Source organism: Lycium ferocissimum, chromosome 7, assembly GCF_029784015.1.
Source record: "Lycium ferocissimum isolate CSIRO_LF1 chromosome 7, AGI_CSIRO_Lferr_CH_V1, whole genome shotgun sequence".
NCBI lineage: Eukaryota > Viridiplantae > Streptophyta > Magnoliopsida > Solanales > Solanaceae > Lycium > Lycium ferocissimum.
Genome location: NC_081348.1, coordinates 53,056,744 through 53,180,762, shown reverse-complemented (window position 1 = coordinate 53,180,762; position 124,019 = coordinate 53,056,744). Strand labels below are relative to the sequence as shown.

Sequence of the window (124,019 nt, the reverse complement as noted above, 5' to 3'; positions counted from 1 at the left end):
CAGGATTTTTTTTTTTTTTTAACCTTTTAAAAGCTATATGCAATTTTTAAAGAGGATACATAGTATTTTTTTGGGGGGGGGGAATTTAACACAAAATATAAACCCAAATATCTATTTAGTTTTAAACCCCCAACGGACGTAAAATGATAGATAATGAATTATATGGCCCACACATCTAGCCAAGTAAGTATGGTTTATATAGCCCAAGCAGGTCATCGCATTTTGATAATGGGACCGTTTCGTATACTATATATAAAATTACATATACGAGTATATAATGGATATGGTTTGTATATCATGTATAAACACACGAAATCAACTCAAATTGAAGTGTATAGATAATGTATATGTAATGTATATATAAGTTGCTCAAGTTCTTTTGTAACTATACAAATACATCCTTATACACTATACATGTTTATACACTATATATAATGTATAAATAGTATATACGCTTGTATAACTATGCATAACTATGAAATAATGTATTTCTTTGTACATTCCTGTTTTTTTTTTCTTCTTCTAAAACATTTGACACAAAATACATTTCAAAATAAGTTAAGACTTTGAAAGCTTAGTGTATCAAACTCAATCTAAAACCTTATTGGAACTCTAGAGAACCTAAAGCCTTTGACACACTCTCTCTATCACACCATGTAAGCCTCTCTTTACCCGTTTCTCACGCCTTCACTGAGCAACACCATCCCTGCTTTGTTGAGTTTCATAACTTCGAGTGAAGCATTCTTATACCATTTAGCTAAATAATGGATGAGGATTTTGATATTCCATCGGCAGAGGGAATAGATGATGACATGGATCTGCCGGATGAAAGTCCGATCATGAAAGTCGGTGAAGAGAATGAGATCAGGAAAGAAGGTTTGTAAGAGAAGCTTCTTAAGGAAGGCCAAGGAAGGGACACTCCTGAACGTGGAGATGAAGTCCAAGATAAATTACTCTTTATCTTAGTCCTTATCCATTGTTTGCCTTGTTAAAAGAATCTTAATTTTTGCTCATAATGGTGATTTCATTTAATTCTCAGTTTTATACTGGAACTCTGCTCGATGGGACCAAGTTCAATTCCAGTTGCGATAGAGGAGGTCCTGAAATGAAGTTGTCGCTTTGGATTCTCGGTACCGCCTACTCTCCGGAAAGAAAGAATGGTTTTTTAGATTGCCGAAGATGAAAGTCGGCTAAAATTGTAATTTGAATTGCCGAAAGGTCATATAGGTAAGAAGTAGGTAGTTTGGCTAAAAACGGCAAACTAGATGCCTAAATGGACACTCAGCATAATTTTTCCTTTTATTTTTTATATGCTATGCTAGCTGAGATGAAGGCAGATGGCAGACTATTGACAATGAAATTTACTCTCTTAATTACCTTCATACACAAGCCGTGACCAAGAGATCCTGTTCGCGGTTAAACAACAGAAGTAGCACGTAATAATGAAATTTTGGTTTTGACCAAGCAAATATTTGTACTAGAGAGACACAAAATTATTATCCATTTAATTAAGTAGAATCAATATTCATCATTTTTAGAAATTTTATACTTTTTCCTTTAGTATTTATAAAAGAACTCGAATATATTTCTTCATAATATGTACTTCACTTTTAAATGTTTGTACTTATTAATATAGCGGGAGCTTAGTGCACAAAGTTGCCTTTTTTTAACTTATTAATATAGGACAAAGTGCGTACCTAGACTAGTATAGTATAATATGGGACAAAGTATGTACCTTAAACAAGAGGACACCCCATGCCATGAGTGTCAATGTTTTGTAATCCATTGCTTTATCAATTAGTTCCCCTGTTGAAAATCGAAAAGGGGATCCAACACTGGCTGCAAGATGCAGTATGGTCTTTCTGTCTTGATCGGTATCAGTGAGCAACCTATCTCTGTAAGATAATTTTTTCAGAATGTAATCAAATAGGAACCTGTTTTTATGCTCTACTGCTATATGCAATATGTTCCTTCCGCCTTCGTCTACCGTTTCTATTGTTTGAGGGTAATTTTTTATTATTTCCCCGACTAACTCGTTTATACCAAATTTTGTTGCCTGTATTAGTGGATTTTCCACATAATTGGCATAGAAATTAGAAGCTCCAATCTTCTTCCCTGATCAATCTTCTTGCTAATGTTAATGCAAGAATATGCTTTTGCTTTACCTCATCAAGTGCTCCCTACCATGCATTACCTAGGAAAGAAAGAGGTAAATGAATGAGATCCAAAAGAGGATATGGGTCTAAATGTACTTGACCGCAATATATAGGTATTATTATGCAGGAGGTGAAAGCCTGGGTGATTGTTTTATGGAAAAAAGGAAGAAGGTATTATTATGCAGGAATTAATAATACAAAATATGTAGTTCAAGATTTATTTCTTATTAGATGTTTGGTAAAAATCACGTGTGTTTACTTTTTAACAAAAGATACAAAAATTTGTTTAATACTGAACCCTTGATCTTTTTAGATATGGGGACATTTTTAGTCATATTAGTTGTGAATTCATGTAGTACTAATACGTATATTCTTATTTTATATTCAGATCGGGCATGAAACAGTACATAGATTCTGACAAAATTTATACATGCGAAATACATTTGTTATGAGGAAAAGTAAAATGATGACTAAACAAGTAAGTACGTAATAGTTTGGTTGAAATTTATAGAGAGATTGATCTCCTTATTCCACCGACCAACCAAGCCATAATGAACCGTATACATTATACATTATTAACATGTGTGTATATTTGTTTGCATCGAGATACTACCTAGCTGGATATTAACGAATAGAGTCCTTTTTCTTTTAACATATCTGTAGTAGCCTGTGGATCCTCCAAGTTGTAATTAGGTTTTGACTCTTCATACACTGCTGGGATGCCTGTTCCATTCTCAAGACGAGAAAGAATTAGTATATTTATGGGTTAAGGTATGTTTGACCAAATTTCTAAAATATGCTTATTTTGAAAAACATCTTTTGTTGTTTAGAAATTCTTTCCCAGAAAGTACTTTTGGAGAGTAGCATGCTAGGCCAAGCTTTCCAAAAGTATTTCCGAAAGAAGCTACTCTTTTTTTTGTTTAGAAAAAAATTTATGTTACTATTCAAATTCACTTTCCTTTTTTCCCCAGAAAGTTTAACCTAACACCTCTATTCTCTAAGATAAACATCTAAAAAAAAAAATGAAAAAAAACGTTTTGCTTCCCAAAATCTTGACCAAACAGGCTATTAAAGGTAAAACTACTCTTGAAGACTTTGGTGATTGAAGTAATTTATTTTTAATACAGAGGTATTCCTTTTCAGATTAAGCATTTGATATATATAGAATTAATTTGGGAAAGTACTTACAGAATACAAAAGGGTTTGAATTGCCTGCATAGGAAGAAAAGGCGCAGTGCCAAATTGTCCAACTGAATATGTGGATCCACTTCTAAAAGACGAGTGCTGTGTGGCCAATATATTTAATGCAGTCCTACCATATGCATCATGTTTTTTGTCTAATTGTGGCTATATTTTCAACAATTGTAATGCAACATCCGGTTCTCGTTTCATGCTAAATAAAACCCATAGTTAGAATTTAGGCAAAACTATATGTACAGCAACAACATACTCAGTGTAATCCCACAAGTGGAATAGGCCAAATTTTATATAAATATCTCTCTCTATATATATGTGTGTACATACACACGACACATCCATCATAATTTTATTTAGTCATCCTATTTCACTTGTAACTAATGATGAAAATTCTACCTATATTCAAAGTGTTTAACTTTTATACATTGATCGTATAAATAAATATTATACTAATATCATGTCATTATTTCAAACCTATCATATGTAATATGTAACGAGCGTGGTCTGATAATCTCAAATGGCATAATACATACACAGGTCCTCAAACTTGGCCTCAGCTGACAAGTACATCCTCCAATTTTTTGTGTGCACAAGTAGGCACCTTAACTTGTATAAAATTGAACACGTAAACACAAATGCTGACGTGGCACTCATGTAGCACATAAATTTTGAGGTAACCAAATGATCATTTGTAAGTTGGAGCGTTCAACTGATAGAGTGGAGACAACTTGAAGTGCGTACTTGTGCACATCCAAAGTTGGAGGGCATACCTGCCAGCTAAGGCTAAGTTTAAGGGTCTGTTTATGTATTATTGCAACCTCAAATCATCAGTAACTTTGTTTTAGCAGGTAAAACTGCATCACGGTATATCATTTTTTTTTTTTTTTTTTTTTGGAGTATGTAATTTAATTTCATAGGACGACGCAGATAATTCCATTTGTTAAAACTAAACATATATACACATGAAATTAGCATATCATACTTTTCGTATTAGAACATCCAACAAATGAGTTTACCATTTATCCATGAATAACAATGTAAATTCTTTTCACACTGTATGAGGTCACAATAAAGGTAAGGGTCGTATTAACTACTCATAATTATTGGAATCTTTTTCTTTTTTTTTTAAGAAGTTTTTTCCATTGCATCTGGGGGGACTGGGGGGAATTGGACCTACAGTGAAATTAATGAATAACCTGAAAAATAAGTTAATATTGTACGGCATACATGTTAAATCTTTGCAAATCTATCCACTTCTGAATAACTTCAGAGTGACGTCTGAAGTTTTATATGCTGAAGTTCAGGTATATATGTAGAAGAAAGTTAGAGTAGGGACCTGTGTTTAATTTAGTTAAGTTTTTAGTTAGTTTGTTAAGGTGTTACATACAAGTTAGTGTAAGCGCTTAAGTGGGCCGGGCTGGGCCATTTAAACATGGGCTACACTCGGGCCGGTTCGCGGCGTGGCCGAGTAGTAGTGAAGGGGTTGGGCTTAGGCAAGGAAAAGGGTGTCCGGCCCAGCCCCTATCTGGATAGGGGGTACACTACGGGCTAACCGGGCCGGGCTGAGTTTTAGTTAGTGGGCCTGGTCGGGTTTTAGTTTTTAACCTGAAAAATTGAGTAACAAAATGTAGTTCTCGATGTACAGATCATACACAATTCAATGAGAAGATATTTTTTCCAAAACTCCCTCTAAGTGATAACTGCTTCTCTTCCTTTTACTTAGCTTTGATTATATGTTTCCATGGCTGAATGCTTCAACATGGTATCAGAGCATCATTTTTACTACGAATTGGTTGTTCACAATGACGAACAATGAAGAAAATGTTTATGGTGAAACTATCATGTTGGAAATGGACTAGCAACTGCTACATCATCAACAGAGCAAGTTCATCATAATCATCCTTTGTATATTCATCCTTCTGATACATAAGGTTTGGTTCTTATCTCACTCAAACTTCAAGGATCTGAAAACTACTTATTGTGGAGTAAATCTATGAAATTAGTCTTAAGAGGAAAGAACAAACTAGGTTTTGCGTTAGGAGCCTATAAGAAATCCAATTATGATGAAGATTTGCATGAACTCTGGGATAGATGTGATGCTATAGTTCTAGCATGGATGATGAACACTGTTTCGAAGGATCTAATTAATACTGTGATATATACCTCTGATGCATATAAGGTCTGGGATGACTTGAGAGAGGCTTGACAAAGTCAATGCATCTAGATGTTTTTACCTTCATAAGGAGATTGCTACTTTAACTCAAGGTGTGAGTTCAATGTCAAGAGATACTTCTCTAGGTTAAAAGAATTATGAGATGAATTTGAAGCATTAACGCCTCTTCTTGGTTGTGGATGTCCTGAGTCTAAGAAATATGCTATACACTTCCAATCTTAGAAGCTATGGTAGTTTCTCATGGGCCTTAATGAGTCTTACTCTCATGCTAAGAGTCAAATACTGATGACTATACCTACTACCAATATCAATCAAGCATATGCAATGATTTTGAATGTTGAAAGTCAAAGGATCAATCCGCATGGGAGTCTGTTTAATGTTCAAGGTGAAAGCAGTGAACAAGCAGCTATGCTTAGTAACAGGTTCCCTAACAAAGGTTTCAAGCCTAAGAACCTCTATGAGAAGAATCGCTATGAGAAGCCTGCAACTTACTCCAAGCAAAACAATGCCTATGTTGACAAGTCTCCACTCCAATGTGACTTTTGTCATCTAAAGGGGCATGTAGTAGATTTTTGTCATAAGCTTCACAAATATCCTGCAAATTACAAGTTCAAAAAGAAAGGTGGAAATCATGCCAACAATGCTTCCACTAGTGGAAATGGTCATTCAACATCTAACATATCAATTAAACATATCATTTTGTTACTCAATTGTCACACCCCAACTTTTGATAGGGCATGATGGGCACCCGACCCTTACTTAGGGCCGAGTGAACCCGCTGATTCTCGTGATACTCATAATCTTACTGGACTCTTAAATCATGAAATGAGAGCATAATGTAAGTTTTTTAAAAAAAAACATGCTTTTCGTCTTTCTCAAATCAAGTAAAATCAATCATATGAAATTTGTAACATAATGCATAATGATACATCGGCTTGCTGCAGCCGCTTACAAGACCGACATGTTATATACGTGACTCCGTCTCGCAAAGTCTCTAACATAAATCAAGATACCGTAACATAGATACTTCCGACTCGGCAACACTCGAAGGACATGGAGCTCGCCAATCCAAATTGAACATCTTCTACTAATATCCTCTACTCATCTATACACACACGTGGTACGAAACGCAATATCCACAGAAAGGACGTCACATTTAATAGTGTACCGAGTATGTAAGGCATGGATAACAACATAATATAGATATGGAAGGTAACATGGAATAAGAGAGATAACCTGTACATCTGGATGCCTCATAAGGCGGATGCCATGCATGCTTAGCCTTTTAAAAAAAATTTCTATACATATACATAGTACCATGCCCGGTCATTAAGGCTCGGTGTCATATATTTAGTATCATGCCCGGCCATTAAGGCTCGGTGTTATCATCATTAGCCCGCGTCCGGGGCAATATCATAACATGCCCACTGCAGTGGTGTGCACATCTACGTGCCATGCCCGGCCGACTATAGCGCGGCGCGGTGTGAGAAAATACATACATATATATAAAGCATGCATGAGAGCCTAATCAAAAGCCACAATTAGATCGGAGTGACGTAAGGTCGGTAGCCTCCGATTATATTATGGAATAATCATCATCGCTCTATCTCACCTTGAAGGAACAATTATTATAAGGCGAGATCAACAACAATGAATAAAATCGAGAAAATCATGAAATAATCTCAATAATCTCATAATAGTATTAACATCATAAGCTTTGGAATTTCTAGAATTTAAAATCATCATCATCCTAGAAACATTCTCATCTTTAACATCGTCATTCATATTGTAAAAACATGTCTGTTGTTGTTGTCATAAAGCTTATAGAATCATAAATCTTTGACTCGGAAAATAGGGACATTTTGAAAAATATTTATGGATTATCAAGAAGGAAGTCATGCCTTTGAATCATAAACTCTATGAATCATGAATTTCTAGCTTTTGGGAATAAAAATATTTTTGGAAAACATTTATGGATTCACATAAAGGGATCATGAGACGTTTGTAAAACACCTATTGGATTCATAAGAAAGTAATCATGCCTTTAGAAGAGAGGGACTAGCCTTAACATACCTGTTCAACCTCCAGTTATCCACACTTATTCATCCGAATTCGTGAGTCTACATTTAAGAGGATTCACACTATCATTAGACTCATCATAGTATACTTATACTAAACTTCCAAGTCAAACTACTCTATACTCTGCCAAAAATCGGGCAAAGATCTCCCCTATTTATATGCCTAGCCCGAATTCTCAATACCAACAATCAACAACCAATAACAACAACAGAAACAACAACAACATCATTACTACCAAAATATTCCATCAAATACACCATATGATATTTTCTCCAACTCCTCCACAAACGAATTCGCTACATAATTATTCCATAAATTTATCTCCGTAGATAAGCCTTAAATGATACCAAAAGAAAAGATTCATACCTTACTTCCGCTAATACCGCGATATCTCCAATAGTTGCCTTACTCCCAAGCCACAAATTCACTGCAACACAATATTATAATCGTAACTATACGCCGCGAACCCGAATCCGAAGATTTTACTTAACTCGCGTTGAAATTTAATGGAGGGAAGGTTGGAGAATTCTCTAGAATTTTTGGGAAATATTTTTGGGCTGATTCTTGGCTGAAAATGAGGGGTTAAACCCCTTATATAGTTGCTCCGAAGTCATCAGTAGCAAAGATCTTGTTCACCGACTTAGTGTAGCGATTCTTCGTTCATCCGTTAAAATTATTTCGAGACCTAAAACTTTTATATATCGATCTCTTTATTTGTATACTTGGATATGTCCAAAACTCCATACAGTCTGTATAACTTATTCAACATCCCAAACTTAGCAAAACTTATTTTATTTTTTTCCGATTCGTTTAACCTCCAACCTTCGCGGCACTTACTTATCACTTGTTGAACATAACATAAACACTTATAACTTCAAACATAATACTATCCTTTGAGCTTATGTGACTAACCTATGATGCAACTCAACGCACGAGAATGCGGGATGTAACATCAATTTTCCTGTCTTGATTATTGTTACTCAAATTTGTTGGTTACAATTATATCTAACATATCAATTAAACAAAAAAGGATATAGTGTAAAAAAGGGACACGAGTGGGTACCATAACAAAAGGACGAATAAATGAGTTGTCGTTTCAGATAATAACCCACACAAAATTTGCTTGAGTATGCATGAGTTCACTCTATATGAGTTAATCAATACGTCATAACTCAACTAGCACAGTTCAAAATTATATTTGATTTGTTTTTTTTTTTTTTTCTTATCTTGGTTATATCGAACAAATCAATTAAACAAAAAAATTGTTTCATATGTTTTTATAAATTTTCTCATGAAATAATTTGAACTATATATGTATTCTAAATTAATCAACACTTTTAGATGAGTTAATATAGGCCGCGCTCAAATTTATGCGCCAATGATCGAATATATGCCTAGCCTAAACTCTTTACATAGAGAAGTTCGGCATAGAAATAACATGGTAAAGCCACCTTTAATGTCGCTATTTAAAACATAGCCATAATTTTTTTTAAAGTATTTCAAACCTAGTCACAAAATAAACCACTGAGGAAGCGAAATACGACTGCTTCGTCTTCTTCATCTTCTACTTTATATGATCCTACATAGTAGCCAGAGGCAGATTCAGGATTTAAAGATTGAGGGTGCCATTTTTTGTGCACCCGTATTTCTACCACTAGTCATAGAGACAGAATAAGAAGGGTGGGTCGACCCGATAAAATTTTTGCTACTTCAATTAGGTTGATTAAGCCTTTTATTCACGTACATAGAGAAATAAGTTTGATTTTTCTAGTCACTCTCTTTTTCATGCTTGATTTAAATTCTATTATGAAAGGAAATCGCATAAAAAGTAAAATGAAAGAGTGCTTCCTATTTTTTATTTTATTTTTAAATTTGCTTAAAAAGTACTAGCTTCATTACCACCTTCAGTATTCTTGAGATCATTTCATCTTAATTATCAAGTTTAATGGCAATTCTTTGCAATGCAAAAGATTTATATTGAGAACAAAAGTTTCAGCAGCTTCGCCGAACCAGTGGCACCCGCATCTAATTTCTACCTTGCGGGTGGCACTATAAGTATATATTCAATTTGCCCCAGAGATATACTTATGTATACAAATTTTAACCGAAGCATGCGTGTGGCATGCCATCCCTACCTCCTAAGGTAGATCCGCCCCTGATAGTAGCTACATCAGGAGACATATTTTGGATAGGCTTAATACATCGACAACTTCTTAAACTTGCCAATAAATTTTATTTAGACACTCGAACTGAACATACGATAAACTTTTCATGTGATCTCAAATGCTCGTTAGGTAGATAAATTAACCACTTAATATGTCTTCTCCTTTTGATCATACACATCATCCTCAATTAGAACATGCCTGAAATTTTACGGCTTATTCAAACTAATTCATAAAATCAATGAAACTGACATATTTTAAGTGGACATTTGAGAACACGCACAAAAATAATTTTTAATTTGAATCAAAAGTGTCTAATATGAACAATTTATCATGTGTTCAAGCGTTTAATTAGAAGAAGCCTTAATTTATGTATCTAAACGAAACTTGTTGTCAAGTTTGAAGATTATTGATGTATTAAGCCTGTTGGATCTTAAAGCTAAAATTATTATTTCATTCATATTTGGCATCAGCAGGAAGGACTGCAACGTGTGTATTTGAAAAAGTGTGTATTTGAAAAAGGTTAGTTTATGCACTTACATGAAGTGCATTCAAACACCTTGTTAAAGTGATCCTTCTAACAGACCACTGCATCACTTCTATTGGAGAAGACACTCCTCTAAATTCTGCAAAAATATTGGATAGAAGAACTTAGAACTTTATGTGTTAATCTTATACCAAAATTTTGCAACTCTAGTGTCTAGACCAATATATATGATATAGCTAAATGTATTTGCTTGCATATTAAATACTCCCTCTATCCTAATTTATGTGATACACTTTCTTTTTTAGTTCGTCTAAAAAAAACTGGTATCTAAAGATGGGAGCAGGGTACAACTTTCTGAGAAGCGGGTCCCACTTAAATCTTCTTTCCACCTTATAAGAGTAATTGCGGTCATTTCCTGGCCCACCACTGTATTTACTTTTTTACTTTTACGGTAATAGTATTGCTATTTTATTTACTACTACTATTACTCTCTTTGTTCCAATTTATGTGTTATATTTTTCTTTTTAGTCTGTAAAAAAAAAAAAGATATAATTTCTTATTTGATAATAATTTAACTTCAAACTTTACTTTTTACGCTTAACGAGATGATCTATAATCACACAAATATCTTTGGCTTATTTTAGATCACAAGATTCAAAAAGCTTCCTTTATTTCTTAAACTACTTGCCCAATCAAACTATATCACATAAATTGGAACGGAGGGAGTATTTATTTGGCAACAATTTAACTTTAAACTTTCCTTTTACGTTTAACGAGATGATTTATAAACACACAAATATCTTTGACTTATTTTAGACCATAAGATTTAAAAGTGTTACTTTATTTTTTAAACTCCGTGCTCAGTCAAACTATATCACATAAATTGAGACGGAGGGAGTAGTAAATATGAGTACATAGCAGAATTCAGATTCTTTTATGTTAAACAGCAAGTTTGTTGAGACATGGGCTGTTGGAGTTACTTGTGCATCTCAACTGTTCCGTATATTGCCGCAACTACCTTAATGCTTGGCATCAAATGTAATCTTGAGCTGCTTGTCAAACTCTTTTCCATTTGATTCCAAGAGATGAGTTGTAGGTGGGAGTAAAAAGAGCTGCAGGTTTTTCATGGAGACAAGATGATGTCAAAATATGAGTTGTGGGGTGGGAATAACGTGAGTTGCATGTTTTTCATGCGAGCCAAGGGCGGAGCCAAGTAGGGGCAAGGGGGTTCATCCGAAGCCCTTCAATAGAAAAATATACTGTATATACAAGGTTAAAATTATTTTTTATGTATATATAGAATGTATTATACTCGGTATGTTGTTGTTGCATATATAGTATATGTTGTATCTCCTTGCTTTCGTCGTGTGTTATACTTTCTCATATTTTGAACCCCATTAGTAAAAATTCTGGCTCCTCCACTGATGAGCTGTTAGTTTGCCAACAGATTCTTGGGGGGGTTGGGGGCGGGGGGGGTGTGCTTCTTTATTGGTATAGATAGTTTAAGGATGTGTACGTAGTTTATGCTTGAACTGTAGTTTAGGGATATTTTTGGTAAAAAAACTAGGCACCGTGGAGTGTTCAGACATACGGAATTTGGTTAACAAACAACAGAATGAGTGAAATACCTGAAACGAGAGAGGGGATCAAAGGGAAGAGGTGTGTTTCACATTTTGCTAGTGTTCCTGTAGCTCACTTCCTGTTTCTAGTCCATTTCTTTTTCACAGATTGAATTTAGTATATTGCCAAAAATCTAGACTAACAAATGTTATTGGATGGGGCCAGACATAGAGCATCATGAGTGTTACTTTAAAAAATCTACTTAATTAACAACTTTCCTAAAGATTAAGGGGTTGTCTTGTTGGCAGAGTTGATTTATTCCAATTGGAAGACTTCAAGGCAAATGAAAGTAAGTACTAACCATCAAAGAAGTTGAAAAAGTAATGGAAAGAAAATGTACAATTGCAAGTCGCCAATCTGCAGCTTATACAGCAGCAAAGGGCAACGATCAGAAATCTGTAGAAATCCTACGCGATTTCTGGAGAGAAGAGATGGTGGCGCCCATCAATAACCGTGGCGACACCATCCTTCATTGTTGGTACAGATAGTTTAAGGATGTGTACGTAGTTTATGCTTGAACTGTAGTTTAGGGATATTTTTGGTAAAAAACTCGGCATTGTGGAGTGTCCAGACAGAAGGAATTTGGTTAACAAACAACAGAACGAGTGAAATTACCTGAAACGAGATAGGGGATCAAAGGGTAGAGGTGTGTTTCACATTTTGCTAGTGTTCCTGTAGCTCACTTCCTGTTTCTAGTCCATTTCCTTTTCACAGATAGAATTTAGTATATTGCCAAAAATCTAGACTAACAAAGTTATTGGATGGGGCCAGACAGAGAGCATCATGAGTATTACTTTTGAAAAATCTACTTAACAACTTTCCTAAAGATAAAGGGGTTGTCTTGTTGGTAGAGTTGATTTATTCCAATTGGAAGACTTCTTGAAGGCAAATGAAAGTAAGTACTAACCATCAAAGAAGTTGAACAAGTAATGGACAGAAAATGTACAATTGCAAGCCGCCAATCTGCAGCTTATACAGCAGCAAAGGGCAATGATCAGAAATCTTTAGAAATCCTACGCGATTTCTGGAGAGAAGAGATGGTGGCGCCCATCAATAACCGTGGCGACACCATCCTTCATTTGCTTGCCATTCAGGGAAATGTGGATGCACTTAGATTACTTGTTGAGAAAAGACTAGTTAGCAGTGAAGATAGTTAGCAGTGAAGATCTCAAAATCAAGAATAAGAATGGGGATACCCCTCTGCATGAAGCTGCTAGGTTTAGGGAAAAAGGTGTGCTGGAATTGATATTAAGCTTGGAAAGGGACCTTGTTTTGATGCGCAATAACTTGGGAGAGACACCGGTTTATGTTGCTGCAGCGAGTGGAGAAAAAGAAGTGTTCACTTTGCTGGCAGAGCAAAATTTTAGTGAATTCACTGTGACGAGGGACGATGGAAGCACTGTTCTTCATGCTGCCGTAACTCAAGAGTCTTACTGTAAGTGATCTTCAGCTATAATGTCTTTTCACGCATTCTCTGAAATGTTTGGATAGGAGAACTTGATATATGACAGAATCATGCATGGTTGGGAACTTATTTGTAAAACTTTTTCACGCAATCAGGTTAAAATAGCTTACAAGAACCGGTAGCTCTCTATAGTTGGCCTAATTCGGTAATACATAGAAATTAAAGTATAAATCTTGCTATAAGAAGTTAAAATGCACTGATAATGTAAAAATCAGCTACATGTCTATACGTTAAATTCTATCTCGTCCATCTAATTTTAATATAGGACGAATTTGCATCATCCACGAGAAGTATTGAAATAGGATAATAATAATAATAAGTATTATTGGTTCATATTTTCGCATTGATTATATAGTTTTGCCTAATTTTGATTCTAAACCTTAGATCATAAATTTTATTAGCATTTAATTTCTGATTTCTCAGAAAGGGCTGTTTAAAAGTATGCGAGAATTTAACTTATGACCTTTCTTCCGATAAATTCTGTCCTTAAGATCCTCAAGCCTTCTCCACCCACTGTAACCCTGCCAAAACTATAACTCTAACTGGTTAGCTATGATGGTTTTGAAGGTTCATGTCAAGTTTGTTTAGTGCCACCTCGAGTTTTAACTTCCCTTTTTTCAAGAAAAAATAATAATAAAACCACCATTATGTGGCTGAATTCTACTGCAATGGAATTCAGTATCAGAACTTGGCTACAACATACTCTAAGATCAAAGCTGTAGCTGAACCTCATGGCCAGGCTGAATATTGATTAAGGGCCCCCTTTCTTCTTTTTTTTTTTTTTTGGCATGAAACGGGAACCAGACTTCGCATTACATTTGCTGAATCTATATCCTCAACTGGCCAGCAAGCATGATGGTACGGGTACGACTGCATTGAATATATTGGCTACGAAGCCCTTCTCTTTCAGAAGTGGATCCTCTTACATGTTTGGTCAAGCAGGCACTACGCCTTTTGTTCCAATGCAGATGCTTGAAACATTTATCTACTTATGTAAGTGTTCCGCAAGATCAAAATTCTTTTTCAAATATTTGAATAACAACAAATGAGCATTTATTAAATACTTTGTAGAATCTTACAATTGCTGATTCTGATCGACTAGTAGTTTTAACTTTGACTTAAACCAAAAATATGACCGGTTTCTCATATTGGGGATCTCGTGCCATGGAACAGGCATACCAGCAATGTATGTGGAATCAAGAACTAATGCAGCTGTCTTGCGAATTGCCCTTCTTTTGGGGTGGTCTTTAAATTTTGCCCCTCGTATTTAAAATCTTTAAATTTTGCCCTTCGGCTAAAACCCATAGGTTCCAGGTTCGAACCCACACGCAGTCAAAAATTTTAAAAAAATTCGCAAGGCAGTTTAAATTTCGCTATGCCCCCAACGGCATACAATTGTGAAGGAATTACCAAAGTTATGCCGTACCCGGCATACTTATGCCTTATGGGCAGACTTGGCATAAGTACTTTGATAATTCCTTCACAAAGTTATGTCGGGTCCGGCATAAAAGTTTGCCCATTAAAAGTATGCCCCCACCGGCATAACTTTGTGAAGGAATTATCAAAGTTATGCCGTACCCGGCATACTTATGCCTTATGGGCAGACTTGGCATAAGTATGCCGGGTACGGCATAACTTTGATAATTCCTTCACAAAGTTATGCCGATGGGGGCTATCTCCAACAAGAAACCCCAGCAACTCCGTGTGATGGAAGAGTTGAAATTCCATATCTCATAGAACATCATCGCCTCGATCAGCATTGGCTGACCAGCGACTCCGCACTGGCTGATCAACTCCCCCATAATCCCATTCCCAGAAAGTTAACATAGCCTGCTAGCTCTTCAAGTTTCGTTACCACATGTTGTGGCTCTTAGTATTCTTGATATGATTTTCATTAATCAAGATTGCAACATCCATAAGTCAAGTTGTCATCTCCATTAATATTTTATCCTTTGTGTGTCTCCAGGTAAATAATGTCTAAGCAATGGTCTAATTCTTTTGTTCCCCGTGGACTATATTGTAGTAATGGGCATTTTTTAGTTCTGTCATATCCTTATGGGCAGACTTGGCATAAGTATGCCGGGTCCGGCATAACTTTGATAATTCCTTCACAAAGTTATGCCGGGTCCGGCATAAAAGTTTGCCCATTAAAAGTATGCCCCACCGGCATAACTTTGTGAAGGAATTATCAAAGTTATGCCGGACCCGGCATACTCATGCCAAGTCTGCCCATAAGGCATGAGTATGCCGGGTCCGGCATAAAATTTGTAATTCCTTAACAAAAAAGTATGCTTAGGTCCGGCATACACGCGACCCAAATCTTGTCTTGCAATTTTTTTTTTAATTTTATACTTGAGCGGGGGTTCGAACTCAGAACCTCATAATTTCTGCGTGAAAGCTCAAAGTTGCAATGCGAAGGGCAAAAATTAATGACCAAAGATATGAGGGCATAATTTAAAGACCACAAATATGAGGGGCAAAATTTAAAGACCACCCCAAAAGAAGGGCACTCCGCGCAAAAAAAGTCTTCTCTAAGAGAGAAAGGTTTTCATTGATCAGCCTTTTACTAGGTAGGGTATTTCTCCAATAGACACACACACACACACCCCAGACTCCTCTTGTGGGACCACACAAGGTATGTTGTTGTTGGTATACATAAAGGTTAATTACGAAGATAACCTCGTTGATGCAAAGTCTCAAGGTTATCTCCTTATATTTAGGCGAGTATGTATTACCTAGTAATTGAGTTGATCAACATCTGAAAATTGAACGGATCGTGTTAATTACTTTGTCCTGTTGTTCATTTCATTCTCTCTTCTTGCTTTTTGGCTGCATTTTCCTTTTATAGGTAATGCATGGTTAGGAGAGATTGATGACGCAAAGCAAAAGCATATCCTTGCGTTAAAATTAGCACAAAGATTGATAGAGGAAGAAGATTGGAGCTACGATGCAGGTAGTATAACAAATCCGTTAATACAGGCAACAAAACTTGGTATTGATGAGTTAGTTGTGGAAATTATATAAAAATACCCTCAAGCTGCAGAAACCTTGGATGAAGACGGAAAGAATATATTGCATATAGCAGCAGAGAGGGAAAACAGGTTCCTATTTGATCAATTTCTGAAAAAAGTAGCTCATAAGGATAGGATGCTTGCAGATATCGATCAACAAGGAAAAAACGTTATGCATTTTGCAGCAAGTGTTGGGTCCCCATATAGATTTTCTATAGGGGAACCAAGTGAAATGACGAGGGGTATAAAAGCGATCGCTCATGATGTGGGGTGTGCTTTGGTTTAAGGTACTTTTCCTACTACATTTTCCCTTTATAACAATTACATACCCTCTAATTGATTTCATAGAAAAAAACTTTCTTAATATTTTCCAATTATAGATTTGCCGCTTATCTCTTATTCGGATGAATTTGTTTTTGAAGCGCGTAAAATATCGTGTCCATCCACGTTTGTGGAGTTTGAAGAATTACAAGGCATTTGCAAAAGAGTTATTCTAGAGAAACCATTCGAGCATACGTAAAAAAGCGAGAGAAAACAATCGAGAGACTTAGGGAATTCGGTTCTCATACTAGCTACTCTTCTATGTACAATAAATTTGCTGCGGTTTTACGGTCCCTGGAGGATTTGACGAGAAAATTGTCCTACCTATTCTCCTCAACACCGATGGTACTAAGTCGAGTTGTGGATGTTGATGTTTTTCTTAGCTGCGGCTCTTTTCGATTCGGTATTCACCATGGGCGCTTTGCTTTCGTTTCTTCTCTCCAAGTTTGACTCGGATGACTTTTATATTGCCATTCCATTGAAGATCCGTGGTGTCTATACTTTTGTGTATTACTGCGGCATTCGCGAGTTTGGCCGGCATTCAAGCCCTTAATCTTGAGAATATGTTCATGAACAAAGATGTCTGGTGGCTAAGTGTTTTTATACTTTGTCTTGCATTTCTTGTGGCCTTAATATTTGTAGACATGTCTTATCTCGTTTTTGATTATATGTACCATTTCCTTCATTATTCACTTTCTTACAAGAGGCATTATATGTAATCTGAAATACCATTTGTGATATCATGCAGCAGATAGCCTTTTTGTTTTTCTGCATAGCCCATATGGATTGTTGTTCTTGTTCTTGGCATTAATTCGTCATTTTCTTGTACAACTTTGGCACAGGCATAGGCCGCCTAGAACTCTGAGATGTTGTAGGTGAAATAGTTGGTTTTTTGTCATGTGATAGAAAAATCCATGTGACAATTTTAGTTGGATGATTTCTATTACTTGGAGCCAAAGGATGATTTACTTAGAGCCAAAGAATGCATTGCTTGGTGCCAAAGATGCATTGCTTGGAGCCAAAGATGTGAAGGAGAATTGAAATGCCATGTAGCACACTTGGAGCCCAAGTCATTTTATGCCTATAAAATGAGAGGCAATTCTTCTTTGTTCATCATCCCAAAAATAATACAATCCTTTGTAGTGAGTAGAGAGTTGAGAGAGCAATTCTCTTAAGTGTAATTGGGAAATCTCCCCTTCCTTTGTTAATAATATAAAGACAACTGTTCTCTGGTGGACATAGGATCATTTTGATCCGAACCACGTTAAATCTTGTGTTCTTTCTTTTACATTTCTGCTAACAATTGGTATCAGAGCGTTAGGAATCTTTGAAGATCCTAGGAGGAAGAACAAGCAAAAATGAGTTCCATAAAGTTTGAAATCGATAGATTCAGTGGACGCAACAACTTCAATATCTGGAAGATCCAGAAGATGGTGTTACTGCGGAGGGAAGGTTCAATCCATGCTATTGACGGAAAGTATCCCAATGGTACATCGGCTTCCGAGGAGAAGATTGAAGGAGATGCATTGAGTGTAATCCAACTGTCCCTTGCACCTAACGTGCTTTGTGAAGTGAGTACAAGTACCGAAGAGACGGCCAAGCAGTTATGGGACAAGCTACAAGGGCTTTACCAGGACCGATCGGTGACAACAAGGATGTTGTTACAACGGCGTCTTCACACATTTAAGATGGGGTCAGGTACTTCGTTACAAGATCATTTAGACGCGTTCAATAAACTTGTCATGGACTTACACAGGAATTAAAAAGGACGAGGAGACGCTTGCATGTGCTTTGCTATTTTCATTGACTTCAGGATATCGTGATATCGAGAATTCAATGATGTATAGCAAGGAGCCTATCAACCTTGAGCAAGTGCGGCAAGCACTTAACTCTAGTGATGTGAGGAGGCATTTTGAAGGAGACAGAGATGATCAGGCAAGTGGGCTCTTTGTGAGAGGCCGGACTAGCCAACAGGGAAGGAGCAAATCAAAGCACAGATCAAAGTCTCGCGTGAGCAAGAAGAATGCAGATTGTTGGGACTGCGGGAAGAAGGGGCACTTTGAACGAGATTGCCGAACGTCAAAGTCCAAGGAAAAGGCGAGTGCATCCACAGTTGAACAAGTACATGATTCTGATAATGATTATGTGCTTACAACATCAAACAATAATGGAAGTTATGGAACAAATGAGTGTTAGACTCAGCTTGTACTCTGCATATGACGTTCCGAAAAGACTGGTTTAGCAGCTATGAGAAAAGTGGAGGAACCGTAGTAATGGGAAATAATGCAACTTATGCAATAGTTGGAATTGGCTCACTTCGGGTTCGCTGCCATGATGGAGCCGTGAGGACTATTACACAAGTCCGTCATGTTCCTGATCTGAAGAAGAATTTGATCTCCCTGGGTACTTTGGATGAACAAGGCTACAAGTACATGAGCGAAGGAGGAACTATGAAGGTGACTAAAGGTTTTTTTAGTCATTACGAAAGGCAAGGCGGAGGATGGCCTTTACACATTGGCGAGGAAGCACCATTGTTGGCTGCAAATGCATCTCTGATCTGCGATTATCTAATGATGACAAGGCAAGATTATGGCACATGAGATTGGGTCATATGAGCGCACGTGGACCGGAGATGTTGAGCAACCGTAACCTTTAAAAGGTGAGAAGATCAGCACACTTGAATTTTGTGAGCACTGTATTCTAGGGAAGCAGAAGAAGGTCGGCTTCAAAGACGGCAAGCACAAGGCCGGAGGGGTGCTAGACTACATCCATTCAGATTTATGGGGTCCCTCTAAACTTCCATCGAAGGGCGGAAAAAGGTATCTTCTTACTTTTATTGATGATTTCTCACAAAAGGTTTGGGTGCGTTTTTTGAAGGCAAAAGGTGATACTTTTGAATCATTTAAAGAGTGGAAGATTTTGGTTGAAAATCAAATGGAGCGAAAAATCAAGTATCTTCGCACAGATAATGGCTTGGAGTTTTGCAGCGAAGAGTTTAATGATTTCTGCAAGGTTCATGGGATCTCAAGACATAAGACTGTTAGGCACACCCCACAGCAGAATGGAGTTGCCGAGAGAATGAACAGAACTCTTCTTGAAAAGGCTCGTTGTATGCTCTTACAAGCTAAAATGTCCAAAGTATTTTGGGCTGAAGCAGTTCACACTGCTGCTCATATTGTCAATCGATCTCCAGCATCGGCGATTGACTTTAAGACTCCGAATGAGGTATGGTCAGGTGAACCCTCTAACTATTCATACTTACGAGTATTTGGGTGTCCAGCTTATTATCATGTTAATGAAGGAAAGCTTGAACCAAGGGCTAAGAAGGCCATATTCGTAGGGTATGTGGATGGAGTAAAAGGGTACAAACTTTGGTGTTTGTCTTTACTCAAATTTATAGTTAGTAGAGATGTCACCTTTGATGAATCCTCTATGCTTGATCCCCGTAAAGTTTCTGTGGAGTTTTCAGGAAAAGAGAACAACGAGCAGGTAGAGCTTCGGTGGAGCTTACCAAGGAAAAGGATCAAGAGACTCAGGTTAAAGATGAGTCAAAAGATGTAGATCTTGAAGAACTTGCTGTCAATGAACCATACACAATTGCGAAGGGAAGGGAGAAGAGGCAGATACGAAGACCGGAACGCCTTATAGATCAAGCAAACCTGATTGCATATGCATTCGTAGCTGCAGAAGAAGAGATTAAGGATCTGGAGCCCTCCTCGTATGTTGAAGCAACTTCTTGCAAGGATGCTGCACAATGGCGGTTAGCCATGACGGAAGAGATGGAGTCTCTTCACGAGAATCAGACATTGGTCTTAGTGAAAAGGCAAAAGGGAAAGAGGACAGTTGGATGCAAATGGGTCTACAGAAAGAAAGAGGGAATTCCAGAAGTGGAAGATGCTAGGTTCAAGGCGAGATTGGTTGCAAAGGGTTTCAGTCAGAAGGAGGGAATTGACTACAATGAGATTTTCTCTCCGGTCGTGAAGCATAGCTCAATTCGCGTGCTACTAGCATTGGTTGCACAATTTGACTTGGAGCTTCAACAGCTTGATGTCAAAACTGCTTTCTTACATGGTGAACTAGAAAAGACAATCTATATGGATCAGCCTGAAGGTTTCCTAGCTGAGGGAAAAGAAGATCATGTATGCCAACTGAAGAAGTCTTTGTATGGTTTGAAGCAATCCTCTAGACAGTGGTACAAAAGGTTTGATGTGTTCATGACTACACATGAATTCTCAAGGAGTGCATTTGATAGTTTTGAGTATCACAAGAAGATGTCTGGTAACTCAATGATTTATTTATTGTTGTATGTTGATGATATGCTTCTTGCTGCTAACAACATTACAGAGATAAATGCTTTAAAGAAACGGTTAAGTAAGGAATTTGACATGAAGGATTTGGGAGCTGCAAAGAAAATTCTTGGTATGGAGATTTCAAAAGAAGACGGTGTTGTACATCTTTCTCAGAAGAGGTACATTAAAAGGGTTCTCGAGAGATTCAATATGCATACGTGCAAGCCTGTAAGTACACCGTTAGCTCCTCATTTTAAACTTTCAGAGTTACAAATGCCTCGGTCCGAAGATGAGGTGGAGCATATGTCAAAGGTTCCTTATGCCAGCGCAGTTGGTAGCATTATGTATGCTAGGGGATGCACACGTCTAGATATTGCTCAATCTATAAGTGTGGTAAGCAGATACATGTCCAACCCAGGAAAGAGGCATTGGGAAGCTGTCAAGTGGATATTGAGATATCTCAAGGGAGCTTCTGATGTTGATCTAACCTTTCTGTTACATCTCGTGGATTTTCGCATCGTTGTAAGCAAACTAACGTGAGTTCGGAGAGGCCATGATACCCCTATAAGGTAAAGGAAGACTTTTAATAAGTGTTAGATAAGTATTTTAAGGTTTCGGGATCAAGCGAATCGAAGAAATTAGGTTCGTTGAAAATTTGGAAAAACTTAGCAAAATTTTTTACCAAAATTTTGGTCCAACTTGTCAGGGGCATATCTCCTAGAATATGAGGATTACGGAATCCATATCTATGTAAATTGAAGTTCAGTGAGTCTTCTTTCCAATGCAACTGACAGATCGTATTTCTGTGAAGTACGGAGGAAAATACGGCCCGTACAATAAAGTACGTCCCGTAATTTTTGGGCGTATTTTGCCAAAAATTTCCAGAACTTAAATTTTTGCCCCTCCAAAGTACGTGACACTGAACAGTAACACGTACTATTCCCTTGATTTCCAGAAATTGAGGCGGTGGAATTTTTTTTCCCAACTTTTAAATACCCATTTCCACGATTTGGGCCTTATTTTTCACCCAAAATCAAACCCTGATTTCTCTCTAAGCTCCCCTTAACACCCATAAACACACCAAATCATTCCAAATCAAATCAAGAGAAGATCAACCTTGAAAACCTAGTTTAATTTATGGAAGTTGGGTGTTCTTGCTTTCACTTGGAGTTGTGGGGATTAAGTATTGGAGCAAGTTGTGGGAGTTGAAATTCTTCAAATACAAGGTATGTTCTTCATGTCATCTCTTGTGTTAAGTGGATGTGAAGGTTTAGCAAGTCTAAAAAGTGGAAAGAGTTATGGGAAAAAGTTCAAATATGAATATTGATGATATTTTGAGTGTAAATTAACTTGACCTATAATTGTTATCATATTATGAGTATAATCTTGTTATGAGGGGTAGTAACGATGTTGAGAAAGTGTTGTATACAAGAGTACAAGGGGTTGTATTGAATTTGTTGTTATGGATTGTTTATGGAAAGAAGTTTTGGGATGGAATTGAGTATAATCTAAATATAATCTGAATATAATCTTTTGATTATGGAATTGTTGATATTGTGATCTTGGGAGTTGTTTATCATATGGAGGAAGTCGTTGGAACAAAGGTAATGCTGCCCAATTTTCGTTAGCTCATTTATTAATTTAGTTTGACCATATGAGCGTTTCAATGACTTACTTTTAGCGTGAATCATCTTGAATGTAGAATCGTGAGCTTGAAGGGGAAGCGGTTAGTCGATAAATTTAAAGAGACGCAAAGGTATGTAAGGCTAGTCCCCCTTTCTTTCAAAAGGCATGACTCGCTTATTACTATCTCTATTTACGATTTCCATGACTTTCCTTCATTCCAAAAGTTACAAGTCTATGATTATTAAGAGTCTTCTTATGAGCCAGAGATGGATATGTTCTATGATAATGATGATGATTACATAGTTGTTAAACTACATACGACACTCGTAATGCTCCTAAGTCCAGAAACACTAGAGGTTCACAATTTCCATTATTCTTGTGATATAATCGATAATGATCCTTATGATGGTAATTCTTACGTTATGACTCCACACACGATTTTCATATTGCCCTTACTCCTAAAATGTTAGATTTCCATGACTCTTAAGGCCCTCATGATGAAGTTGATGAGTGTTCTTCATGACAATGATTACGATGATAATTCCTCTCCTAGAGATACCCAGAGCCTAAAGTTTTAAATGTCCTCGTTAGATGACTAAGCTTACTATATAAGTTTTGACTATATTCATGATATTTGGCCCCGTCTTATACTATTGTTTCTTTAAAAGTGAGACTTGATAGTGATGATGATCATAATAGTGATAATGAAGTGAGATAGATTAACGATGATGAACATGATGATGATTTCAATTATAGAAAGGCCCAAGGTTTAAAGTTCTTAACATTCTCATGATATCATTGAGCTTGCCGCAAGATAGTATTAATTGTTGTTGATTTCATCTTATGTGATTGTTCCTTCAAGGTGATATAGAGGCGTAATCCCCGTATTGTGAATTCATCTAAGATGTCTAAAATATCCTACTCCTAAGAAAAGCTAGAATTTATGACTTCCAAGACTCTTAAGATAATGGTGATAAAATACTTTTGTAGTGATGGCAATGATGATGATGAGATATACCGAGCCTTGTTATGGCTGGGTACGGATGACTTGTATACGGATACTGTCGAGCCAATATGGCCGAATACGGATACTGTCGAGCCAATGTGGCCGAATACAGATACTATCGAGCCAATATGGGAGAATACGGATACTGTCGAGCCAATATGGCCGAAAACGGATACTGTCGAGACACTATGTGGCTGAATACGGATAATGTCTAATGTGTAAGAGTGGATACGGTATCGTTACATGTAGATGCATGTGCATTCCACGATTCCTGAGGAAGGTAAAGTAAGTATGACGAACACCTCAAAAGGTATACTTGGGCTTTTATTTCATGTTACCCTTCACGTTTTATTTATGTTACTACTCATGCCTTACATACTCAGTACATATTTCGTACTGACGTCCTTTTTCTTTAGACGCTGTGTTCATGCTCACAGGTAAACAGGGAGGTGATCCAGATTCGTAGGAGCTATCAGCAAACTTTGAGGGCACTCCATTGTTCCGGAGGTGCCATTCATTATTATTTTGTGTATATATATCTTGGGCACGACGCGGTCCTGTCCCGTCCATATGTCTAGTACTCTAGTAGAGACTCGTAGATACATACGTGTGGGTAGTATGGTCTCACGATTTCCCATTTGTATATATATGTATGTATTATTTTGATAGCCAAAGGGCTTATGTATATAAAGGTAATTATGTTTCAAGTGAAAAATGGTTTCCCTATGAATAGAAGCATGAGATTAATGAATGAACGCAGGATGAGTATGATGAATAGTAGAATGAGCGATGCTCGGTGGTTAGCCCCGGGTATCCGTCGTGGCCCCTAGTCGGGTCGTGACACTTTTAAAAAGGTGGTGGAGGTATTTCAATTCTCTGTTATATGGATTCTGACTATGCAGGGGATCTTGACAGAAGGAGGTCCACAACTGGATACATCTTTACTCTTGTTGGCAGTGCCGTTAGTTGGAAATCAACTTTGCAGTCGATTGTCGCTTTGTCTACGACAGAAGCAGAATACATGGCAGCATCGGAGGCGGTGAAAGAAGCTATCTGGTTGAAAGGTTTGGTGGCAGAATTGAGTTTGGTTCAGTAGGAATTAACCTTTAGATGTGATAGTCAGAGTGCTATTCATCTGATTAAAAATCAGAGATTTCATGAGCGCACTAAACACATTGATGTCAGATTTCATTTTATTCGAGATGTTGTTGAAGAGGGAACTATCAAGGTCGTGAAGGTTATCACAGACGATAACGCTGCAGACATGTTGACCAAGATAGTCCCGCTCGCTAAGTTTGCACATTGCAAGGACTTAGCGGGAGTACGCACCAACTGATGCAACTCCGAGAGAACAGTTGTTAGGTGGAGGCGGTATGTTCAATAATAGTTTGATTCTTCTTGTTTCTTACAACGGGGTTGCCCAGTAAGCTTAGAAGTTTTCGCCGGAGTTGTTCACACGCATGCTCGTGACGCAAACCAAGGTGGAGATTGAAATAGTTGGTTTTTTGTCATATGATAGAAAAATCCATGTGACAATTTTAGTTGGATGATTTCTATTACTTGGAGCCAAAGGATGATTTACTTGGAGCCAAAGAATGCATTGCTTGGAGCCAAAGATGCATTGCTTGGAGCCAAAGATGTGGAGGAGAATTGAAATGCCATGTAGCACACTTGGAGCCCAAGTCATTTTATGCCTATAAAATGAGAGGCAATTCTTCTTTGTTCATCATCCCAAAAATAATACAATCCTTTGTAGTGAGTAGAGAGTTGAGAGAGCAATTCTCTTAAGTGTAATTGGGAAATCTTCCCTTCCTTTGTTAATAATATAAAGGCAACTGTTCTCTGGTGGACATAGGATCATTTTGATCTGAACCACGTTAAATCTTGTGTTCTTTCTTTTACGTTTCCGCTAACAGTAGGGTTGGTTTCCTTCCTTGTAGTCTCCTATAGGGAGACTTATTCTCTCTTACTGAACTAGGCATTCTGTCTATGATATATACTGCTGCTAATACTCACAAATATGACCAAAAAGTAACTTGGAAGGAATTTCAATTATATTACATTATTCAAATAAAGAAATGATTTATATAAGGTAATTAAAAATCTTAGTTGATTGAAAGGTCCTGAATATTAAGGGCCTGTTTGGAAAGCCACTTGGTAATTGGAATTCGTGTAATTACTAGTTTAGAAATTACACAGCCTAGTAATTACACAGCAATGTAATTACAACGACCTGTTTGTTTGTCATAACGTAATTACAGTGTAATTATAAGCATGTTGTTTGGTTGCACAAGTGTAATTACACAGTTAGTTTAATTTAAAAATAAAATTTAATTATAAAAAAATTAAAATTAATATTTAAAAAATATTTGCCTTTATAAATGATATTAAATTAGTTGTTTAATAACACATTGGTTTTTGAAAATATATTAATCAATAATCATATATTTGTAACTAATATTGCAAAAAGTAATTGATATATATTTTTCAAATTAATAATATTTAATTTTAATTAATTATAAACCTTAAAAGAAGACTTTTTTTGTGAGAACATCGTGGATTTGACAAAAAAAAAAAAAAATTTATAAATATAATGCCATAACATTATTCAAATTTGACACAAAAAATCCATCAAATGTAAGTGAAAAATAAACAACATACAATATGAAAGCAAATAACTTAAAATTGAAAATATAACCTAAATTCCAAATCCAAAAGAAAAAGTTTAACATCATACTCTTATGTCAAATTCCAACATTACATAAGTAAGTTCTAACGTAACTTAAGTAAATAATTCAAAAGAAATGGAAAATATAAGTCTACAACCTCCTCAATGAAATTCTACTTTAATAACTCACTCACTATATGCCAAGTTTGTTAATGTCTCATTCTTTCCAATATTAAGAGGTGTAGTTTCAAAAATTAGAATAATAACACGGTTATGCTAAATAAATTTAAAAAAAAGAGCAATTAAATAGAACCACAAGAAGTAAAGGTTGGGAATGAGAAGAACGAAAATGAAAAATAAATAATATAAAAAAATACATTTAAAAAAATAAAGAATAAATTGAAATAATAGAAATAAAAAATAAAAATAAAACAAAATAAATAAATAAAAGAAACAAACTAAAAAGTAACCCTGTAATTACACCCAATTCTCAATGCCCCTTTGAGAATTGGAGAGTGTAATTACACCCTCTCAATTACACCCAATTCCCACCTAACTACGTAATTACTTGGTCCAACAAACAGGCCAAACGGTGTAATTACATCCAATTACACTCAATTCCAATTACCTGGGTGGCTTTCCAAACATGCCCTAAACCTTTCTCCTAGTAATTCAAATAAGAAAAGATTTAAAATATAGGTTTGTAGTTGATTTCAAAGTTTAGTTATTTTAGAAACCGGAAAAGGGCCAAATATACCTTATAGGTTGTATTAGAAAAGGGTATATATACCCTTGTTAAAGTTTGGACCAAATATGACCCTAATGATGTATGGGTATGCGGAGAAGAAGAAGAAGAAGAAGAAGTTTAGGCCATTTGAGAAAGCAAAGCTTTGTTTTTAATATAATTCATAAGTCAAATTTGAAAGCTTTTTTGCTCAACAGCCAATCAAATTATGTAAAAAAGAATGGGAATGAGGAATACAATTTTTTAGAATCAATTGGACCGAGATAAATTAATTAAGGGGTATTTAAAATAAACCAATAGGATAGTGACACGTGTACCTCCATTGAAATGAGGGGTATATCTGAACCAAAGTATAACGGTAGGGGTATATTTGGACTCAAAGTATAGCGACAGGGGTATATTTGAACTCAAAGTATAACGAAGGGTACATTTGGCCCTTTTCCGATAGTACAGGGGTATATTTGGCCCTTTTCCATATAGAAAAATTAAAATAGAAGGTATTGTAATTGTGTTACATAGTTCAATAAGAAAATAATTTATATAAGGTAAAATTTTAAGCGATTTAAAGTACTAAATACTAGGAATTCCTAAGTAACTCAAATATGGAGAGATTTAACAACCACAATTATAGTTGATATCAAAGTTATAAATATTAGAAAAATAATTAAATTACGTATTTTGTCTAATATGAAAATTATTTTTAAAGGGCAAAAAAGCTGATCAAGGTATGGTGTTGAGGATTCATATGTTTATAGTAGTATAGTAATTTGATTGTTAATAAAAGGGTAGTTCAATTTGACTAAAACATCCCCAAAAAAAGAAGTCCAAGAAAAAGGAAGTTGTGATGTAGACAACATATGTCATAGATTGATTGCTAATCTTTTGTATAAATGATAAGTAGTCTATTATAATTAACAAGTTGTAAATTAATCCAATAATATGAAAAAGTTTAGTTCTCTAAAATAACCCTACCAACAAATTTAAAATATTCATATATTTGTCTTTAACTCCAATCCTCCATCTACAGTCAAACCTCTCTATAACAACATTGTTGGGTCCGAAATTTTTTAGCTGTTATAGAGAATGGTTGTTATACACCTATAACAACATTGTCACTTAAATAATATTTAGCTGTTATAGGCAAAAAAGATGCTTAGAATCTAATTTTTTAATTGTCAAATTCTAAGCTTAATCACACTTTGTATAACCAAGGAAAATCATTTAATGATGAAAAAAAAAAATATATATATATATATATATATATATATATTCATATAATATTTTTTTTTGTTGTAATAGTATATTAAATGATCAAATATTTTGTCAAAATCTCTACACTTATTATTGGTAATCATAGATATTCTATTTTTTTTTTAAGATGGTTAATTATTATATTACCAAAAAAAGAAGATAGCTGTTATATGGGGGTAATTTTACAAAGAGCGTACTGTTATAAAGTTGGTTGTTGCTGTTATAGGTGAAATGCTGTTATAAAGAAGTAAAATATAACATAAAAAATCGGTTTCGGAAAAAGTTGGCTGCTATAGAGAGATGCTATTATATGCGGGTGCCGTTATAGAGAAGTCTGACTGTATTTCTTCTTGCCGTCTCTCCGACCCTTATCTCTATTAATTGAATACAGTTAGATTTGCATATTTTATCCCACTTAGATGATTACATATCCTATTGCATGTGAGTTACGTTATTTTCAAAATTGCTAATATTGTTTAGAATTCCCTCGTGTTTACATAGTCTGATATGCTCTCCAGCAATAATAATTGATAATGCAAGTTTTATATAACTATTTGAAGTTATGTTTTCTACCATTACACATTCACTGTCTTGTAGACACAATATAGATATTCCTTTTTTTTTTTTTAATTAAACAATTGTATATATTAATCACCAAGCAAATAAGTTCAGAGGAAAGTATCCCAGCTTTGCTTGTCATACAATCAATCCAAATAATGCAACCTAGGCTATTACACCAAAAATAGAGATTTTGTAAAACACTTCTAAGTCTTGGGAATGCGCTTACATTACATTGCAGACACATGCTATTTCTCTAGCTATACTAGCTGGTTCCCTCTTTTTCTATTAAAAAACTCTTAGTGTTTCTTTCTGTCCAGATTGCTTGAATAGTTTCAGTGAAGATTAGCTTGAGTAGTTGGGCATGACTTGATCTTCCTTTAATCCTCACAACTAGAAACAGATGATCTTTTTTCACTGACATTCAGTGGGAAATTTGTGATAAATCATAATTTTCTCACCTCATTCCCGCCGAACTAGCTCACTGGGAAATCGCGAGGTGGAAAACAGATTCCCATTGAAACAGTTCAAATCTTTTTTTTTTTTTTTTTGGCCAAATGAAAATTTTATTCAACCAAGTATAAAGTTATGTACATGCTATTCCGTTGGACTATAGGAACAGCTCTCTCAGTGTATCCCACAATATCTGCTATGTAGGCTAAGGCTAAAGCTAAGCTATCAGTAGTGCTATCTGCATCACCTAGCCTATTAACATGGAAATCTATTTCTACTCTCTAAGATGGTACTCCAAGCAGCCATCCTCTGTCCTTTGATAAACACTTGCATGACTATCTCCTTTAGTCGTTCCTTACTGGTCTTAATTCCCTGTTGGAACCTGCGTTGGTTCCTTTCCATCCAGACATGATATGTAGTCGCTGCCAGTAGGAAGCCAAGGATATCCCCTCTAGCTCTTTGATGTCTCACGTTGGAGCAGACCCATTGAACCTCGTGCTCCCAGCCTTGTATTTGTCGATTCCAACCCATCCATTTAACCAATTGATGCCAAATATATGAAGAATACGATCAGCTGAAGTATTAGTGTGCATGAGTCTCTGTCATGGTTGAGTTACAGAGCACACACTCACCTGGGACTTGGATCCCCCATTTGCTTAGGCGATCCACAGTGGACAGCCTTTGCTGTAATGCTAGCCATAGGATAAAGTGGTGTTTGGGAACTAGCCCCTTCACCATAATCACTTTCTTCCAAGGAGCTTTCAGGTATTGTGGCAGCATATCTTGATAAGCTTTTTTAATACTAAACTTACCTGAATCCTCATATTTTTTCGGCCCCAGCTCGATGTTCAGGTCGTTGTCTAGCCATTTTCTAGCGTCAAAGATTTTCCTAACGAGCCAGCTAGCTTGTTTTGGCGTCTGCTTATCACCCAGCTCTGCCTTTGATGTAGAACGCGTGTATCCATTTTACCCACAACTTCTCCTTCAATTTAGTCATAGCCCACAACAATTTAAGTATAGCTGCCTTGTTCCAAAGAAAGAAGTTCAAAATGTTTAAACCACCTGTAAACTTGGGTTGGCATAGTTTATCCCAAGCAACAGGTGGTCTTTTTGTATAGTCACTGGACCCTGACCAAAGAAAATTCCTGCATACATTCGTGACCAGCTGAAGTACTTTCTTCGGCAGCAAAAAGACTTGTGCCCAGTAGGTTTGCATCTCAAATAGCACACTCTTAATCAACTGTACCCTTCTTCCATAGGACAACATCTTAGAGGACCAACACTTAACTCTGTTTGTGATTCGATCCACCAAAGGCATACACTGGCTGATACTGAGCTTCTTTGAAGAGAGGGGTACACCCAAATACTTGAAAGGTAAAATTCCTAGCGCAAAGCTCATATCTGCCAATATTTCATCCCTTAGTTGCACGGATATACCAGCTACATACAAGGAACTCTTCTCAAGATTTGCCTTGAGGCCTGACACACTGGAGAAATGCTCAAATCTCTCCAACATGTATTTAATGGATCCCAAGTCAGCCCTGCAGCACATTATCAAGTCGTCAGCAAAGCATATATGAACCAAATTCATCCTCTCACACCTAGGATGGTAGTTAAAATTAGGCTCGAGTCGTAGTTGCTTGAGGGATCTGTTCAAATATTCCATTGCCAACACAAAAAGATAAGGGGACATCGGATCCCCTTGTCTAAGTCCTCTCTTGCTTGAAACACGGGGTTAATCCTCCATTTATCAGAATCGAGTAACTGACTGAAGTCACACATACCATGATCCACTCCACAAACTTCTGAGGCAACCCGAATTCTAATAAAACCATTTTTAGGAAAGCCATTCAATTGAGTCGTAGGCTTTTCAGATGTCCACTTTGATTAGACATCTTGGTGAAACTCCTTGCCTGGTGTATCCCTTCAGCGGCTCATGAGCACTACCACATTGTCTAATATACTCCTTCCCTCAATAAAAGCCGATTGTGAAGGACCTACTATGTAGTCTACCACTATTTTCAATCGAACTGTCAGAATCTTTGCTATTAGCTTATAAAGACTAGTGCAACATGCGATGGGCCTGAAGTCTTTTACATAGGTAGGATTTGGCACTTTAGGCACTAGTGTAACAGTTGTGCAATTCACAGCTTTTAACAGTTTGCCATTTTGAAAGAACTGTAGTATGGCACTCGTAACCTCCTCTCCCACCACATTCCAGAATTCCTTAAAGAACTCCACTGGATAACCATCTATTCCGGGTGCTTTGTCGGTGGGTAGCCTCCTTGATGCATTACGGACATCTCGTACGCGACTTGTAAGAAGTACTAACTGTCTTTGTCTTGGGAAAGACACGGCCCATCCCTATCAATTTCTATGTTTAGACGGGGAAGTTCGTGGCAGGTACCTTGGCGCTTGTGAAAGAATTGCAAGCATTCTCCCGCCGCTTGTATAGGATCGAGCAGGTTTCACTCCCACCTCGGTATATACTAGATATTGTTCTTGGGTCGTCGAGCTTTGAGATGGGCATGAAAGAACTTAGAGTTTGTATCACCAACAACTATCCGTATTTGCTCACTGGTTTTACGTAGCAAGACTTGCTCTTGAATATTATCCCACTTCTGTATTTGCGCCAGCACCTCTCTTTCCTCCTCTATCAGTTGAGCATTGAAGAAGTCTAGGTCGTGGTCGAATTGATGCGCCAATGATCGAATATATACCTAGCCTAAACATCTTTTGATAGACAAGTTTGGCATAGAAATTACATGGTAAAGCAACCTTTAATGTCACTATTTAAAACATAGCCATAGTTTTTAAAAATATATTTCAAACCTAGTCACAAAATATAAACCACCGAGGCAGCGAAACGGAACCTACATGAGGAGACATATATTGGATATTAAAGATGTGTTTGGTATGATGAAAAATGTTTTCCCAAAAAATATTTTTTGGAAAATAAGTAATTTTTTTAGTCATCTTTTTGTGTTTGGTACGCAAGCTGAAAAATGTCATTTTAAGAGCATTTGCATATATTTAGAGTAAAACACTATGAGGTTTTGAATTCGGAATGTAATTTCTATTGAGGTTAGGCGGGATGGGAGGAGTAGGCGAGGTGGTGGGGTAGGCAGGGGTAAGGATGGGGGTTGGATAGGTGGGGTGGGTGGGGATGGGTTGGTGTGGTTTTATTGATGAGGAAACATTTTCCTCAAATTTTTAAGGAAAACATTTTCTCCGCAACCAAATAAAAGAAAATCGGAAAACATTTTCCTCCGTACCAAACACACTCTAAAGCTAAAATTATCAATACATAAAAACTTGACATAAGTAGGAAGAAATGCAATGTGCATATTTGAAAAAATGTTAGTTTATACACTTACAGGCATGAAGTGCATTCAAACACCTTGTTAAAGTGATCCTTCACGAATTTGTAAGTGTCCAACAGACCACTGCATCACTTCTATTGGAGAATATAATCCTCTAAATTTTGTCCAACATTGGATAGAAGAACTCAGAACCTTATGTGTTATTCTAATACTACCAAAAATCTGCAACTCTAGAGTCTAGATCAATATATCTGATATAGCTACATGTATTTGCTTGCATATTAAATATGTTTACATCGCAGAATTCAGATTCTTTTATGTTAAACAGCAAGTTTTGTTGAGCCAGGGGCTGTTGGAGTTACTTGTGCATCTCAACTGTTCGATATATTGCCACAACTACTCTATATGGTTAGCATCAAATGTAATATTGGGCTGCTTGTCAAATTATTTTTATAGGTGGTTCAAAATTATCAGTTGATCCGAAGGGAGTCAAATTTCTCTTCCCATATTTTATCCTTGAGCATAGGGATGATTTCAAAGGTGAGTTCGCAGGTGGGAGTAACATGAGTTGCATGTTTTTCATGGGAGCCAGGGGCGGAGCCAAGTAGGGGCAAAGGGGTAATCTGGAGCCCTTTAATAGAAAATTATACCGCATATACAAGGTTAAAATTATTACTTTCATGTATATATAGTGTATATGGTGAATTTCCTTGCTTTCGTCGTGTGTTTACTTTTTTATATTTTAAACCTCCTTACTAAAAATCCTGATGGGAGCTGTTAGTTTGCTAACAAATTCTTGTTGTTGTGGGGGGGTGGGTTGCTTCTTTATTGGTACATATAGTTTAAGGATGTGTACGTAGTTTATGCTTGAACTATAGTTTAGGGATTTTTGGTAAACAGGCCCATAGACGGGCAAAGGCACTAAGTCGGGCCCCACGTCACACTCCGCCATCTTCATACTCGTCACGCCAAATCATTGGCTTTGATACCAGTTGTTGGGCTAAAACGGTCTAAAGATACTCTTAACATGATGTGATATTGTCCGTTTTGTGCCAAAATATTTGTTACCTTTTGCTTTTCGAGATTCAAATTGCATAATCTTTGACCAACATTTTAAGATATACTTTTTCCACAAACAACAGGAAGTTCAAACGAAGAGTGAATGAGAAGCAATAGTAGCTCTGGCAGAGTAATAGGAAACTCTAAGACGTTTTATCCATTCATTGGTATGTCTTGTCTGTATTTATGTTCTTTTCTGTCAATCTATTCCACCAAACATTCAAGCTAAAATAGTAGATTTCTATCATATCATAGTTGACTTAGGAAGAGTAGTTGACATATTTTCAGTGAAATTCCCACATTTTCCAGACTTTTCTTTTGATTTCATTCTTAAAAGAGTCACTGGGAGCATGCACTTAATCTTATCTCACTTGAATTTAACACAATCATGTTAGTTCAATGTGCTATTCAAATAGCAATTGCAATGTAAATAATAAAATTTCTTGTGTTGATTGCAGAGAATGAAAAAGGTACATTCTAGCAGAAGAAGCATTGAGGATTGTTGAGTATGATTTTGATGATGATAAATAAAATATGCTTGTCCTGAAGTTGTGTTTTATTCATAGTTTGTCAAGAAATAATAAGGATATAGAAAAATGAATTTAGCAATAATTTATTTTCTAGCAGGATATTTTTGTTGCTAAATTACTATGAGTAATTATCCTATATTATTATTGAGTTTTCATCCGGAGGGATTTATCAAAAAGGAGTTAGAATTGAACAAGGAGTCAACAGAGTCCCAATCGGATAAGGAAAGGAGTTTGGGTTAACTTCTACTTGTTATCCCTCTTCAAGTTGGACTCTCACAGGATGGAACAAGCGTATGATCTATAAATAAGGTCCATCAACATTCTGAATAGTCCACCCAAATACAAATATTTTAGCACCCAAAGTTTCTCTGAATTCCAAGTAAAGAAGCCTGAAATACGAAACAGAGTTGGGTCAGTATCTATGTATGTTCCAGAGTCTGTTCCATAGGTCGAAACAGATTCTCTTTTATGTCAACTCTAGTGAATGTAATAGGTTTGATTTGTAATCTCTTATCAGCTTTCTTAGAAGCATTTGTTGAGGTTAACACACTTTCTAAGTTTGTTGTTTTTGTTTTCAAGCTAAGGGTAGCAACAATTTAGGATTGTTGTAAAGGGCTTAGGGGTTGGTCCTTTGGATTGTGGGGGGTAATCTGCTTTGGCTTGGTGTTTTAGTAAAGTTTAGTTGAAATCCTACAGGTACAAATCTCTTGCGCAATATTCCTTTTCTTTGTTGTTTTAAATCTGAAAAAACTAAGGAAGAACGCACTTAAGAAACTATGTCTACGTCTGTTAAGCCTGTCAAGTGGGTCGGGCCGGGCCATATAAATGATGGTCACATGGGCTCGGGCTGGGGGCCGGGCCGAGCCATAGTTAGTGGGCCGGGTTGGGGGCCGGGTTGGGGGAGGGAAAGGGGTGTCCGGCCCAGCCCCCTACCGGGGTAGGGTTACATAGTGGGTTAGGTGGGCCAGGCTGGGTTTTAGTTAGTGGGCCGGGTTGGATTTTAAATATTTTAAAAAAAAATTCTAATACTAAAATTTATTAAGTTTGATACTTTAAAATCTAGTTGGTGTCAACTTTATTTTAACCATCAAGTTCCTTAAATTATACTTTGGCCCTATTTTCAATCTATAAATACCATTCATTCTTCTCCATATTATCTCACAATTCCCTACTCTCTTCTTTCTCTAAATTTCCTACTCATCTAAATCTCTCTCTCTCTCTCTCTCTCTCTCTCTCTCTCTCTCTCTCTCTCTCTCTCTCTCTTCCAGATTCCAAGTTCAAATTTCAAAATTTAAATTTAAATTTAATGGATAATGATAATCCTCCACTTCCTCCTCTAGTCCGAAGATCAATTTCAAGTCTGGTGTGGTTGTATTTTGAGCGAGTAGACGAGAAACATGTTAAATGTCAACATTGTGGTCAAATATATCTCCATAAGTCCAAACCGATTTTTGGGGGTACCGGTCCGTTACATAGGCACTTGGACAAAAGGCATAAAATTGAACTTTGAAGTTTATCTCTTCTTTAAATTTCTCCATCGATGCTAGCGTTTTGAACTTTTCATTTGTAATAAGTTAACCGTTCAAGTTTGTATGTTTTGAATTTGCAATGTTATCAATTGAAGTTTGAGTTTTATTTTAAATTATGTAGTCTTGTATCACATTCTCATCTTTTTATAATTTTTAGCACTTAAATAGCCGTTGGGAGTCTTCATTCCAACAACATATTCAAGATATACACAAATATACCATTAACATATACAAAATATACACAAATATACCACTTAAATATTATTATTTAAAAAAAAAATTAATTCGAAGTGGGCCAGGCCCCCGGTGGGCCAGAACCCGGGCTATTGGTGGGCCGAGCTACTGGGCTAAATGGCATGTCCGGCCCAGCCCCCTAATTTTTTCCACTAGCCCAGCCCACCACCCTCTTACTGAGTTAGGGGGCCGGGCCGGTTATGGGTCGGGTTAGGTGGGCCGATCCCGGGCCGACCCAACCCAATTGACAGACTTAACATCTGTTCCTTAAAATCAGAAAATTCAAGTAAAAATTAAAGTTAGACGAAAATTGTTGTAGACCCAATTTACACACCCCCCCCCCCCCCCTCTTTGTGTCTATTTAGGAGTCAAGTTTATCACTAGGTCAGAGCGGGTTGCTCGTGTTTAGGTTAACCCCTCGAAAGATTCGTAAAAATGAATTCTGAAATAGCACTACCAGAGGGACAATCCAGCACTAGATCTCCTCTACTCATTGACCAGCACTACATTCTGTGAAAAAATCGTGTGGAGATTTATTTGAAAGCTGAGGACTATCAGCTTTGGCAAATCACAATGAGAGGACATTAATTCCCACCAAGACCAAAACTGAGGCACAAAAGCTCCCAAGACTGAAGAGGAATTTGATGCTACGGATCTTCGAATGATGGAAAAAAATGTGAAAGCTATCAAGACTTTATATTTTGGCTTGGTAATTGACAAGTAAAAGAAAATTTCAGGACGTAGTAGCGCCAACGAAATTTGAGACTTTTTGACACAAGCTCATGAAGGTACATCTAAGGTAAAACTTTTCAGAGTTAGATATGTTGATAAGAAAGTATGAACTATTTGCCAGGGGAAATAGAATCAATTAAGGATATGTTTACCAGAGGTACTCATATTACTAATGAACTTAAGTCCCTTGGAAAGAGTTTACTACGAAGACCATGTCAGGAAAATCTTGAGGATTTTACCTTCTTCATGGGAGCCCAAAGTCACAACAATTAAGGAAGCTAGGCAGATGAGCACAATGCAAAGGGATGATTTGATTAGTAACCTGCAAACATACGAACTCACGAAAATTGATTAGATTAAGGAGGAACCCAAGATGGAGCGTTGCTTAGTCTTAAAAGCTACAAAAAATAATTCTGACTCCGATGATGTAGAAATGGCTTGTTCAAGATTCAAAAAACACTTCAAGAAAGAAAACTCTGAAGAAAAAAAAAAGACTCGCAACATAGGAAAATCAACTGAAAAGGCCCAGTTCAATGGGCGTTTTAAGTGTGGAAAACTTGACCACATATTAAAGATTGTCCCTTGTTGAAGGAAGAACAAAAGAAGAAACGTTCTTTTTTTATTAGATGTCTGGTAAAAATCATGTGTGTTTACCTTTGTCTAATGTTGAACCCTTGTTTTTCTTTAATACAAGGACATTTTTTGTCATATTAGTTGTGTAATTCATGTATTACTAATATGTGTATTTGTTTTTCACATTCGATTGTGCATGAAATAATATATAGATTCTCGCAAAATTTATGTATGCGAAATATAGTCGTTATGAGGAAAAGTGAAATGACGACTAAACAAGTAAGTAATAGTTGTGCTGAATTTTATGCATAAATTGTTCTCCTTATTCAACCAACCAAAACAAGCCCTAATGAGCAATATGGATATATTATAGTAATTAACATGTTTGTATATTGTTTACACTAAGAGTCCTTACCTAGTAGGAAGTTAACAAATGAAGACCTTTTTGTTTCAATGAGGACATCTGTAGTAGTTGTTGTTAGGTTTCGACTCTTCATACACTGCTGGTAGGCCTGTTCCATTCTCAAGAAGAGAAACAAGTTATATGTTTTTCCGGGCTAATGGCCCAGTTTTCCAAAATATGTTTATTTTGAAAACGTTTTTAAGTGTTTATAGAAAAAAAGTACTTTTAGAGAGTAACAGATATGTGTTTGACTAATTAATTTAAAAAAATACTTTTGTCAGTGTTATGCTTGGCCAAGCTTATAAAAAGTGTCTCTGGAGAAAAACTATTTAAAAAAAAAAAAAAACTTATGCTACTGCTTAAAAACACTTCTTTTTTTTTTTTTCTAAAATTTTAGCCAAACACTTCGACTCTCTAAAATAATCATTTCTTTAAGAAAAAAAACCTCCTCATTTTTCAAAATCTTGGCCAAACAAACTAGTAAAGGTAAAACTACTATTTAAGACTTTTGTGAAGTATTTTATTTTCAACAAAGATATATATATATATATTATAATTTTTTTTTAACAATTTTGAAAGTACTTACAGAAAAACATAAAGATTTCAAGGGCCTGCATAGGAAGAAAAGGGGTATTGCCAATTTGTCCGACTGTATAGATGGATCCACTCCTAAAAGACAAATGTTGTGTGGCCAATATATTCAATGCTGTCATACCCTTTCCGTCACGTTTCCTGGCTAATTCTGGATATATTTTCTGCAAATGTAATGCAAAGTCTGTTTCATGCAAAAAAAATTAAAAAAAATCCAATTGTCATATTCTACAACTTTGATTGTCACAATTTAGTCAAGACTATATCAATTCAAAATTACGATCCAGTTCTTTTTGTTAATACTGTTTCACTTGTGTCACCTACAAGGCTACAATGCAAAGAATTTACACTATCAAGTCGCTTAAAAATCTACTAGTATAAGTCATATCATGTAACATGTGCGTGCGGTCTGGTAACCTGCAAATTTTGGTGACATTGTTGTAAGCTTAAGCATGTAACAATACATTGACTATGTACCAATCATTTGATTACCCTATCAATGTATATTATTAAACTCATTCAAGATGAGATAGGATGTAATTTATCCTTTCTTGAAACCGGAGGTACGCTGAATATAGCATATTAAATTTTCCAATCAGTGCACTCAAGAAAATGTGGAACATAACAAAAATTTGCACCAAGCTAAAGCCATATCACAGGAAACCTATTAATTATACGTATATTGTACGGAAAAGGGCCAAAATTACCCCTGAACTTTGAAAAATAGTTCATTCATACCCTTCGTTATACTTTAGGGCCAATTATACCCTTACAGTTATACTATGGGATCAATTATACCCTTACGTGTAACTATTGCCCGTGGCATCATCCCGTACCCTTCAAAATTATTTTACCCTCAAATAATTTTTTTACCCACTAAAATAACTCAATCCGACCCAAAAAAAAAAAAATTCAGCAAAAATAATATGGATAATTTTTCCAGCAAAAAAAAAAAAATAATTTCGTATTAGTTTGGGCTGAAAAAAAAAATAATTTCGTATTAGTGGGTAAAAAATTATTTGAGGGTAAAATAATTTTGAAGGGCTAGGTGATGCCACGTGGCAATAGTTACAATGTAGGTATAATTGACCCCATAGTATAACTGTAAGGGTATAATTGGCCCTAAAGTATAACGAAGGGTATGGATGAACTATTTTTCAAAGTTCAGGGGTAATTTTGGCCCTTTTCCGTATATTGTATACGAGAAATTCTACAATATTGGAAAAGGATTATAAATTATCATATCTCTTAAAAGATATCTATTGGTAATCCTCCATAAAAAAAAAAGGATTTGTGATCTTGAAAATAAAGAAGATTACATGTTACAATAGGTAAAAATGACGATACTATAAAAAATCTCTGTATATCCTCTAGACATACATAAGTTAGAGTCAAATAATTATAAGTAATTGTTCACAATAAATGAATGTCAGTGACACCACAACATTGAACACATACATGTATCTATAAATACATTGTAGCTAAATATGAAAATTTCTATACTATACAATGATTCATTTTCGTACCTGAGAATTCGTAGCTATACATGCATATATAATGTTGTAGTGAGTATTATAAATATATTTGTATAAAGAAGATATATGTAGGTAATCTTTAAGAAAAAGTGAGATTTATGATCTTGAAAATTGAAAAGATTACATGTTACAATAAGTAAAGGTGACCGATCAATCGTATACCAGTTCTCTTGACACTATGTACATATGTTAGAGCTCAAATAGTTATAAGTAGGGTAATTTATATAAACAACTATAGTTTCTAGGCTTCTAACCAACCGTAGCTACTGTTTTTGTAGTTACAATTCATAGCTATGTTTTACCTGTTTCGCATGTATTTGAGTGTATTCAAATACACAATTCAAAAAATACAGTCAACCAAATACATATGTGTATAGATCAAGCGAACAATACATACAGTCAAATACTCTACTTTGTCAAAATACAGTCAGCTACATATGTATATGGATCAGTCAAACAACACTTACAGTCAAATACATCTAGTTTGCCCAAAAATATCAGTCAGCCAAATACATAAACTGTGTATTTTAATACACTCGGATACACGCGAAACAGGACATAGCTACACATTGTAATTACAAATACCTTATAGCTACGGTTTGTAATAAAATTAAAGTGAAGTTATTAAACTTAAATATCTCTTATATGTTAGCTACACCATGTAAAAATTTCTTATAAGTAACTATTCATAATAAATGAAGGTGGGAGAGTATATCATGACTTATAGTAACACTCGTGAGTTACGGCCGCATGAAGTACGGTGCTTCCATCTTCCTTCATCTAAGGGTGTCAGTGGGGACGGGACGGTCCCGGTCCCGCCCCGTGTCCGGCCCGGTCCCGCACCGGATCATCCCGGTCCCGGTCAACAATGGGGGAGGGGGACAGGTAGGGGGGCAGAAGGGTCGAAAAGTCCCTGTCAGGCCGGGTCCGGTACCGGACCGGCTAACCGGTCCCGCCTTGCCGGAAAAGTGGCAATTAATTTTTTTTTTAAGGCTGGTCAGCCTTTTGCCCTTTATGACCGTTGCCAAATTGATATTTTGGGACTCCAAACGGTCTGATTTTCAGCTGTTGGAGTCCCTTCTCCCAAAAAAAAAATGCCACAATCCGAATTCTAAACTATAAATACCTCTTCATTCTATTCATTTTCACACAAATCATCCACCAATTCTCTCTCTCTATAATATTTATTATCAATTATATCTCTCTCTAATATTTGGTGAAATATTATTATTATTATTATTATTATTATTATTATTATTATTATTATTATTATTATTATTATTATTATTATTATTATTTTGGTGAAGTGGGCAATATTTGAATTTTGGAGCAACTTTCAAGCTTCGAGTAACATAATTTCAATTTCAACGTTTACGGTTACGTCTGCTTTTATGCAGACATTCGGTACACTCGTTCCATCCTTTAATTTATTTAATTCTTGCATTTTATTTGCGTGTTTTTTTCAATTAATTTTCATATTTTATTTTATTATACTTTGATAATATGTCTAAAAAAGTTAAGATCCCGGTCCTAGGTAAAACTGTCGAAATCCCTAACCTTTTTAGCCGTAGTAGTAAGGGTAAATCTGGTTCTTCTAGTAAATCTAAAATTCAATTTAGAAACAATACGGAGGATTTCACTCATGTTGATGAAACTGAATTTTTTATTCCTTTGGTTTTCCTCCTATTCCAGAAGATTTAGAATTACAAACTGAAGCCTTAGATAGAGCTTATGCTAATTTAGAATTTGATGATTTGGAAAATTTAGAAGTAGAAGAAGGTGAGGAATTAGATTTAAATGAGACACCTACTAGTCCCGTTACCGAAGCTCCAACTCAGACTACATCTCAGTCTGGAGCTAGTTGCCCCCCTATACCTCCTACTCGGGGTACGACTAAGGCGCAACGTCCTAGAACTAGTGTCGTATGGAAATTCATGACTTTAGATGAAACTAAAACTAAGGCTATTTGTCACAAACGTAAAGAAATTAAAAAACACGGAAGCGGTGGAGGGGCGGGTGGGATGGGTGATTTAGCTAGACACTTGGTAACATGTGTTGGAAAACCATACTTAGATGCTCGATTAGCAGCCGGCCTAAAAAACACACCGACCGGCGCTACTAGTGCCGCTCCCGGTGGATCCGTTGGGGGATCTAATATGGTCCAACAAACTTTAAATCCTTCTAACCCCGCTGTCACTCAAATGGCTTATAGTAAAGATAGAGATCGTGAAGAACTAGCTAAAATGGTTGCGGTTTGTGTCTTGCCTTTTAGTTTTCCTTCTAACCCCGGTTTTGTGCATTATGTTAGAGCTATGTATAACCCTACTTTTCAAGGCATTCCTAGATCCACTGTTAGAGCCGGCGTTTTTAAATTTCAAAGTGATTATTGTCAATATATGCGTTGTGTGTTCCATCACCTAGATACTAGACTGTCTGTCACTTCTGATATAGGTCGCAGTGTTAATGGCAATGATTATTTATGTGTTACGGCACATGGATTGATCATAATTGGAATATGCAAAAGTGTATACTTGGTTATAAATATATTGATGAGAAAAAAACTGGTTCTTATATTTCTACAAATGTTCTAGACATTTTGCAATTATATGGTCTTGTTGACAAAGTATTAACTGTTACATTTGATAATGCTTCTTCCATGACTAGGAGTGCTGAACTTATGGCTATAAGAATTTGCCCAATTAACCTTGATATTTTTCATGTCCGATGTGCATGTCATGTTTTTAATTTAGTTGTAAAAGATGGTCTTGATTTATTTGAGGCTCTACAAAAAATACGATATGCTTGTCAATATGTTTTTAGCGCTCATAAGCAAAGTAGAATTAATTTGTTTAAAAAATATTGTGTTGAGCAAAATTTGCCTGTTAGAAAAATTCCAAAAGAAGTTTGTACTAGGTGAAATTCTTTATATGAAATGCTACTTGTTGCTCACCAATATCAAAAACCCCTTCAATATGTTTTTAATGCACATCATTATCATCCCCATGAACAAATACAAGATAGTGATTGGAATGAAATACAAGGACTATGTATTTTTTTAGAAAAAATTTATATTGCAACAAAAGCATTTTCCGGTCAATACTATCCTACAATTGCACAAATGTTATTTTATATTTGTGGGCTTACAAAACTATTTGCGGAATATAGAGAATCAAACGAACATGAGGAAGCCATTGATGAAATGATTTTCAAATTTAAAAAGTATTTTTTTTTCCTATTCCCGATATTTATTTGATTGCTTGTATACTTGACCCGTCTTTAAAATTAAGAGGTGCTCATGCACTTGTCGACAAAATTTATTTGCAGTTAGATATTCCTCCTAATGAACATCCAAATGTTGAAGAGTGTAAACGTAGCATAGAATTAAAAGCTAAATTAATGTATAATAATTATAAAAATGAAGAAAGTAGAAGTGGAAATCAACGTCCTTCACAAAAAAATAAAGCTAAATTTGGCAATAGAAAATTTGATAGATCGATGGATGCTGCATGGCTTGGTATTGCTAATACTCAAAATGAAAGTGATCTTGAATCTTATCTTGATCAAAGTTTGGAAAGCATCACTGTGGGCGACGACGATAATGAAGATATTTTAGGATGGTGGAGGGAGCGTGGCAAGGCATTTCCATTACTCTCAAAAATGGCTCAAGATATCCTAACTATTCAATCATCATCAGTAGCTTCGGAGGTAGCTTTTAGCGCGGCAAGATTTCAACTCGGAGATCACAGACATTCATTAGCACAAGATAGCTTGGAGATTTATGTCTTATTCAGGGATTCGATCAACGCAGAAAGAAGAAATCGTGGGCTACCAAAATTAACCCGTCAAGAAGAAGAAGAATATGAAGAGATAATCAACACTAATAGCGATGATGGCATGGAACTTATGGACCGTCAAGGAGATATACCAATTCCAGAATTGAATGCAACGGAAGCGATACGACAATTAGAAAAAATGTACATAGATCCATACAAGTTTTAGTGTGATAATTTATAATTAACTGCTTAAATGCCTAGTTAAAACAGAACCCTTCCTAGAAGGTGGCTGTGTAGATTAGGTAATCTTATTGTAACTTAGAGACCTAATTGAAACAGAACCCTTCCTATAAGGTGGCTGTGTAGATTATGTGCTCTTCTTGTATTTGAGACTTTGAGTCAAGTTTTATGAAATTTAAAAGATCTATTTTAATTTTTGAATAAATAAACATAAAGTTCTTACTTGAAATTATTTTTCTTTACATAACATACAAAAAAGAATGCAATTATTTATAAAGATTATAAAGACTTGAAAGTATATTTATTAGTATGTAACAAATTAAAAATAATAGCCCTTAGAAGTTCAAAAAATAGCCGTTGTTAAATACATTTAAAGACTTTAAAGTTATAAGTTATAAAAAATAAATAGTTCTTACTTGAAATTATTTTCTCCTATTATAAAATATAAATACCTAAAAATAAATTGAAGTCTTTAAATTTTTTATAAAGACTAGAAAATTTAATATTAGCTAATAAGTTACCAATTTAAATGTTAAGTTTGAAGTTTTATAAAAAAAAAAAAGTCCCGGCCCTCCGTCCCCCCCCCCCCTCCCCCCGAGGCCCATCCCGTCCCCCCTTGGAGTGGGACGGGATGGGCCCCCTAAAAAGTCCCCTCTAATCCCGTCCCCCCACAGTCCCGGTCCCCCCAAATTCCCACTTTAAGAAGTCCCCGTCCCGTCCCCCCCTGCCACCCTTACCCTCATCATAGTAAATTCATCACTAAAATCATTCTTTGCCAACAAAGTGAATACTTCTTTTTCTCCATTCATAGACGCAACATAAATTGGTGTCTCTCCCTTACTATTCCTCTCCAAAACAAGCCCACTCTCCAAACTTAACATTATTTCCACAATTTGTGTTCGGCCGAACCTAGCAGCTTCATGCAAAGCTGTATTTTCATTATTATTTTTAGTTCTCAAGTCTTCACTACTCAATGACCGTTCCTCGATAAGTAATTTTAGCACGGTCACATTCCGATGAACAGCGAGAAAATGGAGAATTGTGTCGCCGCTATTATTGATCGGCGATACAGCTTCTCCTCTCCAAAAATCGCGTAAAATTTCAATCTATTTTTTATCGTTACATTTTGCTGCTGTGTAAGCTGCGGATTCGCGATGACTTGTTGAATTGATGCATTTTTTTGCTATTATAACTAACTTAAATATTTTAATATGGTTACTGACTCTGCTACTTTCAGATGAATCATGAATAAATTACTATATTTGGTTTAAACATATAAATAAGTGTTGTCATTTGGAATAAAATATTAATTCTACTGCAAGCAAGATTAATTAGGAATATTATCTACTGCAAGCAAGATTAATTAGGAATATTATTTGCTTTAAATGTTAATGTCTTCTCGTTGAAACTCAGAATAAGATTTAAGTATAGTGCAAGCAAATTCGGGACTCCTCACTCCGTGTGACACGATTAGGATTTTGGAGTATGGTGGTTGAACTATTTACTCCATCCGCAATTTATATCATATAATTTGACTAGGCACGAAGTTTAAGAAAAAATGAAGATTTTTGAAACTTTTGATCTAAAACAAATTATAGATATTTGTGTGGTTGTAAATCATTTCATTAAGGGTAAAAGGGAAAGGTTTAAGTTAAATTATTTCTAAATGTAGAAATGTATCGATCATTCTCTTTGGGACATACAAAAAAAAAAGTGTATCACATAAATTGGGACAGAGCGAGTAATTTTTAGCGTGAATTTGAATATAAAATTTTAATTTTTTTAAAATAAAATTTACATATTCATTAACTACATGAAATTACTATAAGTTTCTTCTCGTTGAAACTTGGAATGAGAATAAGTATAGTGCAAGCAAATTCGAGACTTCTCACTCCGTGTGACCCGATTTGGAGTATATATAAGGCTAACTATTTAATATTTAGTGTGAATCCGAATATATAATCTTTCAGTTTTTTTTAAATGAATTTAAATATTCATAGACTACATGAAAGTATTATAAGTCACAATAATTAATAATTTAAAATATTTAAAAGGTATGTGAAAAAAATTACAATAAAAGAAAAACTTTTTGACTCTCCAAATTATAATGGGGTCACATAAAGTGAGATAGTATTATTTGCTTTGAGAGTAAGTATTAGTCTTCTCATTGGTATAACATTAATTCTCTAGCTGCAAGCACATTTCTTTACCTTTAAAGCAAAAAATTAGCTGCAAAAAATTTCTTTACCTTTAAACACTTGCCATAAACAGGAAGGAATGAACGAGTGTTTTTTAAAAAGGTTAGTTTATACACTTACATGAAGTGCATTCAAATATCTTGTTAAAGTGATCATTCACGAATTTATAATTGACTGTTTGATTTGTTGTATTAAAAATAATGTGTATTGTATAATTTCTAAGAAGAAGTTGTTTGTTTACAAAAATATCCTTCACCTTATTTAGTAGAAAAAAGATTTGAGGGTTTGGGGGTATTTTTATCATTTTCATTGTTTTATCTGGGAATAACTAATCCTAGAACTATTATTCCACCATTTGGCATCGATAACCGGGAATAACTTATTCCAAAATTAGTAACCAAGCAAGGGATAAGGCAGTACCAAATGCATTACTAAATTTTTAGTCCGACAATATTTATGCTTGTCCATCATACCAACCAGAATAACTAATCCAATATAACTAATTCCATCATAACTAGTCTTCGAACCAAACGACCGCTAAGTGTTCGACAGACCACTGCATCACTTCTATCAGAGAAGATACCCTCTAAATTATGTACAAATATTGGATAGAAGAAGTTAGAATTTTATGTGTTAATCTTGTATCAAAATTCTGCAACTCTAGAGTCTAGACCAATATATATGAGATAGATAAATGTATTTGCTTGCATATTAAATACTACCAGTAAATATGAGTACATAGCAGAATTCAGATTCTTTTATGTTAAACAACAAGTTCGTTGAGACATGGGCTGTTGGATTTACTTGTGCATCTCAATTGTTCGATATATTGACGCAACTACTTTAATGCTTGACATCCACTCTTAACCAAATGTCTCTGCTTCTGATACCTGGGAATGAAAAAAATCCTGTTGGGAGCGCTGCCCCCAAAATGGACCCTGCAAAACACGATCCGTATTTAGTCGGGCTCCAATGCAGGTACCAATACCGGGTGGGAAACAAACAAAAAAAAAGTTGCATGTTTTTCATGGGAGCTGTTAGTTTGCCAACAGATTCCTGGGGTTTGGGGGGGGGGGGGGGGGGGTAGAGGGGTGCTTTTTTATTGATACAGATAGTTTAAAGATGTAGTTTATGCTTGGAGTGTAGTTTAGGGATATTTCAGCATGGCGCCAGACATAGAGCATCATGAGTATTACTTAAATAATTTACGTAACAACTTTCTTAAAGATAAAGGGATTAGCTTGTGGTATGTTGATTCCAATTGGAAGACCACTTTAAGACAAATTAAATTAAGTACTAATATCTGAAAGTAGCAGAATCAGTCTCTAACCATACAAAGAATTTGAACAAGTTATGGAAAGACAATGGTCAATTGCAAGTCGCCAATCTGCAGCTTATACAGCAGCAAAGGGTAACGATCAGAAATCTTTAGAAATCCTACGCGATTTCTGGAGAGAAGAAATGGTCGCGCCCATCAATAATCGTGGCGACAGTATTCTTCATTTTCTTGCCATCGGGGGAAATGTGGATGCACTTAGATTACTTATTGAGGAAAGGCTGATGAGCAGTGAAGATCTCAAAATCAAGAATAAGAATGGGGATACTCCTCTGCATGAAGCTGCTAGATTTGGGAGAAAAGGTGTGCTGGAATTGATATTAAGCTCGGGAGGGGACCTTGTCTTGATGCGCAATAACTTGGGAGAGACACCGGTTTATGTTGCTGCAGCGAGTGGAGAGAAAGAAGTGTTCATTTTGTTGGCACAGCAAAATTTTAGTGAATTCACTGTGACGAGGGACGATGGAAGCACTGTTCTTCATGCTGCCGTAACTCAAGAGTCTTACTGTAAGTGATCTTCAGCTGTAATGTCTTTTCACGCATTCTCTGAAATGTTTGGATAGGAGAACTTGATATATGACAGAAACATGCATGGTTGGGAACTTATTTGTATAACTTTTGTACACAATCGGGTTAAAATAGCTTACAGGAACTGGTAGCTCTCTATAGTTGGCCCAATTCGGTAATACATAGAAATTAAAGCATAAATCTTGCTATAAGAAGTTAAAATGCACTGATAACATAAAAATCAGTTACATGTCTATAACTTAAATTCTATCTCGTCCATCTAATTTTAATATAGGACGAATTTATATCATCCACGAGAAGTATTGAAATAGGATAATAATTATTGGTGGTTCATATTTTCACATTGATTATATAGTTTTGCCTAATTTTGATTCTAAACCTTAGATCATACATTTTAATAGCATTTAATTTTTGACTTCTCACAAAGGGCTGTTTAAAAGTATGTGAGAATTTAACTTATGACCTTTCTTTCGATGAATTCTGTCCTTAAGATCCTCAAACCTCCTCCACCCACTATAATCCTGCCAAAACTATAACTCCAACTGGTTAGCTATGATGGTTTTGAAGGTTTATGTCAAGTTTGTTTGGTGCCACATAGAGTTTAACTTCCCTTTTTTGAAGAAAAAATAATAATAAAACCACCATTATGTGGCTGAATTCTACTGGAATGGAATTCAGTAGAAATCAGAACTTGGCTACAACATACTCTAAGATCAAAGCTGTAGCTGAACCTCATGGCCAGGCTGAATATTGATGAAGGGCCTTTTTTTTTTTCCGCATGAAACGGGAACCAGACTTCGCATTATATTTGCTGAATCTATATCCTGAACTAGCCAGCAAGCATGATGGAATGGGTGCGACTGCATTGAACATATTGGCTACGAAGCCCTTCTCTTTCAGAAGTGGATCATCATACATGTTTGGTCAAGCAGGCACTACGCCTTTTGTTCCTATGCAGATGGTTGAAACATTTATCTACTTATGTAAGTGTTCCCCGAGATCAATATTCTTTTTCAAATATTTGAATAACAACAAAAGAGCATTTATTAAATACTTTATAGAAGGCTTACAATTGCTGATTCTGATCGACTAGCAGTTTTAACTTTGACTTAAACCAAAAATATGACCGGTTTCTCATATTGGGGATCTCGTGCCATGGAACAGGCATACCAGCAATGTATGTGGAATCAAGAACTAATGCAGCTGTCTTCTCTAAGAGAGAAAGGTTTTCATTGATCAGCCTTTTACTAGGTAGGGTATTTCTCCAATAGACACACACACACACACACACACCCCAGACTCCTCTTGTGGGACCACACAAGGTATGTTGTTGTTGGTATACATAAAGGTTAATTACAGTATAACCTCATTGATGCAAGTCTCAAGGTTATCTCCTTCTATTTAGCTGAGTATGTATTACCTAGTAATTGAGTTGATCAACATCTGAAAATTGAACGGATCGTGTTAATTTCTTTGTCCTGTTGTTAATTTCATTCTCTCTTCTTGCTTTTTGGCTGCATTTTCCTTTTATAGGTAATGCATGGTTAGGAGAGATTGATGATGCAAAGCAAAAGCATATCCTTGCGTTAAAATTAGCACAAAGATTGATAGAGGAAGAAGATTGGAGCTACTATGCAGATAGTGTGACAAATCCGTTAATACAGGCAACAAAACTTGGTATTGATGAGTTAGTCGTGGAAATTATACAAAAATACCCTCAAGCTGCAGAAACCTTGGATGAAGACGGAAAGAATATATTGCATATAGCGGCAGAGAGAAAAAACAGGTTCCTATTTGATCAATTTCTGAAAAAAGTAGCTCATAAGGACAGGATGCTTGCAGATATCGATCAACAAGGAAAGACCGTTATGCATTTTGCAGCAAGTGTTGAGTCCCCATATAGATTTTCTATAGGGGAACCAAGTGAAATGACAGGGGGTATAAAAGCAGTACTGCTCATGATGTGGGGTGTGCTTTGGTTTAAGGTACTTTTCCTACTTCTGTTTCCCTTTATAACAATTACATACCCTCTAATTGATTTCATAGAAAAAAACTTTCTTAATATTTTCCAATTATAGATTTGCCGCTTATCTCTTATTCAGATGAATTTGTTTTTGAAGCGCGTAAAATACTGTGTCCATCCACGTTTGTGGAGTCTGAAGAATTCTGAAGGCCTGACTGCAAAAGAGTTATTCGAGAGAAACCATTCAGGCATACGTAAAGAAGCAGAGAAAACAATCAGAGACTTAGGGAATTCAGTTCTCATACTGGCTACTCTTCTCAGTACAATAAACTTTGCTGCAGTTTTTACAGTCCCCGGAGGATTTGATGACAAAACTGGCCTACCTATTCTCCTCAACACTGATGGTACTAAGTCAGAGTTGTGGATGTTGATGTTTTTCTTAGCTGCAGCTCTTTTCGATTCAGTATTCACTATGGGCGCTTTGCTTTCGTTTCTTCTCTCCAAGTTTGACTCAGATGACTTTTATATTGCCATTCCATTGAAGATCTGTGGTGTCTATACTTTTGTGTATTACTCTGCGGCATTCACAGTTTTGGCCGGCATTCAAGCCCTTAATCTTGAGAATATATTCATGAACAGAGATGTCTGGTGGCTAAGTTTTTTTATACTTTGTCTTGCATTTCTTGTGGCCTTAATATTTGTAGACATGTCTTATCTCGTTTTTGATTATATGTACCATTTCCTTCGTTATTCACTTTCTTACAAGAGGCAATATATGTAATGCGAAATACCATTTGTGATATCATGCTGCAGATAGCCTTTTTGTTTTTCTGCATAGCCCATATGGATTGTTGTTCTCGTTCTTGACATTAATTCGTCATTTTCTTGTACAAATTTGGCACGGGCATAGGCCGCCTAGAACTCTGAGATGTTGTAGGGTTGGTTTCCTTCCCATTGAAACAGTTCAAATCTTTCCGTGTGAAAACACTACTATTTAGGTTTTTCCCACCGACATTCACTGAAAATAACCACTGAACATTTTCCGGTGCGAAATTTCAGTAGGAAAATGATGATTTTTTAGTAGTGCCTCTTGATTATCCACTGATACTGCAGTCTAGTGTAAGATTAGTTGGACAGTGTATCCAATCCATTAGTCTCTTTCACAATTCTCTTTCACAACTGCCTAGCAAAGATGCATTCAGTGAACTAAGTGTTCTTTAGTCTCGAATCCTGTTTCACACATCACACAATGAGGGTCAACATTGACACTTCACCCCCCACCCCCCACACCACCACCCCCAATCTCAATAGTCTCTCTAGAGTGCTCTTTGGTCTTGCCTAAATTTTATACATCAAGTGTTTCCACTCAACTCTTAGATGGTCCTCTTAAGAACTGCAAATGCACAAGATTGCCTAAATTTTATACATCAAGTGTTTCCACTCAACCCTGAATTTGTTTGCTTCTAATATTTTTCTTACCATCCAACATGCTCATTGGGGTATAGGTATTTGATCACAACATAGATATTCATAAATGAAGTGCCTTAAATACTTATCCCTTGATCAATTTTGTTTCATGGTTTTTAGCCCAAGGGAAGCAATCATTCAACCACTACTGATCAATCCTCATGAAGAAGCAATTATAAAAGAATTTAAAACATTAGAAAACTAGAAGCTCATTTGAATTTGCTGATCATAAATAGTTGATAGGCATTGTATGTTGATAAGTACTTTTAAGTGCTGAAATTAATTTTATAAATAAGTAGTTATGTGTTTCGATAAAAAAGTTGAAATTGATAAGAAACAATTGAGATGTTTGGTAAACCGGTGATACTGTAATAATTTTTTTTTGGTAAAATGATTAAAATACCGTTAATTATTTTTCTGCAAGAAATTAAATTATAAATTCTATAGTATCTTTGGAAGGAGAAGAATGAATGACAGTATAAAATGGAAAGGAACTTAATAAGAAGCTTTGTTTTAGAAAAAAGTTTTTGAGAATTAAAAATAATATTAAGAATAAAATAATAAAAATTTTGGTCAAACTAAAGTTTTTATAAACTTAAAAAAAGTTATAAGTTAAGGGTGATTAACTTATGGCTTTTACCACCAAGGATGTTGTGAAGCGGATGGGTTGTTCCTTCCTTAACCAGAGGTCTCGGGTTCGAGCCCTACATCTGAAAAAATTCTTAGTAGGGAGTGCTTCCCCCAGAAATGGGCTTTACCCGATAAGAATCCGGATATAGTCGGACTCTAATGCGAGTACCGGACACCGTGTGGAATAAGCACTTGACTTACTGCCCCCGTTTCCATAGTAATTAATTGTCCTTTAGCTTTAAGAAATTGTCCCACAATGATTGTTGCTTTAGGAATAAAATTAAAATTGACAATTATTTCCAATTATATCCTTAATATTAAGGAAAAAAACACAATATTAAGAGGAAAAGTCAAATTACTTTTATTAAATAGAGATAACTTAGTAAACTACTTGTATTTATTGCTTAATAAGCGTGAAAAGAGCTAAAACAATACTTTATGTGCTTATCAAACGCCTAAATAAGCCAAAAAATACTTTGTAAACCAGTTTGACCAACTTATAAACTTAGCCAACACACTCTAAGAGTCGAAAGAAAGCGAGTCAACTGGAAGATAAATAAGGTAACTATTGTTGGGATAATGAATGTGGAAGATAAATTAAAAAGAAAATTTCTCCAATGGCCTATCAAGATCTCCAACAAAGGTAACTCTTAGCAGTGGCGGATCCAGAATTTTGAATCAGGGTGTTCGGAAAAACAATTGAACCAAATTTTGCATTTGTTCAGGGTGTTTAAAAGTCAATGTATGTACATAAACACGGAAAATTTATCCTAAATATACACTGTAATTTTTTACTCAGGGTGTTCAGGTCCCTGAGTCCTTACTACATCCGCCCCTGACTCTTAGTAGCTCTGTTGGTTAGCTACCTGAATTTCACCTTATTGGTGAAGGCTCGATTCTCCACCTTATAATTTCCTTCTTAATTTCTCCTTCCCTACCCCTAATTTGTTTAATTTTTGTAAAAAAAGATCTCCAACAAAGGCCCCTCTATGTCACATACCTTTGTCGCGGATGACCTCACTCTCATGACAAGAGCTGATGAAAAAATTTGTAAAACAGTAGAGACAGTGTCATGAGACTTGGGTCATACTATTAACCATGCCAAGTCAAAAAAAAAAAAAAAAAAAAAAAAAATCAAAAACCCGTAAAGGATATATCCAGGATTAATCTTCAAATAAAAAGCGGTTATGATTTTTGAAAATACTTTGATTTCTCAATATTCCATAAAAAATAAAAAAAAAAATAAAAAAATAAAAAAAAAAAAGGGACTACCAATTCGTGATAGATAACCTTCATGAAAAATTATTCGATTGGAAAACAAAATTCTTAAATATGGCAGGGAGAACAACTTTAGCAAAGTCATGTTTAAAAATAATATACCAACACAGGTTATGCAATTTATCAACTTGCATTTGGGGAACAACTGATTCCAAAAAAAGCTCCATCTAATCAAATGGGACACCCTGATCATGGACAAAACAAATGGAGGGATTGGAGCTAAAAAAAACAAAAACAAAAATCTGGCCTTTGTAATGATGCATATTAAGTACTATTAGTATATTATCTTGTTGACCGAAAAAAAAAAAGAATCTCTTACATCTTTGTATTTATATTATTTTTATTTATAAACAGCGGACCAGGAAGTCTAAGAGAAAGTGAATGAAAAGGAATAAATACCTACAACACAAATCCTTAATATTTTGGGCAAAAGAAAATGTTGAATATCATGTTAGTTAAGATATTCTCTCTCTTATCTACTTCTACTTTATGCGTTATAAACTCTTTTTATACTGGAGATGGAACTGAGAATATCATTTTTTTTTCTCCTAACCTTACAAGCCTTCTTAAAAGTTCTATAAATAGAAACATAGCATTTATTAGAAGTCAGCAGTATCTATACTAAGACTAGAGGCTAACATTATGGATGGAGAGGCACAAATATTGACGAGCTCAGCTGGACATGGAAAACGAGGAGGCTGGATCACTTTCCCTTTTACTATAGGTCTCTTTCTCTAATTTCTCTATGTTGTGTGCGTATATCTTGAGTGTGTGTATATATATTCGAAAAGTAATATACATAGTATAATGGTACTAATGGTTTGTTGATTTTTTTTTTCTTCAATTTCATCCAACTCCATTGGAGAGGATGCATCTTTTATTAATCAGTCAAAACGAAACAGAGGATTGTCTTTCTCTAACTTCTATGATCAATGGTTTGTTGATTTAACATATTAATATTAAACTGTGTTCATCTCATCTAAAAATTTAAGCTTCTATTTGGCTATAAACTTGAAGTTGAAACTAGAAACTTGAAAATTTAAACTTTTGAACTTTTGAAGTAGTGATTCTTGAAACTTGAAGTTGTGCATTTTACTTGGAAAAAATCTAAAGTTTTGTGGAAGTGAAATTTCTCCCAATTTATGAAACTTGAAAATATTTTGAAGATAATTTTTTTAAATCTGATCAAATTTCATGACCAAACAAATATTGAAGATAAATTTTCAAAATTTAATCCAAAATCTATGGCCAAATACTAGCTAAATTGTTAAGTGAAAAGAGCATAGGCGGAGCAAGAGGGAGCAAGGGGTTCGTTTGAACTCCTTCACCGGAAAATTACACTATATATATATAATTAAATTACTTTTTAATGTATATATAGAAGATGTTGAATCTCCTTGGTTTCTTGACACGTTTATTTCCTTATTTTTGTTGAATTCCTTTAATAAAATCCTGATTCCGTTATTAAAAAGAGTACACTTTTATTTACTCAATTACAACTTTCAATAATTGCAGCAACGACGGCGGGGTTGAACATAGCAGCAGGAGGTTGGATGACCAACCTGACAGTGTATCCAATAAAGGAATTTGGAATGAATAGCATTGATGCTGCACAAGTTTCCAATGTTATGAATGGCTCTGTCAGTTTTGTTCCTGTGTTTGCTGCTGTTCTTGCTGATTCCTTCTTTGGTTGTTTCTCTGTTGTTTGGATTTCTTCTTTCATTTCTCTACTGGTAATTTTTTCTCCAACACTGTTCCCTTTTCTTTTTATCTTTTTGGTTTCATGTTAAACAAAAGCAAAATCAGAATTTGAAGTTTGTGGGTTCTGAACTAGTCACCTAACGTATAACTCATTTTAGTAATTGGGTTCGAAATGAAATACTCCTTCCGTCCCAATTTATGTGATATAGTTTGGCTAGGTACGAAGTTTAAGAAAGAAAATAATACTTTTGACTCTTGTGGTTTAAAACAAGCCATAAATATTTGTGTGGCTATAAATCACTCATTAAGGTTAAAATGGAATTTTTCAGTTAAATTATTTCTAAATATAAAATTGTATCATTCTTTTTTAAAAGATTAAAAAGAAAAGTGTATCGCATAAATTAAGACAGAGGGAGCAAAAGTTATTGAGTTCATCCGAACCCGTTGGTGCTACACTTGCTCTGCCTGACGTTAATCAGCTGGTTTGCCAGATTCTTGATACAGCTTATGTAAATTTTGAAATTAAAAAAAAAAAAAAAGCGTTATGTCTAATTTCGGCTTAGTAAATTTCACAAATGATCATATGACTTTCAGTTTATTGTACCAGTCATTAAATTACTTTCCGTAACACAGGGATTTCAAGTATCAGGTGAGCTCTAAAATGGGGGTTTTCTTTTTTATTATTTTCTAGTGGTGGCCCTGCAGATAAGTTGATTAATGAAGTGTCGGTCTCTCTATTTGCGTTTCGAGGGTCAAGTTTGTCATTTTCTATGTATTCTATTTTTCTTCCTATGATATATAGACGGGCAATTTACAGGATTGTCCTTTGCTAGGGGTGGTCTTTAATTTTTACACTTTTAAAAAAAAAAAAAAATTGTTTTTATTACATAGGGGGAAGAGGAAATGAGGAAGGGAATTACAATATGAGGATTCGAACCCTCACCAATAAAGTGAGAGTTAAGGTAACCAACTAATTGAGGTACTAGATCTCTACTACCCCTCAAAATGGTGGTCTTTAAATTTTACCTTTTATGCTGAAATTTTGCCTTCAGGCAGAAATTACATTGTACAGGTAGAATTTTGCAAAGTCAGCCTTGCGATTTTTTTTTTAACTGAGCTGAAATTCGAACCCATAATCTCGAGGTGTTAGGCGAGGGGTAAAACTTAAAGACTATCAATTTGAAGGACAAAAATTAAAGACCACCCCAAATTAAGGACAATCCGCGCAAAAAAGATATATATACAGACATATGGCTATTAAGGGGAGTGATCGCAAGCCTAGGAAGTGGTCCCAATCTTTGTCCCGATCTAATCGAAGAAATTGCACGATTTGTCCTTCAAATGGGCTGGTGCGCGCTTTTCTTTTTTTTTTTTTTTTTTTTTTTTTTATTATTATTTTTTTTTTGTTGGTTGGGGTTGGGTGTGGGGGGGGGGGGGGGGGTTTCGGGTCTTAGGGGGGCCATATTTGGGGAACGTTGCCCATGGCTAAAACCAACCAGACTTATTTATGAATAATAACTACTTTATTTTTTTATTTAATTTTTGTAGCTTTATTTTTTCAAAAATTACATTTCATAACTGACTCAGTAACTTTTGAAATAACTACGTCATAACTACCTCTAAGACTTATTTATGAATAATAACTACTTTATTTTTTTATTTAATTTTTGTAGCTTTATTTTTTCAAAATTACATTTCATAACTGATTCAGTAACTTTTGAAATACATGTACCTCTTTATTCTCCCTCACTACATATTTAAGTTTTATCATCTTTTCCAAACCCTAAAAAAGTTCTCTCTCCTCTTTCCCCTTCCCCTCACTGCCGCCTCTCTCCCTCCCTTTCTCTATCTCCAACCTCTATTCTCATTCCCCTCAATTTCATTATCCCGCGAAACCTTCTCGTCAATCTCTTTCGAAATTTTCTTCGTCACTTGTTTTTTGACGAACCAACCCATCTCTTTTTCATCTGCTATTTCTTTTTCTTTTTTTCTTCCCCTTTTTCTTTGGGTATAATTTTACCATTAGATATGTAGTTCTAGAATTTGCAAAACTGGGGTCATTTGTGGAACTCCATTATAACCACCACTACCGACTTCAATTTCGGACTAGTAATGAAAATAATAATCAGTTGGTTGAGATTGCAATGGCACAAGACACAGTTGAAACAGAGGGCTAAATCTATAGCGAGTGAAGTGGAGAAAAATTTGTCTACGAGTGACGATAGGGGGAGAAAAACGGAGCGATCCTCGTTTTGAATGTTAATGCAAAAGTTTTTTCTCCAAAGAAATAAAAATGAATCTCCGGGAAGGAGAAGAATATAAAAGAATGGGTGACTTTAGCCTTTCTCAAGGAAACGGGGGTCAATTAGTTACTACTAATCGGTATGCACTTCATTGATAATGGTGCTATTCTACCGCCCCTTTGGCATGAATCCAACGCATACCCCACTTCCGATGAGAGTTGTGGAGCTTCATGCTCACCAAGTGTTTGATAAAACGTTTCAGTATATTTCAGTATATTTCATTGTATTTCAATGTATTTCTAATTTATGAAACAGTTCTGATATATTTCATTGTATTCCATTGTATATACACATACTACAATTTTATATTTCTTAAACAATCAACTATATTTATTGTAATTCAGTGTATATTTTTCTGTATTTGGAAGTATTTCTAAAAGTTTGGAATGGAGTAATTTGGAGAGAGAAACGTGGGTTATTATGGAACTTCAACAGTTATGCGTCATACATGGTTTGTTTAATTTGACTTACCATTTAAAATGAAAGAAGAGAATCGTCCATAAATACAAATTTTTTTTACTCGCTGATTTTGTATTTCGGTTGTATTTCAAAAATGCGAACTCACGGATTTTGTATTTCAAAGGTATTTCCCTATATTTCAAAACACGAAATACAACCAAATACAACAAAAACTAGCTACGGTTTGTAAATATAGAAAAAGTAGTTATAAATTGTTAGAAGCTATTAAAAGGTAGCTGTTTATGTAAGTTTCACTTTAAATTAACTTTTGTCGGTACTAGGCCGGTTCCATGATGAGCCTGGAAGGAAGTGGTCCCTTGTTGGGCCGGTCTGGTGAGCCCATCCCCTGGAACCCATCCCTTCCGAGCCAGCGAGCCCCTGCCTCCTTCCCTAACCGGGGTATATCTAGTCCTGGTCATGGGTTGGTTTCGGGCCGGTTACACAAACCGCCTTACTTGACAACCTTATATAGATATAATTAAATTATTTTATAATTTTGGTGCAATAAATTGAAAGTTGAATGATTATACCAATTTTACTTAAATGACTTTTCTATTGTCTGATAAAACTTTTTTGTCTATCCTGAGGACCATAATAATTCATCATTTGCTTAAAATGAAACTCTATGTGATTATCTGACTTTAACTACTCTCACAGGGCATAATTCTCTTAGATTTAACAGCAACCATTGATACACTAAGGCCTCAACAGATATGTAAAAATGATTCAGACATTTGCATGGCACCAACAAAAGTTCAATTTGCCTTATTATATGGAGGTATCACCTTGGCATCTATTGGGTTTAGGTGACATGAGAACTAACATAGCAACTATTGGAGCAAACCAATTTCGTGACCCAAAGTACCAAAACATGTTTTTCAATTGGTTCTTCTTCACCATGTACATTGGGACAGTAATTGGAGCCACAATTATTGTGTACATAGAAGACAATGTGAGTTGGAAATGTGGGTATTTTGTATGTGTGGCTGCTAATTTTATTGGTTTTGTTGTTTTCTTGGCTGGAAGTCGCTTTTATCATTGTGCTAAGCTTGAAGGTAGCCCTTTTACTAGTTTGGCTCGTGTGATTGTAGCAACCATTCGAAAAAGGAAACTTACAATTTCCCAAGAAAATTGGTATTATGGACCACATGTGCAGTGCTGATCAAACAATGTCAATTTCCCCTTCAAGAAGCTTTGGGTGAGTTCCTTTTTATCAATTTTGAAATTCATACACTAGTACGTTATCTTTTTTCTTGTTTATTGTTTCCGAGGTGGCAAATGGACGACTTAAGTCAAACCTGAACGAGTCAAAAAGAAACAAACTAGTAAATGGGTCATTATCGAATTTGTCCAAAGTTTGGTTGGGTCAATTTTTGGTCAAGATGAGTCAAATAAAGAGTCCTAACTCAATATGTCCAACATGAAATAACCTTCTTCTCCTTTTTTGTGTTACTTTTTTGAAAAAAACAAATGCGAAAACCTAATGGATTAATAAGTCCTTCCAAATTAAATTTCCATAATTCACTACCTCTAAATTTGATTGTGTAAGTTTGGGATTATTTGGACCCGTTTGACCTAATATCTTGATGTGTCATTTCAGTTCAACCAACAAGGTCACAACTCAACCTGTTTAAACTTGGGCATGTTAGACAGTTTACTAAATAATAGGTTAATTTTTCGACCTCTATAAATCGGAATTCAAAATATGTATTGATCTCTTCACTTGTGATGCAGATTCTTGAACCGTGCAGCGCTAAAATGTGAAGGAGACGTTAAACAGGACGGCTCAATCGCTAAACCATGGAAACTCTGAGCAGTAAGTGAAGTAGAAGACTTCAAAAGCCTAATGACAACTCTGCCATTGTGTTCATCCAGCATATTTCTTTCTACTCCAATTGCAGTCCTAATTAGCTTGTCTGTTCTTCAAGCCTTAGCCATGGACAGACACTTAGGACCACATTTTCAAATCCCCGCGGGTTCAATCCCCGTCATTGTATTGGTCACCACCTCAATTTTTCTACCAATACTCGACAGATTTCTCTATCCCAAGTGGGAAAAATTGATTGGCCAATCCGTCACACCCTTCAAACGAATTGGACTAGGGCACGTGCTCACTTTTATTGCCTTAGGAGTGGCAGCATTGGTCGAGTCAAAAAGACTACATGTAGCACATAATTCACACAACCTTAATCAAGGTTCCAGTAATATTGTGCCTATTTCTGTCTTATGGCTCGTGCCACAACTAGTTATTATTGGGATCGGAGAGGCATTTCATTTTCCGGGACAAGTATCATTGTACTACCAAGAATTTCCAACATCCTTAAAGAGTGTCTCAACAGCCATAACATGGTTAGTCGTTGCCATTTCATATTACTTGGCCACTGCGTTGATTGATCTCTTTCGCAGGGCGACTAGTTGGTTGCCTAATGACATAAACCAGGGGAGAATAGATAATTTTTATTGGGTGTTTGCCGTGATTGGAGTGTTGAATTTTGGTTATTATTTACTATGTGTTTGGTTCTACAAGAGAAAAAATGGGAACAAGGTGGTCGATCATGGGGCATCCAAAGCTTCCGACAACTGATTTTAGTATGGCTCGAGTATGCAGTGACAGATCCAAAATTTAAATGCTTGGATTCTGAAATATATGTCTAGTTCTATCTATATGTAGGTTTTTTTTTTTTTTGTGTGTGTGTGTGTTTGTACTTCCGAATCGACAAAACCATTGTTGGATCCGGTACGATAAATTTGTATATCGTTCTACTTTTTTTTTTTTTTTTTTTTGGAAGAGAGAAAAGGGGATTAGAAGGTGGGAAATCCAACTCTCACCAACAAAGTGAAAGTTCAGAGGGCCAACCAACCAGACTTAAAAGATTCCCCAATTCATTCTAACTTATTTTGCACTAAATCTTTCTTTTCCTGGAACTTCGTGAGATTGGACAACATAACAAAAAAAAAAAAAAGCACAAATCAGGTAGAGTAATATCTCTGAAAGTGCCTTTATGATCTTTTTGCAATTTTGGTCAACCCATGGTCAAACTTCATTCATGGAATCTAAATTTTATGAATTGATGTTTGAATTGAGATAGAACACGAAAAGACTTGACTCGCGCATTCTGAACTCCTTCATTCTTTCTGAAATGGGAGAGTATTAAACAACGGGGAAGAACTTGGGCAATCTCTCACAAGAATCACAACCTTTATTTTCTCTCAAAAGAGTTGCTTAGCAATGTAGCACCGAAGAGTGCAGTGAGATGGATGAGATTTCTTCACACTTTATTAGATGTTTCGAATTTTAACGCGAAATGAAAAAGAACAAATTATACATTTGGCCGGTTGGTTAAAAAAAACAATTACATGCGCTAGCATACTTAAATTATACACTAATTATGTATAATTTATATATATTATTCGTATATTATACGTCTACCGGCTATTATTTTTGGTGGACGGGCTATAAGTATACAAATCCCAATGAAAAACTCCTTATAGAGAGTTCTCCCCTTTAATGGGCCTTAAACGTGTGATGCCAATTTGAATTAATCGGATTAGTAAATTCAAAATACTAGATAACAACAACAAAAACAACAACATACCCAGTGTAATCTCACAAGTGGGATCAGGAGAGGGTAAAGTGTATGCAGACCTTACCCCTACCTTGGGCGGTAGAGAAGAAATTCAAAACACTAGATGGTTATATAAAAAGAAATTAACATAAATAGCCGTCCACCAAAATAATAGCCAGCAAATGTATATTTTTTGTATACTAATGTATAATAGACATAAAATATATTAATATACATATTTTGATACATAATAGTGTATATTTTTTAAATATTTATCTCACGAATGTAATTGTTTTGGGCGGTCCAGCCAAATGTGTAACTTGCCCCGTATAAAAAAGAAGTCATAGTGGGCTAGCAAGTATATGTTTGATCTCTCTGAAATGTTGGTGCGAGCATGTACCCGTGCAGAGATTCTATCATTAGTGATAGTTAGCAAAAGCATTTGAAAACGCACTAAAAAAAACATTAATCATTTGACAGCAGGTTCTGGGAATATTTCAAAGCTAATTGCTTGGGGCAATGATGCTTCTTCCACTATCAAAGATAAATGGGTATTGATGCTGTGCTGCAAAAAAATTGTAGTGTTAATTTGATGTGGCTGTCACTATCAGCATTTAAGTACTTTCAAAACACTCTTTATGTTTAAACACAGCCAGAGATAGGCATAATACATAAACAGACCCTCAAACTTGAACTCAGCTGGCAAGTATGTTCTCCAACTTTGAAGTACGTTATAGACTCCGCAATGATCATAGAATTTTTTAAATTTTATTTTAGCTAGCGCTTTTCTTCCTACATGCTATTAAAAGGTAGGGTGTTACGGCCCAAAACTGGGGTGGGAGGTGGGAGGTGGTTGGCACTTGACACAAACTGTTTGTCGAGCGAACCTGTATCTAGCTAACTGATAGATAATCTAACTAAGATGTCTGAATTAACAGGAAGGGCCAGCGTAATAATTAACATAACCGAAACATCTGAGTTCGCAAAATGCAAAAGATATACTAGTACTGTCAAACTGACTGACTGAGCTATGTCATGAGCCTAGTGGGTTTTATCGGCTTCGAGTTCATGGCTCATCACATAAATTTAAATGCGATTTATCTATTAAATTAAGTTCAACTAATCTATTTCTGTAGATTATGCTAGTAGAAATGGATATTTGAGACTGATTTGTGATTCAGTTTTAATAAGTCATATCGAGTCTGATAGATCATTAGATCCTTATCATAATATTATGTATCCAACCCTACGATGAGAACTTAATTAAAGACCACGAACGGCACGAACTATAAAGACTTAGTAGTTGTTTCGAAATTTCTTTGAGAAATTACATAGCTAGTCTTTTCGTTTATAACATCAAATTATTAACGGTTTTAGCAAAATGTATGTTCAAACAATTGCCTGGACCTGGGAGGTTATCTTCTCACGTGGAAGATCTACCATTTAGTAGTAGTAGATATTTTGATATTGTCGATAATTGGATTTTTGACGTAGGTACGTCCCAACCTACCCGTGTAGATTGAAGAATGAGTAAATTTGATATTATCAACGGAGGGGCGGTCCTATGTGGTTTCAAGTGGGTTCATATGAACCCATTTCGTTGAAAAATAACACTGTATATACATGTATATTTAATCTGTTCTTAAAAAATATATATGTATATACAGTGTTATTTATATAGTTCATATATATTGAACCCACTTGCTAAAAACCTAGGTCCGCCACTGTAATATCAACATAACCAATTCCTTTAGTAGAAGAGACCTAATTTCTTCCTTGTTCCAGGGGCGGGCCTAGCGCCCCTAGCGTGTCAAACTGCGGGTTCGGCCGAATTCAGTAGATTTGGTTCAAATTGTTTATTTGTTTTGAAAATCCACTGAATATGTATAGATTATTTAGAACCCATAACTTAAAATAATTAGAACCAAAAATTCATAAACTTCAAATCTTGAGTCCACCTTTATCCAGCTCGATATTGCTATATTGCTTTTAATCGGTCCAATTATCTCCTTCCTCATCTTCAAATTCCCCATATTTAATTTGTGTAGTCTTCTAGTCCAGAGTTAACTATTTATCTAGCTACTAATGTCTTCAATAAAGCCACTTCAGTAGCTGCGCTGTACCTTTTATGTTCAATTTTCACTTTGACTATAGGGGCATATACCTTTGTCAAAAACTTTGCCTAATATTTTACAACTTTATTAAACACTCAAAACTTCATGCATGACAATAAAAATTTTTACAACAAGATCCTAGGAGTGTATCGCAACGCATGTATACCATTTTGTTAACTTGAAATAACTCTTAATAGTATAATGGCTACCTTCAGCTCCCTTTGCTTGTAAGCCTTATTCATACCCCTCACGTTCCATGTAACTATCATTTGGAATTTGGTGGGTTTGGGGGGTGTGTGTTTTGAAATTATTACCACCTCCTCTCCCAGTGCTACTCTGCCCCACACCATTTTGTGTACTCATAACCACATCCTCAGGAGGTGCTATAACCTTCCCAAATTTCGGGCTCTTTGATCGAGTTTTGGCTAAAACCATCCCTGAATTATAGTTCAAACTAAAGATACATCCATGTTATCATAGTAAACAATAAACATCCCATAACTAATTTAAAAGTTGCAACAATCCTCCTTCCGTTAATTTTCATCAAGAAAATAACAACATCCATAACACATGCCAAGCCCGTGACTCTCCTCCCTTCCAAATCTCTGTGTTTTGTCCCTTCGTATCTCTAGCCTTCAGTTGAGCAAGGTCAAAAAATTGAACTTTTCTTTTATTATGAACTTCATAGAATATTCTAGATCAAAGTTAGACAAAGAAGCTCCTGAACAAGAACTGAAGCTAAGATTATTATTTTAAAAGTTCAGAAAATTAAGAGAAGAACTCGTCTAATCTAATTATATTTAACAAGGTGATAATGTTTATTCCAGGATTCCTTATTGGTTTACGATAATTACAAAACAAACGTAACAAAAGTGTTGTATTCTTATATGAAAGTGCAAATAAGACTATGCCAAGAAAATCAGAAGAGAATAGTGACTCATTAAAAGTAGCAAAATAATCACAAGATATTAAAAAAAAAAAAAAAAGATTTATTTTTTAGATGTCTTAGCAAGGAAAATAAAAAGAACGAGATGAGATATTTCTATTATTAATTTATTACTAAAGGGGCATTATTCAAGGAGATTTTTGAAATTCCGTAAAGATTTTTTCCCAAATCTGTCTGTTTAAAGTGTTCTGGAAGTTCTTGCAAAATATTCATTTTGTAGATATAATTGAAGATGATGTATTAAATTACTACTCAGAAGATGAATATGATAGTTTCAATTTCTGGAAATTCACTATCTGTATTTTCCTTTTTTGACGGCTAATGTTTCATCGTTTTTGTCTCGTATTTTCTTTCTTTCATTCTTTTTTAACAAACAGCATGCACTCAAAGGACTTGTTCTCATACTAATTTCAAGAGCTGCCCAAAAGTCACGTGCTTGGCATGTGTTTTGGTTGATGCTGTTAGTTTCTTGATAAAAACTAACGGAAGGATGATTGTTGTAATCTTTAGATTAGTTAAGGGATATTTTTTTGCTTACTATGATAACATAAGGATGTACCTTTAGTTTGACCCATAGTTCAGGGATGTTTTTTGTCCAAAAATCCTCTTTGATCTGCTCCTCACACCTTGCCACTCTTCAATACTCTTCCTAGCATCTCCTGTATTGACAACCACCCTATTAGACACAGTTTGCTTGTTCATAGGTTCCACTCTCTTTGGGCCGCGTTGAGGCACTACTACATTCTCTTTATTCTGCCATACTTACTTTGTGATCAGATTCTTTGGTTTCCCCTGAGGAATTTGTTGTTGCTGCTTTCCTTCAGTATATTCATGCCCAATTTGCAGGCATTTGGCACAGTATTTAGGCTCCCAGCCATTTGTTATAGCTTGGGTGAAAATGTTCCACTCTGGATCTTGAACTTTTACACTTTTAGGCTAGATAATTCATTTTTATGATTAAGACTTAATTCAAAAGCGACACAAAAGATATTAATAAGTTACATAGGTGTTCCTTTTTTTTTCATATCAAAATAGTGAAGAATTGAAAACTTTATCCACAATTCACTTAATTTGTTTTCTGATGGCTATCTAGGGGTAAAGACATTATGAAAAGAGAGTGTGTGTGTGTGTGTGTGTGTGAGAGAGAGAGAGAGAGAGAGAGAGAGAGACTTGAAGATGAAATGTGTAAGCTTTATGATAGAAATTCCTCCCCAAACATTTGTCTCCTTGCAAGGCCTTGTGGCATCCACTTCTACAAGCAATCTTGCAAATGATATTCTGGCCAAGCTTGTTGTCCAATCATCAACAAAAAGTGGGGCACCAAGTGTGCTACCTATGCTACTTATGGACTTCACCCCCCAACAATTGAGAAGAGGTTGGGTAGTTGCACCTACAATTATTCAATTCTAAGCACCTCCTCATACACATTAAAACTTTGGGTCCAAGACTTCATTACTACTCGTTTACTCCCAAGTGATTGTGGCCCTGAGTGTAGTATCTCCTGTTTTCTTCCATAGTATTGAAACTTATAACAAAATAGTCGTCACTATGGTAGAAAATCTGAGGTTTCACTTTTAAATTCCAGTTTGATCTCAAGAATCTCTCTACAACCCCTATAGTAGGAGAATCGCAAATGACATAAAATATCACAACAGTTGCACCATTTAGTGTTTTCTTTATCCAATTCCTCCTTTGCTATAGCCATGCACTTTTCACCTAAACAATAGTAGGAGGTTCGAAGGTTAGCATCATACCTATTGCATTTAGTCTCTTGCTAGCAGCTATACTGGTCCATGTAGGTGTAGAAGCTCCAACTCCCTTTCCAGTCATATCCTCTACCGGGTACTGGTATATTGGAGCTTGATAACTGTTGAACAAGGATTTTTTCCTCCGATATTTCCTTCCCAACTCTTCTGCCGGGCACTGTTGTATTGGGTGTTGTTTTTGTAGATTTTCCAGTAATCAGACTCCCTCCCCCTCCCCCTCCCCCTCCCCGCCCCAACTCTAGTGCCAAGTACCATTTTATGATAAGGCGGTTCAAAATATGAAAAAGTAAACACATGAAGAAGTCTAAAGGGGTTCAACATGTACTATCTATACATAAAAAATATATTTTAATCATGTATAAATAGTGTAATTTTCCGCCGAAGGGGGTTCGGATAATCCCCTTAGCCTTAATGTGGCTCCGCCCGTGCCAAGTACTGTTGTATTGGGTCTTGTAGCTTTAGGTATTGTCATATTCATTCCTTTCCCAATTCCAGTGCCAGGCACCCTTCTCCTTCAGATGCAGAACAATTTCCCAACCTCAGTGCCTTGCATTGTTTTATTGGACACATTAGAATTCCATTGTTGGAGCTTAAAGCGTTGGCCGACGATTTTCCCGTTATTCGTGCCAGCGTGTTATTTTCTTGTGATTTTCCAATAGATAACCCCCCTCTCCTGTGGTCCCCTACTGCCTTTGAATTAGTCGAAATCAAATTAATTTACAAAATGGAACATCTTTGTCATGATATTTCTATGGGTGAAAAGAAGAAAGAAAAAGATACCACGTTAATATCATTTAAAGTTATATTCGAAGTTTCAGAATGTATCTCACCCCAATACACATTGTTGTCCTTCAAAATCTGGAACTGCCTAGAGATAGAAGCTCATCGTAATTCAAAATCTCATTGTAAACTCTAAACAATTATACTTCTTCATGTTTCGAGTTAAAAGATGCCTCGTCACGTAGATATAGAGATGGAAGCTCGTGATTTTCAAACCCATCGGTAATCAAGAAGCAATTCAAATTCGATTCTATATCTGTAAATATAACTCCTCATTCATATCTATCAGATAGAAGGTTAATATAATTGTCAGGACTAAATGATTTAAAATTTGTATAGGAAGAATAAAATTCATAGCTTATAAGCCGGAAAAAAAAGAATGATATATTTGTATATTTCATGAGTCCAATTTATTTTCACCTGCCACTTGCCAAGATTCAATTTATTAATTTTTCGAGCTCCTTGTAGTAACTTAATTTTAAAATTATTAACATATAAGATATTAAAAAATTGCACAAGTACCGTAATATTATGTCAATCCTGCCTTTTCCTCTTTGCGATTGCGGTGTTTGGTCTCTCCCCATATACAAGCAAAAAATTTGTAATTTTAACATAGTTTCAAGTGTGACAAATCCGTTCCGAGCCGTGGGATTTTCACCCCGACCATCTCGACCAGTCCCAAATAGGTATACAAATTTACCCAAAGCTTCAAAACATAAATCTAATTATAATCACATTTTAGTAAAATTAAGGATCGGATTGTTACAAAGCGTTAATGGATTATAGCCTCTAGCATGTGTAGATGGATCTAATTCTGCAAGAACCCATGGATAGGGGTGGGCACAGTTTGGGCCAACCCGAAATCCGAACTTTTTAAATATTTGGTTTGGATATTTGGATTATAGATTGGTCTTCGGATTTTATTTTTAAAATTTATGGATTTCGGATTGGATATAGATTTAGTACTATGAATTTTTGGATATCCGAAAATCTGAAATTTTTATACCTTTATCTAGACCTACCTATATCATATCTCATCATCTAATAAGTCTAGTTTAAAGGTCCAATAGATTAGTAACTAAGGCCCTACTCATTAAAATATTAAATCCAATATATAATTCTCTACTAAATCAAATATAATATAGGGTTTTTTTTACTTCTCAAGTCTCAAAAGTCTCACGTTAGTGTCACCCACGACAGAGTTCTTTGTTATTTTTCCAGATGACTACTTAGATTTTATTTTGTTCATTTCCACTTTTTCAGAATGCTTTTATTTGGTATGGATTTACTATGTTGGACATGACTTGGATTTTTTAATCCTAATTTGAACTGGAAGGCTTTTTTTACTGAGCAATTAAGATTTAGATTTACCTCTGTGGAACTAACACATGAATTTCGTTCCTAATAAGTTTGCCTTAAGTCTCAAGAGTCAAATCCGAAAATCCAAAATACCCAAACCGAATAATCTGAAACCGAACTTAAAATATCCAATCCAATCCGAACTTATTTGGATGGAATTTGGATTGTAATTTCTTCAATCCGAAGATCGAATATCCAAACCGAAAATTTCATATCCAATCCGATGGCCCGAACGCCCACCCCTACCATGGACAACTCAATAGGCAGTCTTATATGTGGCCTTAACATTGACCGAACTAAGTAGTTTTAGTTCAAATCTTATATTTATGTTAAGAAAAATTCACTAAATATATACAAAAATTAAATTTAGTATACAGTTATTAAACACTTGATAATGATATTCTAGAAATTAAAACCCATAAAATTTAATATAATTCCAGGCTCTGCCTCTGAGCATCGGGGAATTTAAAAATATTACCATGAACCAAGTGACAAATTTTTTTTTTTTAAAAAATAGTTAGTCCGATCCCTACAAGATTCTCCAAGCTTCCTAGTACTTCTTCAGTTTACAATATGTATCAAAAATGTTAAATGCCCCTCCATATGTAGGTTCTTGAATTGATAAGTGAGGGAGATACCAAATCAGATGGCTTAATTAGAAACACATGGAGATTATGTACGGTACTACAACAAGTAGAGCATTTGAAAAAGTTTGATTAAGCTTTTCCCACTATGGATTAGTGTCTTGCCTTTAACCACACAGATAGTAGTTCAATCAAGCTTACTAGTCCTCCAAGCCCTGAAAATGGACCGTCGAACAGGGGCGGAGCTGCCCTTGCCCGAGGGGTGTCAAGCGACACCCTTTCGCCGGAAAATTACATTGTATAAATAGATGAAATTTTGGTTTTATACGAATGTATACTAGTGTTGACACCCCTTGACACAAGTTGAATGCTCAAGCACAACGGTTAAGGGGTTCCAAAATGTCCCTAACGCCGCGGGTTCGAACCTGAGTCCCGACATATTTATGATCTTTTATCACCCTTTAATATGAATCCTGGCTCCGCCACTGACTTTTAGTACATGGTCTAAGGCCTCGCTTGGACATGATTTGAAATCATGATATGAAATCAAGTTGATTTGAAGTTAAAGTTTTATTTGGGCATGCAATTTGGATTTATTAAGAAACCTAAAACTCTACAAGTTGTGAAAACTATCAAAACTTCCCCAACTCTTATGCAATCTTACCAAATGAGCAAACATTGTTCATGACAAAGTTAATACGCTATCAAAAGACCTTTCTAAAAAATACAATGTCTATTTATCGAATTTTAGTTCAATCAAAAGGAAAATTGAACATGTCTTGTAATATAACTACTCATTAATATATTCTTCCGACATGGTAAGGACAATCTCTTCACGTCGAGCATGTATTACTACTCATTAATATATTCTTCCGACATGGTAAGGACAATCTCTTCACGTCGAGCATGCATTTTCGATCAGATGACCGAGAAGACAAACCAATGTTGTTACTTCGAGTCAAGTTTTACATTTAAAAAATATTTCGTCTGCCAACTTATGGATCTTTTTTTACAAAATATAAACTTATGGGTCAAGTTTTACATTTTTTTGTTTTTTGTTTTTTGAAATCATGATTTGGAATCTCAAATCCTACTTTTTGGATAATTTGGGATTTGAAATTATGATATGAAGTTGAAGTTGAAATTTTGTGCTAATTTGATAAATAAATGCTGATTTGAAATCAAAATATGAAATCATGACTCCAAATCGCATGGCCAAACGCCTACTAAGTGAAAAAATTGGACAAATTTAACGAGCCGCGTATGTATTGAGCATAGGGGCGGATCTACGTGGGTGGCAGGGTGTTCACCCCAAGGGAGAATCTACCCATTAAAAACAGATTACGTGAACACATGGTCACCCGACTAAACTCGGTGTATTATGTATATAATCCTTAAAATATATCTAATATTAACTGAAGGAACACATGGTTAAACTAGACTAAGTGGAGCACTGATTAAGTGTTGGTTTAATCCCTTAAGGTTGTGGGATTGAACCCTACTAAATGCACTTTTACGTCTTTTTTTTCAAAAAAAAATTTAAGGTGAACTCATCCTCTTGAAATCCTGCCGCCTCTGGTTCACCCGAACACCCTCGGCAAAAAATTATAGTGTATATAGGATAGATTTTTTGTATTTATGTACATATATTAACTTTTGAACACCCTAAACAAATGCAAAAAGTTAGCTCTAGTGGTCCAGGGTGTTCAAAATTATCTCTAGTATCCTAGGTACAATCCCCGCCAACAACATTATTTTTAATATTTAGCTTTTGTTATTTTTTTTAAACCCCTAAATAAAAATCTTGGATCTGTCCCTGTCGTCGAATGGGACCTCATGTCAAAATCCCAGCAAGACTACGATCATATCTTCATACTGATGTTCACTAAAGTGAACCAACTAGTATGTTGATAAAAGGTACGCATAATAAAAAATTATCGTTTATCCATGAAACTAATGAAATGTCTATTATTGAAAATAAATGTAAACATTGCCTTTCACTATTGTTGGAAAGGATTTACCCAAAGGTGAATCAATTATTCTATGAATAGTGAACATAACAAGGTAAATTAATATTCTTTTGTCAAATATATATTGTGAATACAAAGATGTCGTATATGTTTATTAAAAATATTTAATTGCTTATTAAAGATTAATAATGACATTTAAATTATGATAGTGTGTCGTAGTATCTGCCCAAAGGACAATTACAATATATTTTTATTATTTTATTTTGTTAAATCCACATTGTTTACGATATATTCGCTTGCTTCATCTGTTACTGTGCTCAACGGATTGAACTTTTCCAAGTGGCATGAACTAGTCCAATTCCACTTAGCTGTGATGGATCTTGACTTGATTCTGTTGAAAAATAAACTTGCTGCCATGATTGATACGAGCAACGAGGGTGAAAAGTCTTTCCTTAAAGTATGAGAACGCTCTAACAGGTTGAGCCTTATGTTTATGCAAATGACTATTGCCAACAAAACTAAGAATACTATTCCACAACTAGAAAGTGCACAGGTAGATAAGTTTTTCGCTAGTATATTAATGGATGAACTCATGATCATGGAGTTTGTTGGATCGTGTAATATGCAAAATCATAACATCGAGACGACTAACATTGCAGCAAGACTTGAGACCATGGGAATGAAAGTGGATGACACTTTCTTGCTTCAGTTTATTCTTAACTTGTTGCCTCCTGAGTATGGATCTTTCCGAATTATCTATAAAATTATTAAGGATACGTAGAACGTTCATGAATTTTCTAGTGAGCTTACTCAAAAGGAGTCAAAAATTATGAAACAAGTCATTCCATTAACCTCATGAGTTAAGGAGCTGATAAAGGACTTAAGGTAAAGGCCAACAAGTTCAAGAAGAAGAAAGCACCTACTAAAGTTTTACAGGATGCTAAGAACGAACACAAGGCAATGTGTGTTGTTCCTGTAAAAAGGCAAACTTGTGTCATTCCTGATAGTGCCCTTCTTTTCTACAAAACGACACACATTTACCTTACGTTCCTTCTTAGCATCCTATGAAACTTTAGCATATGCTTTCTTCTTCTTGAACTTGTTGGTCTTCACTTTAACTCCTTCACCAACACCTTGACCTATGAGGTTAATGGAATGATTTCGTTGTTTCTTATGTCTTAACTCCTCCTAAGTAAGTATACTGGACAATTCACTAACATTCCACTTATCCTTTATAGTTTTATGATTAATTTGGAAAGGTCAATATTTCAGAGGCAACGAGTTCAGAATAAAATGAACCAAAAAGGTGTCATCCACTATCATCCTCACAGTCTAAAGTCTTGCTACAATGTTAGTCATCTCAATGTATAATTTCTACGTGACCTATCAGACTTCATGATTGTGAGTTCATCCATTAATGTACCAACGAGAGACTTACCTGCAGAACGAAAACGTTCTTCCACAAACTTCAGGTACTCCCTGGTACTTTCAATTTGTCGAGTATAAAGTTGTTGGCAATAGTTATTTGCATAAACACAAAGAGCGTTCCAATGCTTTATGGAAAGACTTCCCACCCTCGTTACTCGTATTAGTAATGGCAGTAGGTGTAACTTTCGGCAGAACCAAGTCCAAATCAATTACACCTAAGTGGAACTGGACTTATTCATGCCACTCAGAAAGTTCAATCCAATGAACATAGTAACAAATGAAGCAAGCGAATGAAGAGGAATAACTGCAAGATAGATAAATATGCTCACAAATTAGAAAACAATATGGAGTCACCAAAACAATAAAAGTATATTATAATTCTCCTTTAGGTAGATACTACATCACACTATCATAATTTAAATGTCATTTAATCTTTAATAGGCAAATATTTCTAATTAAATATATACGACATCTTTAGATATACAATATAGCCCAAAACAAAATTACTTTATGGCCGAAGAAATAGATATTAACAGCTTTTACAGCTAAAATAGAACAATGATGAGCCAAAATCTTATATCAAATAAATGACGTCTTTACATAAATTAATTATGACATACCTGATGGGCCTCAAATTGCACTATATAATTACTACATAGCTTCGAGATAAAAATAAAAAAAGGGTTAACTACACTTTTGAACCGCTCAAAAGTATAATAGCCAGCAAATATATAGTTGTTTGTATATTAAGTATAAATATACATATTGTATACAAAAATATACATATAATTTACATAATCGATGTATAAATTTCATAAATTTTGGCCATTAATTTATACATCCTACCCTCCTCGACTCTACTCATGGGATCCATACCAAAATGAAAAAAAAAAAAAAAACAATAAAAAATGCTAAACTTAACGGGCAAAAGTGTGTGGGCTTAAGCCAAGTTAGATGCTGCAATAGGGCATCTTTAAACAACTTTCACGATTTATCATATAGTTGAACACTTCGGCTATTATTACTTCCAACACTTTCCGAAGCCGATATTGGAGAATGAAACCAGAGATCATGGTAAAATAAAAATAAAAAATGATTTTCCTTTGAATTCATGCTTATGGATAAGGGGAGAAAACAAAGGCAACTATAGTTCAAAACGTAAGATAACTGTAATTCGTTTGATTTTCACCATTAATTTATTATCCATACCACATTCAATTTCCACAAACAAAAAAAATCGTATCTTTAAGCCGTGATTTCGTCAACGGATTCATAACTATGTCTTTTCTTAAGGAAGATTATCAGTTTAAGTAATTCGGGCTATGATGCCACATGTAAACTTAATTTAACGCACACTAGGAGCTTGAACATGACAATCTGATTACAAGAAAATGTTATAGAGAACATACCTGAAGCGCAAGACATTATGAGTGGAAGCGTAAACTGAAAATTAGTTTTTACCTTCTAGCCCTAACTTCACATTACCACAGCCATTAGTGATAAAATACCTGAAGAGAATATGTGGTAGAATGTGGACAAAGCACCACTTATAGAATTTAAGACTTAATCTAATACGTCTATCAAATAATTGATCTAACGGATGAGATTTATTCTTATAAAATAATGGGCTTTAATTAATTGGGCCACACATAAAAATAAAAATAAAAATAAAGTCTAACAACCTTATGTCAAAATCCCAGCAACTAGTACTATGATCATATCTACCTATTGATGTTTACTTTTGTTACCATTACCTTCATTGATTGACAGAGTACTCTGCCCTTTTCTCGCTAAATTCATCTATTTTATTACTCTCTCCGTCTTATGTATTATAGATTGACTAGACACGGAGTTTAACAAAATATTGAATATTTTTTAAACTTGTAGTCCAAAATAAGTTATAGATATTTGTGTGACTCTAAAACATTTCATTAATGGTAAAAGGGGAGGTTTAAGTTAAATTTTTATAGAAATATATCATTCTTTTTGGGACAAACTAAAAAGGAAAATGTATCACATAAATTGAGACAGAGCGAGTACCAATAATTTCATGTTTCCTTGAGAACAGGGACGGATCAAGAACACCCTGGGCAAAAAATTACAGTATATATTTAGGGTAAAATGCAAGTGGTCCAATTATTTTTCCGAACACCCTGAGTGAAAATCCTGAATCCGCCACTGCTTGAGAAGTACCTGGACTGCAATTGTTGCTATGTATGTGTCACGCCACAAAAAAGGGATGAAATATGTCACGACACTTAATATCTGCCAACTTACACTGAGTGAACCGGTTTAATGCAAGAGTTGCCTACTACGTGCCCATGTACCGTGATTCATTTAATATTATGGCATTGACTACTATCTTGGAAATGCAGTAATTGATGTGGTTCAAAGAGTAACAGGATGGTTGCCATACAATAATATTAATGATGGAAGAGTTGAGAATGTCTTTTGGCTATGTTTTGTTCTGTGATCAGTTACTTTCTGCATCTATTACCTAGTAACTAGTATGTGCTGAATGATGTGCCAAGCAAATGATATTGTAAAGTTCTTGAAGCACACATAATTTTGTAGGGATTATTTAACTTTTAAGAGTACCTTCTTTCTGAATATACTTTCGGACGTTGGTTGGTATCAGTGATGGAGACCCCTTTCAGCAAGGGTGTTATTTGACAATACGTTTGTCGGGAAAAATCACTAGTATATATTCAATTAATACTTTCATCTGTCTCAATTTGTGTGACATCATTTGAATTTCGAGATTCAAACACTTTAATTTTTTACCATAAATTCAGACATGAAACTTCTAATTATTTTGAAATAAAATTTACATATTTGAAAACTATGTAAAACATACTATAAATCACAACAATTGACAATTCAAAATATTTAAAAGGAGTATGAAAAAATTATGGTAAACAAAAGTCGTTCGACTCTCGTAATGCGAAAGGTGTCACATAAATTGGGACGAGGGTGTATTTTACAAAATAATATGTATGTAATAATAGACAGACAAGCTTACAAAGTTTAGCCTCAAAAGTCAAATTCACGTATAAATCGAATGGTGATAATAGGTCAAACATTGTTTGTGCAAAATCCTGACCGTTGGTTGGCAGGTCCAATAGTCATCTTGGGCTATAATTACAGGAATCATCACTAAATAAGTGAACGAAAGTTGATATTTTCTCATTATTGCTTAGATAGATATTATTTGGAATATATGGTTAATGTCTAGGATTTTCCTATGCATTAGTTCGGTCATTAAGATTAAGTAGGTGCCAGCATTTTCTAAACTTGGATTAGGTGGAAAATATCCCACTTGATATTTTCTAATCATTGCTTTGGAAGATAGTAGTAAAATATGTTAGGGTTGTATGACTTCCCCTTTATGTTTGTATATTTAATGGCCCTCCAAAAATTATTGAGAACGTGCTATTATATTATGCAACTTGATTGATATTCGATAGCATTTCGTATTGGGTCTTTGACATATATATACATCTTAAGGAGAAATATTTACGAAACGTGACGATAGTTTTATATTTACAAAACATAACATTACAAATCCTATACAAAACATGCTTTATATTTTTTTTTAAAAAAAATTAAATTATTTTTTATTTTTTAAAAATCATTTTTTTAAAAAATATTTTTTTATTTTTTTTTTAAATATTATTTTTATTTTTAAAAAAATTAATATTTTTTTTTTTTGCTCAAAAACTTATGTATGAAAGTTGTATGAAATGTGTATATCTCGCCTCAAGACTTAAAAAGTTTGCTCAAAATTTAGTGTGTGAAAAATGTATGAAATGTGTATATCTCGTTCAAGGCTTAAAAAATCCGCTCAAAATTGTGTGTATGAAAACAATATGAAATTTGTATCTTGCTCATGTCTTAAAATTTCGCTCACATTTTCATGTATAAAGTTCATGTTAGATTTATCGTAAAATTAATACAACTACAACAACATTGTATGAATTTTCATACAATATTCAAGGCTTAAAGTTTTCGCTCAAAATTTTGTATATGAAAATTATATTAAAAATTTTGCTCACACATACACATTTCATACAACTTTCATACATAGAAATATGAGGTAATTTTTTAAGCCATTGAGCAAAAAATAAATTAATTAATATTTAAAAAATATATATAAAAATTATTTTTTTTAAAAATAAAAATATTTTTTTTATAAAAAATATATATATTTTTCCGAAAAAAAAATAAAAAAACGAAAAATATATGAAAATCCGTCATGTTTTGTAATATATCGTTATGTTTTGTAAATAAGGAAAACTATCGTTACGTTTCGTAAATATTTCTCCTTAACATGTATATATACGTAGTTTTCCCTTTCGTATTCACCCTCTTATTTATTCTTATTTTAGGTGAGTTTACCTTTTGCTTATATGGAATGCATTTATATAAATACTAGTATTGGGAAGCCCGTGATGAGCCCGGGCCCAAGATCAAGGCAAAAAATTTCACAATAGTTTAAATTAGAAAAGAGATAATTTGATATATGGTAAAAAAATATAGTTGGATGTATTTAAAATATTAAAAAAAAAAAAAAAACTGCCTATAAGAGTAGTCGGCCATTTAGTTTTGTTTTTCTTCATAATGGTTTAGAAAAAAATATACTCTTTCCGTTCCTATTTAAGTGTCTTAGTTTGAATTTGAATGTTGTTTATAAAAATAAAATAAAACTTTTGAATTTTGTGCTCTTAAACTTGACATACAGAATTTTGAAATTGAAAAACTTATTAAATATAGAAAGATGCATTCTTTTTGGAACAGACCACAAAAAAAAAAAAAAACACTTAAATTAGGACGAAGGGTATATTGTTTCAGCTAAGATTTCGATATATAGAATGATCCTTTTATTTCTTCATCACAGATTCTTTCTTTATTTTCTTTTAAAGATCTCATATCACCGTGAAAGTCGATGTTTAGCTAAACTAAAAATGGTTCAAGAGTTAGAAAAGATAAATAACAAAATTAAACTTCAAAAGTTACAAAATTGGTAAAAAGTTAAACGTTATTAAAAATAAATGTAAAGATGGGATTAAGGAGCTGCCCACTTAGTAGTCACAATTACATCCCTTTCCCTTTTATTCTCCTCCACCCCTAACTTAATTAAGCAAACTGCATAAATGTAAAGTTCTTTTTTTTTTTTTTCCAGATATCTTAATATAATAATTCTTGAAAAGTTTTGATACCGTAATATACTTCAGTGCAAAATCTTTAAAAAGAAGTTGCTAGAAGGACTTGTGGTTACATATCCGCGATTAGTAACAACCATGTTTTATGAACTATCTGGTTCAAAAAAAATAAAAATATATTGAACTATACATTCTACATTTATTCTTTTGTTGAGGAATTAGTGAACTTAGTTAAAAATAAGACAAAATTTAAAATTTAAGAAATTGACACTTTATACTGTTGTTAGTATATCCTAATTCTAATTAAATCATATATATCTAAAATATGAAAAGTAGCTACTTTTCTGAATTTAAACTTATTTTTTTCTTTCAAAAAATGCATGTGAGAAAATAACATTTCCCACCTTTTTTTTCTTGAAGTCTAAGTGGAATATTAATTTGTAACCTTTACGTCAATAATAATATTACAACTCTGCTATCAGCAAGAAAGTTAGGATCAACTAAATTTAGTAAATCATGTCTCAATACAATAACGTACCTAAAAAATTTATTTGTTCTTGCTTTTATTTTTCTAAAGGATTAATTTTGATTATTTTTTTTTCCTACTGTACAAAATTATGTTAAATATCATACCTAAATTTATATTTTCAAAATAAAAGATAAGATCAAGGGAAATTTAAATATAATCTTAGAATTTATAAAGTGAAAATATCATTTAAAGACTTCTCTCTCAATACCAATTGAGGTCTTCAAAGTTATTAGTTTTATATAGTTTTTGTCCTTGTGGATAGTTATTTCTTTTAGATGACATTACCACCATTCACACCTTTTTAAGCATTTTAAAGAGTCTTAATTTTTTTTATATTTATCAAATTAAAAGTGGCAACCTAAGTAATAAAGGAATAAAATAGAGCTGAATATATGACACAAAAAAAGTCATGGTACATACTTCACTTGCAAAAAGTTGAACTAAGGGGCCATGTAATTATCAAAAAGGTTTGGAAGTGTCTTGATTTATTTGGAACATACTTTGGTATATCATGCAATAAATAGCAAGTACAAAGGCAAATTTGGAAGAGCTCTTCCTTTGATTAGCAAGATGCTCAACTAAATAGTTGAGATGCAACTAAGGATTACAAAAATTATTGGATTGATCCTTATTATATATAGCAATATTTGGTGCTTAAATCACTCTGATCATATTCATACTATATGTTATCATAGAAAGAACGGCAATATTTATGCCCTGCGTGTGATTTACGATTGAAAAAATGGACAAAGTTATTGACTTTCTTCTTCGCTAAAGACAAACACTTGGACTTACTTCATAAAGTAAATTACTGTATTTTGTACTTTTAGTGGTCGTTTGGTACACGGTATAAGGTGAGATATCCCAGTACTAACTTTGGAATTAATTTTATATCATATTTGGTAGAAGGTATAAATTTATCCACCTTTACCAAACAAAGTATAAAATGAAACACAAACTTAAAGAGGGCATATCTCACCTTATCTCATTAACCTTGAGATTATTTTATCCACCTCCTAGATTGTATAAAATTAGTCCCAGAATTATAATACTGAGATTATAATTCCGGGATAATTATTCTGTGTAACAAACAACCCCTTAGTACTATAATTTACCAGTATGCAAGTTACTGGATAAAAGTTTCACTTTTTTTTTTCTTTTCAAAAAGGTGGGAGTTGTCCAAAACTGTATGTCTTGCCCTTATTTTTTTATAAGACGGTATTTGATAGGACATGAAGTTTAACATATTAGTTTGACTTACATATTGTATAAGTCATGATGAATGAAATATTTAGAGTAATATTTTATGAAAAGGTAGTTTGACAGATGAAACATCACTTCAGAAGTTCAAAGCTGGATAGTTTAATACATATATGAGTTTCTCAGAGGTGCGAAAGTTATACAAAATGAAATGATGATGTCAAACACTTTTGAACGTCTCAAAATAGAGAGAGTTACATATAAATTGAAACAAATGAACAAGTAAATACTAACAAAGAAGGAGAGTAGAGAAATAACCTCACTGGCCACTTTTCAGACCTTTATTGAAAAAATAGCCACTCTCTCAATTTACATGTGAAATTTTATGACAATGTCCTAGAATTTTACTCGTGGAATTTTAAACTTCACGATGGTGGCCATTTTTCAATTACAGAAGCTGGAAAATGGCTATTTGTGAATTCTGCTCAGTTGGATAGATCCAACAACTAATCATTGAAGCATATGGAATATAATAATATATGAACTCTTGTCAAGTTGTCAGACCTCAGTTTATAAAAAATAAACATATCCTATAATTCGTATATGGCGTGCAAGTCTTGGATATACTTTACCTGCTATTAAAACTTCAAACTCCATAACAAAGTAGAAACAAATATCTTTTCTGTCAAGTTGACCTATAGCTAGCAATGGAAAGTTCAGTAAGAGATGTTGATGAAGAAGATATGCAGTCCTCCTCTGGTCGAAAAAAAGGTGGCTGGATAACCTTCCCCTTCATTATAGGTATGTTTCTTCATCCTTTGGTTAAGAGTCGAATTCAAGATTTAGAGTTTGTGGATTCAAAATAAAATAAAATGGCGTAAACTATTAGATACATATATATCTTTTAGTACTCCCTCCATCCAGGGACGAATTTAGGTAGAAAATTTGGGGCACGTGAACCAATAATCTCTCCGTAAAACTCGGTATTTTATGAATATTTTAAAAAATTGGTATAACATTACATGCTGGAACCCATATTACAAGAAGGCTAAATGGTGCACTCGGTTGAAGATTGAGTTATTTACCTAGAAGACTAGGGATCAATTCTCACTTAACACATTTTTTCCTTCTTTTTTTTTTTTAAGTGGTGAACCCATCTTCTAAAAATTCTAGATTCACCTCTGCCTCCGTCCCAATTTATATGACATTTTCCTTTTTAGTCTGTTAAAAAATGAATGTCACTTTTCTATAATTAAAAACAACTTAACTTTAAAAATTTCACTTTTACCGTAAATTAAATGATTTATAGTCATACAAATGTCCAAGGTTTGTTTTAGACAACAAATTTTAAAAGTCTCTGTTTCTTTATTGTGCCTAGTCAAACGGTGCCACATAAATTAAGACAGAAAAAGTAAAATTTTTAGGTAGATATGTATACATGATTCGAGCAGAAAGCAACAAGTTCAACCGAACTTGTCGTGGCTGCTCTAAATCCATTTCTTCTTTAGTTTTTGGTTTACCCTGCTGCCCATCCCCATGTTAAGACTTGAGTCCATGCGACAAATGGGGGCAGAGCCGACCTTAGAGCTACGGATTCGGTAGAATTCAGTAGCTTTGGATCAAATCTTATAGTTGTATTAAAAGTTTGATCTAATATATCCAAATAATTTGTCTAGAACGTAGTACGCAAAAAAGATTATGGTTCAGAACCTATAAAGGATTGCGGTTCGAAAACCATAAACTAAAAATCATGGCTCTACGTGTGGTGAAAAATGTTACGATATGATTTTATTTTTTCGAATTTATACCACTAGACAATGTGTCTAGGGGCCTTTTATTAATAATAAACTAATCATCAAAAGCGAGAGTACAAGCAAGAGGGGCTATCTTATCTTACCAATTCTAATGAGGTAACGAACCATGTTAAGATATGTGAGATAAAATAATCTTGAATAGTTTGATTGGTAATGTCAGCAACCATGGCGGGCTTGTCACTTGCGTCTGGAGGGTGGATGAGCAACCTGATTGTTTATTTGATAGATGAATTCAACATGAAGAGCATCAAAGCGGCTAAAGTTTACAATGTGGTCAATGGCTTGACCACCCTTTTCCCAATTGTTGGTGGAATCATAGCTGACTCTTTTCTTGGCTGTTTTTCTGTCATTTGGATTTCTTCTCTTATCTCTGCTCTGGTAAATACAAACAACCCCTCTCATTCGTTTCATCTTCTATTCTTGAGAAAATAACAAAAACGGTCTTTTATCTTTGATAGTAGGTTCAAAATAGTCCCTTAATTAAGTATATCAATTTAACTGTTTTAGTCGTTTAAGTTTGTCAAAAGTGAGCATTTTTTATCTCCAATCAAACATTTAATTAGAACTGTGATTAAAAAACTTTAAGCAGAAACATCAGAAATTTTGTTAAAATTCTAGAAAGCGCAAGAGAAAAAATTGCACCATACACAAAAGTTGCATCAGACTCTTGAAATAATAAAAAAAATAACATAAACTACAAGATTTATACTTCCCAATGTGAGTACTTGTTAGATATTTTCTATTTTCACAGTTCATATTGAATTTAACAATCAGAGTATGGTAAATAAAAAAACTCACTTTTGACAAACTTAAAAGACCAAACTGCTCCAATGATACTTAAGGGACTAGAACCTACTATCAAAGACCATTTTTGACATTCTCTCCCTATTCTTCATCAAAATAGGAAAAAACCCAAGAACCCCATATTGATTTCTTCATTGGATTTGCAGGGTATTTTGCTTCTACTATTAACAGCAACAATTGATGTGTTAAGACCTCCAGCATGCAATGATGGATCCAGTCTCTGCGCAAGCCCATCAAAACACCAGTACACGGTACTATACGTGGCTATGGTGTTAGCATCTCTAGGCGTTGCGGGTACACGTTATACAATTGCACCAATGGGAGCTAATCAGTTTGATAAGCCAAAACACCAAGCGATTTTCTTCAATTGGTACATATTCGCCTTTTACACGTCCTTTGCTGTAAGCACCACAGCCATCGTTTACGTGGAGGACAATGTCAGTTGGGCATGGGGTTTCGGTATCTCTATGGCTTGTAACATACTTGGCTTGGTAATGTTTCTCGCTGGGAAACGTTTCTATCGCCGTGTTAAGGAACAAGGAGGCAGCCCTTTTGTCAACTTAGCACGTGTCATAGTCGCCACCATTCAGAAATGGAGAGTCCCTCTTTCGGAACAAACTCAACACTACTACCATGATCCAAGTGACAAAACCACACTAACAACTTCTCCAATTCCTACCAAATTCTTAAAGTAAATATCATTTTCCCCTTGTTTCTCTGCTTATATATGCTTTCTGTCACAATTGGTTAGCTGATATACAAGTCCGCTTGTGCAGGTTCTTGAATTGTGCAGCTTTTATTACTGAGGGAGACACCAGATCAGACGGATCGAATAGTAACCCTTGGAGGCTATGCACAGTGCAGCAAGTAGAAGATTTGAAAAGCTTGATCAAGCTTTTCCCTCTATGGGCTAGTGGTTTTCTTATATCTACCCAACTAGTCATACAAACAAGCCTGCTAATTCTTCAAGCTCTAAAAATGGATCGCCATATGGGACCTCATTTCGAGATCCCAGCAAGTACTATGTTAGTCTTCATATTGCTATTTACTTGTATAGCCATATCCATCATTGACCGATTACTCTACCCTTTTCTAGCTAAATACACTAGCTTTTCTCTCACCCCTCTTCAGCGCATTGGAATAGGCCATGTCATAACTATAGTTAGCATGGCTGTTTTCGCCCTGGTTGAGTCCAGGCGACTGAGGCTCGCTAAATCTCACAAACTCCAAGGCCAAAACAATGCCATTGTTCCAATGTCGGTCTTTTGGCTAGTGCCACAGCTAGCTCTTAATGGAATCGGAGAAGGATTCCATTTTCCAGGACATATGGCGTTTTATTACCAAGAATTTCCAGCATCCTTGAAGAGCACCTCGACTGCAATGGTTGCCCTTTTTATTGGTATTGCATACTATTTGGGGAACGGGTTGATTGATCTGGTTCAACGACTATCAGGATGGTTGCCAGACAATATCAACGATGGAAGAGTGGATAACGTCTTCTGGCTCTGTTGTGTCCTGGGATCAGCTAACTTCATTTATTACCTCGTGTTTGCATCCTTGTACAAGTATAAAGATGTGGACGACAAACCAAATGATGTGCTTAGTAAATGATACTAATTGTTATAATTCAAGAAACATATATATTCATCATGGTATAAATATTGGACTGTCTTCAGTTACAGGTGTGAATAAGCTCTTTGAAGAAAGAACACGAATAAATGAGTGAATAGTTACTAACAGATGGCGTAAATTGGTGTCAACTTTGTTGCTATGCAGTGTAAATGTGGATCAGCTGAATATGTTAAAGTAAATGAATGAATTTGAGTGAGACCAGGTTTAGTGAATGGAAATCAAGATTCAGGAGGCATGTTGTGGTTGAACTCTGGAAAATCAAGATCCTAGTTGACTTTTTTTTTTTTTTTCCTCTTTCACCAGTGAATCAATAAAATAACAAAGCTTAAGATAACATACCCAAAGTAGCAACAAAAATGCACAAGATATGGTACTGAAAATTTCAAGGCAGGATATGAGTGATTTTTTTGGGTTTTATACCTAAAGTCTGGTATCTGCATTGGGCTGGACTAAATTTGGGTTCAAGCCCGGAAGTCCCAAGGTGTAAAGCATTCTCTAATAAAAGCAACTATACCCAAGGCTAAAATCGAGACCTCTGGTTAAGTACGAAGGAGTACTTATCACTCCACCACAACTTTTGTTGGTGGCAGGATATGATGTGCACTTACTGAAGATTCTATTCTTGATACATTTCGAAAATATTGATTTATCATCTTAACCTATTCTATCCGTTTTTTGGATCTTCAATATAGCCTTACCATTAAATTAACAGTATGGGAAAATTTGTGTTCCGCAAAATAATATGCCCCCAATTTCTCGTCCTATATCATTCTATTAGGATATTAATCTCCTTTCAACAAATCTCAGATCGAATTCTTCAATCTCTACTCCGTTCTTAGTTCTTCGCTGGGAAAAAAAGTAGCTTTTCAGTAATTTCTTCACTGGGAAATCTTTGTTTATTTATTTTTTATTTTTTTGATAACCGTGGTGTCCTAGTTTGCTTGTGTGCACCTCGACTAATTCCACGGGATACCTATGGTCACCAAGGCTCGAACAGATGGAAGAAATCACCTAGTGTTCTGTCTCTGCTGGAAAAATCTTTTGTTTTTAACGCAACCAATTTAGCAATTTATTAATTTGGGGCCTCGTCAACTGAAACCAAGGAGAGGTCAATAGCTTGGTTGGTGAAACTAAATTGAAATTCCGCAAAAACTTTCTGACAAACAACAACAGTTAAAAATTCAAGAAAAAAACTGAAACCAAATTGCAAAATCTGACAATAAAACACATGAGTAGCATTCTTAGCTTCACTGACAATAGTTGCTGAAAGGTATGACATCACTCTCTCAAGCTAATTCCACAAATAATTTGATAGAAAAACAAGGGGAGATGAGTACTCCTAGGTGGGCTGATTTGGTTGATGAAGAAGAGCAGATTTCACATCCTCCTTTGAATAGCAAATTAAGACCACAAGCTCCAGTATTTGTGCCTAAAAGTGTGATTATTGAGCCAGGGGGTTTAGCGTCAGGATTTAGTCCAACTAATGCTTATGCTATTGATTTGGGTGATGATTTTTCTGATGAGGAGGAGGAAGATAATATGTTGGACATATGCTTTGATAAATTGGCTAGAGATGGAGATATTTCACCTAGGCAACAAAGAAGTGGAAGTAACAAAAGCAAAAAGAATACACATGGAAGACAGTATAGTTGGGATGGTAAAGTGACTGGGGAGTTTATTCCAAGGCACCTACCGATGCGACTAGCAAAACAAATCATATGACAAAGCAGTCAATAGCTTCAACTAGATCCAATAAATTCAACAAGAAGTGATGAACTATCAAGTGTTGTTGGACAAATTTGAAGAAGACGAGAGAAAAATACTTCAAGTTACTATAGACGGGCAATCTATCCTTTTTAATTCATACATTTGTAAAAGAAAGATTGAGGTTAATAACTCAACTTTCTTCTTGGTTTTTTATATTTTTACATTATTTAAGTATCCTCATTTGTAATATCATCATAGAATACATTACAAACTCTGTGATGATCATAGAATACTTAGTTCTCTCTAGCTAGCTCTTATTTTCTTCATGCTTCTTAAGTAGAAGAGGCTTGTTACCTCATTAGATCTTTAGGGTAGCGTAGCGCCAAAATGCTTGTACTTATCCCACCGATGACTTTTTATTTTTAATAAAACGCCGCTAGACAATATGTCTAGCGAAAAAAGAAAAAAAAAACTTCATTGTATCAAAGTTAGACCTCTTCAATGGATTCGTTGTTCTTAACACAAAAGTTACCATTCAGAAAAATATTTCTCTCAAAAATATTTTTTGATGTTTAGTTGGAGAGTGAAAAGATTTTTTTTTAAGGAAATCATTGATTAAGATTGGTAATAATATTAGCAAATTGAATAATGTTTTGATGAAATTTCCAAGTCTTGGTTGGAATAATAACATGAAGTTCGATAATTGTGAAGAAAGACAATTTACAGCCAAAAAGTGCGGGAAGTAATGATTTTATCCCCTTCTGGTGAAACAGCTTTTCTTTAAAAAATATATTTTAAAACGACCAAATATACAAAATGACTTATTTTGTGATAAATATTCTTCAAATTCAACAGATATTTTTTCACCGAACACACATAAATGAATTTGGATAATTGTTTATTTTCTTCATGGAAACAAGGAAACAAAGAATGAGGTAGAAAATAGCCAACTTGATATTGTCATCATTGTCCAATCATTAACTAGGAAGAAATTAGTAAACTGTATTTAGGAGATGACTTTCTGTTCATCTTTGTATAGTTTAATGCTAAGTCCTCCAAATATTATTGAGAACAGACATACGTTTATATTCTATAGTATATTTCGCATTCACGTCCTTTATTTATTCTGACTTTAGGTACGCCTAACGTTTTATATATTTGGACTTCGTTTTAATAACTACAACTCGTTCTTAAATAATCTTCTATCATAGTATAGCTTATGAATTCTTTTCAGTTTGATGAAAATGAATCATTGGATGAAAAGGAATATCTTTATACCACGTTCTCCAAATAATATATACTCAAAAAAATGTTGGTGAAAGTATAGCGTTTAAGTCTAGGTAAAAGTTTCCTTCTATTTAAAAAAAACGTAAGAACCCATATAGCAAGCAGAAACAAAAATCTTTTTCTTCTTTCAAGTTGACTTGCAGCTAACATAGCAATGGAAAATTCAGCAAGTCATGTTGATGAAGTAGAAATGCAGTCCTCTTCTGGTCGAAAAAATGGTGGCTGGGTAACATTCCCCTTTACTATAGGTATGTTTCTCCATCGTCGAGTCGAATTCAGGATTTAGAGTCTGTCTTTTGATCAGTAGTATTTTCTAACATATGTATACATGATTCGAATCAACGGGGAATTTACTATGCTATTTATGGTGCACGTGAATTCATGGTCTTTTGTGAAACTATGTATTTTATGTACATATTTCTAGAACTGGCCTAAGCTGGAACCCATGCTACAAAAAAGGTTTAATAGTTCACTAGTTGAAAGCTGTGTTACTTACCTAGAAGAACAAGGATCATTTCTCACTTAATGCACTTTTTTCTCTCCTTTCTTTAGTAGCATGCTCTAGAAATCCTAGATTCGCATCTGATTTGAGTAGAAAGCAGTGAGTTTAGTTGAACTTGTCGAACTTGATCTAATTTCACCTCTAGTTTAGTGAACTTATTGGAGCTGCTCTAAATCCGCCTCTACTCAGGGACGGATTCATAATGTAACACGTGGGTTCACGTGATTTAGTAGCTTTTGCTTAGAGCCTATATTTGTATTAAGAAATCAACCGCAGATCTATAAATATTTGACTGCGAACTCATTGTACATCAATGTAAGGCCATTGTAGGAACTCATAAAACTTCAAATCCTGGATCCACCTCTGCTTCAATCCCCATGTTAAGAGTTGAGCCATGACAAATGTTAAGATATGTGAAATTTAACAATTTTGAATGTTTTGATTCCTAAATCAGCAACCATGGCTGGCTTATCGCTTGCGTCTGGAGGGTGGATGAGCAACCTGATTGTTTTTCTGATAAACGAGTTCAACATGAAGAGCATTGCAGCTGCTAAAGTTTTCAATTTGGTCAATGGCTTGACAACCATTTTCCCCATTGTTGGTGGGATCATTGCGGACTCTTATCTTGGCTGTTTTCCTGTCATTTGGATTTCTTCACTTATCTCTGCTCTGGTATAGAAACCAACTCCCTTGTTAGTTGGATTAATTTCACCGATGGTCACTAAATTTACTTTTTGTGACACTAAAGTCACAAAACTACTTTTTGTACTAGTAAAGTCACTAAACTAATTATTTGTAAACTAGTTTTGTGACTTTCATGTTACAACTAGTTAGTTTAGTAACTCTACTACTATAAAAAATAATTTTGTAACTTGAGTTTTACAGATACTAACTTTAGCTATCATCGTGAAACTAACCCTTTTTAGTTTCATTCTCTTTTCTTGAAAATAGAACAAGGATCCAAGAACCATAATAAGATTCCTTGTTTTGCATTTGCAGGGCATATTTCTTCTATTATTGACAGCAGCAATTAATGCATTAAGACCTCTAGCATGTGGTGATGGATCCAATTTTTGCACAAGCCCCTCAACAAACCAATATGTATTTTTGTATGTGGCTTTGGCACTAGCATCTATAGGGGTTGGAGGTACGCGTTTTACGATTGCACCCATGGGAGCTTATCAATTTGATAAGCCAAAACATCAGGCAATGTTCTTTGATTGGTACATATTCATCTTTTACTTGTGCTGGGCTTTAAGCACTGCGTTCATCGTCTATGTGGAGGACAACGTCAGTTGGGCATGGGGCTATGGTATATCTTTGGCTTGTAACGTACTTGGCTTGGCAATTTTCATTGCTGGCAAACGCTTCTATCGCCATGTTAAGGAACAAGGAGGCAGCCCTTTCGTCAACTTAGCACGTGTCATAGTCGCCGCCATTCAGAAATGGAGAGTCCCTCTTTCAGAACAAACTCAACACTACTACCATGATCCAAGTGACAAAACCACACTAACAACTTCTCCAATTCCTACCAAATTCTTCAAGTAAACATCTTATTTCCCATTGTTTGCTGCTTATATATGCTCTCTGTCACTATTGATTAGCTGATATACAAGTCCACTTGTACAGGTTCTTGAATAGTGCAGCTTTTATTACTGAGGGAGACACCAAACCAGACGGCTCGATTAGTAACCCCTGGAGATTATGCACAGTGCAGCAAGTTGAAGATTTTAAAAGTTTGATCAAGCTTTTCCCTCTATGGGCTAGTGGTTTGCTAATATCCACTCAACTGGTCATGCAATTGAGCTTGTTAACACTTCAAGCTCTCAAAATGGATCGCCATATGGGACCTCATTTCGAGATCCCAGCAGGTTCTATGTTAGTCTTCATATTGTTATTTACTTGTATAGCCATATCCATCATTGACAGACTACTAAACCCTTTTCTAGCTAAGTACACACGATATTCTCTTACCACTCTTCAGCGCATTGGAATAGGCCATGTGCTAACTATAGCGTGCATGGCTTGTTCCGCCCTGGTGGAGTCTAGGCGACTGGGGGTCGTTAGATCACACCACCTCCAAGGCCAAAAGGATGCCATCGCCCCAATGTCCGTTTTCTGGCTACTGCCACAGCTAGCTCTAAATGGAATCGGAGAAGGATTTCATTTTCCAGGACACATCGCGTTTTATTACCAAGAATTTCCAACATCCTTGAAGAACACCTCAACTGCGATGGTGTCGTTGTTTATTGGTATTGCGTTCTATCTGGGGAACGTGTTGATCGATCTTGTTCAAAGGCAATCAGGATGGTTGCCTGACAATATCAATGATGGAAGAATGGACAATGTCTTCTGGGTCTGTTGTACCCTGGGATCTGTAAACTTCATTTATTTCCTTGTGGTTTCCTCCTTATACAAGTACAAAAATATGGACAGCAAACCAAATGATGTGCCCAGTAAATGAAGTACTACTTGTAATATGATTTAAGAAGCATGTATATCCATCATAGCATGTGAAAGGCAAAGGGTGTATTTGGTGTTTTTGGGGAAAAAAATTCTCTCTTAGAAACTTTGAGTCGCACCTTGTTAATTAAATGAATTGAATTTGAGTCGCACCTTGTTAATTAGTGAATAGCAATCAGGACTCAGAAGGCATGTTGCGCTTGAACTTTGTACCGTCAAAAGTTCCAAGGTTATTGTAATCCTTTTTTACATGAATTATTAGGATACTTTGCACCTGCTAAAGGCTCTATTCTCGAAACATTTATGCATGTTTGTTTTCATTCTTCCATTTACTGGGTATTTATGAATGAAATTTGGGGTGTTAAATAGTTTTTGGGAGAAGGCTCAAATATGTCACACTCATATGTATTTTTCGTATCCATCTACACATCCTTAGTTTACTATCTTTTACTTCTCTTGTTTTTTTTTTTTCTTAAACAAATTTTATGTGTTTTTTAAATCTTTTTAAAGAGCCATAAAGTATGTGAAAATTGTGAATGATGTAGAATAAGATTAGATTTATAATCCAATTAAATAAGGGAGTATAATTTTTCCATGTAAACAATAATGTTATTAGTATAAGTAACAAACTTGTCCTTATAAGCTTGTTACATAAAATTAGAAAAGGTGGAGATTTATATAAGAGTTGGTAAAAGGCTCAAATATGCCACTGAACTTAACGAAATGACTCATATATGCCACTCGTAAAATGAAAGGTTTAGATAATGCCATATGGCAAAATCTGGTAGTAGTAGAGTTCTGTTAGTGAGTAATGACATATATGACCCAAAATGGTAATAGCGGTGGCATTTTGAGCCCAACTATTAACGAGTGACATGAATGAGCCTTTTCTGATAGTTCGATGGCATATTTGAGTTTTTCCCTTCATTTATTGGAGGTCTGTATCTGAATTATTCATCATAACTAATATCATTAAAGGGTTATTTGGTTGTTGGTTATTAGGAAGTCAATTATTCATGTATTAAAACCAACATAACTAGCGCCATGTTTGGTTGCATTTAGTTGCTATGTATAAAATTAAGCACTTCAAGTAAGGTGTTTGTTTACGAGTTAATTATCCTGGATATATAACTAGAACATGTTATGAGTCAATTTATGTATTATTTTATGCAGGCCTAGGAATTAATAAAGCGGAGATTAGTCACTACTAAAAAACTAGCAAAAACCGACGACGAAAACCGACGGACCGCGTCGGTTTTTTCAATGAAACCGATGGGAACCGACCCTTTACGGTCCGTCAGTTTACATAGCCTGGCTTTTTGAAAATCGACGGACCACGTCGATTTTTTCCGACGGACTGCGTCGGTTACGTGGTCCGTCGGGTATTATCCAATAATTTTAAAAAATAAAAAAAAATAAAAAAAACCGTGACGGATAGTCGGTTTTTAAATTTACGATTTATTATCTTATATAAAAACAATATATATTTTATGAAAAAAACCGCACGCACTACGTCGGTTTTTTTTTATTAAATTTTTTTATTTTAAATACAAAACCGACACGGTGCATCGGTTTTCATAAAATTTAAAATTATTTTCCGAGCCGACGGACGGAGTCGGTTTTCGGAAAATTTCTGCATGCAATTCTGCATTTTACGCGGCCACACAGACACGAAACGGTACCAAAAAGGCTCAAAACTAGCATTAAAATGCTTCAAATCAATTCTAAAAGAGCTACAATACATAAAATCACCCTAAGTAATAATAAAACACATCAAACACTATCTAAACACATCAAATACGATCTAAATAGACCTTCAAAGTTCGAGGAAAATATTTAAATGTCCAACCAAAAGTACCATTAACTAGTTTTAACATAAGTCCATTATTAAATCCAAACTACTACAACTGATCATCCGATGTCGGGCCTATGTAATCACGTAAATCATCATCTTGGGTCGGGGGGGGGGGGGGGGGGGGGCACAGGTGTCCACATGCAATGTGGCTTTTAACTTGTGCCATGAGCGATTCAAGGCTCGCTTTCATGGTGTTACTTTCCTCAACTCTTTTTTGCCTAAGTCTCGGCTAATTTCCTATTAAGTTCGAGCGATTTTACAGCGCCATAGCATTGCGACACGAACACCATCAACTCCCTCGGCTTGTCGAGAGACCCTTCACCTCGCGATCAGAAGGCGACTTAAGTTCTTCCTTGGGCCTAGACCGTACGCTCTAATTTTTGTACTCCCCCAACTGCTCTACACCAAAAATCTATCTCTAATTCCGGTGGAGGACGGCTCGGATGCTCGAAGTTTGAGTTTGTTTGTCTTGAGTCCACATCATCTATAAATTGCGTACGTATATTAAAAAAATGAAACTTAGTATATAACGAATATATCATAATTAAACTTATATATATTTACTTAAATAATAAAATTATCACTTACATAAGAATTACGAGCCATCCTCAATCCATACGGTCGGATCAGACTCACCTTCTTCTTTTTTGTGTGGGTCTTTACGAATAGGCGATCTGAGTTGGCATACATCACTTTCTTTTTGAAAGTAACACCTCAATTTTTTTTTTAGACGAAAAAAAAAATTCGTTATGTTTTCGGGTGATCGACTTCGGAGGTCATAACCCCATCGAATTTGGGAATTTGGAAAAACTTATAAAATGAAAGTTGTAGATAATTGAAATACCTTTACAACCATATATTATGGGCTTATAGGTGACATCTGGATAAAGAGTTATGGACATTTTAAGGCAGAAAGGTCAAGTTTGGGTAATGAATTCGGCCCAACCCGATTTCAAGTCGGGTCAGGCCCATTTCCTTGACTTTTAATTGATATTTTCAGTCTTCTTTCTTCATTTCCAGACCTGAAATATCCAGAACATTTTAGAGAGAGAGAGAGAACTCCTAGGCTAAGAAAAGCCATTTTTGACCAAAATCGGAGCCCCGAATTGCGAAGCTCGTGAAGAGAAAGGAGTTGTACGTTGCCTTGCCTTCAGTTTGAGCCAAAAAATCAGCTAAGGAGGAGAGTGTTGACTTGGTTGCTGCCTACTTAAGGTAAGATTGAAGTCCCTTTTTCATTGTTAACAAGTTTGTTTAGAGATTTAACGGATTAGAACGGAGAAAATAGCGTTATAAACTTGTTTATTGTCTTGTTGAGTTGTATGGATTAGGGGCTGTTTTAGTTGGATTAAATGGGTATAATTAGTTGAGTTATGATGTATAATGATTGTTGATGTTGTTGATAAGTTTTTGTTTTCGAAATTGGGAGAATAGAGTGTATGAAAATATCGTATACAAAGCGTATATTGGGCTGTTTTGCAGGACTTTGTGGCTGTTTTGTGACAATATTTTGGGGTTGTTTTATATGATTTTTGAGGATGTTTGATGGTAATATTTTGGGGCTATTTGGTGGTTGTTGTGAACTATTTTGGGGGCTGGAATATCAAGGGAGTTGCTGCCCAAATTTTTCGTTTTGTAAACCCGTTTTTGGATTTGGACTGCTGTTAGTGTTTTTAGCATAACTCCTTGTGTAAAGCTCCGTTTCGAGTGATTCAAGATGTTCTGGAAAGATATTTCATAGACCTAAAACTCTCATCAAGGCTGTAAAACCCAGTTTTGCCTTTAGTTACTCGAAAATGGGTGATGAAGTACAGGGGGAGGTGCTGCCCAGATTCTGTTTGAACATCCTACATGGACTGCTGTTAGTATTTTGAGCATATCTTTTTGTACAAAATTGATTTAGGGGTGATTCGAATTTCTATGAGACCCTAAGACATATATCTACAACTTTCATTGAGGACACAAAGTCCAGTTTTTCCATTTACCCCTTCGAAACTGAGCAACAATACAGGACAGTAGCGCTGTCCAGAATTTCTGTTTTGATCGTTTGGGCTGATTTTCGTTGATTTCGTGTTTAGTTGTGATGTGCTGGGACTTTTGAACTTAAGTAGATATTTGATTGTGTATTTAAGTTATATATGCTCTTGTACAAGCTAAGAGGAATTATTTGACGAAGTGGACTTTGGTTGGTCTATGGCGTAGATGATTTGAACTCCTCGAGGTGTGGTAAAACGCCGAGGTTTGTGTATAAACTTGAACTTAAAATATCTTTATTTTTCTGGAATTTTGAAGTATCTTGATGAGTTATTTCTTTACTCTTCATCTTATATTATTGTATGGTTATTGTCTCAAGTATTGCAAAACTTTTGCTAAATCGCCCACTTGTACGAATTGCTTGATCATTTTGCATTCTTGTTGGGACTTTGTCCTTCTTGTTATGGTGACTAGTCATCGATATTGGCATGCCCCTCGATTCGGATCTTGCCCATCTTGACTTTGGATTTACATTTCGTCTTGACGATGGATTTTCGTCCATTTTCGAGTACGAGTGGAAAGCCACTTTCAACATGGTTCTTGATTCTCTTGATATTGGGTGACGACCCTTCTGGATATGGGCTTCGGTCCTTCTTGATTTCGGGGCTTCGGCCCGTCTTGATATTGGTTGTGCTTAGTGTGATGGCATGACGTACATATTGGGCGAAAGTGATTATTTGACAATTCTCTTGAATTGAATTATAAGCCTTCTTGATACTCGAGCCTTAGAATATTAGTATGGACATTTTGAAACTCTCCAAGGTTTGTATTCGATACCTTGATATACTTGTTCACTTGGGCTTATTTTTACCTTATCGAGTCATCTACGGTAAACAAGGGATTTGGAGAATTTAATGGCTCCAAGCCCAAAGTTTATACACCACTAAGCTTTATGCTTAGCGATAGTTGTTTTCTATCGTAGGTAATGTGCGAGATGAAGTATGAAGATGGCCATTTGGAGTAGACTTTTTGGGAGCCCTTGTAAAGATCACATCTGCATATGCATCTAGTTTTTTGTAAATTTTTGGGGACTTGTACATGATACATGTGTGGCACTTATGTATGAAATTTTGAAGGCTTGTGAAAAAAAAACGAGACCATGTGCTTGTAACTTAAACTTGGTGACGTTTCTCTGTTTTGGGGCGTGTTTGTAACCCAAAGTCATGTCATATACTGAGTTCGTATTTTGTATTGTAATTATGTATAAAGGATGACATTAGTTTTGTGAAAATCGCTAGTTTGGGTTTTGTGTATCATATGAACCCGTAGTGGCGTCGATCTGGAAATAAATTTCAAAACGAAATTTCTTCAATGTGTTGACTATTTTGGAAAGGGAAATTACCGTTTTAAAATGATCCTTTGATATTGTATTTCACCTAAGAAAATTTTGGAGGGCGAAATGAAAAAAAAAAAATGAGAGTCAACTTTTTCGCATGGGCTTTTTCCGCTATTAAATATATCTGTGAACATCTTTTGGCATGAGTCCTTCTAAACGGTGTAAGGGTAAAATTGGTTTTTGTTTCGTAAGTGGTGTCCTCCCGAAGGGGGGGGGGCGCTACAAGTGTTGGTATCAGAGCCTAGGTTTGTGATTCTAGGACTTTTGTTGCGATTTGTTGGTATATCGTTCCTTTTTGTCACATGTTTTTTTTTAGTATATAGCGCATATGCATCATGTACATGTCCCTAATGCAATGTGATCTTCCCTTATGTAGGGATCAAGTCGTGGCATCTTCTACTTCTAATAGACTTATGGAAGCCGCTCGTGAGAATTCGAATAACCCTAATGTCCAACCTCCTTTACAAGAAGGGGTTGGAGAACATTTTGCTGATTCTGATCCTCCTAGTGCAAGTGGATCTGAAGCGGGAAATAATCAGGGTATAGGGGTTGGGCCACACCCCCAGATGAGTCATAGTGCTCCTGCGGTTGATCCCCCTTTCCAAAGAAATGGCTGATTTCTTTCGTCACATGGCTAGAAGAATGCCCGCCCCTGATGAAATGAACTTTGAGAAAATGAGAAAAATGGGTGGAGTTGAGTTTGAAGGAACGGTTGATCCTACGGATGCGGAGCAGTGGTTAGAACGGATTGAAAGAGTGTTTGAGCAATTAGAGTGTTCTGACGCTGCCAAATTTAAGTATGCTGTTTCCTTGTTACAAAAAGATGCCTATGATTGGTGGGTAAGTGTACCGAATGCCAGGGCAAAACCCCCTGTTCTTACTTGGAATGATTTTGTGAAAGAATTTCATATGAAGTATGTCCCACCTGCTTATCATGATGCAAAGAAAAAGGAGTTCTTGAATTTAAGGCAAGGGGTATGTCTATTCTTTGAATATCGGCGAAAGTTTCTTAGGCTTTCCCGTTATGCTGGTGGTATTATTAATAACGAGAAAGATAAGTGCAGGCGATTCGAAGATGGCTTGAATAATTCCATCAGGAAATCTGTGGCGGTCCTACAACATGAAAACTTTTATAAATTAGTTTCAGCTGCTCTCACTTGGGAAAGGATCGACAAGGAGCAAGCTAGTAGAAATGAACGCAAGTTTAGGAAAGCTGATGCAGATTCAGGAGGTCCATAAAAAAGGGGAAGGTTTGACAGCTCCAAAGCTAGTACTGCTCACAAGTCAGCCCAAAGATAAGCAAAATAGATCAATTTCCTCTCTTGCCCGGCCTCCAAGCTATGGCCAAGACAGGACTCGTATACCCACTTGTTCGCAATGTGGGAAGAATCACTTTGGTACGTGTAGAAGAGCTTCTGGTGCTTGTTTTAATTGTGGGAGCTTCGATCATAAAGTGAAGGATTGTCCTAATCCCAACCCCACTTCTTCTCCGCGTACGGAAGGCTCAGTTCAAAAACCTACTACCGCTTCCTCTCAAGGGAATAGAGGTGCAAGATCTAGAAACACACAAGCAACAGGTGCAGGTGGAGCCAACCAAGCCAGTGGGTCAAGAGCTACAGCACGAGCTTACGCTATGAGACAGAGGGAGGACCAAGATGGCGCAGACGTGGTTGTTGGTAAATTTCACTTATTTGACTTATGTGTTGTTACATTATTTGATCCTGGTTCTACACATTCCTATGTTTGCTCATCATTGGTTTTTCCAAAAAATGTGAAATCTGTGAGACTTGATTGTGGTGTGCTGGTCCAAAGTCCTTTGGGTCAACAAGTTGTTTGTAATCAAATCTATCGAGATTGTCCCTTGGTGATTCACAATCTAGTCTTCCCTGCTGATTTGATTGAAATGCCTTTTCAAGACTATGATGTCATTATCGGTATGGATTGGCTTTATAGACATCATGCGGTAGTTGATTGTAGATCAAAGCATGTGACCTTTAAAGCCCCTTCACTTTCACACATCATTGTTCAAGGTGAAAGGTCATTGACATCTAATATTATCTCCGCGGTCGTGGCAAGAAAGATGATTAGTCAGGGTTGTGAAGCTTATCTTGCTCATATATTTGATACACACCTAGAAAGTCCAAGCCTTAAGGATATACAAGTGGTGTGTGAATTTCTGATGTCTTCCCGAAAATCTTCCCCGATTGCCCCGGAAGGGAGGTTGAATTTCCTATAGAGGTTATTCCTGGAACTACTCCTATTTCTATAACGCCTTATCGAATGGCTCCAGCGGAATTGAAGGAGTTGAAAAATCAATTGCAAGAACTTCTTGAGAAAGGTTTTATTCGCCCGAGTGTTTCTCCCTGGGGAGCTCCTGTTCTATTTGTGAAAAAGAAAGATGGGACTCTTAGGCTATGTATTGATTACCGACAACTGAACAAGATAACAATTAAAAATAAATACCCACTGCCTAGGATTGATGATTTATTTGACCAGTTAAGAGGTGCTAGTTTGTTCTCAAAAATTGACTTGAGGTCTGGGTATTACCAACTGCGGGTAAGAGAACAAGATGTCCCTAAAACTGCCTTTAGGACTCGATATGGCCATTATGAATTCTTGGTGATGCCATTCGGGTTGACGAATGCTCCGGCGGCGTTCATGGATCTGATGAATCGCGTGTTTAAGCCTTATCTTGATCAATTTGTGGTGGTCTTTATAGATGATATTTTAATATATTCCAAGAATAGTGAAGATCATGGAAAACATCTTCGAATTGTTCTGCAAATTTTGCGAGAGAAAAAGCTTTATGCCAAGCTTTCCAAATGTGAATTCTGGCTTAGTGAAGTGGCATTTCTGGGACATATTGTGTCGGCTGAAGGTGTGAAGGTGGATCCCAGTAAGATTCAAGCTATTGTTGAATGGAAACCACCTAAAAGTCCAACTGAAGTAAGGAGTTTCTTGGGTTTAGCAGGATACTATAGAAGGTTTGTCAAAGGCTTCTCCATTATAGCCTCTCCTTTGACTAAACTCTTGAGGAAGGATGTCAAGTTCGTGTGGGATGACCAATGCCGAGAGAGCTTTGAAAAGCTCAAATCCTTATTGACACAAGCTCCTATACTTACTCTACCAACTGAAGGGAAAGAGTACGTGATATATAGTGATGCTTCTCATCATGGCTTGGGTTGTGTCTTGATGCAGGAAGGGAAAGTGGTTGCGTATGCCTCTCGAAAATTGAAACCACATGAATTGAACTATCCTACTCATGACCTTGAGCTCGCTGCCATAGTGTTTGCTTTGAAAATTTGGAGGCATTACTTATATGGCGAAAAGTGTCATATATTTACTGATCACAAGAGTTTGAAGTACTTGGGTACTCAGAAAGAGTTGAATTTGAGGCAACGTAGATGGCTTGAACTCATTAAAGATTATGATTGCACGATTGATTATCATCCGGGTAAAGCCAATGTGGTAGCAGATGCTCTAAGTCGCAAAGCCTTCGCTAGTTTATCTCTAAGTCATCTGTCCTTGTTTCTAAAATTAAGAGCCATGAATGCTTGTCTTGCATTTAATTCGGATGGCTCTATTGCTGCTAGTTTGCAAGTCAAGCCAGTTCTACTTGAACAAGTGAAAGAAGCACAGAAGTTAGACGAGGAGCTTGTGAAATTGATCAAAAAGGTTCAAACTGGAGAAAAGCGTGATTTTAAATTAAGGGAGGATGGTGTTCTACTTTATCAAAATAGGTTATGTGTCCCTAAAGGTGACAACTTAAGAAAGCAAATTTTGAATGAAGCACATACCTCACCATGTGCAATGCATCCTGGAGGTACTAAAATGTACCAAACCATCAAAGAACACTACTGGTGGAATGGTATGAAGAAGGACATTGCGGAATATATTTCGAGATGCTTAGTTTGTCAACAGATAAAGGCCGAGCATCAAGTCCCAACCGGGTTGTTACAACCCCCGTCGATACCTGAGTGGAAATGGGAAAGAATAACTATGGACTTTGTTTCTGGGCTTCCACGCACTCAAAGAAATCATGATGCAATTTGGGTTATAGTTGATAGGCTAACCAAGAGCGCCCATTTCTTGGCCGTCAGAATGGACTACCCACTTGAACGTTTAGCAGAATTATACGTTAATGAGATTGTGAGGCTACATGGTGTCCCTGTTTCTATTGTATCTGATCGAGATCCAAGGTTTACATCTAGATTCTGGACTAGCTTGCAAGAAGCTTTGGGCACTAGGTTGAACTTTAGTACTTCCTTCCATCCTCAGACAGACGGCCAGTCCGAGAGGGTGATTCAAATCTTGGAAGATATGCTTCGAGCTTGCATTATTGAATTTGAGGGTAGCTGGGACAAACACCTAGCCTTGATAGAGTTCGCTTACAATAATAGTTACCAATCAAGTATTGGTATGCCTCCCTACGAAGCCTTATATGGAAGAAAGTGTAGAACTCCCCTTTGTTGGAGTGAAGTTGGAGAAAGAAAATTGGTTGGTCCGGAGAGATTGTGCAACAAGGCGAGGATAAAGTAAAAGTCATCAAGGATCGTCTAAAAATTGCTTCGGATAGACAAAAGTCTTATGCTTTGATCTAAAAAGGCGTGAAATTGAGTATCAAGTGGGAGATAAAGTGTTTTTAAAGGTTTCTCCATGGAAGAAGATTATGAGATTTGGCCAAAAAGGAAAACTTAGTCCTCGATTTATTGGGCCATATGAAGTACTAGAGCGGGTTGGACCAGTTGCATATAAATTAGCTCTTCCACCGGAATTGGATAGGATCCATAATGTCTTCCATGTTTCTATGCTTAGAAGATATCGCTCAAATCCATCTCATGTTCTTCCTGTTGAATCCATAGATGTCAGCCCTGACTTAACATACGAAGAAGAACCCATCCAAATCTTGGCGCGTGAGACAAAAGAGCTTCGAAACAAGAAAGTTCCATTAGTAAAAGTCCTTTGGAGAAATCATTCTGGCAAAGAGGCTACCTGGGAGCGAGAAGAGGATATGCGAATTCAATACCCACAGTTGTTTTGAGGTAAGTATAAAATAAATTTCGGGACGAAATTTCTTAAGGGGGGGAGAGTTGTAACACCCCAAAACTTTCTTTTTGAAAGTAACACCTCAATTTTTTTTTTTTTTCGTTATGTTTTCGGGTGATCGACTTCGGAGGTCATAACCCCATCAGAATTTGGGAATTTGGAAAAACTTATAAAATGAAAGTTGTAGATAATTGAAATACCTTTCCAACCATATATTATGGTCTTATAGGTGACATCTGGATAAAGAGTTATGGACATTTTAAGGCAGAAAGGTCAAGCTGGGTAATGAATTCGGCCCAACCCGATTTCAAGTCCGGTCAGGCCCATTTCCTTGACTTTTAATTGATATTTTCAGTCTTCTTTCTTCATTTCCAGACCTGAAATATCCAGAACATTTTAGAGAGAGAGAGAGAGACTCCTAGGCTAAGAAAAGCCATTTTTGACCAAAATCGGAGCCCCGAATTGCGAAGCTCGTGAAGAGAAAGGAGTTGTACGTTGCCTTGCCTTCAGTTTGAGCCAAAAATCAGCTAAGGAGGAGAGTGTTGACTTGGTTGCTGCCTACTTAAGGTAAGATTGAAGTCCCTTTTTCATTGTTAACAAGTTTGTTTAGAGATTTAACGGATTAGAACGGAGAAAATAGCGTTATAAACTTGTTTATTGTCTTGTTGAGTTGTATGGATTAGGGGCTGTTTTAGTTGGATTAAATGGGTATAATTAGTTGAGTTATGATGTATAATGATTGTTGATGTTGTTGATAAGTTTTTGTTTTCGAAATTGGGAGAATAGAGTGTATGAAAATATCGTATACAAAGCGTATATTGGGCTGTTTTGCAGGACTTTGTGGCTGTTTTGTGACAATATTTTGGGGTTGTTTTATATGATTTTTGAGGATGTTTGATGGTAATATTTTGGGGCTATTTGGTGGTTGTTGTGAACTATTTTGGGGGCTGGAATATCAAGGGAGTTGCTGCCCAAATTTTTCGTTTTGTAAACCCGTTTTTGGATTTGGACTGCTGTTAGTGTTTTTAGCATAACTCCTTGTGTAAAGCTCCGTTTCGAGTGATTCAAGATGTTCTGGAAAGATATTTCATAGACCTAAAACTCTCATCAAGGCTGTAAAACCCAGTTTTGCCTTTAGTTACTCGAAAATGGGTGATGAAGTACAGGGGAGGTGCTGCCCAGATTCTGTTTGAACATCCTACATGGACTGCTGTTAGTATTTTGGGCATATCTTTTTGTACAAAATTGATTTAGGGGTGATTCGAATTTCTATGAGACCCTAAGACATATATCTACAACTTTCATTGAGGACACAAAGTCCAGTTTTTCCATTTACCCCTTCGAAACTGAGCAACAATACAGGACAGTAGCGCTGTCCAGAATTTCTGTTTTGATCGTTTGGGCTGATTTTCGTTGATTACGTGTTTAGTTGTGATGTGCTGGGACTTTTGAACTTAAGTAGATATTTGATTGTGTATTTAAGGTATATATGCTCTTGTACAAGCTAAGAGGAATTATTTGACGAAGTGGACTTTGGTTGGTCTATGGCGTAGATGATTTGAACTCCTCGAGGTGTGGTAAAACGCCGAGGTTTGTGTATAAACTTGAACTTAAAATATCTTTATTTTTCTGGAATTTTGAAGTATCTTGATGAGTTATTTCTTTACTCTTCATCTTATATTATTGTATGGTTATTGTCTCAAGTATTGCAAAACTTTTGCTAAATCGCCCACTTGTACGAATTGCTTGATCATTTTGCATTCTTGTTGGGACTTTGTCCTTCTTGTTATGGTGACTAGTCATCGATATTGGCATGCCCCTCGATTCGGATCTTGCCCATCTTGACTTTGGATTTACATTTCGTCTTGACGATGGATTTTCGTCCATTTTCGAGTACGAGTGGAAAGCCACTTTCAACATGGTTCTTGATTCTCTTGATATTGGGTGACGACCCTTCTTGATATGGGCTTCGGTCCTTCTTGATTTCGGGGCTTCGGCCCGTCTTGATATTGGTTGTGCTTAGTGTGATGGCATGACGTACATATTGGGCGAAAGTGATTATTTGACAATTCTCTTGAATTGAATTATAAGCCTTCTTGATACTCGAGCCTTAGAATATTAGTATGGACATTTTGAAACTCTCCAAGGTTTGTATTCGATACCTTGATATACTTGTTCACTTGGGCTTATTTTTACCTTATCGAGTCATCTACGGTAAACAAGGGATTTGGAGAATTTAATGGCTCCAAGCCCAAAGTTTATACACCACTAAGCTTTATGCTTAGCGATAGTTATTTTCTATCGTAGGTAATGTGCGAGATGAAGTATGAAGATGGCCATTTGGAGTAGACTTTTTGGGAGCCCTTGTAAAGATCACATCTGCATATGCATCTAGTTTTTGTAAATTTTTGGGGACTTGTACATGATACATGTGTGGCACTTATGTATGAAATTTTGAAGGCTTGTGAAAAAAGAAAAAAACGAGACCATGTGCTTGTAACTTAAACTTGGTGACTGGTTTGCTGTTTTGGGGCGTGTTTGTAACCCAAAGTCATGTCATATACTGAGTTCGTATTTTGTATTGTAATTATGTATAAAGGATGACATTAATTTTGTGAAAATCGCTAGTTTGGGTTTTGTGTATCATATGAACCCGTAGTGGCGTCGATCTGGAAATAAATTTCAAAACGAAATTTCTTCAATGTGTTGACTATTTTGGAAAGGGAAATTACCGTTTTAAAATGATCCTTTGATATTGTATTTCACCTAAGAAATTTTTGGAGGGCGAAATGAAAAAAAAAAAAATGAGAGTCAACTTTTTCGCATGGGCTTTTTCCGCTATTAAATATATCTGTGAACATCTTTTGGCATGAGTCCTTCTAAACGGTGTAAGGGTAAAATTGGTTTTTGTTTCGTAAGTGGTGTCCTCCCGAAGGGGGGGTGGGGCGCTACAAAAAGAAAATCTTACCCAGCTCCCTCAGGCACGATGAAAATCCGACCCATCGCATCTCTATCTGCCGGATGTAAACCATGATATATCGGTGCCTATATAGGAGCCGGTGCAGGTGTAGGAGCAGGTGCAGGTGCAGGAGGACGAAAATGGGTCTGAGATTGGCTAGATGGCGGTGACTCATGCTTAGAGCTGCTATCTCTAAGGCGTAAATTATGCAATGAATTTCCACACTTACAAAATCGTACAGCCAATGGGAAAACTTAGAATATATGGCTTTATCGCCCTCAAGTTCTACGAAGTAACTGCTCGACATATGCAAGATTTTCATTAGTTTCACCCTTATCGCTACCCATTTAATTCAGTAACATAATTCGACACTCACCGAATATATACTTGAATTTCAGGGCAATTGAGCAAAACATGTGTCATAGCTGATTGCCTCTCCATACTACTCAGGGTTCGTTTTGGAGGCGGTTTAGAACCTCGTCCTGGTTGATTAAAGATGGACATTGGTGGGTAGTTAGGATCAACCCCACCCTCGTCATTACTGTTGGGCCTATTTCGCATACACAACACTTGCTCTCCGAAATAATATGAACAGAAATGCACTGTTTCCTTTGCAAGATACGCTTCACAAATAGATCCTTCAATCTTAAATCTTTACTTAGCCAATCTTTTGCATTTGCCAATGGTCCTGCACATGTTTAATATCAATAGGAACAGTAATTAGTTAACAAAATACTGTTAAAGAAAGAGGTAGTAAGTTTAGTTACTTACCTCTCGAAAGGATACATCCACCTAGCTTGAACCCGGCCTCCAAGGCGCGACTCTTGTACAAGATGAATGGGAAGATGTTCCATCACATCAAAAAATCCACATGGAAAGATCTTCTCGAGCTTAGTTGTAATGACTGGTGTATCCTGTTCCATTCTTTGAAGGTTTTCTACCGTCAAAGTGTTAGAACATAAATCCTTGAAGAACAAACTTATCTCTGTGATTGGTTTCCACATTCTTTCCGGTAGGCGGCTAAATGCAATAGGAATCAAAGTTTCCATGAAAACATGGCAATCATGACTTTTCTACCAATCAATTTTCCTTCATTCATATCAAAGACGCTTGTCAAAATTAGACGCATACCCCCTCGGCATCCGCAAATTCTTAACCCATTGACAAATCGTCGTTTCTCCTCCAAAGTGAATGAAAAACTAGCCTTGGGCTTGAACACTTTATTATTCGCTAACTCTTGCAAGTTCAATTCAGGGCGCCTACAATATTCCTTTAGGTCCAATCTAGCTTTTGGGTTATCTTTTGTCTTGCCTTTAACATCCATAATAGTGTTGAACAAATTATCAAAGTAATTTTTTTCAATATGCATCACATCAAGACTATGCCGTAGAATATTATCCTTCCAATACGGTAACTCCCAGAATATGCTCTGTTTAGTCCAATTATGTTCAACACCATAACCGGTAGTCTATAGGGGCAACTTCGTGACCCTAGGCAAGTGACAAACCCTCCTCAAATTTCTTCTCCCGACAATGTTCGAGGTGGGGGGTCATTTTCAGTTTTATTCTGTCTAAATGCTTGTTTCATTTTCCTGAATTGGTGATCCATAGGCAAGAATTGACGATGACAATCAAACCATAAATTTTTGTGGCCATGTTTTAAAGTGAAAGCTTTACTATTTTCCATGCAATGTGGACAAGCAAGCTTTCCAGCAGTCATCCAACCAGACAACATCCCATACGCAGGAAAATCGTTAATAGTCCACATCAAAGAAGCACGCATATTGAAATTGCTCTTAGTTGATATATCATATGTCACTACACCTTCACACCACAATTGTTTTAACTCATCAATCAAAGGTTGTAGATAGACATCAATCAAAACTTTTGGATTACGAGGACCAGGGATAACACAATTTAGGAATATATAGGGACTTGTCATACACATCTCAGGCGGTAAATTATATAGAGTAAGAAATACAGGCCAACAAGAATAGGGTGCAGCCGAAACAGAGTATGGTGTGAAACCATCTGCACACAAACCCAAACGAATGTTTCTTGGTTCACTAGCAAAATCAGGATAAGTTCTATCAAAATGTTTCCACGCTTCTCCATCCGATGGATGACACATAACACCAGGTGGCCTTCTATTTTCGCCGTGCCATCTCATGTGAGGAGTAGAACTCGGCGATGCAAACAACCTCTTTAACCTAGGTATAATAGGTAAATAATGCATCGCCTTAATTGGAACCATCTTCCCACTAGGTGTCCGCTTATAGCACGCATGTCCACATATTTTACATTCATTTAAATCAGCATCTTGCTTATAGAACAACATACAACCGTTTGGACAACAATGAATTCTATTATACGACAATCCTAATTTGGAAACCAATCTCTTTGCTTCATAGTAACTCTTAGGTATGTCGAATTCCGGACTAACTAGTTCCCCTACAAGCTTAATCATTGAGTCCATAGCAACTTCGAACAAATCAATCGATTTGATGTTAATCATTCTAACCTTGAGACAACTTAGAATTCAGACTCCCTACCCAAAGTGGACGACTAGCCTCTTCTAATTCTTGATAGAAGTGCATTGCTTCTTCATTAGAAGGTTCCTCAAAATTTTGCTCAGGTTCAAACCCAGACTGTATGCCAAAATCATCATTAACCATATCATTAACTCTATCATATTCGACATGACTATATTCCTGCGACACACTGCTTTCACCGACAACCATATTGTAAATTATACCATTGACCCCATCAGTCTCTCCATGATCAGTCCAAACATAATATTTCTGCTTAAACCCACGACTATATAAATGAACCCTAACCGCTTCGGGTTTCAAATACTTCATACACCGGCAATGACAACAAGGACACCTAATTACCCCTTCATTTTGAAAAGGTTGAAGTGTCATTGCTTGTGTGATAAACCTATCAACACCTTCAACAAATTCATCATGTACACCCACACGATTAATATTATTCATATTATACATCCACACACGATCCATCTACAAAAATATACCCACAAATTATTGAGGTTATAGAAATATATTATAACTTAAGAATTCTAACTTAAAATATAACTTAAGAAAACACAATCCCAACCACTTCTAACTTTGAATTTTCAATAACAATTCTAACTTTCATAATTTATGAATTCTCACTGTAATGTAATTTTGAAAAGCACAATCCCAACCAATTCTAACTTTAATAACTTATGGGATTTAACTTTAATTCTAAAAATTGAAAAGTAAATCTAGTCAAATAAAGTCTACATTTTAGTTTTGAGGTTATAGAAATATTATAACTTAATAATTCTAACATAACTTAATAATTCTAACTTTGAAAAGCATAATCCCAACCAATTCTAAAAATTGAAAAGTAAATCTAGAGAAATAAAGTCTACATTTTAGTATTAAGGTTATAGAAATACTATAACTTAATAATTCTAACTTTGAAAAGCACAATCTCAAGCAAAAAAAAAAAAAAATGACAAGTAAACTAGTCAAATAAAGTTTACATTTTTTTCACAAATTCAACATTAATAACATTGCAAATGATGTTTTAACAAAGCTAAATAGACTAGCATTAGGCCTAAAATCTATAAATAAAACTAAAATTGAAAGAATTTTAAAAGCCCTAATTTAAGAGAAACTAACCTCAATTTATTAACTTCAAAACGGGTCTGGGGTAGGTGGGGACGGGGGGTACGCGCAGGCTGCGGGCTGGGTGGTGGGGAAATGGACGGCGGGACTGGGCGGAGGGGAGGGGGCGGCAGGTAGGGTTTGAGGGGAATGGGAGTTTTAATTTGGAAGAGGAGAAGAAATGGGTATAAAACCCGTCTGCGATGTTTTTAAAGAAAAACTGACAGACAAAACCGACCCTGTCCGTCGGTTTTTTCTGCACATTGGCTAGATTTTGACCCAAAAAATTTAAAAAAAAAAGGAAACTGACCCTGTCCGTCGGTTTTTTTTTAAAAAATTATTTTTTTTTTTTTTTTTAAAAACAAAACGTATTGCATATTATTTAAAATATTTTTAAAAATAAAACCGACGTCGTCCGTCGGTGTTATATTAATTATTTTTTTTTTAATAAAACCGATGTTTTGGCGGAAATATATTTTTAAAATTCTGCCAAAAAAACCGACGTCATCCATCGGTTTTCTAATTAAAATAATTTAAAAAAATTAGAAATGCAAAAAACCGACGCAGTGACTCGATTTTCCGTCGATTTTTTAAACCGAAGGACTGCGTCGGTTTTTTGTCCGTCGATTTTTGGCAGTTTTTTAGTAGTGAGTTATGCAGGTATTAGTTATGCATGGTTCAATTATTCATGTATTAATTATTTCATCTTCTACCCTGCATAAAATAATACATAGATTCCCTCATAATTGATATATATATTAGTTATGTAGAACAGAAAACATGAACCAAACATTGTATTAGTAATGCCATATTTTATGTGGAAAGAGAAAAAAACAATCGAACGTTATATAACTTATGTTAGATTCTATGTGAAGAATATGTTTCCTTATTTTTGTAATCAAACAATGTATAAAGGCAAAATACATACACAGGCACTCAAAGTTGGCCCCACCTGTCAATTTGACACTTCAACTTACCCAGTAATCATTTAGAACCTCAACTCAACATAAATATGTCTCGCGGCAAGCGGGTCGAATCGGATATGGGCAGGTCGAAAATGGATTAGGTGAAACCGGATAAAATATCCAATCCGTCGACATTGGATACGGATAAAAAATGGAGTAAATGACGGATAATATGCATGGAGAGGATAATATTGATATCCATACTATCCATTGCATCTTAAATAAGATGTGAGCTTCTTTTCTTCAATTTGCCTTCTTTTTTTGTTTTTTCTTTCTTTCATTTCTTCCAATCAATTATGGTTCTTAGCTTTTGGTTATGTTTAATTATAGGTAATTTTCGTGGAGATTCTCCATGGGGAGTAATTGTTTTAAGTATCCATAAAAAAGCATGTTTTCAAATAAATCTAACTCATATGTTAATGTTTCTTTTAACAGATTTAACTAAGAGAATGAATAAGTAAGTTTATTCATGGCTTCTTCAAGAAAAAGTTATAAGCTTTAGAGTTGACATGTTTCCTACAATATAAAGATTTTCATGAAAATAACGAATTTGCAGACAACAACAACAGCAGAAAAATTCATAGAAGGAATACAATTCCAAAGAATTTTTCTTAAGCTAATAGAAAATTCCTAAATTAAAAAGTAAGTTTGTCTTTAGTGTATGTTATTAGAAGTTGCATCTGGTTGGCCCCTTTTACTCATACTTTTCAATTGACTTTCATATTTCTTCAGATGAATAGAACTTTTATCATTCATTTTTAAAGAATTTTGTAGGTCAATAATGCTTACTAGGAAATTTGACACATGATTTATATCAATGTTGGGCTAAAACGATCCAAAGATACTCTTAACATGATGTGATATTGTCTGCTTTAGGCCAAGCCCGCACGGTTTTCCCCAAAAGGCCTCACACCATTAAGAATATTCAACTCCTTATAAATAGCTCCCTTTTCTTTTCAGCTATTAATGCGGTACTTTGTTTGCACACCAACAATCTCCCCTCGAACTAAGTTACACGTTACTCATTATCATACCACGGGTCAGAGAATCAACATGTCTGTGTGCCACCCACATTGTCAGAGTATTTACGGTCACCGAAGCCCAAAGGCTGTGAATGCGTCTTCAAAGCTACGGGTAAAGATCATAAACCGGCCCATAGACGGGCAAAGGTAGTAAGCCGGGCCCCACGCCACACTCCACCATCTTCATACTCGTCCCGTCAAACCATTGGCTCTGATACCACTTTGTTGGGAAGAAACAAGCAATAACCAAATTGCACGATGAGGTAGTAGCGGAAGAAATAACCAAGTCGAAACTTCCCACACTATTTGAACCAAGAGAAGACAATAAACACTAGCACAAATGGAAATTCGGACAGCAACTACACCAACAATAAAATAGCAAAGCAAGCAAAAATAAATCGAATGGAAGAGACACCAAATTTACGTGGTAAAACCCCTTCAAGGTAAAGAGGAAACATCCACGGGACCTCCATCCCACAAAAGCTCCACTATAATCAACAAGAGTTACAACAATGTTTTCCAAATGGCCACAACAACAAAGCCAAGCACGGAGCAACAATACATAAAAGATAGCACCAAAACTAGTGAAGAAAGGAGAGAAATCACTCCCAAAAATGAGCTACTGTTCGTACTCAAAAACTGGAGCTACAGACCCCAAAATCCGATCTTCACCGTTGAAATCGAAGAACCAGATGTTGAGAACCCTCAGTTCAAATTTCCGCACGATCCAATGGTTAACGAATCAGAAATAGCAATTTAAAGCGGACTGCTGTAGCAGAAACTTTCTGGATGAAAATCTGCTTTCTCTCTCACGTTTTTCTCTCTATATGGCTGCTATGAATTCACTCTTGTGTTGTGAAAATAAGACCTAAATTGATCCTATATATAGAGGAAATTTTGGGCAAAATTGGCCTGGTCCAAATTGGATTGGGTTTTATTAATCCAATTCCACATAGGAAGGGAAAACCCAAAAACCTAACAATTCTCCCCCTCCCGACTATGTGGAGGAAACCGCCATCCTGGCGATCAAGCAATACTCTAAATTTAGACTCGCAGCCAAGCCTAGGACAACCTGAATAGATGACATCTTCACAAATGGAGAAACGATTTCATCAAAATCAACTCCCTTCTTCTGATTAAAGCCCTTGACAACCAATCTAGCCTTGTAACGTGGAACTGGGTTACCATCTTCATGTTTCACCCTAAAAAGCCAACTGTTTTTCAAAGCTTTTCTATCTCTAGGAAGCTTAACCAAATCAAATGTATGATTATCATGCAAGAATTAAATCTCATCTTGCATAGCATCAAACCACCTTTCTTTTTCTTCACTATCCATGGCCTCATCAAAACTTTTAGGTTCTCCCCGATCAGTCAAGAGTACAAACTCATTGGGAGAATAACGAGATGAAGGTACTTTCTCTCTAATAGATCTTCTGAGAGAACTCTCTGGAGCATCAATAGCAGCTGGTTGCTGGCCAACCACATCATCTTCCACTGGAGCATCAACAACATCATGTTGGTCATTCTGAACATGATAACTATCTTTATTATCAACTTGATCTTCATTATTTTGAAGATTTTCTTCGAATGCAATAGTCACGAGGAATCGGATCAACATCAACTAAGCTCTCATTGCTTTGAGAATCAACCTTCTCGCCTTTGTCAAAATCTTCAATTGTCCGGGTCTTCCAAGAACACAACATCACAGCTTCTAACAAGTTTCTTCTCAACTGGATCATAGAAATGATAACCAAATTCGTCTTGACCATAACCAATGAAGATACACTGCCTAGTTTTAACTTCCTGCTTTGACCTCTCATCCTTAGAAACATGCATAAAAGCCTTACACCCGAAGACTCTCAGATGAGCATAAGAGACATCCTTATCAAACCAAACTCTGTCAGGGACATCACCATCCAAAGCAATAGTAGGAGATAAATTGATAACATAAGCAACGAAGATTAAGTGCTTCGCCTAAAATGAATGCAAGCGACTTAGCATCTGAAAGCAAACATCTAACCCTCTCAACTAGAGTTCTGTTTATCCTCTCTGCTAAACCATTTAACTGAGGAGTCTTTGGAGGAGTTTTCTGATGCCGAATACCCTGCTATCTACAATAATAATTAAAAGGACCAATGTATTCACCACCATTGTCTGAGCGGATGCATTTTAGTTTCTTCCCTGTCTGTCTCTCAACCAAGGCCTGAAAAGTCTTGAACATATCAAGTACTTGATCCTTGGACTTCAAAGGAAATACCTAGAGTTTGCGAAAATGATCATCAATAAAAGACACAAAGTAAAGTGCACCACCACAAGAGCTTACCTTAAAAGGACCACATAAATCAGAATGTACCAACTCCAGCAAATCCAGCTTTCTTGAAGGTGAATGACTCTGAAAAGAAACTCTTTTCTGTTTCCCGGCTAAGCAATAAACACATCTCTTTAACTTTGCTTGTTTCACTCCAGAAAGCAAATTCTTCTTAGCCAAATTATCAATCCCCTTCTGGCTCATATGACTCAACCTTCTATGCCATAACTTGATGAAGTATCATTCTCCACTAAATTTACTGAGTCACTACAAATGGAGCCCTAAAATAAGTACAAGTCAGATATCTTGTTACCTCGAGCCATAATCATTGAACCTTTAAGAAGCTTCCACTGGCCACCACCAACGGTTTGATCATAACCCTCATCATCAAGCTTTCCTACGTAAATTAAATTCGACGAACATCCGAGCATGCTTGACATTGTTAAGAACCAACCTCGAACCGTTCTTACTTTTCAAGCAAACTGTGCCAATGCCAAGTACCTCAACCTCACTATTATTGCCCATTCGTAAATTTTCAAAATTACCTTTAGTATAAGAAGAAAATAATTCCTTCTTTGGCGTGACATGAGAAGTGGCACCTGAATCCACAAACCAAGTAGACTCATCACAAACAAGATTGATATCCATTTTACCACACAGCAACAAGAAGATCATTTTCAAGAATAACAAGAACACGATTTTCATTATCGCCTTCTTTCTTTTGCTTTTTCGGTCTCTCTTAAACTTGTAGCAATATTTCTTGACGTGTGCCTTTCAAGTGACAATAGTCACATGTAAGATTCTTGTACCGGAGGTTCTTGACTTGCTTCTACTTTTACCTCTATCATTTTGACCTCTCGAAACTACTTCTCCCCCGTCTTCGCAACCAAAACATCGGAGTGTGAAGTTGAAGAAGACGAAGCTTCGAGATCTTCTTCTCATCTCTTCATTCAAAACACCACTCTTAGCATATTCCATAGTTACACCATCACTGGGAGCAGAATTAGTTAAAGAAACTCTAAGGGTTTCCCAAGAGTCTGGCAAAGTATTAAGAAGCCAAAGTCCCTGTATTTCTTCATCAAACTTGACACCCATTCCGCATACGGTGATCAAGGACACCAAAGAAAATCATTGATATGATCAGAAATAGGGCTGCCCTCTTTGTATCTAATATTCATCAATTGTTTCAGTAAGAACAACTTATTATTGCCAGTCTTTGAAGCATAAAGTGTCTCGAGCTTTTCCCACAAGCTTTTAGCATTTGTCTCATTCACAATATGATTTCGAACATTATCTTCAACCCATTGCCTAATATAGCCACAAACCTGTAAGTGCTCAAATTCTCAATCCTCATCTTCAATAGACTCGGGTTTCTTAGAAGCAAACACAGGTAAATGCAATTTCTTGACAAATAGAAGATCTTTCATCTTGCTTTTCCAAATATGGTAATTATTGCCATTTAAAGAAACCATCTTGCTCATATTTGCCTCCATCATTCAAATAGACAATCAACACAACCAAATACAACCACAAGCTCTGATATCACTTTGTTGGGCTAAAACATCCTAAAGATACTCTAAACATGATGTGATATTGTCCGCTTTGGGCCAAGCCAGCACAGTTTTCCACAAAAGGCCTCACATCATTAAGAGTATCCAACTCCTTATAAGTAGCTCCTTTTTCTTTTCAGCTACCAATGTGGTTCTTTGTTCGCACACCCAACAATTTATATAGGAACGGTTGGGTGAGGCCCCAATTTTTAGGTGTGCTTAGGGCGCCAAATCGGACACTTGGGGTGCAAGCCTCATGGAACCATGCCCCACACATGAGCCTCAAGACGTTTTGCAAGTGTCTTGCCTAGGAGCGAGCCCCGAGAGAATCCCAAAAAAAGATATTTACAACAGAGATCGCATGTATGCTATTTGAATAATTTATTGAATCCATTAATATCTCAAGTTCTCCAATTTTTCAGCAAAGATGTAAAAAAACAAAGTGGAAAAAGGAGCTGCAAGACATGTATATAGGCCTTGATGCCCTTCATTATTTATTTAGTTTCTTGTTATTACTGATCTAACTAAATGTAGTCATTGGTTACCTTGTTATGGCCTTTAAGATGAAGGAGAAGCTGAGTATCATTAGTGTGAGACACGTATGTATAGTCAACAAGAAAATTGAAGAACTTGAATTTAAAGAAAACAGAAAAACGGAATTTCCCTATCAATATTAGGACTTCAGCTATCAATCTATTGCTTTAATCAGTTCTAATAGGTAGAAATTATATTGATGCAAGGATGCAGTAACGAGACTGGACCTATTAACAACGAGTTTCTAAGGTATAATTAGCCTCTTAATGTCACACCCCTACCAGGAGTATGACGGGCTCCGACACATAGGTCAGGAACCACCTGACTTATCCGTTACTTTAAACATTATAAACTATAACTCAAAGAACACCTGCATGCAGAAAAGGCCCAACATAGGAATATCCGATCATTCAGCACATATGTTCATATGCGAACCGACAAGGTCGCCACAACATAACGTATATCATAAAGCCGGCAAGGCTAACAATAAAGTATCAAGAGCTCAAAATGAGGCCGACAAGGCCACCAAAATATTATACAACAATATGAACCGGTGCTATAAAACATCTAATCAGACATACGTCTACGAGCCTCTACATAGAATACAAATGATCATAAGGACAATACCAAATAGACTGCAGTTCCGAAGTAAGTGGAGTGCTCCTGAGAATTCGCTGATAGAACACCTACGAGTTTGATCTCTTCCCCGCCACTTGCGGTACGAGCGCGATCCACAAGAAGGACGTCGATCGAATAATGTGCGAGTATGTAAGGCATGAATAACAACATGATATAGATATGAAAGGTAACATGGAATATGAGAGATAACATGTACATCTGGATGCCTCATAAGGCGGTGTCATGCATCCTTAGCCTTTAAAAAAAAATATTTTTATACATATATATAGTACCATGCCTGGCCATTAAGGCTTGGTGTCATATATATATATAGTATCATGCTCGGCCATTAAGGCTCGGTGTCATGTATATATAGTATCATGCCCGGCTATTAAGGCTCGGTGTTATCATCATTAGCCCGCGTCCGGGGCAATATCATAACATGCCCACTGCAGTGGTGTGCACATCTACGTGCCATGCCCCGCCAACTATAGCGTGGCGCAGTGTGAGAAAATACATACATATATATAAAGCATGCATGAGAGCCCAAGTGAAAGCTATGACTTTTATAGGAGTGACGTAAGGTCAGTAGTGTCACACCCCTACCAGAAGTATGACGGGCTCCGACCCGTAGGTCGGGAACCACCTGACTTATCCGTTACCTTGAACATGATAAACCATAACTCAAAGAACACCTGCACGCAGAAAAGGCCCAACATAGGAATATCCGATCATTCAGCACATGTGTTCATATACGGACCGACAAGGTCGCCACATCATAACGTATATCATAAAGCCGGCAAGGCTAACAGTACACTATCAAAAGCTCAAAATAAGGCCGACAAGGCCACCAATATGTTATACCATAATATGACCCGGAACTTTAAAACATCTAACTGTACACATACGTCTACGAGCCTCTACATAGATTTCAATTTATTATAAGGACAATACCAAATAGACTCGACTCCGAAGTAAGTGGAATGCTCCCGAGAATCCGTGATAGAAGGCCTACGGTCCGATCCGTCTCCCCGCCTACTGCGGGCACGAGCGCGCGTCACAAGAAGGGACGTCGCACGAATAATGTGCCGAGTATGTAAGGCACGAATAACAACATAATATAGATATGAAAGGTAACATGAAATATGAGAGATAACCTGTACATCTGGAGGCCTCATAAGGCGGATGTCATGCATGCTCAGCTTTTAAAAAAAACTTTTTCTTACATACATATATATAATATCATCATCATAACGTACCCGGCCTTTTCTGGACTCGGTGTGTAACGTACCCGGCCCTTTCTCGGTGTGTAACGTACCCGGCCCTTTCGGGACTCGGTGTGTAACGTACCCGGCCCTTTCGGGACTCGGTGTGTAATACCAACTGATCAGTGGTTGCACAATAGGTGTCGTACCCGGCCGACTATAGCGCGGCTCGATGTAGTAAAATACATACATAGATATATAAAGCATGCATGAGAGCCAAATAAAAGCTATAACTACTTCGGAGTGACGTAAGGTCGGTAACCTCCGATTTTCATTATGGAATTATCATCATCGCTATATCTCACCTTGAAGGAACAATTATTATAAGGTGAGATCAACAACAATGAATAAAATCGACGTAGTCATGAAATAAGCACAATAATCTCATAGAATCATTGATCTCTTAACTTGAGACTTTTAACCATAAGATCACCATCATCATAATCATCATAGAAAATATTCTCATCTTTGACATCATCATTATCATCGTAAAAACATGTTCATCGTTGTTATCATAAGAGCTCGCGGGAATCATAATTCTCTGGTTTGGAAAATACGGCATTTTGGAAAACATTTATGGATTATCGGAAAAGGAATCATGCCTTGGAGTCATAAACTTCTAACTTTTAAAAACAAAAAAAAGTTATGGAAACATTTATGAAATCGTACCATAGGAATCATTCCTTTGAAAGAAAGGGACGAGCCTTAACATACCTGGAAGATAATTTCTCGACTTCCAACTTACTTCCTCTCTTGCAATTCACTTAAGATTATTCGTAGCCTCGTAATCTACATATACAACCATTCACACTATTGTTAGGATCATCATCATACGCTCGTCTTAAGCCCTTAATTTAAATCCATTTAGAATGCGAAATTCAAAGATCTCCCCCCGTTTATATGCCTAGCCCGAAATCACAATCCAATAACCAACAACAACAACAACAATACCAACATCACAACAACATTATCAACACCAATAGGCTCCATAAAACATCTCACACGATGTTTTCCAAGTTTCTCAACTATCCAACTTATTATACGACTATGTACTAACTTTATCTCCGTAAATAAACTGAAATTAATATTAATAAGGAGAGATTCATACCTTTTCTTTGTTAGAACAATAATATCTCCAATATCCACCTTGAATCCAAGCCAAAATACACCGCAAAACGATACTGTAAGCGCGACTACACGTTGCCTGGACCTCGATTAATATTCCGTCACCTGAAATTACTCAAAATTCTCACTTTTATGAGGTAAATAGGCTCTCTTTTCTTGATGATTTTTCTAGAAATTTTCATAAAATTTTGATGGAGAAAAATGGGGTTTTTAACCCTTTTATAGGTACTAAAGTTGGTGCATGTAGCAGCACTGTAGCAGCGTTGTTTCTGCTCTGTCAGCTGAATTTGCAACGTCCATAATTCGCTACTTCGATGTCCTATCGACGAGTGGTTTGTTGCGTTGGAAACTAGACTCGACGAACTTCATTTTAGGCTTTTAAAACACCTTAAAACTCCTCATATACTAGGAGATATGCCCCTCCAAATTTGACTAAAAATCTGCCCAAAATCCTGCCAACATTTCTCAAATTTTCGTCAAACTTATTTTCTTCAATTTGCTTGATCTCGAAATCTTCCGAAACTCTCCATACATGATATTTATCACTAATCATAATTGATAATGATCATATTCTTTTGTTTTAAGATTGTCCTTTTCAGTTACGACTTACGAGATCGTAACTCATCCTTTATTCAATTGTCACGTACTTCCCATGATTATACCTTCCAACTTCATGGACGTCTCCAATGCTCCATTACAATGGTGAAGTACGTGATATGCTCATGCTATGAAGGTGCGGGGTGTAACAAGTAGCCTCCGATTATATTATGGAACATCATGATCGTCATGTCTCACCTTGAAGGAACTAGCATTATGAGGTGAAACTATCAATAAAGAATAACTTCAAGGGAAAACATAGAATAGGATCATAAATCTCATAAAGCGTCAATTCATACACTTTGGAGCCTTTAGAAATAGGGTCATCATCAATGAATAAAATGGAGAAAATCAAGAAGTAGCTCGACATTCTCATATTCACTTTGAACTCATAAGCTTGGGATTCTTAAACATGAAATCATCGTCATCATGATCATCATAGAAATATTCTCATCTTTGACATCATCATTATCATTGTAAAACATGTTCATCGCTGTTATCATAAGAGCTTACGTAAATATACATATCTGTTTCGGAACATATGGATATTTTGGAAAACATTTATGGATCATCAGGAAAGGAGTCATGCCTTTGAGTCGTGAACTTCTAGCTTTTGAAATCAAGGTGGACATGGAAATATATAGTTAAAAACATAACATAGGATCATGCCTTTGAAAGAAAGGGACGAGCCTTAACATACCTTTTTGATCGCCTTAACTTTAACTACTCAACGCTTGTCCTCCTAGACTCGTAAATCTATATTCAAGAAAATTTATATACTATTGTTAGACTCACCTTTATACGCTTGTCTTAATCCTTCAAATAAATCTTTCTTGAGTTGTTGAAATTCGGGCAAAGATCTCCCCTATTTATATGCCTAGCCCGAAATCATAATTCAACAACCCACAACAATAATAACAATAACAACATCCATCACATCATCTCTAACACCATTATCTATCATAAAACATCCCTCACGATGTTTTCCAATTTCCACAACTAACCAACCCGCTATACGATTATTTAACGACTTTATCTTCGTGAATAAACCAAAAGTAATATTAATAAGGAGAGATTCATACCTTATTCTTGTTAAAACAGAAATATCTCCGATATCCACTTGAATCCACGCTAAAATCCACCGCAAAACAATACTAGAATCACAACCATACGTTATCCAGGCCTCGATTAAGCAAAATCACTTGAATTGATCTTAGACCTTCATGAATTTGGTAGAAAGAGTTTTGAGGAAGTGTAGAGAGAATTTTGGGAGAGAAGGTGGTAGAAAATGAGTGAAAAAAATCAGATTTTCATTTTTTTAAATTTCTGATTGTTCACACTGAGACTGTAGCTGATCGGTACTGTAGCAGTTACTGTAGCACGCGTTTCTACTATGTCAACCTAACTTGTAACGTCCATAATTCTCTCCTCCGATGTCGTATCAACAAGAGGTTTATTGCATTGAAAACTAGACTCGACGAGCTTCATTTTAGGCTTTAGAAACACCTTAAAACTCCCCATATACCTAGAGATATACCCCTCCAAAGTTAACCCAAAATTATGTCCTTAATTCTGCCAACTTGTTCCAAATTTTTGACAAACTTATTTTCGTTGATTTTCTTGATCCTGGAATCTTCCCCAACTCCCCCTACATGATATTTATCATTCATTATACTTGATAATGGTCATGTTCTTGTGTTTCAAGATTGTCCTTCCCGGTTACGACTTACGAGATCGTAATTCATCCTTTACTTCAGTGTTACGTACTTCTCATGGCTTGTACCTTCCAAAACTTCATGGGACGTCTCCGATACTCCATTACTACGGTGATGTACGTGGCATGCTCATGCTCTGAAAGTGCGGGGTGTAACACTTAAGAGAAGTAAATTCCCACTACCATTTATCAGCTTCAATTAGCCAATAATTATAGAACCCAAGTATCAATTTCTTCTGGAATTTCGCCTGAAATATTCTTGCAATTAAACTATCAATCTTCATGGATTCCTTTTTTGAATGTAGCTAGCTGTCCCAATTTCAGTGGGTATGCCTCCTATGAAATAGTTGACCAATGACTCGAAGGTTCATGAATCATGCACTTGCCTATATATGCTAGACATGTCTTTTCCTCAGACTGATCGAAGTATAAAATAGAGAAAATAAGTTCCTAAATAATAGGACATGTCAATTGTCAAAACCACTACTACAAAATTATTGGATGTAACATGGCAGCAGAGGTGGTGAAGATGCTTTTTTCATGTGTTAGCATTAAGGTCTACCACATCTTAGAATATTTTTTCAACTCCTATTTTATAATTTTCTATCATTATATGTTCTTAATTAATTCCTATTTCATAATTTTCTATCATTATATGTTCTTAATTAATTAGTTACAACCCGTATAAATTCTATTGCTGCAGAGATCCAACAAAGAAAAGCATTTCCTTTAATGGTACTCAAGGAAAATGAGGATATCAATAATGGAGAAAGCGTCGTTTTTTCAGGTTCTAGCATTTTTATTAACATCTCTTCACCTTCTAGCAACTTGCAGCTTAGCCATGAATATTAGCACTGATCAATCTTCTCTTCTTTCCTTGAGAGCCCACATCACTTCAGATCCTAATCACATTCTTTCGACAAACTGGTCTTCTTCAATCTCAGTTTGTAACTGGATTGGGATCACTTGTGGCTCTCGTCATCAACGAGTGATTGCATTGACTATTTCAGGTATGGGATTTACTGGTACCGTCCCACCACAATTTGGTAACCTCTCTTTTCTTGTTTCACTTGATTTAAGTGTCAACAAATTCTGTGGTGAAACCACCAGAATTTTCTCATTTACGAAGATTGACAGACATTGATCTTAGTTACAACAACTTCACCGGAGAAATTCCAATAGGAATAGCCACTCTTCAGAATTTGAAAAGGTTCGCCTTGGGATACAATAATAAACTCAATGGCTCCAATGTGCTCTCCATATTCAACACCTCAACACTCAAAATTTTGGATCTTAGAGAAGCGGGTGTGACTGGTGATTTACCTTCTGATTTATGTCGTTGCCTTCGCAGATTGCAAACGCTTACACTTGGATACAACAAGTTAAGCGGAGAGATACCAAGAAACATATCTGAATGCTCGAAACTTCAAGTCCTAATGTTGTTTGAAAATAACTTTGTCGGAACCATTCCAAGTGAATTAGGTAAGTTACAGTTGCTACAACATTTACATCTTTCAAGGAACAAATTAAAAGGTATGTGTTCACCATTTTCTTGAGAGTTTATAGCCAGCTTCTTGAGAGTTAAAAGTACTTATTTTAGAGAGTTGAGTTGTTTGACCAATCTTTAAAGAAAAGAAATGCTTTTGAATAGTAGCAAATATATATATATATATATATATATATATATATATATATATATATATATATTTTTTTTTTTTTTTTTTTTTTTTGCTGCTTGTTTTCACTAATTGCTCAGTTGCTTCAGCTATGCTTTGGATCAGAAGCACTATTAGAATCCATGTCAAAATTGCTTGCCTGATTTCATCCTCTTTAGGAATAGAGCATAATCTGTTCATCCTGAGTAATATTAGGCTTAATCAAATATAGTTGTCGTAATTATATATTATCCCCTTGCTTGAAAATATTTTGGAAGTGATCAATAGCAGCTTGAGCAATGTTCTGATCCCCACTGGTCCACTGGCCTTGAGTGTTCTTGATTATGTGAAGAGATAGCATTCTCCTCTTTTCAGAGACAGTGGCATGATAATATTTGCTGTTAAGAGTCACCTTCTTCGAACCATTTCACATTTTCCTTCTGTCTAAGGATAAAATCCTCTTCTTTAACCAGGGCAAAAACATCACCTACTTGATCTCTAGACAAAGAACTCATTTTCGTCGCTACATTGAGTTTTTGCTGGAACCTCCACATGATATTTCCTTGAATGTCATATTTCAAGCTTCTAGTACTACCATATAAAGATTTGGCTAATCAATCCAGAACTTAAGGACTTAAAGTATCTGATGAAGCTCTAATTAGAATTAGAACATCTAACAAGTGTAGATGTATGGTCAGAGGCGGACCCGGGATTTGAGCGCAACGGGGGCACCATTATCTTTAGTACGCCAATTTAGCGACAAAGTTAAGCGTGCAACTCTTAAAAAACTTATTGATTACAATAGCAAAGAACAAAAAAAATTGGGGGGAAAGAATTTAATGATAAAGTAAAATGGGAGGGGACTAAAAAATAAAAAGATAAAAACAAATTAAAAAAAACTGCATTAACGCAGGTTGTACAGCAGTAAAACTGCACAAATTTTTTAAAAAAAATTGTGTTGGAGCTGAGATTTGATCTTGGGTGGCAACCAGTTGTCACACCCCTACTAGGAGTATGATGGGCTCCGACCCGTAGGCCAGGAACCACCTGACTTATTCGTTACTTTGAACATTATAAACGATAACTCAAAGAACACCTGCACGCAGAAAAGGCCCAACATAGGAATATCCGATCATTCAGCACATATGTACATATGCGGACCGACAAGGTCGCCACAACATAACGTATATAATAAAGCTGGCAAGGCTAACGGTAAAGTATCAAGAGCTCAAAATAAGGCCGACAAGGCCACCAATATATTATACAACAATATGAACCGGTGGAACTATAAAACATCTAACTGTACACACACGTCTACGAGCCTCTACATAGAATACAAATGATCATAAGGACAATAACAAATAGGCTGACTCCGAAAGTAAGTGGAGTGCTCCGAAAATTCGGCCGATAGAACACCTACGGGTCGATCCGTCTCCCCGCCTACTGCGGGCATGAGCGCGGCGTCCCACGAAGGGGACGTCAGTACGAATAATGTACTGAGTATGTGAGGCATGAATAATAACATAATATAGATATGAAAGGTAACATGGAATAAGAGAGATAATTTGTACATCTGGATGCCTCATAAGGCGGTGTTATGCATACTTAGCCTTTTAAAAAAATAGTCTTATACATATATATAGTACCATGCCCGGCCATTAAGGTTCGGTGTCATATATATAGTATCATGCCCGGCTATTAAGGCTCGGTGTCATATATAGTATCATGCCCGGCCATTAAGGCTCGGTGTTATCATCGTTAGCCCGCGTCCGGGCCTCCCGCGTCCGGGGCAATATCATAACATGCCCACTGCAGTGGTGTGCACATCTACGTGCCATGCCCGGCCGACTATAGCGTGGCGCGGTGTGAGAAAATACATACATATATATAAAGCATGCATGAGAGCCCAATCAAAAGCCACAACTATATCGGAGTGACGTAAGGTCGGTAGCCTCCGATTATATTATGGATCAGTCATCATCATTTATCCCACCTTGAAGGAACAATTATTATAAGGTGAGATCAACAACAATGAATAAAATCGAGAAAGTCATGAAATAAGCTCAATAATCTCATAATAGCATTAAAATCATAAACTTTGGAATTTCTAGAATTAAGATCTTCATTATCATGTTCATCATAGAAAACATCTCATCTTAAGTATCATAAGAAGCTTTCAAGAATCATGAACTTCTAACTTTTGGAAGTAAGAAGGTTATGGAAACATATATGGAATCATAACATAGGAATCGTGCCTTTTGAACAAAATCATAAGATGAGATCAACATCAACAAATATAATCAAAAATCTTGAAACCAGCTCAGTAATCTCATAATGACATTAAAACCATAACTTTGGAATCTCCAGAAATGGGATCATCATAATCGTCATCATAGTCCTTATAGAAAACATTCATCTTTAGCATCATAAGGATTTTGAAAATTATGAACTGCTAGTATTTTCAAAAATAAGGTATTATGGAAGTCGTGCGTTCATAGGAAAAGAATCATGCCTTTAAAAGAAAAAGGAATAGCCTTAACATACCTGGAAGATAATTTCTCGACTTTCAACTTACTTCCTATCTTGCAATCCACTTAAGATCATTCATAGCCTCGTAATCTACATATACGACCATTCATACTATTGTTAGGCTCATCGTCATATGCTCGTCTTAAACCCTTAATTTAAATCCATTTAGAATCTGCCGAAATTCGAGCAGCATCTCCCCTGTTTATATGCCTAGCCCGAAATCATAATATCAACAACCAATAATCAAAAACAATACCAACATCATCAACACCATTATCCACACCAATATATATCCTAAAACATCCCACACGATGTTTTTCAAATTTCTCAACTAACCAACTTGTAATACAACTATTTAATAACTGTTTATCTCCGTAAATAAACTAAAATTAATATTAATGATAAAAGATTCATACCTTATTCTTGTTAAAACAGCAATATCTTTAATATCTACCTTGAATCCAAGCTCAAAATCCACCGCAAAACAATTCTATAACCGTAACTATTTGTTACCCGAGCCTTGATTAGTCAAAAATCACTTCAAACCCTCCCTTTTTATGACATATTTGCCCCTATATGTGTGCTGGGCTTTAGGATCTGTTTTTGGTGCTGAAAAATGGGGTCTTGACCTTTTTATAGGTGGGTAAAGTCAGTGGCACTGTAGCAGTACTGTAGCACGCGTTTCTGCTTTGTCAGTTGAATTTATAACGTCCATAATTCTCTACTCCGATGTCCTATCGACGAGCGGTTTGTTGCGTTGGAAACTAGACTCAACGAACTTCATTTTAGGATTTTAAAACACCTTAAAACTCCTCATATACCTGGAGATATACCCTTCCAAAGTTGACTAAAAATCTGCCCATAATCCTGCCAACTTTTTTCAATTTTTCGTCAAACTTATTTTCTTTGATTTGCTTGATCCCGAAACCTTCCGAAACTCTCCATACATGATATTTATCACTAATCATACTTGATAATGGTCATGTCCTTTGGTTCCAAGGTTGTCCTTCTCAGTTACGACTTACAAGATCATGATTCATCCTTTACTTAAACAATATACTTAATAATACTTCGTTCCTCACACTCCAAAGTTGTTTTACCTAGCCATAACTCGACATAATTACATTCAAACTTAACCAGTGCTTCTCCGAGGTACGGGGTGTAACACTGAAAGTGCAGGGTGTAACACCAGTGAGCACTTAGGAGCACTCCTACCAACTGAACTACTTTTACAATTATGTTTGAGGGGTCCTTTTAAAATATATCATAGTTTTTCAAGGTATATATATATATATATATATAGAGAGAGAGAGAGAGAGGATTTTCAGTAGTTACGGGGGGCACGTGTGCCCCCACCCTTCACGTTGGGTCCGCCCCTGTGTATGGTAAGAACCAGTGCTTCCTTGGTGTTCTACTTCATTTCTTTGAAGATAGGAGGTCCATTGATGATTAATCAAGATCCTGTCCAATCTTTTCCATATCCTGTGTTTGTAGCCTCCAGCGTTGTACCAAGTGAACTAGGCGCCGCGAAACCAGCATCGGTTATCCCACAATCTTCAATACAAGAGATGAAATCCCATCTCTTTTCCATTCTGTGTGGCTTTTCCCCTCTAAAGTCCCCTGTGATACGCCAAGGGTCATTGATACCATCATTACATCGCCTACGACTTTCCAGAGAGGGAGTTTCAGCAAAGTCTCAATTTTGTCATAGAGAATCCTAATCCAGATAAAGTCCAATGTACTCTTGATGTTAGATTTTATGGTAATCTGTTGATCATCTTCATTTCATAAATCCACATCTAAACTGGATTTCCAGAACACTCAGATCTTACCATTGGTATTGAACACACAACCTTCATAGCCTAGCCTTCTTTTTTAAATCATCAATATTCAGAGAGTCAATAAAAGGTTCCTGGAGTGCAATCAGCAGGAGTTTAAGTTTGAAAATAGTAGCTTTTCCTTTGTACAGCTCTGGCGGTCGGAATTGGGT

General features: G+C 35.9%; 4 protein-coding genes and 3 pseudogenes across 5 annotated transcripts in view; 6 read left to right on the top strand and 1 right to left on the bottom strand.

Annotated features, from left to right (window-relative positions):
• Positions 1-12,803: 12,803 nt before the first annotated feature.
• Positions 12,804-17,712, top strand: LOC132062325 (protein VAPYRIN-like; annotated as a pseudogene).
• Positions 17,713-40,416: 22,704 nt separating this feature from the next.
• LOC132062324 (uncharacterized) lies at positions 40,417-46,549 on the bottom strand (annotated as a pseudogene).
• Positions 46,550-47,177: 628 nt separating this feature from the next.
• On the top strand, positions 47,178-50,700 carry LOC132062973 (ankyrin repeat-containing protein ITN1-like). Of its 2 annotated transcripts, XM_059455426.1 has the most exons (5): positions 47,178-47,830; positions 48,646-48,834; positions 49,016-49,102; positions 49,385-49,836; positions 49,972-50,700. In XM_059455426.1, the coding sequence occupies exons 1-5, from the start codon at positions 47,341-47,343 to the stop codon at positions 50,593-50,595; spliced, it is 1,842 nt and encodes a 613-aa protein (XP_059311409.1). In that variant the 5' UTR covers positions 47,178-47,340; the 3' UTR covers positions 50,596-50,700. The 2 variants fall into 2 exon arrangements, with proteins under 2 accessions (XP_059311409.1, XP_059311410.1); XM_059455427.1 differs by lacking the exons at positions 48,646-48,834; positions 49,016-49,102.
• Positions 50,701-53,613: 2,913 nt separating this feature from the next.
• On the top strand, positions 53,614-60,388 carry LOC132065655 (protein NRT1/ PTR FAMILY 2.7-like; annotated as a pseudogene).
• A 19,273-nt stretch (positions 60,389-79,661) lies between these two features.
• On the top strand, positions 79,662-83,415 carry LOC132065653 (protein NRT1/ PTR FAMILY 2.7-like). The gene is made up of 4 exons (XM_059459138.1): positions 79,662-79,857; positions 81,031-81,248; positions 81,821-82,365; positions 82,451-83,415. The coding sequence occupies exons 1-4, from the start codon at positions 79,764-79,766 to the stop codon at positions 83,283-83,285; spliced, it is 1,692 nt and encodes a 563-aa protein (XP_059315121.1). The 5' UTR covers positions 79,662-79,763; the 3' UTR covers positions 83,286-83,415.
• Positions 83,416-86,408: 2,993 nt separating this feature from the next.
• LOC132065654 (protein NRT1/ PTR FAMILY 2.7-like) lies at positions 86,409-89,370 on the top strand. Its single transcript, XM_059459139.1, has 4 exons — positions 86,409-86,548; positions 87,257-87,474; positions 87,802-88,346; positions 88,432-89,370. The coding sequence occupies exons 1-4, from the start codon at positions 86,455-86,457 to the stop codon at positions 89,264-89,266; spliced, it is 1,692 nt and encodes a 563-aa protein (XP_059315122.1). The 5' UTR covers positions 86,409-86,454; the 3' UTR covers positions 89,267-89,370.
• Positions 89,371-118,608: 29,238 nt separating this feature from the next.
• Positions 118,609-124,019, top strand: part of LOC132062323 (receptor-like protein 53) — a 6,283-nt gene continuing 872 nt past the window's right edge. Inside the window, exons 1-2 of the mRNA XM_059454914.1 lie at positions 118,609-118,855; positions 118,926-119,327. Of these exons, the coding sequence (XP_059310897.1) occupies positions 118,609-118,855; positions 118,926-119,327 (649 nt within the window). The remainder of the gene's footprint in view (positions 118,856-118,925; positions 119,328-124,019) is intronic.

Bases quoted from the DNA above. Each gene is read 5' to 3' on its own strand.
- LOC132062973 (XM_059455426.1), top strand. From the start codon at position 47,341: ATGGAAAGACAATGGTCAATTGCAAGTCGCCAATCTGCAGCTTATACA. The intron at 47,831-48,645 runs GTAAGTGATCTT...AACGGGAACCAG, and splicing joins CGTAACTCAAGAGTCTTACT to ACTTCGCATTATATTTGCTG. The intron at 48,835-49,015 runs GTAAGTGTTCCC...GCCATGGAACAG, and splicing joins TGAAACATTTATCTACTTAT to GCATACCAGCAATGTATGTG.
- LOC132065654 (XM_059459139.1), top strand. From the start codon at position 86,455: ATGGAAAATTCAGCAAGTCATGTTGATGAAGTAGAAATGCAGTCCTCT. The intron at 86,549-87,256 runs GTATGTTTCTCC...TTCCTAAATCAG, and splicing joins AACATTCCCCTTTACTATAG to CAACCATGGCTGGCTTATCG. The intron at 88,347-88,431 runs GTAAACATCTTA...CCACTTGTACAG, and splicing joins ATTCCTACCAAATTCTTCAA to GTTCTTGAATAGTGCAGCTT.
- LOC132065653 (XM_059459138.1), top strand. From the start codon at position 79,764: ATGGAAAGTTCAGTAAGAGATGTTGATGAAGAAGATATGCAGTCCTCC. The intron at 79,858-81,030 runs GTATGTTTCTTC...TGGTAATGTCAG, and splicing joins AACCTTCCCCTTCATTATAG to CAACCATGGCGGGCTTGTCA. The intron at 82,366-82,450 runs GTAAATATCATT...CCGCTTGTGCAG, and splicing joins ATTCCTACCAAATTCTTAAA to GTTCTTGAATTGTGCAGCTT.